This window comes from Chiloscyllium punctatum, chromosome 13 (assembly GCF_047496795.1).
Source record: "Chiloscyllium punctatum isolate Juve2018m chromosome 13, sChiPun1.3, whole genome shotgun sequence".
Lineage (NCBI taxonomy): Eukaryota > Metazoa > Chordata > Chondrichthyes > Orectolobiformes > Hemiscylliidae > Chiloscyllium > Chiloscyllium punctatum.
The window spans coordinates 31,331,697-31,473,375 of NC_092751.1; the positions used below are offsets into that span (position 1 = coordinate 31,331,697).

At 52.6% G+C, this 141,679-nt stretch overlaps 1 long non-coding RNA gene across 1 annotated transcript; it reads right to left on the bottom strand.

Annotated features, from left to right (window-relative positions):
- Positions 1-20,242: 20,242 nt before the first annotated feature.
- LOC140484490 (uncharacterized) lies at positions 20,243-91,182 on the bottom strand. Its single transcript, XR_011962190.1, has 3 exons — positions 91,024-91,182; positions 64,260-64,364; positions 20,243-20,351 (listed from the first exon to the last, which is right to left on the bottom strand). It is a non-coding gene; the product is annotated as an uncharacterized lncRNA (long non-coding RNA).
- Positions 91,183-141,679: the final 50,497 nt, after the last annotated feature.

Here is a 141,679-nt window from a genome sequence, read left to right on the forward strand (position 1 = left end):
TTCTCCCAGAAATAACAAGTGACCATGGGATTTATGTAAGTAAAGTCGAAGATCATTCTTATCAGTGTTGAGGTCATCTTTGAAAAGAAAGCTGGATTGAGTATTTATAAATCTGACAGACTAGATGTACTTCATACAAGAATTTCAGAGGAAGCAACAATAGATGTATTGATTGCATCGCAGATTTTCATGTTATTTTCCAATAAATTCCGAAAAGATATTTATCCAATCTGGTTATGGCAAAAGTTATAAATATTATCCAACAGTTTAAGAAGGAATGAAGACGGAGATTGGTGAACTACAGATCAGTAACTTGTCATCCGCGGTCGGGTGTCTGTTGGGCTCGATTACAAAGAACGTGTTACTGGATATATAGAAGGTAATGGGAAAACTGGGGAGGATGATAATGCATCAATGAAACGAAAACCATACGTGGTAAACATTGTTTGTAATGGTTTGAAGATGATTCTTGTGGACGTAGGCAACAAGGAGCTAATGGATAACGTATCGTTCGATATTCAGGAGGATCTTTTTTTTAAGAACTCTCACACTAATATCATAAGAAAAGTTAAAGTGAAAGGAATTGGGAAGAACACGTGCAAATAGGAAACGAAAAATTAGGTTTACATTCATATGTATGTAATTGCAATATAGAAGATGTCGTGCACTAGCTGCATATAGTGTTGCTGAGACTACAGCGAGAGTATTGTGTACCGTTTGGAGTCCCAAGATAGAATATACTGACTACAGAGGAACTTCAAAAGGTATTTTCCAGACTAATCAATAAAATGGCAAGATTGTCTGATGGGGAAACTCAGCCTGTGATCTCGAGTTTCAAAAGATGAGAGGTGATTGTAGTGAAACTTAGAAACTTAGGAACATAGAGGGGACTGAATGACAGAGGGACATGGAGAAGTGCAAGCAGGCGAGATTCGTGAGAATCCCACAGTATTCTACACGGACAAGTAGAACAGAATAATCAGCAAACAGTTAGTGTCCATTAGAAACCAAAGGGGGACAATCTGTGTTTCAAGCTGGAGAACATTGATAGATTGTTACATGTAAACATCACAGCTGTTTTACTTGGGAGAAGGAGGATGCAGGTACAGAATTCGAGAAGATGGACTGGAAAGCTCTTGAAGAGATTGATGTAAAATACGAGCAGGAGTTTGAGGCTTTGTCTGGTATAAAATTCGACCAATGCGCAGGTCTGGATACTGTTGGAGTCAAGGGAGGAAAGACCCTGACTGGAAATTTTAATTAGAATTTGACCATGAGGAGGTGCTAGAGGACTTGAGAGCAGCTAATATTATTCCAAATTCACAGTAAGGGTGGTAGAGGTTTTCCAAGTTAACTATAGATGAGCGAGTACTAGATCACTGTTCAGGAAACTACTGGAGAAAATAGAGAAAGAGAAAATCGAACTCCAATCAGAGTCGCAAGGTTTGATCAGGGATCATCATCATGACTTTATCAGAGGGAAGTCACATCTAATGAATTTGATTGAATTAGTTTGAGGAGTTCGCTTATTTAGTTTTGCAGCAAGGCCTTTGACAAAGTTCCACATGGGAAATTGAAAAACATAAAGTAAAATCTCACAGTATCGAGGGTAACTTGAAAAGTTACAATGAAAATTGTCTTAGTGTCAGGAGTCAGGGGGGCGGTGAGAGAAGGCTGTTTGTGTGACTGGAGACCAGTGTCCCCTGGTGTACCACAGAGATCAGTGTTGTGACCCTTATTGTTTGTAGCATTCATAAATGGTATAGATGTGAATCTGGAGTGGGGGGCGGGGGGTGGGTGGAGGGGTGGGAGTTGTGATAAGTAAGTTTGTGTTTGACACAAAGATTGACCAGGTGGTTGGCAGTGAGGAGGAAGTTCTGATTTTACACGAAAATACAAGTGGAATGATCAGATGGGCAGATCAATGGCAGATGGAATGTGATCCTGATAAATATGAGATGATGTACTTTGGAAGGAGGAACCAGTCATGGGGTGTACACAATGATTGGCTGAACACTACGGAGCTCACAGGGTGTTTCTCCACACATCCCTGAATGTGACTGAACAGGGTAATGGACTAGTTAAGACTTGAACCTTGGGTGGAGCGTTTATTAATCAGGGAGTAGATTATAAGTGCTATACAGGGCTTGGTTTAGTCCATGATGGAGTACTGTATGTCGTTCTGGGAGCCTCATTACAGGAAGGATGTGATTGTACAGGAGTGGTTGCAGAGGAGATTCACCAGGATGTTCCCTGGGATGGAGCATATCAGCGATGGAGAGAGGCTGGATAAGCTCGGGTTGTTTACTTTGGACAGAGAGGCTGAGGGGGATGTGATTCAGAAGGATAAGGTAACGAGGGGCATGGACAGGGTGGATAGACAGCAACTGTTCCTTTTAGACAGAGGGTGAAGAACAAAGGAGCACACTTTTAAAGTGAAGGGTTTGAGGTTCAGTGAGGATTTAAAGATTACATTTTTTTCACCCAGAGCGTGTTGAGGTCTGGAATGTACTTCCTGAGAGGGGAGTTACCACGGCTAACCTCTCAACCGTTAAAAGTACTTGGTCGAGCACTTGGAAGTGTCATAACATTCCAGGCTATGTGCGTGGTGTTGGAAAGTGGGACTAATATAGATCGTGCTGCATTTCTGTTGGTACAGAGACTATGCTTCTGTGCGTGTATGATGTGGAGCTGAGCAGCTTAAGACAGGAAATGATAGGTTTCTGAAGATAATGTTCACAAAGGTTTTAAGAGTGAACTGTTATAGCTTGTCAAATTATGTCAATGTGAGAAGTATGAAAAAACAGTGCAGGTTCCTTCCAGTTTGAAACCAGAGAATGGAGAATGGGAAACAGGGAAATGGCAAAACTATGAATCCACTACTTCAGTTCTGTCTTCACACAACTTTCTGACAATACCAGGAAAAGCAAGTCCGGTATGGAAAATGAAATAGTACATGGAACATCGAACATAGTAAGTAAATGGCTTCGGAGAAATTATTGGGACTGAAAATAATGGGTATAGAAAACACTAACATAGATTTATGAAATGGGAATTATGTTTGAGAAACAGACTGGGAGACAAATGAAAGAGAAGCAATGGATGTAAAACACGTGGATTTTTAGAAATGTTTTGGTAAAGCTCCAAGTCCAGTTTACAAAATCAAATCTTAGTGGATTGGGGCTAATGTATGACCATGTGTCTAGAATGGGACAGCTGGCAGGAAACAGTGAATAAAAATAAACAGACTTGTGAAGCAACAGCCTGACATTGTATTTAAGGTATGAATCTGTGAGTATGACTATGTCCCTGACACCTCATCACCTTCCCTCGATATCTCCTGTCTCACCAGCAGGACAGACACAACAGAAATGGCGGCACAGTGGGTTACAGTTGGAAGGGAATTGCTCTGGGAGTCCTCAACAGTGTCTCTGTATCCCATGATGACTCATAGTGTTAGTTTACACATGGCAAAGGCAACCTCCTGCTGATTACAATGTAGCAGCCTCTCCCAACTGATGAGTCAGTACTCCTCCATGCTGACCAACACTTGGAGGAAGCTCTGAGGGTGGCAAGGGCACAAAACGTACTTTGGGTGAGGGATTTCAATGTCCACCATCAAGAGTAGCTCAGCTGCAGCATTACTGATTGAGCTGGCCGTGTCCTAAAGGATATAACTGATCGACTGGGTCTACGGCAGGTGGTGAAGGAACCCACAAGAGGGAAAAGCCATATTTGACCACAGCCTTACTAAGCTGCCAGTTGCACAAGTATCTGTCCATGACAGTATCGGGTAAGAGTGACCACTGCATAGTCATTGTGGAGATAAAGTCACACCTTCACATTGAGAATAACCTCCATAATTCTGGGTGGCACTATCACCATACTAAATGGGACAGACTTCAAACAGAACGAGCAGCTCAAATCTGGGTTGCCATAACTTGTTGTGGGGCATCGATAGCAGCAGAACTGTACTCCAGCACAGCCCCATGGCCTGGCATATCCCCCTCACAACAATTACCATCAAGACAGAGGATCAAATTTGATTCAATGGAGTGCAGGACGGCAGGAGCAGCACCGGGCATACCTGAAAATGAGGTGTCAGCCTGATGAAGCCACCAACCAGGACTACTTGTGCACCAAACAGCACAAGCAGTAAGTGACAGACAGGCTAAGTGATTCCACAAGCAATGGTTCAGGTCTCTGCAGTCCTTCCACTTCTAGTTGAGAATAGTTATGGACAATTAAACAAGTCATCGGAGAAGGAGATTCCACAAGTATCTCCATCCTGAATGATGGAAGAGCCCAGCACTTCAGTGCATAAGATAACGTTTATGCATTCACAACAATCTTCAGTCAGAAGTGCTGAGTGGATGATCCATCTCAGCCTCCTCCAGTGGTCCTCAGCAATTCAGTTACCAGTCATCAACCAATTTGGTTCAGTCCACGCGATATCCAGATTCAGTTGGAGACACTGGATACTCCAGAAGGTACATACCCTGACAACATTCTGGCAAGAGTACGGAAAGTGTACAGGCCTTGTCAATATCCTAGCTAAGCTGTTCCAATACAGTTACAACAATGACATTTCCCTGTTTACGTCAAAAATTGCCCCAATTATCTCCTATGCATAAAAAGCAGAACAAATCCAATCCGGCCAATTACGACCCCATCAGTCTACTCTCAATCATCAGTAAAGTGGTGGAAGGTGTCAGTGCTTTCAAGCAGCACCTGCTCAGCAATAACGTGGTCAATGACGCCTAGTTTGGGCTCCACCAGGGCCACTCAGCTCCTGATCTCATTGCCTTGATTCAAACATGGACAAAAGAGCTGAATTCCAGAGGTGGGGTGAGAGTGACAGCCCTTTAAAACAAGGCTGTCTTCGCCCAAGTGTGGTATCAAAGGGCCTTAGCAACACTGAAATCAATGGGTATCAGGGGCAAGCTGCCTGCAGGTTAGAATCATACCTGACACGTAGGAAGATGGTCATGGTTGATAAAGGCCAGTCAATCCAGCTCCAGGACAAGTCTGTAGGAGTCCCTCGGGCAGTGGCCTAGGCCCAAACACCTTCAGGGCTGCTTGATCAATGACCTTGCCTCTATTCTAAGGTCAGAAGTGGGAATGGTCGCCAATGATTGTACCATGTTCAGCAACATTTGTGGTTCTTCAGATACGGAAGCATGCCATGTCCAAATGCGACAAGATCTCGACAGTGTCCAGGCTGACAAATGGCAAGTAATATTCAGGCCACACAAATTCCAGACCGTGACCATCACCAATAAAATACAATCTAATCTGCCCCTTGATGGTGTTACCATCACTGAATCCACAGTGGACTGCAGCGGTTCAACAAGGCAGCTCACCGCCACCTTTTCAAGGGCAACGAGGGACAGGCAATAAATGCTGGCCCAGCCAGTCACACCCAGATTCAGGAAATAAGTATTATTTTTAAAAAATAACAGAGGAAGGTTGCTGGGATATCACAGAGATCGGTGCTCAGACCCCATCTGTTCACACTACCCATTAAACATTTGGTTGCAGGAATCAAATACAATATATCCCAACCTGCTGAGAGATCTAAAGGATGTTGGATTGTGAGTGGGTAAGGAGGTTGTAAAAAGCTTCAAGGTGACTAAGACAAGTGGAGTGAATGGGCAAATACGTGGCAGATGGAGAGCAAGGTGGGTAGAGGTGACAGTGTGCCCTTTGCTGGGAACAATAGACTGGAAGCCTATCGTTTGAAAAGGGATTGTTTGAAACTTGTTGATCTGCAAATGGACGAATGCTCCTGTTTGTTGTTTCCTTCTGCGCAGCCTCTGAGGTCCCTGCAGCACAGTGAGGTCTGAACCCAGAAGGCAATACTGGGAATGGCATTGGCACGCTGCCCAGTGTACATAGTCTCACCAAGTGGGGAGCTGTAACATTGCAAAGAATCTAGATCTTCCTGGAGACCAGTCACTGAAAGCAATATTGCAGGAGCAGAAAGCAGTTAGGAAGGTAAATTGGGTGTTGACCTTCATTTCAGGGGGATTTGAATCCAGGAATAAGGGTGTCTTACTGCAGCTGTACAGGGCCTTTTTGAACCCCATCTCGAACATTGTTCAATATTGTGTGCAGGTTTGGTCACTGTTCCTAACAAAGGACAACCCTGACATTGAGGGAGAGCAGCGAAAGATGAGCAGACCGATTTCTAGGATGACAGACTTGCTGTGGGAGCAGAGTTTGGGAGCGACTGGGCCTGTATTCCATGGGGTTTAGGAAAATGGGAGGAGATCTCAGTGAGATATATAAAACTCTGACAGGGTGAGACAGAATGGAAGCAGGGATGATAATTCTCCAGGCTGTGATGTCTAAAACAAGGGGCCACAGTATTAGATACAGACAGGCTATTCTGCACTGAGATGACAATAAATCTCTGCCCTCAGAGACTGGAGAACCTGGGGAATGCGCTCGTACATGGAAACCAAGACACTGAATATAAATACAGATTTAGAGACAGTAAAGGGATGGTGGGAGAGCAGGAGTACGGTGTGGAAATAAAGGGCGAGGTATCATTGTATTTAATTGGGAGCAAACTCGATGGACCAAAGGGACGACTGCACTTCCTATTTTATAGCTTCCCAAGGTTAATCACATTAACGGATATATTCATTGTGTGGGATAAGTGCATTGTGGAGATGTTTGAACATGAACGACAATGAGGTAGGCTCAATGTGTTGTATGGCCTACTCCATTCCTGATGTTTCTGTGCAGTCTGTGAGAAAGCTGTTTAAATGCTGTCACAAGCTCTTAGATGTTAGGAAGGAGGTTTCTGCAGGGTCAACAGGACTGTGTTTCCCGTTCCCTTTTTCCGATACTGAGGCTGGGGCCGGGTGTTCTGTCTGGGTATTTCCTTTAAGACCTCGGAGCAGTTTGATACAATACAGTGTCTTGCTTGGCCGATTCAGAGATCATTGAAAAGTTTTATCACAAGTATATGTGTCTGCAGTCATAAATAATCATAGATAATCATAGATAACAGCCTCCAGTCTGACAAGTATCCTTCCACTAAACACTCTGCTTCCTACCATCAAGCCAACTGTGTATCCAATTGGCCTGTTCCCCCAGCATTTCACGTGATGTAACCTTCCAGAGCAGCCTGCCATGTGGAACCTTAACAAATGCCTTACTGAAATCCATGGAGACTACGTCTACCGCTCTGTCCTCGTCAACCTTCCTCATAACTTCATCAAAGAACTCTAACAAATTTAGGAAGCATGATCTCCCACTCACAAATCTATGCTGACTGCTCCGAATCAAACCCTTTATAAGTAATGGGTTCAGACAATGGTATGCTGTCCTTCATTGTAAGATGATTCGAGTACATAAGTAAAGCCATCTTCCTGCTGTTGTAGAGCCTTGCTGAGAGAGCATTCGGGGCACTCTCTACAGATTTAATCTCCTTTGTAAGGAATGATCTCCGTACCACAGATAAAGGTGATGGTAACATGAGGATAGAATAAAGAAGCTGAGTGTTTAATCTGTAGAGCTGTGAGAGATGAAAAAATGGTGACGCTGAAACATGAGGAGTGGCAGCGATCACTTACTTCCAAAAGAGACATTGATAGGGAGAGAAATTCCATACTTTACCCAGGATTGATTGGTTTGATTTATTGTCACGTGTACCTCAGTACAGGGAAACACTTTGTTTATGAGCAGTGGAGACAGATCATAGTAAGCATGGCCAGACAGATCATAGGGTGGAAATAGACTTGAACAGAGTAAGGCATACAGGTTACACTGAACAGGACGTGCAGTAGACAAGGTCAACATGAACAAGATCACTATTATTTGAACTTAGAGAATCCATTCATCAGTCTAACATGACTTTCTTAACAGATTATTTGCCTAAATTAACTCTCCCCATGTTATTGTGCATTCGGTGAGTGAACCCTGTACTGAACATCAGGTTATTCACAATCCCCAACAGCAGCCACAATACCTTCCATCGGAAACAGGTAGCCATTCCCACCAGCTTCCGCCTTACATAGAGAACACCAGGCTGGCTTCTTGGAGATGGAAGGTGCCTTCTTGAGACTTCACACAAGACATAAGGCTTCCCCCCTCACCACTAGAAAACCACGTTAAAGTCCCATGTGTATATCATAAGCAATAGAGCCACCTGGAACAACATGGAACAGTCTGTCTGTGCAGCCTCTGCCCCACTTGGTCATCACGTTAGAGCATCAATTAGGAGACAGTGGGGACTGCCGATGCTGGAGATCAGAGGAGAGCATCAATTGCTGGAAAAGCACAGCAGGTCAGGCAGCATCCGAGGACCAGGAGAATCGATGTTTCGGGCATAAGACATTCATCAGGAATCAGCATCAATTTCCTCATTCTGCCCCCGTGTAAGTGCTTTGAGGTGGGAGTGGCCTCCTACTGTTCCTGTATAAGTTACTCAAGACACTGAATGGCTTCTTCCTCGTCCAATTAGACAGGGCCAAGGGCCTGACTGGTTACCCCTGGCTCCTGTTTGACAGCTCGATGTGCTGACTAGAGTGATGATGTTGCAGCTTTAAGAGATCATTTTTATCCTGGTTTCTTTTAAGAGAGAGATTGAACGATCATTACCAAGCTGGCTAGTTAAGACCACTTGAGTAACAGCTCGGGAGACCTTAGGTTAATTTTAATGCAGCCTGAATGGGTGTGGCCAGCTCTCACAGATTAGGATCACTGGGTTTTGGTTTCTCAGTAACATCAGAAACTATTGGCGTCTCAACAGAGTTGGAAGCTTCAGGGAATGTCTCCTGGTTGCTACCCTCTCTGAATTTTCTCTTGATGCTGTTTTCTATTCCTGAATGTTCCTTTTTGCCTAGGGCTGTGTTTATAGGAGTTTCCTATGTTGGACTAGTTCATTAGTAATAGCTCCGAGATCTATTATTCTGTTTAGTTGCCCAATAGAATTACGTTATTCTAAATTCCTCTTTCTTTGGTTTTGTTTTATCTTCCGTGTTTAAGTAGATGGTGTTTCGCTGACCACCGAGTAGTTTGACCTGTCACATTGCATCTGGAACAGACACTTTACATTTCCATTAAAATAAGAAAACATAAGAGTCTCGGCTACTGCCTTGAAATATTTTCGAGGGGCTCTGGTGTGTCCCATCACACTAGACTCCTTCTCTTCCTGAGTAATAGGCTGGAGGCACTGAATGGGCTGTCCCTGTTCTACTCTAATACTGTCAATAGGCTGAATGGCTTCCTCATATTCCTGTGAAACCAGCGTTAGGTGCTGAATGAACTCTTGTTTAACTGTGACAATGTGCAGTGTCAGGAAGTGCTGTTACATGAATGTTATGGACACTTTAACAGCACACGCCTCAATGGAGTCTGGGCCTTGTTGCACATGGACACAAACCAGTTCAGGAACTGACGGGGGATAAAATGTTCTGAACATTGTGGAATCTTCAGTGACCATCCCCACTTCTGACCTTATGGTGGGGAGGATGGGGGTGGTGGTGGTGGCAGCAGGGACACATTGATGAAGTAGCTGAAGATGTTTGTGAAGTAGAAGCTACCCTGAGGATTTTGCACAGAGCTGACCCAGGACTGAGATGATGACCGTCTTCCTTTGTGCCATGTTTGACTCCAAACACTGGAGAGGTTACTCTGATTCCCATTAAGTCCAGTTTTGTTAAGCTCCTTGATGTCAATAAAAGTTAACCACTGCCTTGATATTGGGGCCAGTCATTTTTACCTGAACGCTTGAGTCAACCTCTTTTGCTCATATCAATAGGCCATGATATAGGAGCATCAAGTAAATTCTTCAAACAGGTGGGATTGAATGTCAGGATTTCTCTTCTCAAGAGTGTTGGGGAGCTAGGTGACTGAACGTATTTGAAGAGGAGGTAGATGGATATTGACCTGTCAGAGAGTTGAGGGCTATGAGGAATTGGGTTTGAAAGAGGATTTGAGACAGAGAGCAGATCAGTCATGATCTTAGTGAAGGGCCAAGCAGGCTTGGGGGGTGAACAACATGCCCCTGTTTCTGATGTTCTCCCATTCTGTTATTGGAGAGTTAGTGGGTGTTATTTTCATGGATGTTCTGTTATTGAATGTTTCAGTCAGGGAGACCAGAGGATTTTGTGAGCATTGATGGGTGAGGTATGTGGGCTGTATTCACACTGAATCTGGGTCTACAACATGACCAACAAATGAATCACAAGTTGCAGAGAGGGGAAGCTCTGTAAAGAGAGATGAGAGGCCTCTTTCATACCCAGCCTGGGTTTTCCAATTACATTTCGCAAATCATGTCAAACCGTGTGGGATAGTCTTGAAGGGCCGAATGGTCTCCTCTGTTTCAGTACACCAGGTTATAGGAGTAAGTAGCCTCCAACTTCTCCTGTCTAGTAGGTTTGAGGGGCTGAATGGAACACAGAAACATGGGACTGAGGAGCAGGAGTGGGTCATTAGATACTTTGAGCCTTCTGCACCAGGCACTAAGATTGTGACTGATCAGGTTGTGGACTCAGCCTCACTTTCCTGTCTGCGTCCCATTATGCATGACTCACTTCTCTGTCAAATATTTACCTAACGCAGCTTTCAATCAACATGAACATCAAGGCACGATAAACTTCCAACGAAGAGAATTATGACTTGAAAGGTCCTTTCAGAATTTTTTGTCATCCCTCTTATAGACTCAGAGTCATGCAGAACAGAAACAGACCCGCTAGTCCAATCTGTTCACTCTGATCAGATATCAAATCTGATCTAGTCCCATTTGCCAGTATTTGGTAAATATCCCTCTTCTTTCAGATACTTTTTAAATGTGCGATTGTAACCGCCTTCAGCACTTCCTCTGACAGCACTTTCTGTACACACACCACACTCTGTGTGAAACATTTACCTTCAGGTCCCTTCTAAATTATTCGCCCTCTCACCTTCTTGTTTTGGAACCCCATATCCTGGTGGAGCAGAGTGTGGCTGTTCAGAATACCCATGCCCCTGATGGTTTTATAAACCTCTGTAATGTCACCCTTCAGCCTCTGACACTCCAGGAGAAAGCACCTCAAACTATTCAACCTCTCACAAAAGCTCAAACCTCCAGTCCTGGAACATCCGGGTAAGTTATTTCTGCAGAAAACCGAATTGTACGCAGTATTCTTAAAGTGGCCTCACCAACATCCTGTACAGCTACAACATGCCACCACAACTCCTATACTCAATACTCTGACTGATTAAGGCAAATGTGCTAAATGTGTTCTGCACCACTCTGGCTACCTGCGACTCCACTTTCGAGGAACAATATACTTGCAGCCCTATGCCCCTTTTTTCCACAACACTCCCCAGGATCTCACCATTAAGTGTATAATTTCTGCCCTGATTTACCTTCCCAAACTGCAAAACCTCGTCTTTATCTAAATTAAACTTCATCTTTCCATCCTTGCCCTTTTGTCCCATCTAATTGCGGTCTTGTTGTACTCTGAGATAATCTAAGACACCACCTTTCTGATGTAATCTGTAAACTTACTAACTATTGCCCCAATATTCACATCCAAATCTTTTACATAAATGATGAAATGCAGTGAACTCAGTACTGATTCTTACAGCACACTGCTACTGACAAGCCTCCAGTCTGAAAAATATCCCTCTTCCTTCAAGCCAATTGTGACGAGCTTCTTCTGTATCCCATGTGACTGAAACTTACTAATCTGTCTACCAATCAGAATGAAATACTAGCTATGAAGAGAGGCTGAGTAGGTTAGGTTTATTTTCACTAGAAAAAAGGAGATTGAGGGGGGATCTGATTGAGATTTACAAAATCATGAAGGGTATAGCCAGGGTGGATAGAGACAAGCTTTTTCCCAGGTTGAAGGAATCAATAACGAGAGGTCGTGCTTTCAAAGTGAGAGGTGGAATATTTAAGGGGGATACACGCGGTAAGTACTTCACACAGAGGGTGGTGGGCATTTGGAACGCTAGCAGAGGTGGCAGAGGCAGGCACGGTAGATTCATTTAAGATGCGTCTGGACAGATGCATGAGTAAGTGGGGAGCAGAGGGATACATATGTTTAGGAATTGACCGACAGATTTAGACAGTACATTTGGATCGGTTCAGGCTTGGAGGGCGAAGGGCCTGTTCCTGGGCTGTAAATTTTCTTTGCTCTTTATTCTTTAAATGAACACCTTGTTGAAGTCCATTTAGACAATGTCCACCAAACTGTCTTCATCAATCTTCTTTGTCACCTCTTCATAAAACTCAATCAAATTAATGAGACATGATTTCCCATGCAGAAAGCCACGTTGTCCACCCCGATCAGCCCTTGCCTTCCCAAATGTATGTAAATGCTATCCCTCAGAATCCCCTCCAACAACTTACCCACCACTGACATCAGACTCACCGGTCTATAGTTCCCCGGCTTTTTGGGGTCACTGTTTCATTTTCTAGTCCCACTCCTCCACTGCTCACAACAAATGTTAAATGTAACCATTTCGGTGATATGGCCGAAGATATTTGTCTCACACTGGGTCAGGGTCAGTTTTAGGAATAAGTCAGGCTAGTTTCTTTAATCTGCTAAAACAACATGTTTATGATCCAGAGCAATGTTACTCAAACTATGATGGAAAAATGAATGGCAAACTGTTTGGGTATTGCAAATATATAATCAATATTTCCCTGTTAAAAACACTGAGACACACACATACAAAATCTCTGCAACTTTAACTTGAAAGAACTTTGTCCAGATATTATTGGAATACGTGACAAAGGAAAATTGCAAGAGTGGCCAAAACGTTATTCTGCTTCTGAAGATATGGTACTCACACAAGCTGCTAGCAACGGGATTTCATCCTGGGAGAGTTGGATTTGGCTGAATTCCCTTTGTTTTAGGCAGTGAGTAGATTCCAGTGAATTCGCGTTAGGGATCATCCAAAGGGTAGCACGGTGGTTAGCACTGCTGCCTCACAGCACCAGGGACTTGGGTTTGATTCCAGCCTTGGGTGACTGTCTGTGTGGAGTTTGCACATTCTCTCCTTGTCTGTGTGAGTTTCTAATGGGTGATCCAGTTTCCTACCACAAACTGTGTAGATTCGATGGATTGGTCACGCTAAATTGTCTGTAGTGTTCAGGGATTTCTAGGTTAGATGCATTAGTCAGGGGTAAATGTCGGGAAAGTTGGTATGGACTTGTTGGGCCAAAGGGCCTGTTTCAGCACTGTAGGGATTCCATCAAAATACGAATGGTAACGATGACTTCAGAGATTTTTTTAGCTCACACACATTGCTGTGATGAGGAACAATGAAGGAGAGAGAGTGTAATAGGCCATTCCTTCTCAGGCAGATTACATTTTCTCCCTCTCTGAGTTGAATCACACAGTAATGTCATCCTCTCCCAAACTGGACCATGTGAGGTCTCCTTGTACATTGTCCAAACTATGTCTCCATCACATTCCCTGTTCTATGTCGGTGCATCATTGCTGCTGTCATACACAGAGCAATACCCTGAGCAGAAAATGGTCTCGGTCAATTTGAAGATATATTTATATGTCCCTGTGTCATTAAAAAATAAAAATGTTTAATTTATTCAGAATACCTGTGTTAAAATGAATGCATTTTTTCAAGAAATACAGAAATTGCTGGAAAATCTCGGCAGGTCTGTCAGCATCCAGATGCCTTTTACCTGCTGTAGTTGTACCAGCCTCCACCGCTTCCTCTGGCAGCTCATTCCATACGCACACCACCCTCTGTGTGAAAAGAGGCCCTTTCGGCCTCATCAAAACCTTTCCCCTCTCACTTTCCACCAATGCCCTCTAGTTTTGGACGCCCCTAACCTGGGGAAAAACCCTGACTACTCACCCTACCCATGACCATTCTGATTTTATAAACCTTTACTGCTGCGAAATGTGACTCCAATCAACACGAATGGCTGGACTTTCACTCATCCCGGGCCTAAATTCGGAAATGCAATACTGACACCTCTTCCTTCTCCATCAAGTCACAATTCTAAATCCATTTGAATCAGTTTGTTCAGATGTATCCTGAGACACTTCTGTGGGCTTTACACCTCGACCTTTGTGCCCAGAAGAGGTCTCACCAATATCCTGTACAACCTCAATATGACGTCCCAATTCCGATACTCAAAGGTCTGACCAATGAAGACAAGTGTATTAAACACTTTCTTAACCACACTATCTATATGAGATGTAAATCTTAAAGTATTAAACCTGAGGGCCCTAGGTTTCTGTACTACAGCACTGCCAAAGGCCCTACTTTTAATTGTATAGGGCCTGTTCTTGTTTGATTTACCAAATCCAATGCCTCGCATTAATCCAAACTAAACTCCATCTGCCACCCCTCAGCCCAGTGTGTGATATTACTGCCACCTCCCCCTAGCATCACTCAGCAATACCCATAAAGCTGTAACATTATTCTCCTGGGTGTTTGTTCATCACACTGCCCTGACATGCTGGGATATACCTCTGCAACAGGCAGGACTTGAATCCAGGCCTTCTAGTCCAGAGCTAGGAACACTACCACACAAGTTCAGGAATTGGAATCAAATCCAGAGCTCTGGCTCAGAGACAGGGACAGTACCCAATACAACTACCATACCCAGATTTTGGGTCATAATTTAAGTGCCTACTTTCAGCTCGGTATGGATGATTATAATCAGGTTGCCATTACTGAATTACAAAAAATACTTTGTATTATTAAACAAATGCAAGATATTTGTCTCAACTGTCGGATATTGAGTGTATATGCTATGCTATCGAAATTAACTATGACCATCTTTAATTGCTATTATCTGAAGTCTGCAATATTAGGGAAAGAAATCCTGCAGACACACTCTGCCCAATGAAGGGTCTCAAATAGATATTTATTACTGAACACCAGAGACGAAAGAAGAGCTTAATTTCTGGTCCCAAAACACCGATCACTCTTACCCACCTCTAACGTGCGACTCCCCTTTTCCTAAAACCATGAAATGACACCAGGCCGCTGATTACTGTCCAGCCTCTCCTCCCCACTGACTGTATCTGCAATCTGTCCCTCCTCCCCATAACCACACAAGGCAAACCAAGCTCAGGGTCTTTGTGAAAATCAAGGCCGGAGTGTGCAGGCCTCCTGGAGAGGGGGAGGGAATTTTAAAATTGAAGGGGGAGGGGGAGGTGACAGTAATATCACACACTTGGCTGAGGGGTGGCTGATGGAGTTTAGTTTGGATTAATGCGAGGGATTGGATTTGGTAAATCAAACAAGAACAGGACCGATACAATTAAAAGCAGGACCTTTGGCAGTGTTGTAGAACAGAAACCTAGGCCGTCAGGTATAATTCTTTGAAATTTGCATCTCATGTAGATAGTGTGGTTAAGAACGTGTTTAGCACACTTGTCTTCATCGGTCAGACCTTTGCGTATCGGAATTGGGATGTCATGTTGAGGTTGAAGAGGATATTGGTGAGACCCCTTCTGGAATACTGTGTCCAGCCTGGTCACCCTGCCCGCTCATTCCATAGGCACACCAACCTCTGGGTGAAAACGTTGCCCTTAGGTCACTTTTAAATGTTTCTCCTTTCACCTTAAACCTATGTCCTCTAGTTTTGGACTCCCCGTACCCTAAGAAAATACCTTCACTATTCACTTTGATATTACTGACCTTGATATTATTAAGCTGGAGAGGATTGAGAAGAGAGTAACCTGGATGTTGCTGGAAAAGGAGGGATTGAGCTACAAGGAGAGGCTGGATAGGCTGGGACTTTCTTCACTGAAGAATATGAGATTAAGCAGTAACTTTACAGAGGTTTATAAAATAATGGGGGGTACAGAGAAGCTGAAGGGAGGGCTGATGTCTTTTCCCTAGAGTTGGGGATACAAAACTGAGGGATATTTTAAGGTACGTGGAAAAAGATTTACAAAAGTCATGAGAGGTAAATATTTTAGACAGAATCTGGCTTGTGTGTGGAATGAACTTCCAGAGGAAGTGGTGAAAGCATAGAAACATAGAAAAATACAGCGCAGTACAGCCCCTTCGGCCCTCGATGTTGCGCCGACTGAAGCCTACCTAACCTACACTAGTCCAATAACCTCCATATGCTTATCCAATGCCCGCTTAAATGACCATAAAGAGGGAGAGTCCACCACTGCTACTGGCAGGGCATTCCATGAACTCACAACCCGCTGAGTAAAAAATCTACCCCTAACATCTGTCCTATACCTACCACCCCTTAATTTAAAGCTGTGTCCCCTAGTAACAGCTGACTCCATACGTGGAAAAAGGTTCTCACTGTCAACCCTATCTAAACCACTAATCATCTTGTACACCTCTATCAAATCTTCCCTAAACCTTCTTTTCTCCAATGAGAAAAGTCCCAAGCGCCTCAGCCTTTCCTCATACGATCTTCCTACCATGCCAGGCAACATCCTGGTAAACCTCCTCTGCACCCGTTCCAATGCCTCCACATCCTTCCTCTAGTATGGCGAACAAAACTGCACACAATACTCCAGATGAGACCACACCAGAGTCTTACACAACTGCAACATGACCTCAGGACATCGGAACTCAATTCCTCCACCAATAAAGCCCAGTACACCATATGCCTTCTTCACAGCACTATTTACCTGGGTGGCAACTTTCAAAGATCTGTGTACATGGACACCAAGATCCCTCTGCTCATCCACACTACCAAGTAGTCTACCATTAGCACAGTAATCCGTCTTGTTACTCCTACCAAAGTGAATGACTTCACACTTAGCTACATTGAACTCCTTTTGCCACCTTACTGCCCAGCTCTGCAACTTATCTATATCGCGCTGTAACCTGCCACATCCTTCTTCGCTGTCCACAACTCCACCGACTTTCGTGTCGTCCGCAAACTTACTCACCCAGCCTTCAAGTCCCTCCTCCAGGTCATTTATAAAAATGACAAACAGCAATGGTCCCAAAACAGATCCTTGTGGAACACCGCTAGTAACTGCGCTCCAAGATGAACCTATACCATCAACTACTGCCCTCTGTCTCCTTCCAACCAGCCAATTCCTAATCCAAACCTCTAATGCACCCTCAATGCCATACCTCCGTAGTTTTTGCATTAGCCTGCCATGGGGTACCTTATCGAACGCCTTGCTAAAATCCATGTACACCACATCTACTGCTTTACCCTCGTCCACTTCCTTGGTCGCCTTCTCAAAGAATTCAATAAGGTTTGTGAGGCACGACCTGCCCTTCACAAAACCATGCTGACTATCCTTGATCACATTATTTCTATCCAAATGTTCATAAATCCTATCCCTTACAATTCTCTCTAAGACTTTGCCCACAACAGAAGTGAGACTCACTGGCCTATAGTTACTTGGGCTATCCCTGCTCCCCTTCTTGAACAAGGGGACCGCATTCGCTATCCTCCAGTCTTCTGGCACTATTCCCGTAGACAACGATGACATAAAAATCGAGGGACAAAATCAAGGAAAGCAGGGACAGTTACAACGTTTAAAGGACATTTAGATCAGTACATGGATCAGATATCAGTTTGGATGGTGCTGTGAGCAGCTGCTCTCTCCCTCCCCCTCTCTGAATGAATCCCTGTTGGTTTTCACCCTCTGCCAATGTCTGTGCAGTGGCGTGTGGAGGCCAGCAGAGGGTGGCATTGTATCACTTTAAGCATCACAGAGACTGCCAGACCTGCTCCACATAGAGACACACAGATACACACAGCAATTGTTAGGACACAACATTGAGCTCATCTGGTAATATAAACTAAACATAAAGAAACGCTCAATTTGCCTTGTAAACTGTTAAAATATGAGTGACAGAGAACTCCCAAATTCCACTGTTTAAATAAAAACATCAATTTATTTTTTTAACTCTGAAACTGAACATTTTACATCAACTATTCACAACTCTGAGACCTCCTTTCTCTTAACTGCTTATTACCCGACTCCAACTTTACAGAAATGCACTGTTTCAAAAAGACACTTATTAAAATTACACAAACGTAAGTTCAAAACCACACAGCAGCTGGTGTTTCATCTGACCTCACACCAAAATCCTTTTTTCCCATCTTTCGTGGGAAGACTGGCTCATGTGACAGGATGCAATCGAAGTGTCTACATTTCAGCATTCTGCAACCTGGGAACACATCCTTCCATGATACTGTCTCTCAGTCTCCCCCTCTCTGTCTATACCCCAAAATCTTCCCATGTGGTGATATCTAAACTGATTCCCCCGCCATCTCTCCCTGGCAGTGAGGTTCATACCCACAGCACCCCCTTGTCATGGCAACAATGGAGATATGGAGCTGTAAATGGGTGGGAGCTGCACATCCTGTCACTTCCAGCATGGGCTGCAAGTTTCCCCACACTGGGCAGGGATCGAACACAGTGTTACTGAGCAATGCACTGGGGTGGTGGACACAGTCCTACATGCTGGGAGGGAAAAAGCTCCTGGTTTACAGATCAATGTACTGGGGTGGGGTACACAGTCCTACATGCTGGGAGGGTAACTGCTCCTGGGTTACAGATCAATGCACTGGGGTGGGGTACACAGTCCTACATGCTGGGAGGGTAACTGCTCCTGGGTTACAGATCAATGTACTGGGGTGGTGTACACAGTCCTACATGCCGGGAGGGTAACTGCTCCTGGGTTACAGATCAATGTACTGGGGTGGGGTACACAGTCCTACATGCTGGGAGGGTAACTGCTCCTGGGTTACAGATCAATGTACTGGGGTGGGGTACACAGTCCTACATGCTGGGTGGGTAACTGCGCCTGGTTTACAGATCAATGTCCTGGGGTGGTGTACACAGTCCTACATGCTGGGAGGGTAACTGCTCCTGGGTTACAGATCAATGCACTGGGGTGGGGTACACAGTCCTACATGCTGGGAGGGTACCTGCTCCTGGGTTACAGATCAATGCACTGGGGTGGGGTACACAGTCCTACATGCTGGGAGGGTAACTGCTCCTGTGTTACAGATCAATATACTGGGGTGGGGTACACAGTCCTACATGCTGGGATGGTAACTGCTCCTGGGTTACAGATCAATGCACTGGGGTGGGGTACACAGTCCTACATGCTGGGAGGGTAAGTGCTCCTGGGTTACAGATCAATGTACTGGGGTGGGGTACACAGTCCTACATGCTGGGAGGGTAACTGCTCCTGTGTTACAGATTAATTCCCGGGCGATCACTGCACATCCTGCTGTGCTGGTCAGACTATCTGCGGTTATTAGAGAATGCAATGATGTGGTCAGTGCAGCTCCCCACGCTGGATGGATATGTTGCCTTTGCACAGTACATCATGTTGGTGGGGTGGATAGGGGGTAAGGTCATGGACAGGTCAAGGAATTCCTCGGAACGTTCTGTCCCCGACATTCTATAACTGACATTCGCCGGAACGTTCTGTCCCTGACATTCTATAACTGCCATTCCCCGGAACGTTCTGTCCCTGACATTCTATAACTGCCATTCCCTGGAACGTTCTGTCCCCGACGTTCTATAACTGACATTCCCTGGAACGTTCTGTCCCTGATATTGTTTGTGAACGGCCGGACGTCAGTGAATTGAACAAACGATAAGATCCCGAGGGAAGAGATCCCGTTCCAGGGAGAAGGAGACACTGTTCCGAAGGTCCCTCAGGCAGTTAAAGGGGTGAATACGTTTTCCCTGCGTTTACATTTCTCCACGACACAGGATCGACCACAATTTAGACCAAAATACAGGAATTCCCAAACTCCGTTTGTCTTCAGGAACCTGGGAGAGAATCCTTCAGGACAGCAGCGTTTCCACCCTCCGTATTAGGAACTCGGAAGGAGTGACCTGTGTCTGCTCTCGAGAGATCGAGTGTGTGGGAATGTTCTAGAAACCATCTGTCCTTATGGATGTGTCTCTGTGTGTTTGGGGAGGGAGGGTTTCTTGTGGTTTATGTCACATTTTTGTCAGTAATTCCGACCTTCCCATTTGTTATTCCAGCTCCAATTATTTTAATAAATCCCTGAATACAGGGACACATTTGAAAATCTCACTGGGTCCCCGATCAAACGGGTCCCTTTGCCTCCAGGCTGATGGATAATGGGTTTGTTTTCCTTCCTCACAGTTAATGTAGTGACCATCTACGTCCTGCTTTATAAAGATTGTGGATTGTCTCCATGTGTCAGACGTTACCTGGGGGCCATGGCAGCGGCGGATCTCCTGGTCATTATCCTCGACCTGATTCTGATACACATTCCCATTGTTTATTGGGAACAGTTTTATTTCCTGAGGGACTCCGTCCCCGTGTGTAATATCCACGCCGTCCTGCTTTATGCAGCCACTGACTGCTCTGTCTGGTTCGCCGTCACTTTCACCTTTGATCGGTTTGTGGCCATTTGTTGCCAGAAGCTGAAAAGTAAATATTGCAGTGAGAAAACAGCGGCTGTGGTTCTGGGAGCAGTGACTGTGCTGAGCTGTTTAAAGAACATTTTCTGGTATTTTATGTTCGAGGCTCGGTATCGGCTGGTGAACCTCCCCTGGTTTTGTGATCTAACAGACGCTGTTCTATTCTCCAGTGTCTGGGTCACAATCGAGTTCCTCCACCACATTCTAACCCCGTGTGTCCCATTTCTCCTGATTCTGCTGCTCAATGTTCTCACCGTCAGACACATTTTAGTGACCAGCAGAGCCCGCAGGAGACTCCGGGCTCACACCAATGGGGACGCTCAGTCTGACACTGAAATGAGACACCGCAAAAAATCCATCATTTTACTGTTTGTGATCTCGGCCAATTTCATCCTGTTATGGTCAACGTTAATGCTGTTTTGTATATGGAGACGGTTGTGGATGATTGGGTATCGGTCTGTGTATCTCCATTGGTTTGTACAGGAATTGGGCTTCATGCTGCAGCTCCTCAGTTGCTGCACAAACACCGCGATTTATGCCGTGACCCAGACTAAGTTCAGGCAGCAGCTGAAGAATGTGCTGAAATATCCCTTCACCCAAATCCATCCATCCATCAAATTCCCTCATTAATCACACCATCCGGGATTTTCTCATTTCAGTTCAGTGTTTCAGCGATGGAGCAGCCTGTCGCTATGGTAACAGACTGAGGGTAGCGCTGGTTTGTCCATCCTTATCCCACAGGGGGGTTACAGGGAAACATTTCAATGTTTCTCACAACTCAGGGGCCAGTGAGAAAAGGCACCATCCCACTGACTGTATCCATCACTTCCATTTGTAACCAATAAAAATGTTGATTAAAGCGTGCCGAGCAGCAGGGTGATCGATGTTGTTGTGTGTCTTTGTGTTGGAGAAGCTGAGCTGGAGAGAGACCGACTCAGCCCCAAGTCCTAGTCCTCAGGGAAGGGGAGGGCACCGCGCCCTGAGCTCAGGAGCTGGGTTTAACTCCCTCTATCCCCCCAATCCAACCTCGCCTCCCCATTTCCTCTCTTCCTCCTCAATTCTCTCCCTCTCTCTCTTCCACCACCTCTCCTCTTCATTCTCCCTCATCCCCCTCTCTCACACAAACCCCCAAAACAGGTTTCTTCACCTGTCTCCATTCTTCCCTCTCCCCCTCCCCCTCACTCCCTCTCTCTTTTGCTGCCTCTGCCTCCCTTCTGCAATTCCATCTCTACCATATTCCACCCCCCCTCGTCCCATATCCCATCCCCACCATCGCACACGCAGCCTCACCACCAATACCCCAGTCTCTGGGTCAGAGGGGAAGGGATGGACCAGGGAGACAGTGTGTGGCAGATAGACAGGGAGGGAGGGAGAGAGATTCAGCCGAATAGAAACGGAAGGAGGTGGAGAGAGAGAGAGTCACCAAGGAAGCGGGATCGAGAGTGGGAGAAGGTGGAGAGAGAGTGAGGGGCAGGGAGAGAGAGGGGCAAGAGAGAGATAGGTTGAGGAAAAGAAAGAGAGATACACGGGAGGAGATAATGAGAGTGAGGGTTGGGAGAGAGAGAGAGTGGGCGAGAGAAAGGGTGAGACTGAGAGAGGGGTGAGGGAGGGGGCAAGAGAGAAAGGGAGAGAGAGAGAGAGATTGGACGAGAGAGAGAGACGGACGAGAGACAGAGCGAGGGCGAGAGAGAGAAATGGTGAGAGAGAGCAAGGGCAAGAAGGAGAGAGGAGTGTGTGGGGGGGTGGTCGTGAGAGAGAAGGGAAAGAGAGAGAGAGGGTGAGAGCGAGCGTGAGGGGCAAGAGAGGAGGAGACAGAGAGAGAGACGGAGGGAGGGAGGAACTGGGTGAGAGAGAGAGTGGGAGAGAGTGAGCAAGAGAAAGATCGAGGGGGGTGAGAGAGAGAGAGAGACGGGCGAGAGAGAGCGACAGGGAGAGGGGTGACAGAGGAGAAGAGGTTGCGAGAGCGAGAGAGAGGGGATGAGAGAGCGGGAATAAGGGAGAGACGGGGGGAGAATGAGAGAGAGGGGGCTAGTGAGTGACAGAGATGAGAGAGAGTGGGTGTGAAAGAGAGAGACGGAGAGAGAGGGGGTAGAGAGAGAGAGGAGGCATGAGCGGGAGGGAGGGTCGAGAGAGACAGAGAGAGAGAGGGAGAGCGAGAAAGAGAGAGAGAGATGAGAAAGGGCGACGGGGTTGAGAGAGGAAGAGAGGGTGCGAGAGCGAGACTGAGATGGGATGAGAGCGCAAAGGAGGGAGAGATGTGTCGAGAGAGAGAGGGCAAGAGTGATAGAGGGGAGTGAGAGATGGCGACAGGGAGAGGATGACAGAAAGAGAAGCCATAATGAGAGAAAGAGTCGCAGAGAGATGAGGGAAGGAGGTGAGCAAGGGGAAGAGAGTGTGCACGAGACAGACAGCGAGAGAAAGAGGGGCCGAGAGAGAGAGAGGTCAAGATGGAGGGAGAGAGGGGGCAGATACGAGAGAGAGTGCGAGAGAGAGAGGGAGAGAGATGGTCGAGAGAGAGAGGATTGATAGAGAGAGAGAGAAGGGGGCGGGATAGAGAGAGAGGGCTACAGAGAAAGAGAGGGGGGGAGTGAGAGAGAGAGGCCGCGAGAGAGGGAGAGGGAGCGAGAGATAGGGGAGAGCGAGATGGAGAAATGGGGCAAGTGAGAGGTAGAGAGATGACAGAGAGAGAGAGAGGAGGCAGAGACGGAGGGAAGGCCATAAGAGACAGAGAGAGAGAGACAGACAGAGACAGAGAAAGAGGGGCGAGGCAAGAGTGAATGAGGAAGACAGTGGTGAGAGAGAGAGAACAGACAGGGGCCAAATAAAGAGAGGTGCGAATGAGAGAGGGGCGAGAGAGAGGGGGGGGGGGTGATAGACAGAGGGATAAAGAGAGAGAGGGAGAGAGCGAGAGAGGGAGAACGTGAGAGAGAACGAGAGAGAGAGAGAACGAGAGAGAAAGAGAACGAAAGAGAACGAGAGAGAACAAGAGAGAGGGAGAAAGGTGCAAGAGAGAGGGAAAGAAGGGGCAGATATGAGAGAGAGAGTGAGAGAGCAAGAGAGAGGAGAGAGCGAGGGAGGGAGACAGGGAGACAGGGAGAGAGTGAGCGAAAGATAGGAAGAGAGGGGCGAGAGAGGGGCGACAGAGAGAGAGAGCGAGGGGGAGAGAACGAGCGGGAGAGAGAGAGGGAGAGAGAGGGGAGAGACTGCGAGGGGGGAAAGGGAGATGGACACAGAGAGAGAAAGCACGAGCAAGTGAGAGAGGGAGAGCGAGAAACAGAGACGGGGAGAGCAAGAGAGAGGAGGGCAGAGCGAGAGATGTGAGCAAGCTAGAGACAGAGTGATGAGAAAGAGGGTTGCGAGAGAGAGAGGAGGTGAGGGAGGGAGGACTGGGAGAGATAAGGAAAGAGAGAGAGAGAGCAACAGACAGACATAGAGATAGATAGAGTAAGAGTGAGAAAGAAGAGGTGAGAGAGGGAGGGAGGACTGAGAGAGAGGAAGAGAGAGAAAGACAGACAGACAGACAGAGCACGAGTGAGTGAGCGAGAGAGAGAGTGAGATGAGAGAGAGAGGGGTGCAAGAGAGAGGGAGAGAGAGAGCGTGAGAGACGGTGAGAGAACATGAGAGAGAGAGGAAGAGTGAGAGAGAGATAGGAAGAGTAAGAGAGAGAGAATGCAAGTGTGGGAGGGGGACAGAGAGAGGGATAGAGAGAGAGAAAGTGGGAGAGAGAGGGACAGCAAAAGAGAGGGGAGGCGAACGAGAGACAGAGGGATGAAAGAGAGGGGCACGAGAGAGACAGAGGAGGCAAGAGAGGGAGGGAGAGCTGAGAGAGAGAGAGACAGACAGTGTGACAGAGAGAGGCAATGAGAGGGGGAGAGAGATGGGACGATGGGGGGAAGGGAGGGGGACGACGGGGGGAGAGATGGAGACGATGGGGGGAGAGAGAGGAAATGATGGGGGAGAGAGAGGGGAAAGAGAGGGAGAGAGAGGAGATGATGGGAGAGAGAGACGGGTCGATGGGAGAGAGAGAGAGAGAGGACGAGAGAGGGAGAGAGAGGGGATGATGGGGAGAGAGGGGGGACGGTGGGGGGTGAGAGAGGGGACGAGAGAGGGAGAGAGAGGGGGAAAGTGTGGGGACGAGAAGGGGGAGGTAGCAGACGAGAGGGTGAGAGAGAGGGGGAAAGAGCGGGGATGAGAGAGGGGAGAGAGAGGGGATGAGATGGGGAGAGAGAGAGGACGAGAGAGGTGAGAGTGAGGGGAGAGAGAGGTGACAAGAGGGTGGAATGAGGGGATGAGAGGGGGGAGAGAGGGGACGAGAGAGGGGGGAGAGAGGGGACGAGAGAGGGAGAGATAGGGGGAACGAGAGAGGGAGAGAGAGGGGGCGAGAGAGGGAGAGAGAGGGAACAAGAGATGGAGAGAGAGGGGAAGACAGAGGGGGAGAGAGATTATGAGAGGGGGCGAGTGAAAGAGAGGAGGGGAGAGAGGGGACAAGAGGAGAGAGAGGGGACGATGGGGGAGGGGGGTGAGCGGGGGAGAGAGGGGGAGTGAGAGGGTTAGAGAGGTGGAACAAGAAGGGGAGAGACAGGACGAGTGTGGAGAGAGAATGGACGAGAGAGGGAGAGAGAGGGGAGGAGAGAGGGGAGGAGAGAGGGAGAGAGGGGACGAGAGCGGAGAGAGTGGGGACGGGGGTGAGAGAGAAGGGATTATGGGGGAGAGAGAGGGGACGATAGGGAAGAGAGAGGGGACAATGGGGGTAGAGAGAGGGGAGAGAGAGGGGGAGAGGGGGGCAGAGAGGGGATGATGGGGGAGAGAGAGGGGACGAGAGAGGGAGAGAGGGAGAGAGAGAGGGGACGAGAGAGGTGAGAGGGAGGGGAGAGAGAGGGAGAGAGGGGAGAGAGGTGATGAGAGGGGGGAGTGAGGTGACGAGAGGGGGAGAGAGAGGAGACGATGGGGGGAGAGAGGTGGAGTGAGAGGGGGAGGGGGGGAGAGAGAGTGTCAGAGAGATGGGACAAGAGGGGGAGACAGACAGGATTAGGGGGAGAGAGAGAAGACGAGAGACGTAGAGAGAGGGGACGAAAGCGGGAGGGGGGACAGGGGTGAGAGAGAAGGTACGAGAGGGAGAGAGAGTGGACAATGGGGGTAGAAAGAGGGGAGAGAGAGGAGGAGAGAGGGGGCAGAGAGGGGATGATGGGGGTAGAGAGAGGGGACAAGAGAGGGAGAAAGGGGGAGAGAGAGGGGATGAGAGAGGTGATAGGGCCGAGAGAGAGACGGAGTGGGGGAAGAGAGAGGGGAGAGAGGTGATAAGAGGGGGAGAGAGAGGGGACGATGGGGGGAGAGGGGGGCAGTGAGGGGGGAGAGAGGGGCGAGGGAGAGGCCAAGAGAGGTGGGACAAGAGGGGGAGAACGAGAGGACGAGATAAGGTGGAGAGATAAGGGACGAGACAGGGAAACAGAGGGGAGGGAGAGAGAGGGGAGGAGAGAGGGAGAGAGGGGAGGGGGGATGGGGGTGAGAGAGAAGGGTCAATGGGGGGAAGAGAGGGGACAAGAGGGGGAGAAAGAGGGGTCGAGAGAGGGAGAGAGTTGGGAGGATGGGGGAGAGAGGGGGGGGTGATGGAGGGAGAGAGGGGACGAGAGGTGGAGAGAGCGGGTATGATGGGGGTGACGGGGAGGGACAGCGAGACTGAGGGGACGAGAGAGGGAGAGAGAGAGGGGGAGGGAGAGGCGACAAGAGAGGGGAGAGAGATTGGATGCGAGGGGGAGAGAGGGGACGAGAGAGGGGAGAGAGAGGTGACGGACGTGAGGGGGAGTGAGAGTGAACGAGAGAGAGAGGGGAAGAGAGAGGGGTAGAGAGGTGATGAGAGGGGCGAGCCTGGGGACGAGAGGGGGGAGAGAGAGGGGACAAGAGAAGGAGAGAGAGGGGACGATGGGGGGAGAGTGGAGGAGTGAGAGGCGGAGAGAGGGGTGAGGGAGAGGGTAACAGAAGTGGGACAAGAGGGGAGCGAGAGGAGGAGGGTGGAGAGAGAGGAATGAGAGAGGGAGAGAGGGGAGGGAGAGAGAGGGGAGGAGAGAGGGAGGGAGACGGGGCGAGAGAGTGAGAGAGAGGGAACAAGAGAGGGAGAGAGAGGGGAAGACAGAGTGGGAGAGAGATTATGAGAGGGGGCGAGCGGAAGAGAGGAGGGGAGAGAGGGCACAAGAGGAGAGAGAGGGGACGATGGGGAGAGGGGGCTGATCGGGTGAAAGAGGGGGAGAGAGAGTGTAAGAGAGATGTGACAAGAGGGGGAGAGAGAGGACGAGTGTGGAGAGAGAGGGGGACGAGAGAGGGAGAGAGAGGGGAGGAGAGAGAGGGGAGGAGAGAAGGAGAGAGGGGACGAGAGGGGAGAGAGTGGCGACGGGGGTGAGAGAGAAGGGATGATAGGGGGAGAGAGAGGGGACGATGGGGAAGAGAGAGGGGACGATGGGGGTAGAGAGAGGGGAGAGAAAGGGGAAGAGAGGGGATGATGGGGGAGAGAGAGGGGATAAGAGAGGGAGAGAGAGAGAGAGGGTACGAGAGAGGTGAGAAGGAGGGGAGAGAGAGGGAGAGAGGGGAGAGTGGTGATGAGAGGGAGGGAGTGAGGGGACGAGAGGGGGAGAGAGAGGAGACGATGGGAGGAGAGAGTTGGAGTGAGAGGGGGAGGGGGGAGAGAGAGTGTAAGAGAGATGGGACAAGAGGGGGAGACAGAAAGGATGAGGGGGGGAATGAGAGGGGATGAGAGAGGTAGAGAGAGGGGACAAGGGAGGGAGAGGGGGGATGGGGGTGAGAGAGAAGGTCCGAGGGGGGGGGGGGAGAGAGGGGACGATGGGGGAGAGAGACGGGTCGATGGGGGCACGGGGGAGAGAGAGAGGGAGAGAGAGGGGCCCATGGGGGTGAGAGAGAGGGGACAAGAGAGGAGAGAGAGAGGGAAGAGAGAGGTGACGAGGGGGGGAGAGAGAGGGTAAGAGAGGTGGAACAACAGGGGGAGAGATAGAGGACGAGTGTGGAGAGAGATGGGACGAGAGACGGAGAGAAGGGGGAGGGAGAGACGGTGGATGAGAGAGGGGGAGGGGAGAGAGGGCACAAGAGGAGAGAGAGGGGACGATGTGGGAGAGGGGGGATGAGCGGGGGAGAGAGGGGGAGAGAGAGGTTAAGAGAGATTGGACAAGAGGGGGAGAGAGAGGACGAGTGTGGAGAGAGAGGGGACGAGAGAGGGAGAGAGAGGGGAGGAGAGAGAGGGGAGGAGAGAGGGAGAGAGGGAACGAGAGGGGAGAGAGAGGGGATGGGGGTGAGAGAGAAGGGATGTCAGGGAGAGAGAGAGGGGACGATGGGGAAGAGAGAAGGGACGATGGGGGTAGAGAGAGGGGAGAGAGAGTGGGATAGAGGGGGCAGAGAGGGGATGATGGGGGGAGAGAGAGGGGACAAGAGGGGGGAGAGAGGGAACGAGAGAGGGAGAGGGGGGGAAGAGCGGGGACGAGAGAATGGAGAGAGAGGGGAGAGAGAGGGGACGAGATGGGGAGAGAGAGAGAAAGAGAGAGGTGAGACAGAGGGGCGAGAGAGGTGACGAGAGGGGCAGAATGAGGGGACGAGGGGGGAGAGAGGGGACGAGAGAGGGGGAGAGAGGGGATGATGGGGGGAGAGAGGGGAGTGAGGGGGGAGAGAGGGGTGAGAGAGAGGCCAAGAGAGGTGGGACAAGAGGGGGAGAGCGAGAGAACGAGGGTGGAGAGAGAAGGGATGAGAGAAGGAAACAGAGGGGAGGGAGAGAGAGGGGAGGGGAGAGGGAGAGCGGGGGACGAGAGGGGAGGAGGGATGGGGTTGAGAGAGAAGGGTCGATGGGGGAGAGAGAGGGGACGAGAGGGGGAGAAAGAGGGGTCAAGAGAGGGAGAGAGATGGGAGGATGGGGGAGAGAGAGAGGGGATGATGGGGAGAAGAGAAGGGACGAGAGGTGGAGAGAGCAGGGACGATGGGGGTGACGGGGAGAGAGAGGGAGACTGAGTGGACGAGAGAGGGAGAGAGAGAGGGGGAGGGAGAGAGGACGAGAGAGGGGAGAGAGAGGTGACGTGAGGGGGAGAGAGAGTGGACAAGAGAGAGATGGGAAGAGAGAGGGGGAGAGAGGTGATGATACAGGGGAGCGTGGGGATGAGAGGGGGGAGAGAGAGGGGACGAGAGAAGGAGAGAGAGGGGATGATGGGGGGAGAGTGGAGGAGTGAGAGGCGGAGAGAGGGGGAGGGAGAGGGTAATAGAAGTGGGAATAGAGGGGGAGCGAGAGGAGGAGGGTGGAGAGAGAGGAATGACAGAGGGAGAGAGGGGCGGGAGAGAGAGGGGAGGAGAGAGGGAGGGAGACGGGGCGAGAGAGGGAGAGAGTGGACGGGTGTGAGAGAGAAGGGACGATAGGGGGAGAGGGAGGGGACGAGAGGTGGAGAGAGAGGGGAGGAGAAGGGGAGAGAGAGGGGATGATGTGGAAGAGAGAGGGGACGAGAGGGGGAAAGAGAGGGAGGATGGGGGTGATGTGGAGAGAGAGGGGACGAAAGAGGGAGAGAGAGGGGTAGGAAAAGGGGACGAGAGAGGGGAGAGAGAGAGGATGAGAGGGGGAGAGAGGGGACGAGAGAGAGGAGAGAGAGGTGACATGAGGGGGAGAGAGCGGAGACGAGACATAGAGAGGGGGAAAGTTGTGGGGGAGAGAGGTGATGGGGGAGCGAGGGGAAGAGAGGAGGGGAGAGAGTCGACGTTGGGGGGATAGTGGGGGAGTGAGAGGGGGAGAGTGGAGGGACAGAGAGGGTACGAGAGGTGGGACAAGAGGGGGAGAGTGCGAGGACGAGGGTGGAGAGAGAGGGTCCAGAGAGGGAGAGAAAGGTGAGGGAGAGAGAGGGTAGGAGAGAGGTGAGAGAGAGGTGACGAGAAGGGAGAGAGTGAACGGGTGTGAGAGAGAAGGGACGATAGGGGGAGAGAGAGGGGACGAGAGTGGGAGAGAGAGGGGAGGATGGGATAGAGACAAGTGATGATGGGGGTCAGAGAGGGGATGAGAGGGGAAGAGCGCAGGGACGATGGGGGTGACGGGGAGAGAGAAGGAGAGAGCAGGGACGAGAGAGGGGGAGAGAGGGGATGAGAGGGGGAGAGAGAGGACGAGAGAGGGGAGAGAGGTGACATGAGGAGGAGAGAGAGAGAGAGGGGGGAAGAGTGGGGGGAGCAGGTGATGAGAGGGGGAGCGAGCAGACGAGAGGGGGAAAGAGAGGGGACGAGAGAAGGAGAGAGAGGGGATGATGGGGGAGAGAGGGGAGTGAGAGGGGGAGAGAGGGGTGAGAGAGAGGGTAATAGATGTGGGACAAGAGGGGGGAGAGAGAGGAAGAATGTGGAGAGAGAGGGGTCGATGGGGGAGAGGGGGGAGTGAGAAGGGGCGAGAGGGGGGAGAGAGGATAAGAGAGGTGGGACAAGAGGGGGAGAGAGAGGACGAGTGTGGAGAGAGATGGGACGAGAGAGGGAGAGGGGGGAGGGAGAGAGAGGGGAGGAGAGAGGGGGAGAGAGGGGAGGGAGAGGGAGGGGAGGAGAGAGGGAGAGAGACGGGACAAGGGGGGAGAGGGGGGATGGGGGTGAGAGAGAATGGACGATAGGGGATGAGAGACGGGACGATGGGGAAGAGAGACCGGCGATGGGGGGAAAGAGAGGGCATGACAGGGGGAGAGAGGTGATGAGAGAGGGAGTGAGAGTGGACGATGGGGGTAGAGAGAGGAGAGAGAGAGGGGGAGAGAGGGGGCAAAGAAGGATGATGGCGGAAGAGAAAGGGGACGAGAGAGGGAGAAAGGGGGAGAGAGGGGGGACGGCAGAGGTGATAGGGAGGAGAGAGAGATGGAGAGAGAGGAAGAGAGAGGGCAGAGAGGAGATGAGAGGGGGTAGTGAGGGGACGAGAGGGGGAGAGAGAGGGGACGATGGGCGGAGGGGGGCAGAGAGTGGGGAGAAAGGGGCGAGAGAGAGGGCAAGAGAGGTGGGACAAGAGGAGGAGAGAGAGAGGATGAGGGTGGAGAGAGAAGTTACGAGAGAGGGAAAGAGAGGGGAGGGAGAGAAAGGGGAGGAGAGAGGGAGAGAGAGGAGACGCGATGGGAGGGTGGGGATGGGTGTGAGAGAGAAGGGTCGGTGAGGGAAGAGAGAGGGGACGAGAGGGTGAGAGAGAGGGGTTGTGAGAGGGAGAGAGATGGGAGGATGGGGGAGAGAGAGGGGATGATGGGGCAGAGTGAGTGGACGAGAGGTGGAGAGAGCGGGGACGATGGGGGTGACGGGGAGAGAGAGGGAGACAGAGGGGACGGGAGAGGGCGAGAGAGCGGGAGGGAGAGGGGAGAGAGATTGGATGAGGGAGTGAGAAGGGACGAGAAAGGGGAGAGAGAGTTGACATGAGTGGAGAGAGAGTGGTCGAGAGAGAGAGGGGAAGAGAGAGGGGGAGAGAGGTGATGAGAGGGCGACGGGAGCGGAAGGGGGGTGAGAGAGAGAGGGGACGAGAGAAGGAGAGAGAGGGGGCGATGGGGGAAGATTGGAGGAGTGAGAGGCAGAGAGAGGGGGAGGGAGAGTGTAATAGAAGTGCGACAAGGGGGGGAGAGAGAGAGAGAGAGAGAGAGAGAGGACGAGGGTGGAGAGAGAGGATTGAGAGAGGGAGAGAGGTGATGAGAGAGAGAGGGAAGAGAGGGGGGAGCAGGTGATGAGAGGGGGAGCTAGTGGACGAGAGGGGGAGAGAGAGGGGACGAGAGAAGGAGAGGGGGGAGAGAGGGGGAGAGAGAGGCGCGATGTGGGGAGAGGGGGAGAGAGTGTGGAGAGTGAGGGGAGAGAGAGGGAGAGAGGGGAGAGAGAGTGACAGAGAGAAGCCAATGGGGGGAGAGAGAGGGAGAGAGAGGGGACGACTGGGGGTAAGAGAGGGCACGATGGGAAGAGAGAGGGTACAAGAGACGGGGAGAGAGGGGACAATGGGGGGAGACAGAGGGAGAGAGAGGGGACAATGGGGGAGAGAGAGGGCATGATGGGGGAGAGAGAAGGCACGAGAGAAGTGGAGAGAGGGAACGAGAGGGTGAGAGAGAGGGGACGATGGGGGCGAGAGAGAGTGAGAGAGAGGGGACGATGGGGTGAGAGAAAGGGGGCGAGAGAGAGAGAGAGAGAGAGGGGAGAGAGAGGGAGAGAGGGGGGACGGTGGGGGGAGAGAGGGGGACAAGAGAGAGAGTGAGAGGGGAGAGAGAGGATGAGAGGAGGGACGAAGGGGGAGAGAGAGGGGACAAAAGAGAGAGAGGGAGGGGACGAGAGGGGGAAAGATAGGGGAGACCGATGGGACGATGGGAGGAAAGTGAGGGGACGAGAGAGGGATAGAGAGGGGAGAGACAGGGAGGGAACGATAGGGGAGAGAGAGGGGATGAGAGAGGGGACGAGAGAAGGAGAGAGAGGGGACGATGGGGGGAGATAGAGGGGAGAGAGAGGGAGAGAGAGGGGACGATGTGTGGAGAGAGAGGGGATTTAGAGTGTAGAGAGAGGAGACGATGGGGGAGAGGGGGGGAGAGAGAGGGGAGAGAGAGAGGGGGAGAGTAACTGGGCGATGTGGAGAGAGAGAGGAGCGAGAGTGGCGAGAGAGGTGAGAGAGAGAGAGAGAGAGAGAGGGGATGAGAGTAGGGAGAGAGGGACGAGAGAGTGGAGAGAGAGGTGACGATGGGGGAGAGAGGGGGATGATGTCGGAGAGAGAGGGGACAAATGATGGGGAGAGGGGACGAGAGCGGGAGAGAGAGGGAACGATGGGGGAGAGTGAGGGAGGGAGAGTGGACGAGAGGGGGAGAGAGGGGACGAGAGCGGGAGAGAGAGGGGACGAGACAGGGGGAGAGAGAGGGGACGAGAGGTGGAAAGAGAGGGGATGAGAGAGGGAGAGAAAGGGGAGAGTGAGGGCAGAGAGATGGGAGAGGGGGGAAGATGGGGAGAGAGGGGAACGAGAGGAGAGAGAGGGGGAGGATGGGGGAGAGGAAGAGAGAGGGGGAGAGAGGAGACGATGGGGGTGAGACAGGGGATGAGAGAGGGAGAGAGGGGACGATGGAGGAGAGAGATGGAGAGAGATGGAGAGAGAAGGAAGAGAGGGAGAAAGAGGGGTTAATGGGGGAGAGACAAGAGGGTGAGAGAGTGGGGATAAGAGAGGGAGAGAGAGGGGACGAATGAGGGTGAGAGAGGGGACGATGGGGGCGAGAGAGGGAGAGAGGGGGGCGAGAGTGGTTATGAGAGAGGAAGAGAGAGGGGACGTTTGGGGGGGAGAGAGGGGACGAGAGTGGGGGAGAGAGAGGGTGATGAGAGAAGGAGAGAGAGAGAAAGAAAGGGGACGATATGGGGAGAGAGACGGAACGATACGGGGAGAGAGAGTAAGAGAGAGTGGGAGAGAGAGGGGATGAGAGAGGGAGAGAGGGAGGGACGAGGGGGAGAGAGAGAGAGAGAGAGAAAGGGAGAGAGAGGACAATGGGGGGGAGAGAGAGGGAGAGAGAGGGAAAGGGGGACGATATGGGGAGAGAGAGGGGATGAGGGAGGGACAGAGAGGGGACAATGGGGGGAGAGAGAGGGGACAAGGGAGGCAGAGAAAGGGAGAGAGAGGTAGAGAGAAGGGACGATACAGGGAGAGAGAGAGGATATGATGGGGGCGAGAGAGGGAGAGAGAGGTGGAGAGAGCGGGGATGAGAGAGAGAGAGAGGGGACGAGGGAGATGGGGGCGATGGGGGAGAGAGAGGGAACGTGAGGGGGAGAGAAAGGGGATGCGAGAGGGGGATGAGAAAGTGGACGAGAGAGGGGAAGAGACCGAGGGAGAGAGGGGGGAGAGAGAGGGGAGGAGAGGGTAGAGAGAGAGAACGAAGGAGGGAGAGAGAGGGGACAAGAGGGGGAGAGACAGGGGATGAGGGAGGGACAGAGAGGGGACAATGGGGGGAGAGAGAGGGGACGAGAGGGGAGATGAGACAGTGTGAGGGAGAGGGGACAATGAGGGAGAGAAAGGGGGAGCAAGAGAGGGGGAGATGGCGAGAGAGCAGATGAGCAAAAGAGGGAGACAATGACACAGGAAGAGCAAGAGAGAGATAGAGCAAGAGCGAGATAGAGCGACAGACGGGGATAAGTGAGAGAGAGGGGAGAAAGCGACAGAGGGTGCAAGTGAGAGCGAAGGGCTGGAGAGAGTGAGGGTGGTTCAGGTGAGAGTGAGAGAGAGTGGGAGAGAGTGAGAGGGGACGAGAGAGAGTGGGAGAGAGTGAGAGAGTGGGTGAAAGAGAGTGGGCGAGTGTAAGTGAGGGGGCAGAGGGAGAGTGTGGGTGAGAGTGAGAGAGTGGGCGAGGGTGAGAGTGGGAGAGAGTGAGAGTGGGTGAGAGAGAGTGGGCGAGAGAGAGAGAGTGTGTGAGAGAGAGAGAGAGAGAGACAGTGGGCGAGAGAGAGAGAGTGGGAGAGAGTAAGAGAGTGGGCGAGAGTGAGAGTGGGCGACAGAGGGTGTCAGCGAGAGAGAGTGGGGGTGAGAGAGAGAGGGCGAAAGAGAGAGTGAGCGAGGGAGAGAGAATGGGCGAAGAGAGAGAGTGGGCGGGAGAGAGAGTGGGCGAGAGAGAGAGTGGGCGAGAGAGAGAGTGGGCGAGAGAGAGTGGGTGAGGGAGAGTGGGTGAGGGAGAGAGTGAGCGAGAGAGAGAGTGGGCGAGAGAGAGAGAGTGGGTGAGAAAGAGTGTGTGAGAGAGAGAGTGAGCGAGAGAGATAGAGTGGGCGAGAGAGAGAGAGTGGGTGTGAGAGAGTGGGTGAGGGAGAGTGGGCGAGAGAGAGAGTTGGTGAGAGAGAGTGAGAGAGTGGGCGAGAGAGAGAGTGGGTGAGAGAGAGAGTGAGCGAGAGAGAGAGAGCAGGCGAGAGAGAGAGAGTGAGCGAGAGAGAGAGAGTGGGCGAGAGAGAGAGAGTGGGTGTGAGAGAGTGGGTGAGGGAGAGTGGGCGAGAGAGAGAGTTGGTGAGAGAGAGTGAGAGAGTGGGCGAGAGAGAGAGTGGGTGAGAGAGAGAGTGAGCGAGAGAGAGAGTGGGCGAGTGAGAGAGAGTGGGTGAGAAAGAGTGTGTGAGAGAGAGAGTGAGCGAGAGAGATAGAGTGGGCGAGAGAGAGAGTGAGCGAGAGAGGGAGAGCAGGCGAGAGAGACAGAGTGAGCGAGAGAGAGAGAGTGGGCGAGAGAGAGAGAGTGGGTGTGAGAGAGTGGGTGAGGGAGAGTGGGCGAGAGAGAGAGTTGGTGAGAGAGAGTGAGAGAGTGGGCGAGAGAGAGAGTGGGTGAGAGAGAGAGTGAGCGAGAGAGAGAGTGGGCGAGAGAGAGAGAGTGGGTGAGAAAGAGTGTGTGAGAGAGAGAGTGAGCGAGAGAGATAGAGTGGGCGAGAGAGAGAGTGAGCGAGAGAGAGAGAGTGGGCGAGAGAGAGAGAGTGGGTGTGAGAGAGTGGGCGAGAGAGAGAGTGAGCGAGAGAGATAGAGTGGGCGAGAGAGAGAGTGAGTGAGAGAGAGAGAGCAGGCGAGAGAGAGAGATGAGCGAGAGAGATAGAGTGGGCGAGAGAGAGAGCGAGTGAGAGAGAGAGCAGGCGAGAGAGAGAGAGTGGGTGTGAGAGAGTGGGCGAGAGAGAGAGTGAGCGAGAGAGATAGAGTGGGCGAGAGAGAGAGTGAGTGAGAGAGAGAGCAGGCGAGAGAGAGAGATGAGCGAGAGAGAGAGAGTGGGCGAGAGAGAGAGAGTGGGTGAGAGAGAGAGTGAGCGAGAGAGAGAGAGAGTGGGTGTGAGAGAGAGTGGGTGTGAGAGAGATATTGTGTGTGAGAGAGAGAGAGAGAGAGAGTGGCCCAGTGAGAGGGTGGCTGAGAGAGAGAGTGGGCGAGAGAGAGAGAGTGCGCGAGAGAGAGAGAGTAGTCGAGAGGGAGAGTGAGCGAGAGAGAGAGTGGGTGAGAGAGAGTGTGGGTGAGAGAGAGAGTGGGTGAGAGAGAGTGTGGGTGAGAGAGAGAGTGGGTGAGAGAGAGAGTGGGAGATAGAGAGAGTGAGTGAGAGAGAGAGCAGGCGAGAGAGAGAGTGAGCGAGAGATAGAGAGTGGGCGAGAGAGAGAGAGTGGACGAGAGAGTGTGGGCGAGAAAGAGAGCGAGCGAGAGAGAGAGAGGGTGAGAGAGAGAGTGGTCGAGAGAGAGAGAGTGGGCGAGAGAGAGAGTGGGCGAGAGAGAGAGAGTGGGTGAGAGAGAGAGTGGGCGAGGGAGAGAGTGGGTGTGAGAGAGTGGGCGAGAGAGAGAGTGGGTGAGAGAGAGATTGTGTGTGAGAGAGAGTGGGCGAGAGAGTGAGAGAGCGAGAGAGTGGGCGAGAGAGAGAGTGGGTGTGAGAGAGATATTGTGTGTGAGAGAGAGAGAGAGAGAGAGGCCCAGTGAGAGGGTGGCTGAGAGAGATAGTGGGCGAGAGAGAGAGAGTGCGCGAGAGAGAGAGAGTGGTCGAGAGGGAGAGTGAGCGAGAGAGAGAGTGGGTGAGAGAGAGTGTGGGTGAGAGAGAGAGTGGGTGAGAGAGAGTGTGGGTGAGAGAGAGAGTGGGTGAGAGAGAGAGTGGGAGATAGAGAGAGTGAGTGAGAGAGAGAGAGCAGGCGAGAGAGAGAGTGAGCGAGAGATAGAGAGTGGGCGAGAGAGAGAGAGTGGACGAGAGAGTGTGGGCGAGAAAGAGAGCGAGCGAGAGAGAGAGAGGGTGAGAGAGAGAGTGGTCGAGAGAGAGAGAGTGGACGAGAGAGAGAGTGGGCGAGAGAGAGAGAGTGGGCGAGGGAGAGAGTGGGTGTGAGAGAGTGGGCGAGAGAGAGAGTGGGTGAGAGAGAGAGTGTGTGTGAGAGAGAGTGGGCGAGAGAGTGAGAGAGCGAGAGAGTGGGCGAGAGAGAGAGTGGGTGAGAGAGAGAGTGGGCGAGGGAGAGAGTGGGTGAGAGAGAGTGTGTGTGAGAGAGAGTGTGTGAGAGAGAGAGAGTGGGCGAGAGAGAGAGTGGGTGAGAGAGAGTGTGGGTGAGAGAGAGAGTGGGTGAGAGAGAGTGTGGGTGAGAGAGAGAGTGGGTGAGAGAGAGAGTGGGTGAGAGAGAGTGTGGGTGAGAGAGAGTGTGGGTGAGAGAGAGTGTGGGTGAGAGAGAGTGGGTGAGAGAGAGTGTGGGTGAGAGAGAGAGTGGCTGAGAGAGAGAGTGGGTGAGAGAGAGTGTGTGAGAGAGAGAGAGTGGGCGAGAGAGAGAGAGAGTGGTCGAGAGGGAGAGTGAGCGAGAGAGAGAGTGGGTGTGAGAGAGAGAGAGAGAGAGTGGGCGAAAGAGAGAGTGGGTGAGAGAGAGAGTGAGCGAGAGAGAGAGTGGGCGAGAGAGAGAGAGTGGGTGAGAAAAAGTGTGTGAGAGAGAGAGTGAGCGAGAGATAGAGAGTGGGCGAGAGAGAGAGAGTGGGTGAGAGAGCGTGTGTGAGAGAGAGAGTGTGCGAGAAATAGAGTGGGCGCGAGAGAGAGAGTCGGCGAGAGAGAGTGTGGGCGAGAGAGAGAGTGGGCGAGGGAGAGAGTGGGTGTGAGAGAGTGGGTGAGAGAGAATGTGTGAGAGAGATAGAGTGAGCGAGAGAGAGAGTGGGTGAGAGAGAGAGTGGGTGTGAGAGAGAGAGAGAGAGAGAGTGGGCGAAAGAGAGAGTGGGTGTGAGAGAGAGTGGGTGAGAGAGAGTGGGAGATAGAGAGAGTGAGTGAGAGAGAGAGAGCAGGCGAGGGAGAGAGTGAGCGAGAGATAGAGAGTGGGTGAGAGAGCGTGTGTGAGAGAGAGAGTGTGCGAGAAAGAGAGTGGGCGAGAGAGAGAGTGGGCGAGGGAGAGAGTGGGTGTGAGAGAGTGGGTGAGAGAGAATGTGTGAGAGAGATAGAGTGAGAGAGAGAGTGGGTGAGAGGGAAAGTGGGTGAGAGAGAGAGTGAGCGAGAGAGAGCGAGTGGGTGAGAGAGAGAGTGGGCAAGAGAGAGAGTGAGTGAGAGAGAGACAGCAGGCGAGAGAGAGAGAGTGAGCGAGAGAGAGAGAGTGGGCGAGAGAGAGAGAGTGGGTGAGAAAGAGTGGGTGAGAGAGAGAGTGAGCGAGAGAGGGAGAGCAGGCGAGAGAGAGAGAGAGTGAGCGAGAGAGAGAGAGTGGTCGAGAAAGAGAGAGTGGGTGTGAGAGAGTGAGCGAGAGAGAGAGTGAGTGAGAGAGAGACAGCAGGCGAGAGAGAGAGAGTGAGCGAGAGAGAGAGAGTGGGCGAGAGAGAGAGAGTGGGTGAGAAAGAGTGGGTGAGAGAGAGAGTGAGCGAGAGAGGGAGAGCAGGCGAGAGAGAGAGAGAGTGAGCGAGAGAGAGAGAGTGGTCGAGAAAGAGAGAGTGGGTGTGAGAGAGTGAGCGAGAGAGAGAGTGAGTGAGAGAGAGAGCAGGCGAGAGAGAGAGAGTGAGCGAGAGAGAGAGTGAGCGAGAGAGAGTGGGTGTGAGAGAGAGTGGTCGAGAAAGAGAGAGTGGGCCAGAGAGAGAGAGAGAGTGAGAGAGAGTGTGGGTGAGAGAGAGAGAGTGGGCGCGAGAGAGAGATTGGGCGAGAGAGAGAGTGGGCGAGAGAGAGAGAGTGGGCGAGAGAGAGCAGGCGAGAGAGAGAGTGAGTGAGAGAGAGAGTGAGTGAGAGAGAGAGTGAGTGTGAGAGAGAGTGGACGAGAGAGAGAGAGTGTGCGAGAGAGAGAGAGCAGGCGAGAGAGAGAGTGAGTGAGAGAGAGTGAGTGAGAGAGAGTGGGCGAGAGAGAGAGAGTGGGCGAGAGAGAGAGAGTGGGCGAGAGAGAGAGTGGGTGTGAGAGAGAGTGGGCGAGAGAGAGAGTGGGCGAGAGAGAGAGAGTGGGCGAGAGAGAGAGTGGGTCAGAGAGAGAGAGTGGGTGAGAGAGAGAGTGGGTGAGAGAGAGAGTGGGCCAGAGAGAGAGAGTGGGTGAGAGAGAGAGTGTTTGAGAGAGAGTGTGTGAGAGAGAGAGAGTGGGCAAGAGAGAGAGAGTGGTCGAAAGGGAGAGTGGGTTAGAGAGAGAGTGAGCGAGAGAGAGAAAGTGGGTGAGAGAGAGAGTGAGCGAGAGAGAGAGTGGGCGAGAGAGAGAGTGGTTGAGAGAGAGAGAGAGTGGGCGAGAGTGAGAGTGGGCGAGAGAGAGAGAGTGGGCGAGAGAGAGTGTGGATGAGAGAGAGAGAGAGTGGGCGAGAGAGAGAGGGTGAGAGAGAGAGTGAGTTAGAGAGAGAGTGAGTGAGAGAGTGAGTGGGTGTGAGAGAGAGTGGACGAGAGAGAGAGTGGGCGAGAGAGAGAGTGGGTGAGAAAGAGAGAGTGGGCGAGAGAGAGTGTGGGTGAGAGAGAGAGTGGGCGAGAGAGAGAGTGGGTGAGAGAGAGTGTGGGTGAGAGAGAGTGTGGGTGAGAGAGAGTGTGGGTGAGAGAGAGTGGGTGAGAGAGAGTGTGGGTGAGAGAGAGAGTGGCTGAGAGAGAGAGTGGGTGAGAGAGAGTGTGTGAGAGAGAGAGAGTGGGCGAGAGAGAGAGAGAGTGGTCGAGAGGGAGAGTGAGCGAGAGAGAGAGTGGGTGTGAGAGAGAGAGAGAGAGAGTGGGCGAAAGAGAGAGTGGGTGAGAGAGAGAGTGAGCGAGAGAGAGAGTGGGCGAGAGAGAGAGAGTGGGTGAGAAAAAGTGTGTGAGAGAGAGAGTGAGCGAGAGATAGAGAGTGGGCGAGAGAGAGAGAGTGGGTGAGAGAGCGTGTGTGAGAGAGAGAGTGTGCGAGAAATAGAGTGGGCGCGAGAGAGAGAGTCGGCGAGAGAGAGTGTGGGCGAGAGAGAGAGTGGGCGAGGGAGAGAGTGGGTGTGAGAGAGTGGGTGAGAGAGAATGTGTGAGAGAGATAGAGTGAGCGAGAGAGAGAGTGGGTGAGAGAGAGAGTGGGTGTGAGAGAGAGAGAGAGAGAGAGTGGGCGAAAGAGAGAGTGGGTGTGAGAGAGAGTGGGTGAGAGAGAGTGGGAGATAGAGAGAGTGAGTGAGAGAGAGAGAGCAGGCGAGGGAGAGAGTGAGCGAGAGATAGAGAGTGGGTGAGAGAGCGTGTGTGAGAGAGAGAGTGTGCGAGAAAGAGAGTGGGCGAGAGAGAGAGTGGGCGAGGGAGAGAGTGGGTGTGAGAGAGTGGGTGAGAGAGAATGTGTGAGAGAGATAGAGTGAGAGAGAGAGTGGGTGAGAGGGAGAGTGGGTGAGAGAGAGAGTGAGCGAGAGAGAGCGAGTGGGTGAGAGAGAGAGTGGGCAAGAGAGAGAGTGAGTGAGAGAGAGACAGCAGGCGAGAGAGAGAGAGTGAGCGAGAGAGAGAGAGTGGGCGAGAGAGAGAGAGTGGGTGAGAAAGAGTGGGTGAGAGAGAGAGTGAGCGAGAGAGGGAGAGCAGGCGAGAGAGAGAGAGAGTGAGCGAGAGAGAGAGAGTGGTCGAGAAAGAGAGAGTGGGTGTGAGAGAGTGAGCGAGAGAGAGAGTGAGTGAGAGAGAGAGCAGGCGAGAGAGAGAGAGTGAGCGAGAGAGAGAGTGAGCGAGAGAGAGTGGGTGTGAGAGAGAGTGGTCGAGAAAGAGAGAGTGGGCCAGAGAGAGAGAGAGAGTGAGAGAGAGTGTGGGTGAGAGAGAGAGAGTGGGCGCGAGAGAGAGATTGGGCGAGAGAGAGAGTGGGCGAGAGAGAGAGAGTGGGCGAGAGAGAGCAGGCGAGAGAGAGAGTGAGTGAGAGAGAGAGTGAGTGAGAGAGAGAGTGAGTGTGAGAGAGAGTGGACGAGAGAGAGAGAGTGTGCGAGAGAGAGAGAGCAGGCGAGAGAGAGAGTGAGTGAGAGAGAGTGAGTGAGAGAGAGTGGGCGAGAGAGAGAGAGTGGGCGAGAGAGAGAGAGTGGGCGAGAGAGAGAGTGGGTGTGAGAGAGAGTGGGCGAGAGAGAGAGTGGGCGAGAGAGAGAGAGTGGGCGAGAGAGAGAGTGGGTCAGAGAGAGAGAGTGGGTGAGAGAGAGAGTGGGTGAGAGAGAGAGTGGGCCAGAGAGAGAGAGTGGGTGAGAGAGAGAGTGTTTGAGAGAGAGTGTGTGAGAGAGAGAGAGTGGGCAAGAGAGAGAGAGTGGTCGAAAGGGAGAGTGGGTTAGAGAGAGAGTGAGCGAGAGAGAGAAAGTGGGTGAGAGAGAGAGTGAGCGAGAGAGAGAGTGGGCGAGAGAGAGAGTGGTTGAGAGAGAGAGAGAGTGGGCGAGAGTGAGAGTGGGCGAGAGAGAGAGAGTGGGCGAGAGAGAGTGTGGATGAGAGAGAGAGAGAGTGGGCGAGAGAGAGAGGGTGAGAGAGAGAGTGAGTTAGAGAGAGAGTGAGTGAGAGAGTGAGTGGGTGTGAGAGAGAGTGGACGAGAGAGAGAGTGGGCGAGAGAGAGAGTGGGTGAGAAAGAGAGAGTGGGCGAGAGAGAGTGTGGGTGAGAGAGAGAGTGGGCGAGAGAGCGAGTGGGTGAGAGAGAGTGAGCGAGAGAGAGAGAGTGGGTGTGAGAGAGAGTGGCTGTGAGAGAGAGTGGGCGAGAGAGAGAGTGTGTTAGAGAGAGAGTGGGTGTGAGAGAGAGTATTTGAGAGAGAGTGTGTGAGAGAGAGAGTGAGCGAGAGAGAGAGAGTGGGTGTGAGAGAGAGTTGGTGTGAGAGAGAGAGCAGGCGAGATAGAGAGAATGAGCGAGAAAGAGTGGGTGTGAGAGAGAGTGGGCGAGAGAGAGATAGGGTGAGAGAGAGAGTGAGCGAGAGAGAGAGAGTGGGTGAGAGAGAGAGTGAGCGAGAGAGAGAGAGGGCGAGATAGAGAGTGAGAGAGAGAGTGAGCGAGAGAGAGTGGGTGTGAGAGAGAGTCTGTCAGAGAGAGTCTGTGAGAGAGAGAGTGGGTTAGACAGAAAGAGTGGGTGAGAGACAGAGAGTGGGCGAGAGAGAGATAGGGTGAGAGAGAGAGTGAGCGAGAGAGAGAGAGTGGGTGAGAGAGAGAGTGAGCGAGAGAGAGAGAGTGGGCGAGAGAGAGAGAGTGGGCAAGAGAGAGAGTGGGCGAGTGAGAGAGAGTGAGAGAGAGAGTGAGCGATAGAGAGTGGGTGTGAGAGAGAGTCTGTCAGAGAGAGTCTGTGAGAGAGAGAGTGGGTGAGACAGAGAGAGTGGGTGAGAGAGAGAGTGAGCGAGAGAGAGAGTGGGTGAGAGAGAGAGTGGGTGAGAGAGAGTGAGTTAGAGAGAGAGTGAGTGAGAGAGTGAGTGGGTGTGAGAGAGAGTGGGCGAGAGAGAGAGAGTGGGCGAGAGAGAGAGTGGGTGAGAGAGAGAGAGCAGGCGAGAGAGAGAGTGGGTGTGAGAGAGAGTGGGCGAGAGAGACAGTGAGCGAGAGAGAGTGTGGGTGTGAGAGAGAGTGGGCGAGAGAGAGAGAAGGCGAGAGAGTGTGGGCGAGAGAGAGTGGGTGAGAGAGAGAGTGAGCGAGAGAGAGAGTGGGTGAGAGAGAGAGTGGGTGAGAGAGAGAGTGAGATAGAGAGAGAGTGAGTGAGAGAGTGAGTGGGTGTGAGAGAGAGTGGGCGAGAGAGAGAGAGTGGGCGAGAGAGAGAGTGGGTGAGAGAGAGAGAGCAGGCGAGAGAGAGAGTGGGTGTGAGAGAGAGTGGGTGTGAGAGAGAGTGGGCGAGAGAGAGACAGTGGGCGAGAGAGAGAGTGGGTGTGAGAGAGAGTGGGCGAGAGAGAGAGTGGACGAGAGAGAGAGAGGGCGAGAGAGAGAGTGGTTGAGAGAGAGAGAGAGTGGGCGAGAGAGAGAGTGGGCGAGAGAGAGAGAGTGGGCGAGAGAGAGAGTGGGTGAGAGAGAGAGTGAGTGAGAGAGAGAGAGTGGGTGTGAGAGAGAGTGGGCGAGAGAGTGAGAGTGGGCGAGAGAGAGAGTGGGTGAGAGAGAGAGAGCAGGCGAGAGAGAGAGTGGATGTGAGAGAGAGTGGGCGAGAGAGAGAGCAGGCGAGAGAGAGAGCGAGTGAGAGAGAGAGTGAGTGAGAGAGAGAGAGTGGGTGTGAGAGAGAGTGGGCGAGAGAGAGAGAGTGGGCGAGAGAGAGAGTGGGTGAGAGAGAGAGAGCAGGCGAGAGAGAGAGTGGGTGTGAGAGAGAGTGGGCGAGGGAGAGAGTGGGTGTGAGAGAGTGGGTGAGAGAGAATGTGTGAGAGAGATAGAGTGAGCGAGAGAGAGAGTGGGTGAGAGAGAGAGTGGGTGTGAGAGAGAGAGAGAGTGGGCGAAAGAGAGAGTGGGTGTGAGAGAGAGTGGGTGAGAGAGAGAGTGGGAGATAGAGAGAGTGAGTGAGAGAGAGAGAGCAGGCGAGAGAGAGAGAGTGAGCGAGAGATAGAGAGTGGGTGAGAGAGCGTGTGTGAGAGAGAGAGTGTGCGAGAAAGAGAGTGGGCGAGAGAGAGAGTGGGCGAGGGAGAGAGTGGGTGTGAGAGAGTGGGTGAGAGAGAATGTGTTAGAGAGATAGAGTGAGCGAGAGAGAGAGTGGGTGAGAGAGAGAGTGGGCAAGAGAGAGAGTGAGTGAGAGAGAGACAGCAGGCGAGAGAGAGAGAGTGAGCGAGAGAGAGAGAGTGGGCGAGAGAGAGAGTGGGTGAGAAAGAGTGGGTGAGAGAGAGAGTGAGCGAGAGAGGGAGAGCAGGCGAGAGAGAGAGAGTGAGCGAGAGAGAGAGAGTGGGCGAGAGAGAGAGAGAGTGGGTGTGAGAGAGTGAGCGAGAGAGAGAGTGAGTGAGAGAGAGAGCAGGCGAGAGAGAGAGAGTGAGCGAGAGAGAGAGTGAGCGAGAGAGAGTGGGTGTGAGAGAGAGTGGTCGAGAAAGAGAGAGTGGGCCAGAGAGTGAGAGAGAGTGAGAGAGAGTGTGGGTGAGAGAGAGAGAGTGGGCGCGAGAGAGAGATTGGGTGAGAGAAAGAGTGGGCAAGAGAGAGAGAGTGGGCGAGAGAGAGAGCAGGCGAGAGAGAGTGAGTGAGAGAGAGAGTGAGTGAGAGAGAGAGTGAGTGTGAGAGAGAGTGGACGAGAGAGAGAGAGTGTGCGAGAGAGAGAGCAGGCGAGAGAGAGAGTGAGTGAGAGAGAGTGAGTGAGAGAGAGAGTGGGCGAGAGAGAGAGAGTGGGCGAGAGAGAGAGTGGGCGAGAGAGAGAGTGGGTGTGAGAGAGAGTGGGCGAGAGAGAGAGTGAGCGAGAGAGAGACAGTGGGCGAGAGAAAGAGTGGGTGAGAGAGAGAGTGGGTGAGAGAAAGAGAGCAGGCGAGAGAGAGAGTGAGTGAGAGAGAGTGAGCGAGAGTGAGAGAGTGGGTGAGAGAGAGAGTGGGTGTGAGAGAGAGTGGGCGAGAGTGAGAGCGGGTGTGAGAGAGAGTGGGTGTGAGAGAGTGGGTGAGAGAGAGAGAGAGAGAGAGAGAGAGAGAGAGCGAGAGTATGGGCGAGAGAGAGAGTGGGCGAGAGAGAGAGAGTGGGTGAGAGAGAGTGTGTGAGAGAGAGAGTGAGCGAGAGAGAGAGAGTGTGCGAGAGAGAGTGGGTGAGAGAGAGAGTGAGTTAGAGAGAGAGTGAGTGAGAGAGTGAGTGAGTGGGTGTGAGAGAGAATGGGCGAGGGAGAGAGAGTGGGCGAGAGAGAGAGTGGGTGAGAGAGAGAGAGCAGGCGAGAGAGACAGTGGGCGAGAGAGAGAGTGTTTGAGAGAGAGAGAGAGTGGGCGAGAGAGAGAGTGGGCGAGAGAGAGAGAGTGGGCGAGAGAGAGAGTGGGTGAGAGAGAGTGGGTGAGAGAGAGAGCAGGCGAGAGAGAGAGTGAGTGAGAGAGAGAGTGAGTGAGAGAGAGAGAGTGGGTGTGAGAGAGAGTGTGCGAGAGAGAGAGAGTGGGCGAGAGAGAGAGCGGGTGAGAGAGAGAGAGCAGGCGAGAGAGAGAGTGGGTGTGAGAGAGAGTGGGCGAGAGAGAGACAGTGGGCGAGAGAGAGTGGGTGTGAGAGAGAGTGGGTGTGAGAGAGAGGGTGGGCGAGAGAGAGAGAGTGAGAGAGAGTGGGTGAGAGAGAGAGTGGGTGAGAGAGAGAGTGAGAGAGAGAGAGTGGGCGAGAGAGAGAGAGTGAGAGAGAGAGAGAGAGTGGGCGAGAGAGAGATCTGTGAGAGAGAGTCTGTGAGAGAGACAGTGGGCGAGAGAGAGAGAGTGAGAGAGAGAGTGAGCGAGAGAGGGAGAGCAGGCGAGAGAGAGAGAGTGAGCGAGAGAGAGAGAGTGGTCGAGAAAGAGAGAGTGGGTGTGAGAGAGTGAGCGAGAGAGAGAGTGAGTGAGAGAGAGAGCAGGCGAGAGAGAGAGAGTGAGCGAGAGAGAGAGTGAGCGAGAGAGAGTGGGTGTGAGAGAGAGTGGTCGAGAAAGAGAGAGTGGGCCAGAGAGTGAGAGAGAGTGAGAGAGAGTGTGGGTGAGAGAGAGAGAGTGGGCGCGAGAGAGAGATTGGGCGAGAGAGAGAGTGGGCGAGAGAGAGAGAGTGGGCGAGAGAGAGAGCAGGCGAGAGAGAGAGTGAGTGAGAGAGAGAGTGAGTGAGAGAGAGAGTGAGTGTGAGAGAGAGTGGACGAGAGAGAGAGAGTGTGCGAGAGAGAGAGAGCAGGCGAGAGAGAGAGTGAGTGAGAGAGAGTGAGTGAGAGAGAGAGTGGGCGAGAGAGAGAGAGTGGGCGAGAGAGAGAGAGTGGGCGAGAGAGAGAGTGGGTGTGAGAGAGAGTGGGCGAGAGAGAGAGTGGGCGAGAGAGAGAGAGTGGGCGAGAGAGAGAGTGGGTCAGAGAGAGAGAGTGGGTGAGAGAGAGAGTGGGTGAGAGAGAGAGTGGGCCAGAGAGAGAGAGTGGGTGAGAGAGAGAGTGTTTGAGAGAGAGTGTGTGAGAGAGAGAGAGTGGGCGAGAGAGAGAGAGTGGTCGAAAGGGAGAGTGGGTTAGAGAGAGAGTGAGCGAGAGAGAGAAAGTGGGTGAGAGAGAGAGTGAGCGAGAGAGAGAGTGGGCGAGAGAGAGAGTGGTTGAGAGAGAGAGAGAGTGGGCGAGAGTGAGAGTGGGCGAGAGAGAGAGAGTGGGCGAGAGAGAGTGTGGACGAGAGAGAGAGAGTGGGCGAGAGAGAGAGGGTGAGAGAGAGAGAGTGAGTTAGAGAGAGAGTGAGTGAGAGAGTGAGTGGGTGTGAGAGAGAGTGGACGAGAGAGAGAGTGGGCGAGAGAGAGAGTGGGTGAGAGAGAGAGAGTGGGCGAGAGAGAGTGTGGGTGAGAGAGAGAGTGGGCGAGAGAGCGAGTGGGTGAGAGAGAGAGTGAGCGAGAGAGAGAGAGTGGGTGTGAGAGAGAGTGGCTGTGAGAGAGAGTGGGCGAGAGAGAGAGTGTGTTAGAGAGAGAGTGGGTGTGAGAGAGAGTATTTGAGAGAGAGTGTGTGAGAGAGAGAGTGAGCGAGAGAGAGAGAGTGGGTGTGAGAGAGAGTTGATGTGAGAGAGAGAGCAGGCGAGATAGAGAGAATGAGCGAGAAAGAGTGGGTGTGAGAGAGAGTGGGCGAGAGAGAGATAGGGTGAGAGAGAGAGTGAGCGAGAGAGAGAGAGTGGGTGAGAGAGAGAGTGAGCGAGAGAGAGAGAGGGCGAGATAGAGAGTGAGAGAGAGAGTGAGCGAGAGAGAGTGGGTGTGAGAGAGAGTCTGTCAGAGAGAGTCTGTGAGAGAGAGAGTGGGTGAGACAGAAAGAGTGGGTGAGAGACAGAGAGTGGGCGAGAGAGAGATAGGGTGAGAGAGAGAGTGAGCGAGAGAGAGAGAGTGGGTGAGAGAGAGAGTGAGCGAGAGAGAGAGAGTGGGCGAGAGAGAGAGAGTGGGCAAGAGAGAGAGTGGGCGAGTGAGAGAGAGTGAGAGAGAGAGTGAGCGATAGAGAGTGGGTGTGAGAGAGAGTCTGTCAGAGAGAGTCTGTGAGAGAGAGAGTGGGTGAGACAGAGAGAGTGGGTGAGAGAGAGAGTGAGCGAGAGAGAGAGTGGGTGAGAGAGAGAGTGGGTGAGAGAGAGAGTGAGTTAGAGAGAGAGTGAGTGAGAGAGTGAGTGGGTGTGAGAGAGAGTGGGCGAGAGAGAGAGAGTGGGCGAGAGAGAGAGTGGGTGAGAGAGAGAGAGCAGGCGAGAGAGAGAGTGGGTGTGAGAGAGAGTGGGCGAGAGAGACAGTGAGCGAGAGAGAGAGTGGGTGTGAGAGAGAGTGGGCGAGAGAGAGAGAAGGCGAGAGAGTGTGGGCGAGAGAGAGTGGGTGAGAGAGAGAGTGAGCGAGAGAGAGAGTGGGTGAGAGAGAGAGTGGGTGAGAGAGAGAGTGAGATAGAGAGAGAGTGAGTGAGAGAGTGAGTGGGTGTGAGAGAGAGTGGGCGAGAGAGAGAGAGTGGGCGAGAGAGAGAGTGGGTGAGAGAGAGAGAGCAGGCGAGAGAGAGAGTGGGTGTGAGAGAGAGTGGGTGTGAGAGAGAGTGGGCGAGAGAGAGACAGTGGGCGAGAGAGAGAGTGGGTGTGAGAGAGAGTGGGCGAGAGAGAGAGTGGACAAGAGAGAGAGAGGGCGAGAGAGAGAGTGGTTGAGAGAGAGAGAGAGTGGGCGAGAGAGAGAGTGGGCGAGAGAGAGAGAGTGGGCGAGAGAGAGAGTGGGTGAGAGAGAGAGTGAGTGAGAGAGAGAGAGTGGGTGTGAGAGAGAGTGGGCGAGAGAGTGAGAGTGGGCGAGAGAGAGAGTGGGTGAGAGAGAGAGAGCAGGCGAGAGAGAGAGTGGATGTGAGAGAGAGTGGGCGAGAGAGAGAGCAGGCGAGAGAGAGAGCGAGTGAGAGAGAGAGTGAGTGAGAGAGAGAGAGTGGGTGTGAGAGAGAGTGGGCGAGAGAGAGAGAGTGGGCGAGAGAGAGAGTGGGTGAGAGAGAGAGAGCAGGCGAGAGAGAGAGTGGGTGTGAGAGAGAGTGGGCGAGGGAGAGAGTGGGTGTGAGAGAGTGGGTGAGAGAGAATGTGTGAGAGAGATAGAGTGAGCGAGAGAGAGAGTGGGTGAGAGAGAGAGTGGGTGTGAGAGAGAGAGAGAGTGGGCGAAAGAGAGAGTGGGTGTGAGAGAGAGTGGGTGAGAGAGAGAGTGGGAGATAGAGAGAGTGAGTGAGAGAGAGAGAGCAGGCGAGAGAGAGAGAGTGAGCGAGAGATAGAGAGTGGGTGAGAGAGCGTGTGTGAGAGAGAGAGTGTGCGAGAAAGAGAGTGGGCGAGAGAGAGAGTGGGCGAGGGAGAGAGTGGGTGTGAGAGAGTGGGTGAGAGAGAATGTGTTAGAGAGATAGAGTGAGCGAGAGAGAGAGTGGGTGAGAGAGAGAGTGGGCAAGAGAGAGAGTGAGTGAGAGAGAGACAGCAGGCGAGAGAGAGAGAGTGAGCGAGAGAGAGAGAGTGGGCGAGAGAGAGAGTGGGTGAGAAAGAGTGGGTGAGAGAGAGAGTGAGCGAGAGAGGGAGAGCAGGCGAGAGAGAGAGAGTGAGCGAGAGAGAGAGAGTGGGCGAGAGAGAGAGAGAGTGGGTGTGAGAGAGTGAGCGAGAGAGAGAGTGAGTGAGAGAGAGAGCAGGCGAGAGAGAGAGAGTGAGCGAGAGAGAGAGTGAGCGAGAGAGAGTGGGTGTGAGAGAGAGTGGTCGAGAAAGAGAGAGTGGGCCAGAGAGTGAGAGAGAGTGAGAGAGAGTGTGGGTGAGAGAGAGAGAGTGGGCGCGAGAGAGAGATTGGGTGAGAGAAAGAGTGGGCAAGAGAGAGAGAGTGGGCGAGAGAGAGAGCAGGCGAGAGAGAGTGAGTGAGAGAGAGAGTGAGTGAGAGAGAGAGTGAGTGTGAGAGAGAGTGGACGAGAGAGAGAGAGTGTGCGAGAGAGAGAGCAGGCGAGAGAGAGAGTGAGTGAGAGAGAGTGAGTGAGAGAGAGAGTGGGCGAGAGAGAGAGAGTGGGCGAGAGAGAGAGTGGGCGAGAGAGAGAGTGGGTGTGAGAGAGAGTGGGCGAGAGAGAGAGTGAGCGAGAGAGAGACAGTGGGCGAGAGAAAGAGTGGGTGAGAGAGAGAGTGGGTGAGAGAAAGAGAGCAGGCGAGAGAGAGAGTGAGTGAGAGAGAGTGAGCGAGAGTGAGAGAGTGGGTGAGAGAGAGAGTGGGTGTGAGAGAGAGTGGGCGAGAGTGAGAGCGGGTGTGAGAGAGAGTGGGTGTGAGAGAGTGGGTGAGAGAGAGAGAGAGAGAGAGAGAGAGAGAGAGCGAGAGTATGGGCGAGAGAGAGAGTGGGCGAGAGAGAGAGAGTGGGTGAGAGAGAGTGTGTGAGAGAGAGAGTGAGCGAGAGAGAGAGAGTGTGCGAGAGAGAGTGGGTGAGAGAGAGAGTGAGTTAGAGAGAGAGTGAGTGAGAGAGTGAGTGAGTGGGTGTGAGAGAGAGTGGGCGAGGGAGAGAGAGTGGGCGAGAGAGAGAGTGGGTGAGAGAGAGAGAGCAGGCGAGAGAGACAGTGGGCGAGAGAGAGAGTGTTTGAGAGAGAGAGAGAGTGGGCGAGAGAGAGAGTGGGCGAGAGAGAGAGAGTGGGCGAGAGAGAGAGTGGGTGAGAGAGAGTGGGCGAGAGAGAGAGCAGGCGAGAGAGAGAGTGAGTGAGAGAGAGAGTGAGTGAGAGAGAGAGAGTGGGTGTGAGAGAGAGTGGGCGAGAGAGAGAGAGTGGGCGAGAGAGAGAGCGGGTGAGAGAGAGAGAGCAGGCGAGAGAGAGAGTGGGTGTGAGAGAGAGTGGGCGAGAGAGAGACAGTGGGCGAGAGAGAGTGGGTGTGAGAGAGAGTGGGTGTGAGAGAGAGGGTGGGCGAGAGAGAGAGAGAGAGAGAGAGTGGGTGAGAGAGAGAGTGGGTGAGAGAGAGAGTGAGAGAGAGAGAGTGGGCGAGAGAGAGAGAGTGAGAGAGAGAGAGAGAGTGGGCGAGAGAGAGATCTGTGAGAGAGAGTCTGTGAGAGAGACAGTGGGCGAGAGAGAGAGAGTGAGAGAGAGAGTGAGCGAGAGAGAGTGGGTGTGAGAGAGAGTCTGTCAGAGAGAGTCTGTGAGAGAGAGAGTGGGTGAGACAGAGAGAGTGGGTGAGAGAGAGAGTGTGTGTGAGAGAGAGTGGGCGAGAGAGAGAGAGAGTGAGAGAGAGTGGGCGAGAGAGAGAGAAGGCGAGAGAGTGTGGGCGAGAGAGAGAGTGGGTGAGAGAGAGTGGGCGAGAGAGAGAGAGTGGGTGAGAGAGAGTGTGGGTGAGAGAGAGAGTGGGTGAGAGAGAGAGAGTGGGCCAGAGAGAGAGAGTGGGTGAGAGAGAGAGTGGGTGAGAGAGAGAGTGGGCCAGAGAGTGAGAGTGGGTGAGAGAGAGAGTGTGTGAGAGAGAGTGTGTGAGAGAGAGGGAGTGGGCGAGAGAGAGAGAGTGGTCGAGAGGGAGAGTGGGTTAGAGAGAGAGTGAGCGAGAGAGAGAAAGTGGGTGAGAGAGAGTGATCGAGAGAGAGAGTGGGCGAGAGAGAGAGTGAGCGAGAGAGAGAGAGAGTGGGTGAGAGAGAGTGGACGAGAGAGAGAGAGAGGGCGAGAGAGAGAGTGGTTGAGAGAGAGAGAGAGTGGGCGAGAGAGAGAGTGGACGAGAGAGAGAGAGTGGGCGAGAGAGAGAGGGTGAGAGAGAGAGCAGGCGAGAGAGAGAGTGAGTTAGAGAGAGAGTGAGTGAGAGAGTGAGTGGGTGTAAGAGAGAGTGGGCGAGAGAGAGAGAGTGGGCGAGAGAGAGAGTGGGCGAGAGAGAGAGTGGGCGAGAGAGAGAGAGAGTGAGAGAGAGTGGGTGAGAGAGAGAGTGGGTGAGAGAGAGAGGGTGGGCGAGAGAGAGAGAGAGTGAGAGAGAGTGGGTGAGAGAGAGAGTGGGCGAGAGAGGGAGAGAGTGAGAGAGAGTGGGTGAGAGAGAGAGTGGGTGAGAGAGAGAGGGTGGGCGAGAGAGAGAGAGAGTGAGAGAGAGTGGGTGAGAGAGAGAGTGAGCGAGAGAGGGAGAGCAGGCGAGAGAGAGAGAGTGAGCGAGAGAGAGAGAGTGGGCGAGAGAGAGAGAGTGGGTGTGAGAGAGTGAGCGAGAGAGAGAGTGAGTGAGAGAGAGAGCAGGCGAGAGAGAGAGAGTGAGCGAGAGAGAGAGTGAGCGAGAGAGAGTGGGTGTGAGAGAGAGTGGTCGAGAAAGAGAGAGTGGGCCAGAGAGTGAGAGAGAGTGAGAGAGAGTGTGGGTGAGAGAGAGAGAGTGGGCGCGAGAGAGAGATTGGGTGAGAGAAAGAGTGGGCAAGAGAGAGAGAGTGGGCGAGAGAGAGAGCAGGCGAGAGAGAGTGAGTGAGAGAGAGAGTGGACGAGAGAGAGAGAGTGTGCGAGAGAGAGAGCAGGCGAGAGAGAGAGTGAGTGAGAGAGAGTGAGTGAGAGAGAGAGTGGGCGAGAGAGAGAGAGTGGGCGAGAGAGAGAGTGGGCGAGAGAGAGAGTGGGTGTGAGAGAGAGTGGGCGAGAGAGAGAGTGAGCGAGAGAGAGACAGTGGGCGAGAGAAAGAGTGGGTGAGAGAGAGAGTGGGTGAGAGAAAGAGAGCAGGCGAGAGAGAGAGTGAGTGAGAGAGAGTGAGCGAGAGTGAGAGAGTGGGTGAGAGAGAGAGTGGGTGTGAGAGAGAGTGGGCGAGAGTGAGAGCGGGTGTGAGAGAGAGTGGGTGTGAGAGAGTGGGTGAGAGAGAGAGAGAGAGAGAGAGAGAGAGCGAGAGTATGGGCGAGAGAGAGAGTGGGCGAGAGAGAGAGAGTGGGTGAGAGAGAGTGTGTGAGAGAGAGAGTGAGCGAGAGAGAGAGAGTGTGCGAGAGAGAGTGGGTGAGAGAGAGAGTGAGTTAGAGAGAGAGTGAGTGAGAGAGTGAGTGAGTGGGTGTGAGAGAGAGTGGGCGAGGGAGAGAGAGTGGGCGAGAGAGAGAGTGGGTGAGAGAGAGAGAGCAGGCGAGAGAGACAGTGGGCGAGAGAGAGAGTGTTTGAGAGAGAGAGAGAGTGGGCGAGAGAGAGAGTGGGCGAGAGAGAGAGAGTGGGCGAGAGAGAGAGTGGGTGAGAGAGAGTGGGCGAGAGAGAGAGCAGGCGAGAGAGAGAGTGAGTGAGAGAGAGAGTGAGTGAGAGAGAGAGAGTGGGTGTGAGAGAGAGTGGGCGAGAGAGAGAGAGTGGGCGAGAGAGAGAGCGGGTGAGAGAGAGAGAGCAGGCGAGAGAGAGAGTGGGTGTGAGAGAGAGTGGGCGAGAGAGAGACAGTGGGCGAGAGAGAGTGGGTGTGAGAGAGAGTGGGTGTGAGAGAGAGGGTGGGCGAGAGAGAGAGAGTGAGAGAGAGTGGGTGAGAGAGAGAGTGGGTGAGAGAGAGAGTGAGAGAGAGAGAGTGGGCGAGAGAGAGAGAGTGAGAGAGAGAGAGAGAGTGGGCGAGAGAGAGATCTGTGAGAGAGAGTCTGTGAGAGAGACAGTGGGCGAGAGAGAGAGAGTGAGAGAGAGAGAGTGGGTGTGAGAGAGAGTCTGTCAGAGAGAGTCTGTGAGAGAGAGAGTGGGTGAGACAGAAAGAGTGGGTGAGAGAGAGAGTGTGTGTGAGAGAGAGTGGGCGAGAGAGAGAGAGAGTGAGAGAGAGTGGGCGAGAGAGAGAGAAGGCGAGAGAGTGTGGGCGAGAGAGAGAGTGGGTGAGAGAGAGTGGGCGAGAGAGAGAGAGTGGGTGAGAGAGAGTGTGGGTGAGAGAGAGAGTGGGTGAGAGAGAGAGTGGGCCAGAGAGAGAGAGTGGGTGAGAGAGAGAGTGGGTGAGAGAGAGAGTGGGCCAGAGAGTGAGAGTGGGTGAGAGAGAGAGTGTGTGAGAGAGAGTGTGTGAGAGAGAGGGAGTGGGCGAGAGAGAGAGAGTGGTCGAGAGGGAGAGTGGGTTAGAGAGAGAGTGAGCGAGAGAGAGAAAGTGGGTGAGAGAGAGTGATCGAGAGAGAGAGTGGGCGAGAGAGAGAGTGAGCGAGAGAGAGAGAGAGTGGGTGAGAGAGAGTGGACGAGAGAGAGAGAGAGGGCGAGAGAGAGAGTGGTTGAGAGAGAGAGAGAGTGGGCGAGAGAGAGAGTGGACGAGAGAGAGAGAGTGGGCGAGAGAGAGAGGGTGAGAGAGAGAGCAGGCGAGAGAGAGAGTGAGTTAGAGAGAGAGTGAGTGAGAGAGTGAGTGGGTGTAAGAGAGAGTGGGCGAGAGAGAGAGAGTGGGCGAGAGAGAGAGTGGGCGAGAGAGAGAGAGAGTGAGAGAGAGTGGGTGAGAGAGAGAGTGGGTGAGAGAGAGAGGGTGGGCGAGAGAGAGAGAGAGTGAGAGAGAGTGGGTGAGAGAGAGAGTGGGCGAGAGAGGGAGAGAGTGAGAGAGAGTGGGTGAGAGAGAGAGTGGGTGAGAGAGAGAGGGTGGGCGAGAGAGAGAGAGAGTGAGAGAGAGTGGGTGAGAGAGAGAGTGGGCGAGAGAGAGAGATAGTGAGAGAGAGTGGGTGAGAGAGAGAGTGGGTGAGAGAGAGAGGGTGGGCGCGAGAGAGAGAGAGTGAGAGAGAGTGGGTGATAGAGAGAGTGGGTGAGAGACAGAGTGAGAGAGAGAGAGTGGGCGAGAGAGAGATATGTGAGAGAGAGTCTGTGAGAGAGAGAGTGGGCGAGAGAGAGAGAGTGAGAGAGAGAGTGAGCGAGAGAGAGTAGGTGTGAGAGAGAGTCTGTCAGAGAGAGTCTGTGAGAGAGAGAGTGGGTGAGACAGAGAGAGTGGGTGAGAGAGAGAGTGGGTGTGAGAGAGAGAGTGGGCGAGAGAGAGAGAGTGAGAGAGATAGTGCGCGAGAGAGAGAGAAGGCGAGAGAGTGTGGGCGAGAGAGAGAGTGGGTGAGAGAGAGATTGAGCGAGAGAGAGAGTGGGTGAGAGAGAGAGTGGGTGAGAGAGAGAGTGAGTTAGAGAGATAGTGAGTGAGAGAGTGAGTGGGTGTGAGAGATAGTGGGCGAGGGAGAGAGAGTGGGCGAGAGAGAGAGTGGGTGAGAGAGAGAGAGCAGGCGAGAGAGAGAGTGGGTGTGAGAGAGAGTGGGCGAGAGAGAGACAGTGGGCGAGAGAGAGAGTGGGTGAGAGAGAGAGAGTGGGTGTGAGAGAGAGTGGGCGAGAGAGTGAGAGTGGGCGAGAGAGAGAGTGGGTGAGAGAGAGAGAGCAGGCGAGAGAGAGAGTGGGTGTGAGAGAGAGTGGGCGAGAGAGAGAGCAGGCGAGAGAGAGAGTGAGTGAGAGAGAGAGTGAGTGAGAGAGAGAGAGTGGGTGTGAGAGAGAGTGGGCGAGAGAGAGAGAGTGGGCGAGAGAGAGAGTGGGTGAGAGAGAGAGAGCAGGCGAGAGAGAGAGTGTGTGTGAGAGAGTGGGCGAGGGAGAGAGTGGGTGTGAGAGAGTGGGTGAGAGAGAATGTGTGAGAGAGATAGAGTGAGCGAGAGAGAGAGTGGGTGAGAGAGAGAGTGGGTGTGAGAGAGAGAGAGAGAGTGGGCGAAAGAGAGAGTGGGTGTGAGAGAGAGTGGGTGAGAGAGAGAGTGGGAGATAGAGAGAGTGAGTGAGAGAGAGAGAGCAGGCGAGAGAGAGAGTGAGCGAGAGATAGAGAGTGGGTGAGAGAGCGTGTGTGAGAGAGAGAGTGTGCGAGAAAGAGAGTGGGCGAGAGAGAGAGTGGGCGAGAGAGTGTGGGCGACAGAGAGTGGGTGAGAGAGAGAGTTAGCGAGAGAGAGAGTGGGTGAGAGAGAGAGTGGGTGAGAGAGAGAGAGTGAGCGAGAGAGAGAGAGAGTGGGCGAGAGAGAGTGGGCGAGAGAGAGAGTGGGCGAGAGAGAGAGGTGAGAGAGCGCGAGAGGGGTGAGAGAGAGAGGGGAGAGAGTGATGGGTGTGAGAGGGGTCAGAGAGAAAGTTTGAGATAGTGAGGGTGTGAGAGGGAAAGGGTGTGAGAGAGAGACTGGGCATGAGAGAGAGGGAGTGAGAGTGAGAGGGTGTGAGAGTGAGAGGGTGTGAGAGTGAGAGGGAATGAGAAAGAGGGAGCGAGAGTGAGCGCGAGAGGGGTGAGAGAGGGAGAGGGTGTGAGAGAGAGGGAGCGAGAGAGAGGGTGGGAGAGAGAGAGAGTGGTTGAGAGAGAGTGGGCGAAAGAGAGAGTGAGGGGGGCAGAAGTAGAGAGTGGGCGCGAAAGAGAGTGGGCGGGATGGAGTGGGAGAGTGTAGGGGGCGAGGGAGAGAGAACGTGTGAGAGAGGGAGGTGAGAGAGAGAATGAGGGTGAGAGAGGGCGAGAGGGATGAGAGTGAGAATGTTGAGAGCTAGAAGGTGTGAGGAAGAGAAGGGGTGAGAGAGAGGGGCTGAGAGAGAGGGGGTGAGAGAGAGAGAGAGGGTGAGAGAGAGAGGGGTGAGGGAGTGTCATGAGAGAGAGGGGTAGAGAGAGAGGGAGAGAGAGAGGGGTGTAAGGAAGATGGGTGAGAGAGAGAGTGAGAGCGAGAGAGTGGGTGTGAGAGAGAGTGGGCGAGAGAGAGAGAAGGCGAGAGAGAGTGGGCGAGAGAGCGAGTGGGTGAGAGAGAGAGTGAGCGAGAGAGAGAGTGGGCGAGAGAGAGAGTGGGTGAGAGAGAGAGTGGGTGAGAGAGAGAGTGAGCGAGAGAGAGAGTGGGTGAGAGTGAGAGAGTCGGTGTGAGAGAGAGAGTGGGCGAGAGAGAGAGAGAGTGGGCGAGAGTGAGTGGGCGAGAGAGAGAGTGGGCGAGAGAGAGAGGTGAGAGAGCGCGAGAGGGGTGAGAGAGAGAGGGGAGAGAGTGATGGGTGTGAGAGGGGTCAGAGAGAAAGGATGAGATAGTGAGGGTGTGAGAGGGAAAGGGTGTGAGAGAGAGACAGGGCGTGAAAGAGAGGGAGTGAGAGTGAGAGGGTGTGAGAGTGAGAGGGTGTGAGAGTGAGAGGGACTGAGAAAGAGGGAGCGAGAGTGAGCGCGAGAGGGGTGAGAGAGGGAGAGGGTGTGAGAGAGAGGGAGCGAGAGAGAGGGTGGTAGAGAGAGAGAGTGGTTGAGAGAGAGTGGGCAGAAGAGAGAGTGAGAGGGGGCAGAAGTAGGGAGTGGGCGCGAAAGAGAGTGGGCGGGATGGAGTGGGTGAGTGTAGGGGGCGAGGGAGAGAGATCGTGTGAGAGAGGGAGGTGAGAGAGAGAATGAGGGTGAGAGAGGGCGAGAGGGATGAGAGAGAGAATGTTGAGAGCGAGAAGGTGTGAGGAAGAGAAGGGGTGAGAGAGAGGGGCTGAGAGAGAGGGGATGAGAGAGAGAGAGAGGGTGAGAGAGAGAGGGGTGAGGGAGTGTCATGAGAGAGAGGGGTAGAGAGAGACGGAGAGAGAGAGGGGTGTAAGGAAGCGGGGTGAGAGAGAGGGGCGTGTGAGAGAGACAGGGGTGAGACAGAGAAGGCTGAGAGAGAGGAGGGTGAGAGAGAGGTGTGAGAGAGAGAGGGTGAGAGAGAGAAGGAGTGAGAGAGAGAGGGGGTGAGAGAGGGAGAGAGAGGGCTGAGGGAGAGAGGGTGAGAGAGAGAGAGAGGGTGAGATATAGAGTGTTGGTGAGATAGAGTGGTGAGAGAGATAGAGAGGGGTGTAAGAGAGAGGGGTGTAAGAGAGAGGGGTGAGAGTGTGGGATGAGAGAGAGGGGAAGGGAGGGAGAGGGAGAAAGAAGGAGAGAGAGAGAGAGTAATGTAAGAGAGAAAGGGGTGAGAGTATGAGAGGGCTGAGAGAGGGATGAGAGAGAGGGAGGAGTGTAAGAGAGAGAGGGGGTAAAAGAGGGATAAGAGAGAGCGGAGTGAGAGAGATAAGTGAGAGAGAGAGAGAGAGGCGTGAGAGAGAGAGACGGGGTGAGATAGAGGGATCGAGAGAGAGGCAGTGTGTTAGAGAGGGCAGTGAAAGAGAGAGGGTGAGAGAGAGAGAGGACTGAGAGAGAGAGGTGTGAGAGAGGGAGAGGTGTGAGAGAGAGAAGGGTGAGAGCGAGAGAGAGAATGTGTGTGTGAGAGAGAGAGAGGTGAGAGAGAGGGTTGAGAGGGAGATAGGGGTGAGAGAGAGGGGCGTGTGTGTGAGAGAGAGAAGGGCTGAGAGAGAGAGGGTGAAGAGAGGGGTGATACTGTGAGAGGAAGAGAGAGAGAGAGAAGGAGTGAGAGACAGAGAGGGAGCGAGAGAGAGAGTCGGGTGAGGGAGAGAGAGGGCTGAGAGAGGGGTGAACAAGAGAGAGAGAGGGGTGAGAGAGAGCGGGTGTGTGAGAGAGAGAAAGGATAAGAGAAAGGGGAGTGAGAGAGAGGAGGTGAGACAGACATGGGGTGAGAGAGGGTGAGAGAGGGGTGAGAGTGAGAGGGATGAGAGAGGGGGGGATGAGTGAGAGAGCGTGTTGAGAGAGAGGCGGTGAGAGAGAGAGAGAGAGGGAGAGAGAGGGACGGGGTGAGAGCGTCAGGGGGTGAGAGACGGGGGAGAGATAGAGGGAGTGTGTGAGAGATGGGGTGAAAGAAAGAGAGGGTGAGAGAGAGGGGTGAGAGAGAGGGGTCAGCGAGAGCATGGAGTGAGAGAGAAAGGGGCGAGAGAGAGAGGGGTGAGAGAAAAGGGTGAGAGAGAGAGGGGTCGAGAGTGAGGGAGTGTGTGAGAGAGGTGAGAGAGAGGTGTGAGAGAGAGATGGGTGTGAGAGAGAGAGGGGAGAGAGAGAGTGAGAGAGAGGGTTTTGAGAGAGAGGTGAGGGAGAGGGGGCGTGAGAGAGAGTGGGGATGAGAGAGGGGTGAGAGAGATAGAGAGGGGTGAGAGAGAGGGATGCGGGTGGGAGAGAGAGGGGTTGACAGAGAGAAAGGGTGGGAGAGAGAGGAGGTGAGACAGACAGGTGGTGTGAGTGGGGCGTGAGTGAGAGGGTGAGTGAGAGTGGTGAGACAGAGAGAGGGGTGAGAGAAAGAGGGGATGAGTGAGAGAGGGTGTTGAGAGATAGGCGGCGAGGGAGACAGGGGACGAGATTGAGTGTGTGAGAGACGAGTTGAAAGACAGAGAGGGGTGAGTGAGAGCATGGGGTGCGAGAGAGAGGGGTGAGAGAGAGAGGGGTGAGATAGAGATGGGTGAGAGAGGGGGGTGAGAGAGAGAGAGGGGTGTGAGTCAGTGAGGGTTGAGAGAGAGGTTCGAGAGAGAGTTAGAGAAAGATGTTTTGAGAAAGGGGTGAGAGAGAGGGGTTTGAGAGAGAGTGGTGGATGAGAAATGGGTGAGACAGATAGAGAGAGGTTTAAGAGACAGGGGAGAGAGAGTGGGATGAGAGAGCAGGGTAAAGAGAGAGGGGAAGAGAGACTGAGTGTTGTAAGAGAGAGGGGTGAGAGAATGAGAGGGCTGAGAGGGGGTGAGAGAGAGGGAGGAGTGTAAAAGAGAGAGGGGTAAGAGAGGGATGAGAGAGAGGAGTCAGACAGAGAAGGGTGAAAGCGAGAGAGAGAGAGGGTGAGAGAGAGGGGTAAGAGAGAGGGTTGAGAGAGAGAGGGGTGAGTGAGAGAGGGTGTTGAGAGAGAGACGGCAAGAGAGATAGGGGGCGAGATTGTGGGCGTGTGTGAGAGACGGGTGAAAGACAGAGAGGGTGAGGTAGAGGGGTGAATTTTAGGGGTGAGCGAGAGCATGGGTTGAGAGAGAGAGAGAGAGGTGAGAGAGAGGAGTCAAAGATAGAAGGGTGAGAGCGAGAGAGAGAAAGGGTGGGAGAGAGAGGAGGTGAGACAGACAGGTGGTGTGAGTGGGGGGTGAGTGAGAGTGTGAGAGAGGGGGGTGAGACAGATAGAGGGGTGAGAGAGAGAGGGGATGAACAAGAGAGGGTGTTGAGAGAGAGGTGGCGAGAGAGACAGGGGTGAGATTGAGGGAGTGTGTGAGAGATGGGTGAAAGAAAGAGACGGTGAGGGAGAGGGGTGAGAGAGGGGGTGAGAGAGAAGGATGAGAGAGAGGAGTCAGAGAGAGAAGGGTGAGAACGAGAGAGAGAGAGGGTGAGAGAGAGGGGTAAGAGAGGGTTGAGAGAGAGAGGGGTGAGTGAGAGAGGGTGTTGAGAGAGGGGCGGTGAGAGAGAGGGGGAGAGAGTAATGGGGTGAGAGAGTGATGGGGGTGAGAAACAGGGAGAGATGGGGGAGAGAGAGCGGTGTAAGAGAGAGAGGGATGAGAATAGGAGAGGGCTGAGAGAGGGGTGAGAGAGAGGGAGGAGTGTAAGAGAGAGAGGGGTAAGAGAGGGATGAGAGAGAGGGGTAGAGAGCAGAGGGGGAGAGAGAGGTGAGAGAGAGAGGGCTGAGAGAGACGGGGGAGAGAGAGAGTGCGAGAGAGAGGCAGTGTGTGAGCGAGGGCGGTGAAAGAGAGAGAGGGGCTGAGAGACAAGGGAGAGATAGAGGGGGTAGAGAGAGGGGGGAGACAGAGAGAGGGAGAGAAAGAGAGGGTCGAGAGAGAGGGGCGAGAGTGTGAGGGGGACAGAAAGAGGTGGTGCGAGAAACAGGGGGCGAGAGGGAGGGAGTGTGTGAGAGACGGGGAAAAAGAGAGAGGGTGAGGGAGAGCGGTGAGTGAGAGGGGAGAGCGAGAGCATGGGATGAGAGAGGGTTGAGAGACAGGGAGTGTGTGAGAGAGGGGAGTGAAAGAGAGAGAGGGTGAGTGAGAGAGGGTGAGAGAGAGAGGGATCAGATAGAGAGGGGTGAGAGAGTGAGGGGGCTGAGAGAGAGAAGGGTGGGAGAGAGAGAAAGGGATGAGAGAGCGAGGGGGTGAGAGAGAGGGAGTGTGTGAGAGGTGGGTTGAAATGGACAGAGGGTGAGAGAGAGGGGTGAGGGAGAGAAGGGTGAGAGCGAGAGAGAGAGTGGATGAGAGAGAGAGAGGGATGCGAGAGGGAGGGTGTGAGAGGGGGTGAGAGAGTGAGGGGGTGAGAGAGAGAGGGGGATGAGAGACAGAGAGGGGGAGAGAGAGGGGTGAGAAAGAGAGGGGTGAAAGAGAGTGAGGGGTGAGTGAGAGCGGGGTGAGAGAGAGAGGGTAAGTGGGAGAGATTGAGGGATGAGAGAGAGGGTTGAGAGAGAGAGAGTGGTGAGTGAGATAGTGAAGTGAGATAGAGCGAACGGGTGAGAGAGAGAGAGGTGTGAGAGAGAGAAGGAATGAGTGAGAGAGGGTATTGCGAGAGAGGCAGTGAGAGAGAGGGGTATGGGAGAGAGGCGGTGAGAGAGACGGGGGTGAGAGAGAGGGGATGAGAGATAGAGAGGGGTGAGATAGAGAGGGGTGAGAGAGTGAGGGGGGTGAGGGAGAGAAGGGTGAGAGCGAGAAAGAGAGAGGGTGAGAGAGAGAGAGGGATGAGAGAGAGGGTGTGAGAGAGGGGTGAGAGAGTGAGGGGGTGAGAGGGGGGTGAGAGAGAGAGCAGTCAGAGAGAGAGAGGGATGAGAGACTGAGAGGGAGTGAGAGAGAGAGAGTCGGGTGAGGTAGAGAGAGGGGAGAGAGAGATGTGAGAAAGAGAGGGTTGAAAGACAGTGAGGGGTGAGAGAGAGAGATGGGGTGAAAGAGAGAGAGGGTGAGAGGGAGAGATAGAGGGATGAGAGAGTGGGTTGAGAGAGAGAGAGGGGTGAGTGAGAAAGTGAAGTGAGATAGAGAGAACGGGTGAGAGAGAGAGGTGTGAGAGAGAGGAGGTGAGTGAGAGAGGGTGTTGCGAGAGAGGCAGTGAGAGAGAGAGGTGTATGAAAGAGAGAGGAGGTGAGACAGACAGGGGTGAGAAAGAGGGGGTGAGAGATAGAGAGGGGTGGAGAGAGAGGAGGTGAGACAGACAGGGGGTGAGAGAGAGGGGGTGAGAGAGGGGAGTGAGAGAGAGGGTGAGAGAGAGTGGTGAGACAGAGAGAGGGGTGAGAGAGAGGGGGATGAGTGAGAGAGGGTGTTGAGAGCGAGGCGGTGAGAGAGAGAGTGGGAGAGACAGTGACGGGGTGAGATAGTGAGGGGGTGTGATATAGAGGGGCTGAGAGACAGGGAGAGAGATAGACGGAGAGAGTGGAGGGAGAGAGTGAGGGGGAGAGAGAAAGGCGCGAGAGAGGGGGGCGAGAGAGAGAGAGAGAGAGACGGCGAGAGAGAGGGACTGTGTGAGAGACGGGGTGAGAGAGAGAGAGGGTGAGAGGCAGGGGTGAGACAGAGGGGGTGAGAGATGGGTGAGCGAGAGAGAAGGGGGTGAGAGAGAGAGGGGGGCGAGAGAGAGGGAGTGTGTGAGAGACGGGGTGAAAGAGAGAGAGGGTGAGGGATGAGAGAGAGGGGTGAGAGAGAGAGGGGTGAGAGAGAGAGAGGGGTGAGAGAGAGAGGGGTGAGAGAGAGAGAGGGGGGTGAGAGAGAGAGGGGGTGAGGGAGAGAGAGGGGTGAGAGAGAGGGGTGAGAGAGAGGGGTGAAAGAGAGGGGTGAGAGAGAGGTGTGAGAGCGAGAGAGAGGGGGGTGAGAGAGAGAGAGGGGTGAGAGCGAGAGAGAGGCGTTGAGAGAGAGAGAGCGAGGGGGGTGAGAGAGAGAGAGACGGGTGAGAGCGAGAGAGAGAGGCGGTGAGAGAGAGAGGGGTAGAGAGAGTGACGGGGTGAGTGAAGGGGTTAGAGAGAGAGGGTTTGAGAGAATGGGCAGAGATAGAGGGGGAGAGAGAGGGGGGAGAGAGAGGGGGGGTTGAGTGAGAGAGTGTGTTGAGAGAGAGGCAGTGAGAGAGGGGGTGAGAGAGAGGAGGTGAGACAGACAGGAGTTGAGAGAGAGGGAATGAGAGAGAGAGGGGTTGGGATAGAGAGGAGGTGAGGCAGACACGGGCTGAGAGAGAGGGGGTCAGAGAGAGGGTGAGAGAGAGGGTGAGAGAGGGAGAGGTAAGAGAGAGAGGTAAGAGAGAGAGGTAAGAGAGAGGGGTGAGAGAGGGCTGAGAGAGAGAGATGGGTGAGAGAGATGTAAGAGAGAGGGGTGAAAGCGAGCGAGAGAGAGAGAGGGTGAGAGAGAGGGGTGAGAGGGAGATGGGTGAGAGAGAGTGGTGAGAGAGAGAGGGGTGAGAGAGAGAGATGTAAGAGAGAGGGGTGAAAGCGAGCGAGAGAGAGACGGTGAGAGAGAGGGGTGAGAGGGAGATGGGTGAGAGAGAAGGGGCATGAGAGAGAGAGAAGGGTGAGAGAGAGAGGGGTGAGAGGGAGATTGGTGAGAGAGAAGGGGCGTGAGAGAGAGAGAAGGGTGAGAGAGAGAGGGGTGAGAGAGAGGGGCGTGAGACAGAGAGAGGGGTGAGAGAGAGAGGGCTGAGAGAGAGTGGGTGAGAGAGAGTGGTGAGAGAGAGAGAAGGGTGAGAGAGAGGGGCGTGAGACAGAGAGAGAGGGGTGAGAAAGAGAGTATGGGCTAGAGAGAGAGTGGGTGAGAGAGAGAGAGAGTGAGAGAGAGTTTGTGAGCGAGAGAGAACGTGAGTGAGAGAGTGTGGGCAAGAGACGGAGGGAGTGAGGAAGAGAAGGGGTGAGAGAGAGAGAGTGGTGTGTCAGGGAGAGGTTCTGAGAGTTGGGTGAGAGAAAGGGGGTAAGAGAGAGGCGGGAAAGAGAGGGGGGGAAGAGAGAAGGGAGAGAGAGGGGGTTGAGAGGGGTGAGAGAGAGCGGAAGAGAGAGAGAGTGGATGGGATAGGGGAGAGAGAGGGGTGAGAGAGAGGGATGAGAGAGAGGGATGAGAGAGTGGGATGAGAGAGTGGGATGAGAGAGTGGGGTGAAAGACCGGTGAGAGAGAGGGGAGTGAGAGGGGGGAGAGACAAGAGGGAGAGAGGAGTGTGAAAGAAATGGGGTGAGATGGGTGGAGAGAGAGGGGAGAGAGAGGGGGAGAGAGAGGGGAAAGAGAGGGGTGAGAGAAGGGAGAGGTAGGGAGAGAGAGGAGGAGAGAAAGGGAGAGAGAGAGCGGGAGGGGGGGAGACAGAAGGGGAGAGAGGGGGTCAGAGAGAGGGGGAGAGAGGGAGGGGTGAGGGAGGGGGAGAGATGTGGCGAGAGAGAGTGGGGAGACAGGGGGGAGAGAGAGGTGGAGAGAAAGGGGAAGGGAGGGGTGAGAGGGAGGAATGACAGAGGGGTGAGAGAGGGGGGAGAGGGGGAGGAGGGGGTGAGAGAAGGGGAGAGAGGGGGGAGAGAGAGATGGGGTTGAGAGGGATGAAAGAGCGGGAGACATATGGGGAAGGGGATGGGGAGGGGGGAGAGAAGGGGTAGAGAGAGGAGTAGAGGGAGAGGGTGGCAGAGAGGGGGGTGAGAGAGAGGGGTGAGGGAGCAGTGAGAGAGTGGTGAGAGAGAGGGGAGTGAGAGAGGGGTGTGAGAGGGGGGAGAAACGGGAGTAGAGAGGAGTGTGAGAGAAGGGTGAATGAGAGGGGGATGGGAGAAATGGTGTGAGAGAAATGGGGTGAGATGGGTGGAGAGAGGGGAGAGAGGGGGAGAGAGAGAGGGAAGAGAGGAGGGAGAGAGGGGAGAGGTGGGGTAGAGAGAGGAGGAGAGAGAGGGAGAGAGAGAGCGGGAGAGAGGGGGAGACAAAGGAGGGAGAGAGGGGGGCTTAGATAGAGGGGAGAGACGGGAGGAGAGAGGGTGTGAGAGAAGGGTGAGAGAGAGTGGGAGGGGAGACAGAGTGTGAGAGAAATGGGGTGAGATGGGTGGAGAGAGGGGAAAGAGAGGAGGGAGAGAGGGCAGTGGTGGGGGAGAGAGAGGAAGAGAGAGGGAGAGAGAGGGGGAGAGAGAGGGGAGAGAGAGGGGGGAGATGGGAGAGCGAGGGACAGAGACAGTGGGGAGAGAGAGGGTGGAGAGAGGGGGAGAGAGGGGGAGAGAGGGGTAAGAGAGAGGAATGAGAGAGGGGTGAGAGAGAGGGGAGAAGGGGAGTGTGGTGGGCGAGAGAGATGGGGAAGTGTGAGGGGTGAGAGAGTGGTGTGAGAGAGAGAGGGGTGAGACAGAGGGGTGAGACAGAGGGGAGGGGGAGTGTGGCGGGGGAGAGAGAGGGGTGAGAGAGAGGGAGGGGAGAGAGGGTGAGGGAGGGGAGAGAGGGGGAGAAGTGTGAGGTGGAGAGAGGGAGAGAAAGGGGGGAGTGAGAGAGGTGGAGTGAGAGAGGGGGAAGAGAGCACAAGGGGGCAGAGAAAGGGGGAAGAGAGAGAGAGAGGCCGGGAGGGAGAGAGGGTGAGAGAGAGATGGGTTGAGAGTGATAGGGAGTGTGAACGAGGGGTGAAAGAGAGGGGTTAGAGAAAGGGGTGAGAGAGAAGGGTGAGAGAAAGGGGTGAGATGGGGGGAGAGAGAGAGGGAAGAGAGGGGGGAGAGGAGGGAGGGGGAGAGTGGTGGGGGAAGATTGGTGGGCGAGAGGGAGGGGGGTGAGAGAGAGGGGGAGAGTGGGGGGGTGAGAGATGTGGAGTGAGAGAGGAGTAGAGAGCACAAGAGGGGCAGAGAGAAAGGGGAAGAGAGAGAGAGAGAGAGGAGGGGGGAGGGAGGGTGAGAGAGATGGGTTGATAGTGAGAGGGGATGTGAGCAAGAGGGGTTGAGAGTGTGAGGGGGTGAGAGAGAGGGGTGAGAGAGTTGGGTAGAGAGAGGGTTGAGCAAGAGAGTGGGGCGAGAGAGGGGGTGAGTGAGTGAGAGAGAGAGGGGGCAAGAGAGAGAGAGGTGCAACTGAGCGGGAGGGAGGGGATGGAAATGAGAGAGAGAGTCTGAGAGAGTGAAAGAGCTCACGAGAAGGGAACGAGAGAGAGAGATAGAAAGATAGATAGAGAGGGGACAGAGCGTGATAGGGAGAGATAGAGGGCAAGCCAGAGACAGAAGGATGAGGGAGAGAGGGACGCAAGGGAGAGAGAGAGACGGGTGAGAGAGAGGGTTTGGGTGAAGAGTGAGTGAGGGGGAGGGAGAGAGAGAGAGTGAGAAAGAGAGAATACGAGTGAGGGGGTGAGAGCAAGGGAGAGAGAGACCGAGAGAGAGAGAGAGAGAGATGTCTCAGGGAGGACCAGTCCAGCAGAGGTGAAAGCAGGACCCTCACCAGATGGTGTGAATGAAGCCTAGAATGTAGCTGTACCTTGCCCAGCTCTGTGTCTATGTCCTGTCTTCCGGGTCTGAATACAGAAGTTCACGAACCCCTCCCTGTGCTGTTTACTGTGAGTGATCTTACCGGCTGCAGGATTTACTGAAGGCTCCAGACCTCCCTCTTCATGTCTCTCTGACTGATCAAGCGTCTTTGATGTGGTTATGGACGAGACAAGAGTTAGGAATTCGGCTGAGACAGGAACATCCAGATGACCGACAGGAGACAGAGAAACAGACAGAATGGGAAATTAGACTGATGCAGTCAGGCTTACACATGGAGAATGGCCCTGAGTCCACAGAGATCTGGAAAATCCCAGTCTCCATCCCTGGCCTGTGCTGCAGCATCGCTTTGGAGTGGAGAATTCTATTGGCTCAGGATCTGGAGAAGCTGCAAGAGTGAGAGACACTGACAGAGGCAGCACTTAGACCCACACAGTGAGGGATACCACATGGAGAGAGACTGAGTTATATCACCAGAGTGCAGGAAGGTATCAGGATCACACAATGGTCATGATGAAAGGGGTTGTGATTCATGGTGCACGGGGATCAGTACTTAGTGACAGGTGAGCTACGAGTGGGACAGGTGATGGCCTCGTGCTATTCTCACCCGACTGCTCATCCAGATGTTAATGCCGGTGTCCAGTATAACCCATCTAACTGCCTAATATCCTCTTAGTAAGGAAATCTATAATAGACAGCGGGTCTGACCGACACATGATCCAGACCCAGAGCGATGGGGTTGACTCTAAACTGCTCTCTGTAATGATCCAGCAAGGCACTCAGCTCAAGGGCAGCTCGGGGTGGGCATGCGATGCTGGCCAGCCAGAGACAGCAACATCCCATGAGTGAATTAAACACAACACTGTTGGGAGTTGTCCCTTAGGTTCCTTTTATATCTTTCCCCTCTCATCCTGAACATAGGCCCTTCAGTTCTGGACTACCCCACCCCTGGGAGCAGTGTCCTGGCCAATCATGTCGGTAAGCTCATGGACAGGACTTTAACCTGACAGAGAGGATGCAGGGCCAGGGTTCAGGTGAAAGGAGCTTTCCAAATCCAAAGAGAAATGGCAATGTAGCTGAAGACAAGCAGAAAGGAACAGGAAGAGACAGAGTTTAACTGAAACTGTACATCAGTGAATTGGACTGTGACAAGAAATTGTGGAAATAGTCAATTGTAATGTTCTTATTTGGAATGGATAAAGTCTCTACAATAAGGTGGATGGACTGTGGCACAGAGATAAATGAGATTTAGTGGTGACAGGGTGAACAAAAGGTGGAACATGAATATTTTATTGTACACCTCCTTGAGGGGTCTCAGGAAGTGCAGGATGGGTAACCCTGACAGTAATGGGTAACAAAGGCATTACAGTGAAAGCATTTGGCCTCAGATGACGAAGCTGAATCAGTCTGAATGCAGATTCTGGGTAACACGTGTCAAAAACAGAAGCAGGAGAACAGTTTAGAGGCTGCCTAACAGCATTTCATTGCTCAGACCTGTTACACATTCCAATGAATTCCTGTGTAATACAAAGGCACTGTGATAATTCTAGGAGATTTCAGTCTTTGTATAATCTGGGACAGTCACATCGGCAAAAGGGATATTCTCCGAACTCCTCTTTGAATGTTTGTGTCAGTGTTTCTTTGAATAACACGTTGTGCAAATGGCCAGGGAGGTGACTATCTCAGATCGACCGTTGGGTGATGACGCTGAGGGAAGGAGTAATGTCACACTGAGATATCCTCTGGGAAATTGTAGTGTAGTGGAATTCAACGAGATGATGGATTTTTAAAGTGACCATAAAGCACACCCTGCAATCACAAGCAAAGGCATTGACATGTGTTTGAGAGGAGAACTGACCAAGGTAAACAGGGGAAACAGTGAAGTGTATGGCTGGTAATGGACAGTGCAAAACATTTACAGTCAGAGAGATGTAAAGTACAGAAACAGGGCCTTCGGTCCAACTCATCCACGTCACCCACATATCCTAACATAATCTCATCACATTTGTCAGCACTTGGCCCAAATCCATCTCAACTCTTCCTATTCGTATACCCATCGAAATGCCTTTTAAATACAGTAATTGTACCAGTCTCCACCACTTCATCTGGCAGTTAATTCCATACACGCAACACCCTCCACATCAAAAACGTTGTCCCTTACGTTCCTTTTATATCTTTCCCGTCTCAGCCTCAACCTGGGCCCTCCAGTACTGGACTACCCCATCCCAGGGAAAAGAACATGTCTGTTATACCTATTGATTTGTCTCATGGTTTTATAAACCTCCATATGGGTGCCCCTCAGCCTCAGACATTCCAGGGAAATCAGGCCCAGCCCATTTCACCTCTTCCTGTAGCTCACATCCTCCAATCCTATCAGCATCTTTGTAAATCTTTTCTGAGCCCTTTCAATTTATACAACATCCTTCCGATAGGGAGGAGACAAGAATTGCACGCAATATGTCAAAACTGGCTTATCCAATGTCCTATACAGCCACAACATGAGCTCCCAACTCCTCTACTCAATGCACTGATCAGTAAACACAAGCATACCAAACAACTTGTTCACTATCCTATCGACCCACAATTCTCCTTTCAAGGAACAATGAACCTGCACTCCAAGGTCTCTTTGTTCAGAAACACTCCCTGGGACCTTAACATTAAGTGTTAAAGTCCTGCGAAGAGTTGCTTTTCCAAAATGCAGCACCTCCCATTTATCTAAATGAAGCTCCATCTCCCACCCCTCAGCCCATTGGTCCATCAGTTCACCATCCCATTGTAATGTGAAGTAACATTCCTCGCTGTCCACTACACCTCCAATTTTGGTGTCATCTGCAAACTTACGAACTATACCTGCTGTGTTCACATTCAAATCATTTATATAATTAATGGAAAGTAGTGGACGCAGCACCGATCCTTGTGGCACTCCACTGGTCACAGGTCTCCAGGCTGAAAAAAAATACCACCCACAACCACCCTCTGTCTTCTACCTTCCTGCCAGCTCTGTATCCAAATGGCTGGATTTCCCTGTATTCCATGAGATCTATCCTTGCTCTCCAATCTCCCATGTGGAAACATTTCGAACACCTTACTGAAGTCCATATCACTCACATCCACCGCGCTGCCCTCATCAATCCTTTTGTTACTACTTCAAAAAATATCTTGAGACATGATTTCCCACGTACAAAGCAATGCTGACTATCCCCAATTAGACATTGCCTTTCTAAATGTATTCAACTCCTGTCCCTCATGTATCCGTCTTTCCACGTGCCCATGACTGACGTCAGGCGAACCAGTCTGTAGTTCCCTGGCTTGACCTTACCACCCTTCTTAAACAGTGGCACCATGTTAGCCCAACCTCCAGTCTTCTGGCATCTCACCTGTGTCTATCGATGATACAAATATTTCAGCAAGAGGCCCAGCAATCACTTCTTCAGCTTCCCACAGAGATCGAGAGTACACCTGATCAGGTCCTGAGGATTTATCCAGCTTTAACCATTTCAAGAAATCCAGCACCTCCTCCTCTGTAATATGGACATTTCGCAAGATGGACATCATCTATTTCCCAATGCTATTTCCCAAATCATCATTCTATTCTATATCTTTCTGGTCCTTCTCTACAGGAAATACTGGTTCAGTTTCTCCCCCATCTCCTGCAGCTCCACGTGCAGGCTGTCTTGATCTTTGGGAGCCTTATTCTCTCCCCAGTGGCCCTCTGTCCTTTATGGATTCATAAAAACATTTTGGATTCTCCTTAAACCTATTTGCCAAACAATCTCATGTCCCCTTTTTTTGCTCCTGATTTCCCTCTATCCCTACACAACACTGCAATCTCCCCCTCCCTGACTGATCCCTACCCATCACTGCACTGACCCCTTCCCTGACTGATCCCTACACAAAACTGCAATCTCCCCCTCCCTGACTGATCCCTACCCATCACTGCACTGACCCCTTCCCTGACTGATCCCTACCCAACACTGAAATCACCCCCTCCCTGACTGATCCCTACCCAACACTGCAATCTCCCCCTCCCTGACTGATCCCGACCCAACACTGCAATCTCCCCCTCCCTGACTGATCCCTACCCAACACTGCAATCACCCCCTCCCTGACTGATCCCTCTCCAACACTGCAATCTCCCCCTCCCTGACTGATCCCTACCCAACACTGCAACCTCCCCCTCTCTGACTGATCCCTACCCAACACGGCACTCACCCCCTCCCTGACTGATCCCTACCCAACACTGCAATCTTCCCCTTCCCGACTGATCCCTATCCAACACTGCAATATCCCCCTCCCTGACTGATCCCTACCCAACACTGTAATCTCTCCCTCCTTGACTGATCCCTATCCAACACTGCAATCTCTCCCTCCCTGACTGATCCCTACCCAACACTGTAATCTCTCCCTCCCTGACTGATCCCTACACAACACTGCAATATCCCCCTTCCTTAGTGATACCTACACAACTCTGTACTCACCACTCCCTGCCCCCCGAAGGTTAGATCGCATGGAATCCAGGGGTTGTTGGCAAGCTGAGTACACAATTGGCTTGATGGTAGGAAGTAGAGGGTAACAGTCAGACTGGAGGCCTGTGACTCGTGGTGTGGCTCAGCGGTCATAAAATCACAGAATCCCTCCTCTGTGGAAACAGGCCCTTCGGCCCAACACGTTTACTGGCCCTCTGAAGATTATTTCACTCAAACCCATTCCCCTACTTTATTACTCTACATTTACCCCTGACTAATGCAACTTACTTACACATCCATGAACACTATAGGCAATTGAGCATTGCCAATTTACCTGACCTGTCTATCTTTGGACTGTGTGAGGAAACCGGAGCACCCAGAGGAAACCCACGCAGACATGAGGAGAACGAACAAACTCAGTTGGGGTGGCATAGTGGCTCAGTGGTTGGCACTGCTGCCTCACAGTGCCAGGTACCCAGGTTCGACCCCAGCCTCGGGTGACTGTCTGTGTGGAGTTTGCACATTCTCCCTGTGTCTGTGTGGGTTTCCTTTGGGTGCTCCGGTTTCCTCCCCATTCCAAAAATGTGCAGGTCAGATGAATTGGCCAGGCTAAATTTCCCATAGTGCTAGGTGCATTTGTCCAGGGTAACTATTGGGCAGGGAGAATGGCTCTGGGTGGGTTATTCTTCGGCAGGTCGGTGTGGACTTGTTGGGCCAAATGGCCTGTTTCCATACTGTAGGAAATCTAACCCTAACAGGATCTAACCCACACAGACCATCCTGTGAGGTTGGAATTGAACCCAGATCCACGGTGCTGTAAGTCAGCAGTGCTAACCACTGTGCCCATGTGCCGCTGAGCTGGTCAGTGCTAGGCCCATGGCTGTTTGTTATCTATATCAATGATTTGGATGAGGATGTTTAAGGCATGATTAATAAGTTTGCAGATTACACTAAAGTAAGTGAGGAAGATTCTCAGCAATTGCAACAGGGCCTTGATCAGCTGGGAAATTGGGCTGAGAAATGGCAAATGGAGTTTAATACAGACAAGTTCGAGATCTTGCATTTTGGAAAGTCACATAAAGACTGGGGTTTCATGGGGAATGGTAGGACCTGAAGGAGTGTAGTGGAGCAGAGAGACCTTGGATTCCAGGAGCACGGCTCTCTGAACTCAGGGAGACAGGGCAGTGAAGAAGGCTTTCAGCACAATGAGCCCTTCGCCAGTCAGGGCATGGAACATCGAAGTTGGGAAGTTCTGTTGTAGTTGTGCAGGATGTTAGTGAGGCCGCACTTGGAATATTGTGTTCAGTTGTACCCACCTTGCTATCGGAAGGATGTTATTAAACTGGAAAGATGCAGAAGAAACTTCCAAGGATGTTGCCAGAACTCAACTAGACAGATATAGAGAGAGGTTGGACAAGCCAGGACATTTTCTTTAGTGTGTAGGAGACTGAGGGGTATCCTTATAGAGGTGTATAAGATCATGGGAGGCATGGATAGGGTGAATACACTCAGTCTTTATCCAAGGCTTGGGGAATCAAGGATGAAAGGGCATCAGTTTAAGGTGAAAGGGGAAGATTAAAAGGGAACCTGAGGGACAATGCTTTTACCCAGAGGGTGGTACACATACGGAATGAACTACCAGTGCAAGTGGTCGAGGAGGATACATTTAATAACATTTAAAGTGCACTTGGACAAATACATGGAGAGGAACGTATTGGAAGGATATGGGCCAAGTGCAGGGAAACGGGGTAAGTGTGGATGGACCAGTTTGGGCAAAAGAGCCTGACTCCATGCTGTAGAACTCAATGACTCTATGAACATACCCAGGTGTCCCATAATACAGAAGCGACCAAAGCAATAGGAACACAAGCCGGTACAAATGTGAAATAGTCCTGCAGAGTTTCACAGGAAGCCAGCCTGGCCGTGCAGCGAAGGACTCCTGGTACAGGAGCTGTGGTGAGAAGCCCATAGAGAACTGGGGAAGGAAGCTGGAAAGCTCACTCCACTGCCGATAGCCTGGAGGACCCCCGGCTGGGATAAGGCAGCTGGGATCCGGTCACCCCAGGGAAAACTACAGGCTGTGACCGAGCTCGCTCTCCAACACAATGAGCAGGAGAGAACGTTGTAGGAAAATCTCACCCACATGGGACTACTCCAGTTCCAATTGGGAAGAGCCCAATCCAGTGAAAGGAGGGTCTCTGGGGATGGGGAGGCAGCCTCAGGTTACATTGACAATCTGAAAGGACAGTGTATGAGCTCCAAGAAGCTGCATGGGTCCTGTACACCTACAACACGGAGCAACACACATCAGGCCCTAGTAGGAGGTGCCAGGAGCAAATACAATCCCTAGGGAACCCGGGGTCCTTCCAGAATGGGATAATGTGTGCCTTTCGGGTTCTACCTCCCCAGGGAGATAACGACAGGCCCCACACTGACACATCCACACCCTCCCACGGATGGGGAATCCCACTGCCTTTCTCCCAGGTAACTGAACCTTTTGCCCCCTGCGCTGACCCACAGACGGACCCAGATTCCATGAATCCTGTGGTAACCCAGTGTCAAACAGCTGATGGTCTCACTCCATATACAACCATTCCAGGTACTCAGCTGGTGGGCAGCACCAAAATCGCCACGCTGTTTGATCCTGTCTCAAACCCAGATACATTTTTGGATGAGATAGACCGACAGTCTGTCATACACGGACTGGATGCTGACAAACAAATTAAATTAATCACCATGTGACTTTGTCCACCAGGCCATTCAGCCCTCCCTGAGGGACAACAGTGAGGGAGGGGCATCCATGATGAAATGAAGGCAGAGGTCCTCACTGCTCGAGAAAAGTCCCAATCCGGATTAGTGACAATCAGCGGAAATATTTGTTCCAGGAGAACAACCACACCAACATGTCTCACTATCAGTAACAGCAGCTCACCAAGGCCTGGGTTAATTACAGCTGCAAGGACACTTTCGGTGGGGCACTGGGCTTGGTGCGAGGGATTCCAATTATCCCAAGTGACAATGTTAGGATGGAGATCGAGGAAGTCGAAAGTATCGGAATTATATTAAAAAAGGTATTTGGATGGGTTATCATGATTCCCTCCCACATGCTGTGGAGATAGAGGGGACATTGACTGGGACCACACTTACGTAAATGTGAAGGAACAGGCCATACCACGGCATTTCCATCGCCTGTCATTAACGAATTCGGTTCCTCTCACATCAAGCTGTGGTCCGAACTACACTCACCTTGATATATCTCGGGATACCGGTGGTTAGGATTGCAGGCTGTAACAGATTGGTCTGATCATGGTGAATAATGCCTGGACACACCCCCAGGGGCTGGAAGGTAGATGGAACTCCCCGGGTGATCACCTTAGTTTCATTCATTTGCAGTGTTTGAGTGTTCCTGGCTGGGCCCAGTATTGATTGCCTGTCCGTAGCTGCTCGGGAGCTGGTTTTGGTGGTGAGCAGCCTCCTTGAACTGTTGCAGGTGGTGGACCCACAATGTCCTTCGGGAAGGAATTCCTGGAGTTTGAGCCAGCAGGTCTCATTCACTTGCATTTATTCTGCTCACTGGATGTTGGCGATGCATCACAATTCTGTATGGATTCTCAGAACAGAATATGTTTTGTTTCAAAACAGTTAGGAGAGCCACAGTCACTCGGTGGTTAGCACTGTTACCTCACATCGCCAGAGACCTGGGTTTGATTCCACTCCTGAGCCACTGTCTGTGTGGAGTTTGTACATTCTCTCTGCATCTGTATGGGTTTTCTCCCACTGTTCAATGATGGGCATTTTGGACAGATTGCCCGTAGTGTCGAGGGATATTCAGGTTAGCTGGAATAGCCATGGGAAATGCAGGGTTTCAGAGATATCATCAGGGGATAGATCTGAGTTGGGTTCTCTTCAGAGGGTCTTTGTGGACTCGATGGGCTGAAGGGCCTGTTTCTGCTCTGTAGCGATTCTATGGTATCACTTATCAGCCATATGACAATCGGTTTGACCAATGTACAAAATGGTTTTCGCTCAAATAACAGGCTACTCTGACAACAAACATAACCAGCTTTTAAAATTAGGTTTGTAATTCATTGTATAAGCTTCTTTCTATTCAAAAGACTGGGTGGGGGAGGGGGAATGGGTGAAATGTTGCGGCCTCCTTGCTAAAACACAGATAGACAGCCAAGAGATGCTGGGTATATTGGACAAGTTATACTCCCAAATCACAAAAGCCAGACAGCAGCCAGATGGTTATCCCATCAGCGTAATGTAAAAGGCAACAGTTCCCCTGGGCAGACATATCCCTAATAACGTCTCCACTAAACAAAGGAGGGCCCAGACAGGAAGGTACCGGGTCCTGCTACACAAAGAAACAAACAGGAACAAGCCATCCAAATGATTAGCAACGCTTCAAACTATTAACTGATTCTCCGAATTGGCCAGAAGTATAGAAAGTTCTGGGAAACCATCCAGAAATGAACAAAACCAGGGATCACCTGCAGACTGATCTCTTGAATTTTCTGGAGGCTTTCTGAGGTGACCAACATGGCAAGGGACAGAGATCAGCTCACCATCCAGAGAGAGGGAGAGAGAGAGGGAGAGAGAGACAAGCTGAAGGAAACCTCAGGAGCATGGGAGAGAGGGAGTGTGAAAAACCATTGAGAGAGAGAGAGCTGGAACCAACTGGAATACTGAGTGTCACCCCTTCAGTCTGTCCATGCTTTAACGCCTGTTTGTCTCAGTCTGACTTCCCCTTCTCTCTTTGTCCTTCTCTCTCCCTGTCTGTCTCTTTCTCTCAATCTGCCTTTCTCTCACACCCTCCCTCTCACTGTCTGTCTCTGCCCCATCTTTCTCTCATCCCCCTTCTCCATCCCCACTCTCTCGACCTCTCTCTCTTTTTCTCACCCTCCCTTTCTCTTTTTCTTTATTTCAGACCTGAAAGTGCTCACCCCCTAAAAATATTTTGCCCCTCATTTTCACTCTCCTCCCAAATTTATTCCCTTCCCCAAATACCTTCCCTCCCAAATACCTACCTTACGAACTGTGCCCCCCTCAAATATTTTGCTGCCCCCAACATTGCTGTGAGCCCCACTTCCTGGGGCAGAGGGAGTTGAGTGGAAAAGTGTGGAGCTGGAAAAGCCCAGCAGGTCAGGCCTGAACCATCGACTCTCCTGGCTGACCCGCTGTGCTTCCCCAGCTCCACACTTTGTAACTCTGACTCTCCAACATCTGCAGTCCTCACTTTCTCACACAGGTAAATGAGTCTGGGTTAACTGACTCGCCTGGGACGATTTTAATGTACAGCAAGATCCCAGTCCGAGAATTACAGAAGGTTTGCATCACAGATGGAGTCCTTTCTGCCCATCATCCCCCCTCCCCCATTAAATGATCCTGGTCCGGTTCAGGATCGTCAGGAATCGCCCCTGAATGGCCTCATTGACTATCCTTCCTGTGGAGACCTCTTCACAACCCTGTCTCAGATTTTGCATCACATGCTATCCCTCCCTCCATCTCTCTCTGACAACAGCCCCTCCTTTCTCCACCAACCCCAAAACCCCATCAAACCCTCCCGGTGTCTCTGGTTGTCCCACTCTCTCCTTGTCTCCCACTCTCCCACTTCCCATGCAGACTCACAGCCCCTGGGCTGGAGGACATAGTGCAGAGACTAACTCACCTTTTGACTGACTGTTGTAACGCACAGCAAGATCCCACTCTGAAACCATCACCAAGTACACACACTGTCCTTCTCCCTCCATATATGTCCTTCTCACTCTCTCTCTCTCCCTGTTTCTCTCTGTCCTTTTCTCACGCCACCTCCTTGACTCTCACTGGCCATCTCTCTCTCCACTGTCTCCATCTCCAATCTCTCCATGTCTCTCTCTCTTTTTGTCACTCTCCCTTTCTCTTTCTCTTTTTCTCTATTCCAGACGCATTCAGAAAAGTACTTCATGTTCCTCCCCACAGTGGGGGTAAAACCTGAGAGAGACCAGGCACTGAGGCAAGCTCTTCCCATTGCCCCTTCCCCCAGTCACTGGGACAGAGTAGAGGGGTCCAGGGAGAAAGAGGGAGAGAAACTACAGGAGAGAAAGAGAGAAATGATGGACAGACAGTGAGAGGGAGGGAGAGAACAAGAGATAGACAGGCAGGCAGAGGGAGGGAGAGGAAGTGAGAAGAACTGAGATGGAGCAGAAGAGAGACAGACAGAGAGAGAGTGAAACTCCTGGAAGAGAAGTACAATGTCAGACAGATACAAGGTGAAAATGGGGAGAGAAAGAGAGGGAGAGAAGTTCAGGCAGACAGCAAGACAGAAATCCCAGGGAGACATATAGGACAGAGAGAGAGAGAGAGAGAGGAGTTGCAACAGCAGAGGGATAGAGCTGAGAGAATTGGGTGGTGGTGGGGGCTGCTGTGATGTGGCTAGGATGATGTACAGACAGGAATAGCAAGATCCCACAGAGCTGACAGACAGATGCAGAGAGAGTTGAGCAAGGTGTTAGATTTGTGAAAGACTGAATGATTAAGCATTCCTGAAAAACCTGGTGAGGTGACAAAGGGGGAAGGGAATCTACTGGGAAATGTAAACAGGACAGAGATGTGAAGGATGGTGAGGAATAGAGATTGAAGGAAAGATGTGGGGGAGAGAAAACTGGGAAAACAAAAATAGACATGAGAGCCGTAGAGACAGAGGGAAGCAGTGAAATCTGTTGGAACAGATCCCTCTGTAGCATTTTGCTCCTTTCCACAGACGGCCTGAATCCCACAATATGTGTTTGTGTGTGTGTGTGTGTCTGTGTGTGTGTGCGCACGCTTTCGTCTGATGATTCCTCATGGCGGAATAATTTGATTCTCTGTCTCTGTATTGTCCAAGTTTCAGCTCCCAAATCAAATGTTGAATCATCCACGATCCTATTGAATAGCAGAGCAGGCTCGAGGGGCTGAATGGTCTCCTCTTGTTCCTATTTCGGATGGTCTTATGTTCTTAACACAACCTCCCAGCTCTTGGTCCCCACACTGGAGGTTATGACTCCACAAGGCCCTGATCTGTAGAGGGCTGCACTCTTCCGTGAGTCTCGGAGGGAACCAGCCTGATTTGGATTGGAGTTGCAGCCTCTCAGTGAGAAGTGAAATCTCCTTGAGGTTCCCCTCAGTCTCTCACTGTAAGGTGGAGCAGGCCAGTCTCGGGGAAGCAAACAGCAGGCCAGGTCTGCCCTGTCCTCCTGCTCCATTTCAGAAGGCCACATGGGAGGGGCTTGTTTCCTTCATCAGCTTCCCGTACTCTCCCTTCTGGGTTAGGGTGGGGGCCGAATGGCCTTGGTCCTGGATCCTATTGAGGTGCAGGCTGGCTATGATTGGGTTATACAGGACATGCCCCTGGAGTGAGGTCAGTTAGCTCAGTTGGCTGGACAGTTGGTTTATAATGCAGAGTAAAACCAATAGCGTGTGTTCAATTCCCACACCAGCTGGGGTTATCCTGATGGACTCTCCTTCCCAACCTCTCCCCTCAGTTGGGCCATAGTGACCCTCTGATTAAATCCCCACCAGACCCCACTCTGTAATGAGGAGCTGTCCCATGCTCTGGTAAGACTACGGTGACATTACATTGGTTTGTACCTGGAGCACTGTGTGCAGGACTAGTAACTGCATTGTCAGAGGGATGTTAGTGTGTGGGGAAGGTTTATTGGATGAATCCCCACTGGAATGAACAGCACTCTCTTTCCCCCAGTTAATTCACTCTTGCAGCCTTTGTGTCTTTGGAGACACGAGGACCATTTCACCTGAAACAGCAGCTGGATTTTAAATTCATGAGCACCCAATAAGATTGGCTATTTACATGCACACACACACCCACACACACAGACACACGCTCCCTCAAACACACACAGACACTCTCACACACACATACACAAAGGACTCCCCCACACACATACACACGCTCCCTCAAACACAAACACAGACACACTCTTGCACACACATACACACACAAGCACACACTATCTCTCTCACACACATACACGCACAGACATACGCTCCCTCAAATACACACACGGACACACTCTCTCACACATACACGCAGACACACTCTCTCTCACACACAGACATACTCTCTCTCACACACACAGACACTCTCTCTCACGCACACACACACTCTCTCTCACACGGACACACTCTCTCACACACACATACACACACTCTCTCTCATTTACACACACACTCTCACACACCCACTCACTCTCACGCACACAGACACTCTCTCTCTCACACACACACTGTCTCTCTCACACACAGACACTCTCTCTCACACATACACACAGACAGACACAAGACACACAATCCCTCACACACACACAGACACACTCTCTCTTATGCATACACAGACACACACTCTCTCTCACATGGAAACACTCTCTCTCACACACACAGCCACACTCTCTCACACACAAATACACACACTCTCTCTCATTTACCCACACACTCTCACACACACACTGTCATTCTCTCACACGCCCACTCACTCTCACGCACACAGACACTCTCTCTCACACACACACTCTCTGTCTCTCACACACACAGACACTCTCTCTCACACATACACTCTCTGTCTCTCACACACACAGACAATCTCTCTCACACACATACACACAGGCAGACACACAGACACACAATCTCACACACACACAGACATAAACACACAGTTACACTCTCTCTCACACTCTCTGTCTCTCACACACAATCTCTCTCACACACATACACACAGGCAGACACACAGACACACGATCTCACACACACACATAAACACACAGTTTCACTCTCTCTCACACACATACACACGCAGACACACGCTCCCTCAAACACACATAGACACACTCTCTCACACACAAACACTGACACACACTCTCACACACAGACAATCTCCCTCTCACACGCATAAACATAAAGTTACACTCTCTATCAAACACACATACACATGCAGACACACGCTCCCTCAAACACACGTAGATACACTCTGTCTCACACAGACACATGGATACACACTCCCTCACACACACAGACACACTCACTCTCACACACGCATGCACACAGACACACACTCTCTCACACACATATACACACACTCTCTCACCCAAGACACACTGTCATACACACCCATAGACACACAGACACATACACACACAGACACACACTCTCACACACAGACACACTCTCACACACACACATACACACTCTCTCACACACAGACACACTCTCACACACATACACACAGACACACTCTCTCACACATACATACACACATACATACACTCTCTCATACACCCTCACTCACACACATGCACACAGAGACACACACCCCCTCAAACATACACGCAGCCACACAATCTCACATGAACATGCACTTTCCCTCTCTCGCACACATATACAGGCACACAAAGATACACATGCATCCACACTCTCGCACGCACAAACACGGACAGTCTCTCTCTCTCTCTCTCTCTCTCTCTCTCTCTGACTGTTTCACACACACACACACACACACCTGTAAAGGCATGGTTGAGGTATTGCTGGAGAAGTGATTTCTCCGAGGACTGAACCCTGATCTCACATGATGACTGCTCCAGGGAGACAGACAGCAGCTACAGATGACTTGTTGGATCTTCCTGTGCACCACCTCTTGCATCGACAGCGTTAGTCTGTTTGGGTGCCTGCTTTTCTAAAGCGTCTCCAAGCAACAAGTAACAATAGATTGATGAAAGTTTTCCCCAAACCATGTTTCAGACACATGCTGCTGTTATTTTTCAGTGATTGTTTAAAATGATCGGATTCTTCTGAAATGGGGAGTGGCTTCCATTTCAAATTACGACACCAGAGTGCCTCAGGGACCCTGAGGAAATGATCAGGGAATTATATCTGTTCCTTTCTATCCTCTGCACTCTGTACCACCAGATAGTGCTCCCTCACTACCTCAGATAGTTCTCTCTCAGTACCTCAGATAGTTCTCCCTCAGTACCTCAGATAGTGCTCCCTCAATACCTCAGATAGTGCTCCCTCAATACCTGAGATAGTTCTCCCTCATTACCTCAGAAAGTGCTTCCTCAGTACCTCAGAACTTTCTCCATCAATACCTCAGATAGTGTGCCCTCAATACCTCAGAAACTGCTCCTTCAATATCACGGATAGTTCTTCCTCAGTACCTCAGATAATGCTCCGTCAATTCCTCAGAAAGTGCTCCCTCAATACCTCAGCAAGTGCTCCTTCAATATCTAAGAAAGCGCCACTTTCTTGTGTTTAACCCCCAAAGCCCCTTAGAAAGTAGCTCCACAAAACATTCACATCCTCAACATTTCAGGGCTCAGCCCAGCTCCCCCCTCAGATTGCGTTCAAACCCCTTCAGACTGGAAGGACCCACATCCACCCCTATCCAAGATTGGAGCCCAGGTCCCCAGAACATTACTTGTCTCTCTGGATTAATTTTAGAATTCCTACAGTGTAGAAGCAAGCCATTCGGTCCATTGGCTCCACACTGACTGTCTGAACAGCATCCCACCCAGACTCACATCCTCTACTCTATCCCTGTAATGCTGCATTTCCCATGGCATCTTTGGGCGGTGGGAGGAAACTGGATCACCTGGAGGGAACCCGCACAGATACAGAGAGAATGTGTAAACTCCACACAGACAGTCACCGGGAGTTGGAATCAAACCACTGAGACACCGTGCTGTCCTCTCTCCTTGGATGCTATCTCAGCTTACCTTTTACTAAGCAACCTCCCATCTAAAACCTTCACATCTGTCTCCTTGGTCATCCCTTCAAAAGCTCTATCAACTTGGACACATCATTTCCACAAACAAAGCCAAGCTGACCATCCCTAATCAATTCTTGCTTTTCCAAATGCATGTAAATTGTCTCTCAGAATGCCCTCCAACAGCTTACCCACCACTGCCATCAGGCTCACAGCTCCATAGTTCAATGACTGTTCCTTGCAGCCTTACTTCAATAATGGCACATCATTAATCACTCTCCAGTCTTCAGGCACCTCACCCGTTGCCACTGATCGGTCCATCTGACAAGGCCATCTCCATCCTTCTGTAATCTAAGGCTATCATCCTCAGTATTTATCACCCAACCAATCTTCATATCATTCATGAACCCAATGGTTAACCCTCCACCATTCAAATCTAAATATTTCTATCAACCACATCAGCAAGACCCCAACAGTGAGACATGAACAGATAGAGATTTCTAATTGGGCCATCACTGTCTGGTTCCTGCCACTCAGCATTCTGCGCCAAATTCCTTGGATCTTGAGTTTTTATGTTCACTATCAGTTTCCAGTATGGGTCCTGATAAAAGCCTTACTGACCTCCAAGCAGATGACAGGAAAGTATTGCCCTTATTTACACACCTGGTCACCTCCTTAAAAAGTGCAATCCCATTGGTCAGACCTGACCCCCCCTTAACACAACCATTCTGACTGGTCTTCATGAACTCCAGTCTCTTTAAATGCTGATTAATTCTATCTCCCAAAATTGCTTCCAACAGACGTCCCACCCACGATATTAGCCTGACTGGCCTGTAGCTGCCTGATATATCCCGTGTTCCTTCTTGAATAACAGTACCACCTGGTCAGTCCGACGACACCTCTCCTGTGGCCAGAGGGGATTTGAAAATGTTTGCAAGTGTACCTGCTCCTTCCTCCATCACCTCATTCGGTACACTGAGATACATTTCCACCGTCTTTGGAGATTTATTGGGTTGTAAGAAGGCCAGACCACTCAGAACCATCTCTCTCTCTATATATGCTAATTCATTTAATTGTATCACAGAGCATCTTCACAATTTCATATCAACCCTGTCCCAATGAGCATTGACAAAATGAATCCATTCACTGTAGCCTCTGGGTCCATGCACAAATTCTCACTGTGTTCCACATCCTACTCTTTCTGTCATTATCAATTCACCCTTAATGTCACTGTAAGGTACTTTCAGATTTTTATTTCCTCTCTTAGCACTCCTCTTTCCCAGGCAATTAGCCTGCGAAACGAGGAGTGTGGGATGTCATTCTGGATTTGGATTAGCATTGGGAAGCTCAGAAATAAGGAACACATGACTGTGCTGAGTGTGGGGCAGTGGGATTCATTTGGGATGAGTACACGGAAGCTGAGGAATAAACCTCAGGCCTGCAGCATGAAAATATCCCTTTGAGGTGGCAGGTCAGTCACACGAAACGAAAACTCCAACACTGGGAAAAGAGGGTGGTAACCAAATGGAGACGGTCTGTTTCAACAGTCTCTAGAATCTGGACGTGGGAATCATTGCTGAGCAGGGTCTGTAAGAAGCAGAGGCAGAAATATACTGAACAATTTCGGATATTCCTGTAGACCACAAGACATGGGAGCAGAAATTAGGCCATTCAGCCCATCTGATAGTGTGGCACTCACTCAGTCCTGACTCTCTTACAATGCAGGTATCCCCCAGACTGACCCTCTGACAGTGCAGCACTCCCTCAGTAATGACCCTCTGACAGTGCAGCAATCCCTCATTACTGACCCTCTGACAGTGCAGCACTCCCTCAGTACTGACCCTCTGACACTGTGGCACTCCCTCAGTACTGACTCTCTGACAGTGCAGCACTTCCTCAATACTGACATTCTCACAGTGCAGCACTGCCCCCAGATTGACCCTCTGACATTGCGGCAATCCCCCATTACTGACCCCCTGATAGTACAGCACTCCCTCAATAGTATCGTCTGACAGTGCAGCACTCCCTCAGTACTGACCTTCCGACAGTACGGAACACCCGCAGTGCTGACCCTCTGAGAGTCCAGCCCTCCCTCAAACTGACCCTCTGAGAGTCCAGCACTCCCTCAGTACTGACCCTCTGACAGTGCAGCGCTCGCTCAGTACTGACTCTCCGAGAGTGCAGCAATCCCTCAATACTGACCCTCTGACAGCGCGGTGCTCCCTCAGTACTGACCCTCCAACAATGCAGCTCTCCCACAGTACAGTCCCTCTGATAGTGCAGCACTCCCTCAGTACTGACCCTCTGACAGTGCAGCACTCCCTCAGTACTGACCCTCTGACAGTGCAGCACTCCCTCAGTACTGACCCTCAGACAGTGCAGCACTCCCTCAGTCCTGACCATCTGACAGTGCAGCACTCCCTCAGTACTGACCCTCTGACAGTGCAGCACTCCCTCAGTACAGACCCTCTGACAGTGCAACACTACCTCAGTAATGACCCTCTGACAGTGCAGCACTCCCTCAGTACTGACCCTCTGACAGTGCAGCACTCCCTCAGTACTGACCCTCTGACAGTGCAGCACTGCCTCAGTAATGACCCTCTGACAGTGCTGCACTCCCTCAGTACTGACCCTCCGACAGTACGGAACACCCGCAGTGCTGACCCTCTGAGAGTCCAGCCCTCCCTCAAACTGACCCTCTGAGAGTCCAGCACTCCCTCAGTACTGACCCTCTGACAGTCCAGCACTCCCTCAGTGTTGACCCTCTGACAGTGCAGCACTCCCTCAGTACAGACCCTCTGACAGTGCAGCACTCCCTCAGTACAGACCCTCTGACAGTGCAGCACTCCCTCAGTACTGACCCTCTGACAGTGCAGCACTCCCTCAGTACAGACCCTCTGACAGTGCAGCACTCCCTCAGTACTGACCCTCTGACAGTGCAGCACTCCCTCAGTACAGACCCTCTGACAGTGCAGCACTCCCTCAGTACAGACCCTCTGTCAGTGCAGCACTCCCTCAGTACTGACCCTCTGACAGCGCGGGGCTCCCTCAGTACTGACCCTCTGACAGTGCAGCACTCCCTCAGTACTGACCCTCTGACAGTACAGCACTCCCTCAGTACTGACCCTCTGACAGCGCGGTGCTCCCTCAGTACTGACCCTCTGACAGTGCAGCACTCCCTCAGTACTGACCCTCTGACAGTACAGCACTCCCTCAGTACTGACCCTCTGACAGTGCAGCACTCCCTCAGTACTGACCCTCTGACAGCGCGGTGCTCCCTCAGTACTGACCCCCTCACAGCGCGGTGATCCCTCAGTACTAATCCCCTCAGAGTGTGGAGCTCCCTCAGTACTGACCCCCTCACAGCGCGGTGATCCCTCAGTACTAACCCCCTCACAGCGCGGTGATCCTTCAGTACTAATCCCCTCAGAGTGTGGAGCTCCCTCAGTACTGACCCCCTCACAGCGCGGTGATCCCTCAGTACTAATCCCCTCAGAGTGTGGAGCTCCCTCAGTACTGACCCCCTCACATCGCGGTGGTCCCTTAGTACTGAACCCCTCACAATGCGGTGGTCCCCCAGTAATAATCCCCTCAGAGTGTGATGATCCCTTAGTACTGACCCCCTCACAGCGCGGTGATCCCTCAGTACTAATCCCCTCAGAGTGTGATGATCCCTCAGTAATGACCCCCTCACAGCGCGGTGATCCCTCAGTACTGAACCCCTCACATCGCGGTGATCCCTCAGTACTGACCCCCTCACATCGCGGTGATCCCTCAGTACTGATCCCCTCAGAGTGTGATGATCCCTCAGTACTGACCCCCTCACAGCACGGTGATCCCGCAGTACTGACCCCCTCACATCGCGGTGATCCCTCAGTACTAATCCCCTCAGAGTGTGGTGCTCCCTCAGTACTGACCCCCTCACATCGCGGTGATCCCTCAGTACTGATCCCCTCAGAGTGTGATGATCCCTCAGTACTGACCCCCTCACAGCACGGTGATCCCGCAGTACTGACCCCCTCACGTCGCGGTGATCCCTCAGTACTAATCCCCTCAGAGTGTGGTGCTCCCTCAGTACTGACCCCCTCACAGCGCGGTGATCCCTCAGTACTGATCCCCTCAGAGTGTGGTGCTCCCTCAGTACTGACCCCCTCACAGCGCGGTGATCCCTCAGTACTAATCTCCTCAGAGTGTGGAGCTCCCTCAGTACTGACTCCCTCACAACGCGGTGATCCCTCAGTACTAATTATCTCAGAGTGTGGTGATCCCTCAGTACTGACCCCCTCACAGCGCTGTGATCCCTCACTACTGACCCCCTCACATCGCGGTGATTGCTCAGTACTAACCCCCTCACAGCGCGGTGATCCCTCAGTACTGAACCCCTCACAGCGCGGTGATCCCTCAGTACTAATCCCCTCAGAGTGTGGTGCTCCCTCAATACTGACCCCATCACATCGCGGTGGTCCTCAGTACTAATCCCTTCAGAGTGCGGTGCTCCCTCAGTTCTAACCCTTTCACAGTGCAGCGCTCCCTCAGTAGTAACCCCGTCACAGTGCGACACTCTGACAGCATGGCCATCCATTAGTAATGACCGTTAGAGAGTGTGCACTTCATCATTACTGACTCTCTCACTGCACAGCAATCCCTGCGTCCTGACTCACTGACAATGCTGCACTCCCTACACACTGATCCTCTGACAAAGCTGCACTCCCTACACACTGATCCTCGAACAATGCTGCACTCGGTCCACACTGATCCTCGAACAATGCTGCACTCCCTCCACACTGATCCTCTGACAATGCAGCACTCCCTCCACACTGATCCTCTGACAATGCTGCACTCCCTCCACACTGACCCTCTGACAGTGCTGCACTCCCTCCACACTGATCCTCTAACAATGCTGTACTTCCTCCACACTGATCCTCTGACAGTGCTGCACTCCTTCCACACTGATCCTCGAACAATGCTGCACTCCCTCCACACTGATACTCTGACAATGCTGCACCCCCTCCACACTGATCCTCTGACAATGCTGCACTCCCTCCACACTGATACTCTGACAATGCTGCACCCCCTCCACACTGATCCTCTGACAATGCTGCACTCCCTCCACACTGACCCTCTGACAGTGCTGCACTCCCTCCACACTGATCCTCTAACAATGCTGCACTTCCTCCACACTGACTAAATGACAATGCTGTACCCCCTCCACACTGACCCTCTGACAACGCTGCACTCCCTCCACACTGACCCTCTGACAATGCTGTACTTCCTCCACACTGATCCTCTGACAGTGCTGCACTCCTTCCACACTGATCCTCGAACAATGCTGCACTCCCTCCACACTGATACTCTGACAATGCTGCACCCCCTCCACACTGATCCTCTGACAATGCTGCACTCCCTCCACACTGATACTCTGACAATGCTGCACCCCCTCCACACTGATCCTCTGACAATGCTGCACTCCCTCCACACTGACCCTCTGACAGTGCTGCACTCCCTCCACACTGATCCTCTAACAATGCTGCACTTCCTCCACACTGACTAAATGACAATGCTGTACCCCCTCCACACTGACCCTCTGACAACGCTGCACTCCCTCCACACTGACCCTCTGACAATGCTGCACTCCCTCCACACTGACCCTCTGACAATGCTGCACCCCCTCCACACTGATCCTATGACAATCCTGCACTCCCTCCACACTGACACTCTGACAATGCTGCACTCCCTCCACACTGATCGTCTGAAAATGCTGCACTCCCTCCACACTGATCCTATGACAATGCTGCACTCCCTCCACACTGACCCTCTGACAATGCTGCACTCCCTCCACACTGACCCTCTGACAATGCTGCACTCTCTCCACACTGATCTTCTGACAATGCTGCACCTCCTCCACACTGATCCTCTGACAATGCAGCACTCCCTCCACACTGATCCTCTGACAATGCTGCACTCCCTCCACACTGACACTCTGACAATGCTGCACTCGTTCCACACTGACCCTCTGACTCTGCTGCACTCCCCCCACACTGACTCTCTAACAATGATGCACTCCCTCCACACTGACCCTCTGATATTGCTGCACTCGCTCCACACTGACCCTCTGACTCTGCTGCACTCCCCCCACACTGACTCTCTGACAATGATGCACTCCCTCCACACTGATCCTCTGACAATGCTGCACTCCCTCCACACTGATCCTCTGATAATGCTGCACCCCCTCCACACTGATCCTCTGACAATGCTGCACTCCCTCCACACTGACCCTCTGACAATGCTGCACTCCCTCCACACTGATCCTCTGATAATGCTGCACCCCCTCCACACTGATCCTCTGACAATGCTGCACTCCCTCCACACTGACCCTCTGAAAATGCTGCACTCCCTCCACACTGATCCTATGACAATGCTGCACACCCTCCACACTGACCCTCTGACAATGCTGCACTCCCTCCACACTGATCCTCTGACAATGCTGCACTCCCTCCACACTGATCCTCTGATAATGCTGCACCCCCTCCACACTGATCCTCTGACAATGCTGCACTCCCTCCACACTGACCCTCTGACAATGCTGCACTCCCTCCACACTGACCCTCTGACAATGCTGCACTCTCTCCACACTGATCTTCTGACAATGCTGCACCTCCTCCACACTGATCCTCTGACAATGCAGCACTCCCTCCACACTGATCCTCTGACAATGCTGCACTCCCTCCACACTGACACTCTGACAATGCTGCACTCGTTCCACACTGACCCTCTGACTCTGCTGCACTCCCCCCACACTGACTCTCTAACAATGATGCACTCCCTCCACACTGACCCTCTGATATTGCTGCACTCGCTCCACACTGACCCTCTGACTCTGCTGCACTCCCCCCACACTGACTCTCTGACAATGATGCACTCCCTCCACACTGATCCTCTGACAATGCTGCTCCTCCTCCACACTGATCCTCTGACAATGCTGCACTCCCTCCACACTGATCCTCTGACAATGCTGCACCCCCTCCATACTGATCCTCTGACAATGCTGCACTCCCTCCACACTGAGCCTCTGACAATGCTGCACTCCCTCCACACTGCCCCACTGACAATGCTGTACTCCCTCCACACTGATCCTCTGACAACGCTGCACTCCCTCCACACTGACCCTCTGATAATGCTGCACCCCCTCCACACTGATCCTCTGATAATGCTGCATTTACTCCACACTGATCCTCTGACAATGCTGCACTCCCTCCACACTGACCCTCTGACAGTGCTGCACTCCCTCCACACTGATCCTCTGACAACGCTGCACTCCCTCCACACTGACCCTCTGATAATGCTGCACTCCCTCCACACTGATCCTCTGACAATGCTGCACTCCTTCCATACTGACCCTCTGACAATGCTGCACTCCCTCCACACTGATCCTCTGACAATGCGGCACTCCCTCCACACTGACCCACTGACAATGCTGTACTCCCTCGACACTGATCCTCTGATAATGCTGCACTCACTCCACACTGATCCCCTGACAATGCTGCACTCACTACACACTGATCCCCTGACAATGCTGCACTCACTCCACACTGATCCCCTGACAATGCTGCACTCCCTCCACACTGATCCTCTGATAATGCTGCACTCCCTCCACACTGACCCACTGACTATTCTGCACTCCCTCCACACTGATCCTCTGAAAATGCTGCCCTCCCTCCACACTGACCCTCTGACAATGCTGCACTCCCTCCTCACTGATCCTCTGATAGTGATGCACTCCGTCAGTACTGACCCATTTACAGTGTGGAAGTGGCCCTATACTGACCCTCTGACAGTGTGGCCCAATCTCAGGACAAAACCTCCTACAGTACTGCACTCCATCATGACTGACTCTCTGACAGTTCAGCACTGCCTCAGTACTGACTCATTGACAGGGTAGCACTCCCTCAGTACTGACCCATTGCCTTGGTCGTGCACCTCTGACAGTCCAGCAGTGCCTCAGTACTGTCTATCTGACAGTGCAGCACTCCCTCAGTACTGTCCCTCTGACAGTGTAGCACTCCCTCAGTACTGACCCTCTGACAGTGTGGAAGTTGCCCTATACTGACCCTCTGACAGTGTGGCCCAATCTCAGGCCAAAACCTCTGACAGTACTGCACTCCATCATAACTGACCCTCTGACAGTACAGCACTGCCTCAGTACTGACTCATTGACAGTGTAGTACTCTCTCAGTACTGACCCTCTGCCTCGGTCCTGCACCTCTGACAGTCCAGCAGTGCCTCAGGGAACTGTCTATCTGACAGTGTAGCACTCTCTCTGTACTGACCCTCTGACAGTGCAGCACTCCCTCAGTACTGACACTCTGGCAATGAGGCACTCCCTCAGTACTGACCCTCTGACGATGCAGTGCTCTCTCAGTGCAGATCCTCTGCTAGTGAGGCTTGCCGTCTGGACTGACCCTCTGACAGTGTGGTGCTCACTCAGTACTGACTCTCTGACAGTGCAGCACTCTCTCGGTACTGACCATCTGACTGTGCAGCACTCCCTCAGTACTGACAGGGAAGCATTCTCTCTGTACTGACCCTCTGAAATAGCACTCACTCAGAACTGACACTCTCACTGTATAGCGCTCCCTCAGTACTGACCTTTTGATAGTGCATGCTCCCTCAGTTCTGACCCTCTGACAGTGTAGTGCTCGTTCAGTGCTGACCCTCTGATGTTGCAGTGATCTCAGAGTACAGAGCTTCAGACAGTGCGGCATTCCCTCTGGATTGAACCGCTGACAGTGTGGTGCTCCCTCAGTACTGACCCTTTGACAGTGTAGTACTCCTCAGAAATGGCCCTCTGGTAATGCAGCAGTCCCTCACTACTGACTGTCCGATAGTGCGGTGATCCCTCAGTACTCACCCTCTGACATTGCAGCACTCCCTCATTCCTGACGCTCACACAGTGCAGAACTCCCTCAGTACAGACCATCTGACTGTGTGGCTCTGCCCCCATACTGACCATGTGACTGTGTGGTACACCCTCAGTACTGACCCTCTGACAGTGCAGCTCTTTGGCAGTGCAGCGCGCCTTTAGTTCTGACATTCTTACAGTGTAGTGCTCCATCAGTACTAACCCTCTGAGAATGCACCGCTCCATCAGTACTGACCCTCTGACAGTGCGACACTCCCTCAGTACTGACCCTCTGACAGTGCAGCACTCCCTCAGTACTGACCCTCTGACAGTGCAGCACTCCCTCAGTACTAACCCTCTGTCAGTGCAGCACTCCCTCAGTGTTGACCTTCCGACAGTGCAGCACTCCCTCAGTACTGACCCTCTGACAGTGCAGCACTCCCTCAGGACTGACCATCTGACAGTGCAGCGCTCCCTCAGTACTGACCCTCTGACACTGCAGCACTCCCTCAGTACTGACCCTCTGACAGTGCAGCACTCCCTCAGTACTGACCCTCTCACAGTGCGGCGATCCATAAGTACTGACCCTCTGACAGTGCGGCGCTCCATCACTACTGACCCTCTGACATTGCAGCACTCCCTCAGTACTGACCATCTTACAGTGCAACACTCCCACAGTACTAACCCTCTGACAGTACAGCACTCCCTCATTACTGACCCTCTGACAGTGAAGCTCTCCCTCAGTACTGACCATCTTGCAGTGCATCACTCCCACAGTACTAACCCTCTGACAGTACAGCAGTCCCTAGGTACTGACGCTCAGGCAGTGCAGCACTCCCTCAGGGCTTCATGGTAATTTCAGACATGATAGAGATTGAGCCAACAATGTTGGCATCACGAAACTGTTAGCTGAGGTTAATGACCCCCCTTTGTAGCAGAGGGATTCAATCCCTCTGTCAGTGCAGCATTCCCTAAGTGTTGACCTTCCGACAGTGCAGCACTCCCTCAGTACTGACCCTCTGACAGTGCAGCACTCCCTCAGTACTGACCCTCTGACAGTGCAGCACTCCCTCAGTACTGACCTTCCGACAGTGCAGCACTCCCTCAGTACTGATCCTCTGACAGTGCAGCACTCCCTCAGTACTGACCTTCCGACAGTGCAGCACTCCCTCAGTACTGACCCTCTGACAGTGCAGCACTCCATCAGTACTGACCTTCCGACAGTGCAGCACTCCCTCAGTGTTGACCTTCCGACAGTGCAGCACTCCCTCAGTACTGACCCTCTGACAGTGCAGCACTGCCTCAGTACTGACCCTCTGACAGTGCAGCACTCCCTCAGTACTGACCTTCCGACAGTGCAGCACTCCCTCAGTGTTGACCTTCCGACAGTGCAGCACTCCCTCAGTACTGACCGTCTGACAGTGCAGCACTCCTTCAGTGTTGACCTTCCGACAGTGCAGCACTCCCTCAGTACTGACCCTCTGACAGTGCAGCACTCCCTCAGTTCTGACCGTCTGACAGTGCAGCACTCCCTCAGTGTTGACCTTCCGACAGTGCAGCACTCCCTCAGTACTGACCCTCTGACAGTGCAGCACTCCCTCAGTGTTGACCTTCCGACAGTGCAGCACTCCCTCAGCACTGACCCACTTTTTTTCTATTTCATAGAGTCTTGTGGAAATTTGGAGACATAGGGTTTGCAGATTCTCAGGAAGCATGAGAGAGACACACAAACCAAACCCTCTCTGAAACTCTCTGCAATAGACTATTCAGAGGCACAGAGTCACTGAGATGAAACTCTCTGCAATAGACTATTCAGAAGCACAGGGTCACAGAGATGCACAGCTTGGAAATGGACGCTCTTGTCCAACTCGTCCATACCAACCAGATATTCTCATCTCATTTCATTCCATTTGCTAGCACTTGGCTGATATCCCTCTAAACCCTTCCTATTCACATACTCATCCTGATGCCTTTTAAATGTCGCAATTATACCAGCCCCCAACACTTCCTCTGGCAGCTACCTGCATGCCCTTGAATAAGTGCTCAAACATTCATACTGTTGATACAAACTCTAATAAACACCAACCTACGAAAGGATATCATTGTCATTTTCAACTGACCCTTTGCTTCTTCATTACGCTGATTTGGACAGAGGTAAAGAAACAGAGTTAGTGACCATCCACCATCACCCTGTTATAAAACTTATTTTCAAATGTGGCTTGTATGTGATTCCCACCCCCTCTAATAGTTGCCTGGAAGGTGGGGGTGAGCTGTACTCTCCTGCTACAGTCCTTGGGTGTCCCACAGTGATGTTACGGAGGGAGCTCCAGGAGTTTGACCTGAACCATGTAAAGAGCTCTCTTACTGGAGTGCCCTTTTTAAAGTTGGGAAGTTATTATAGACCAGGAGGACCCGAGAGCTGCTGTCTTGTCAGAGAAAGGCCTGGTGGGTTACACACCTCAGGTGAGGGGCGAGGTTGAGAAGCTGGGGCCTTCATGGTCATTTCAGACATGATAGAGATTGAACCAACAATGTTGGCATCACGAACTTTTTAGCTGAGGTAACTGACCCCCCTTTGTAGCAGAGGGCTTCAATCCCTTGAAAAGAGCAAGCTGGAGAATTCAACACTAAAATCAATCTGTACGGACACGCTAGAGACCGGAAACATCAATACAGAGATTGCTGAAGAAGCTCAGCATGTCCTGCAGCATCTCTGAAGGGAGAGGGAGAAAGAGACAGAGACAGAGTTCACCTTTCAATCCAATGATTTCTGCGGGAAAGTTCCTTCAGAACAGACCGTTTTGAGGAAGGGTCACTTGAGAAAGGCACTTCACAAAGATCCTGATCAATGTAACTTTGTGATGTTAGTTCAGAAGGAACAGCTCAGACCTAACATTTCCGTGTGCCTTTGTTCTGTATCTGTTCTCCCATGTAGCCCGCCCTCGGAATACAATACCTTACACAGCCTTAAACCTGTTTGTCAACTTTCAGCAGAAGCAGCCTCAGGGCATTGAACACAGTCTGAATTACTCAGTGACACTTGGATCAACTAATCCAGTATTTGATTTTCAGCAACTGCAGTCATTGTTTTTACCTTGTTGATTTTAACCCTACTGCAAATCCTCTTGCAAGGATGCCTGCCTTGAAGAAGTTTTCCTCCTCTCTCTACAAGAATCTCAGGGAGTCCCTCTCCCACTGCAACTCCCAGGTCATTTCCTCTGCTCTGAAGCTCTTCTCAGTTACTGTCTCCTTGACTTGTCCGACCTGCCTATCTTCTTTTCCACCTATCCACTCCACCCTCTCCTCCTTGACCTATCACCTTCATCTCCTCCCCCACTCACCCATTGTGCTCTATGCTACTCTCTCCCCACCCCCACCCTCCTCTAGCTTATCTCTCCATGCTTCAGGCTCACTGCCTTTATTCCTGATGAAGGGCTTTTGCCCGAAACGTTGATTTCGTTGCTCTTTGGATGCTGCCTGAACTGCTGTGCTCTTCCAGCACCACTAATCCAGTATTTGATTTTCAGCATCTGCAGTCATTGTTTTTACCTTATCAAGTTCTCAAGTCAACAGATGGTGGGGAAATTCAGCACAATTCAGCAGGTAGCAACAGTGAAGAGAGAGGAACAATTCACATTCCAAGTGATTCTTCCTCAAAACGGTCTGTTCTGAAGGAACTTTCCCGCAGAAATCACTGGATCGAAAGATGAACTCTCTCTCTGTCTATTTCTCCCTCTCCCTTCAGAAATGCCGGCGGACATGCTGAGATTCTTCAGCAATCTCTGTATTGATGTTTCAGGTCTCTAGTGCGTCCGTACATATTGATTTTAGTGTTGAATTCTCCAGCTTGCTCTATTAAAGGGATTGAATCCCTCGGCTACAAAGGGGGGTCAGTTACCATCGCTAACAGGTTCGTGATGCCAACATTGTTGGTTCGATCTCTATCATGTCTGAAATGACCATGAAGGCCCCAGCTTCTCAATCTCTCCCCTCACCTGATGTGTGTAACCCACCAGGCCTCTCTCTCTGACAAGACAGCAGCTCTCGGGTCCTCCTGGTCTACAATAACTTCCCAACTTTAAAAAGGGCACTCCAGTAAGAGAGCTCTTTACATGGTTCAGGTCAAACACCTGGAGCTCCCTCCGAACATCACTGTGGGTCACCCAAGGACTGCAGCAGGAGAGTACAGCTCATCCCCACCTTCCAGGCAACTATTAGAGGGTGTGGGAATCACATACAAGCCACATTTGAAAATAAGTTTTATAACAGGGTGACGGTGGATGGTCACTAACTCTGTTTCTTTCCCTCTGTTCAAATGCAGCGTAATGAAGAAGCTAAGGGTGGGTTGAAAATGACAGAGTGTCAGTACTGAGGGAGCACCATACTGTCAGAGGGTCAGTACAGAGAGAGCGCCAAACTGTCAGATGGTCAGTACAGAGAGAGTGCTACACTGTCAGATGGTCAGTACAGAGAGAGTGCTACACTGTCAGATGGTCAGTACAGAGAGAGTGCTACACTGTCAGCTGGACAGTATTGAGGCACTGTTGGACTGTCAGAGGTACAGGACCGAGCCAGAGGGTTAGTACTGAGGGAGTGCTACACTATCAATGGGTCAGTACTGAGGGAGTACTACACTGTCAATGGGTCAGTGCTGAGGGAGTACTACACTGTCAATGGGTCAGTACTGAGGGAGTGCTACACTGTCAATAGGTCAGTGCTGAGGGAGTGCTACACTGTCAATGAGTCAGTACTGAGGGAGTGCTGTACTGTCAGAGTGTCAGATCTGATACAGTGCTGTTCTGTCAGAGAATCAGTTATGATGGAGTGCAGTATTGTCAGAGGTTTTGGCCTGAGACTGGGCCACACTGTCGGAGGGTCAGTATAGGGCCACTTCCACACTGTCAGAGAGTCAGTACTGAGGGAGTGCATCACTATCAGAGGATCAGTACTGAGAGAGTGCTGCACTGCCAGAGGGTCAGTACTGAGGGAGTGCTGCACTGTCAGAGGGTCAGTACTGAGGGAGTGCTGCATTGTCAGAGGGCCCTTACTGAGGGAGTGCTACACTGTCACAGGGTCAGTACAGAGAGAGTGCTACACTGTCAGATGGTCAGTACAGAGAGAGTGCTACACTGTCAGCTGGTCAGTATTGAGGCACTGCTGGACTGTCAGAGGTACAGGACCGACCCAGAGGGTTAGTACTGAGGGAGTGCTACACTGTCAATGGGTCAGTACTGAGGGAGTGCTGCACTGTCAGAGGGTCAGTGTGGAGGGAGTGCAGCATTGTCAGAGGATCAGTGTGGAGGGAGTGAAGCATTGTCAGAGGATCAGTGTGGAGGGAGTGCAGCATTGTCAGAAGGTCAGTATGGAGGGGGTGCAGCATTGTCAGAGAGTCAGGACGGAGGGAATGCAGAATTGTCAGAGGGTCAGTATGGAGGGAGTACAGCATTGTCAGAGGGTCAGTGTGGAGGGAGTGCAGCATTGTCAGAGGATCAGTGTGGAGGGAGTGAAGCATTGTCAGAGGATCAGTGTGGAGGGAGTGCAGCATTGTCAGAGAGTCAGGACGGAGGGAGTGCAGAATTGTCAGAGGGTCAGTACGGAGGGAGTTCAGCATTGTCAGAGGATCAGTATGGAGGGAGTGCAGCATTGTCAGAGGGTCAATGTGGAGGGAGTGCAGCATTGTCAGAGGGTCAGTGTGGAGGGAGTGCAGCATTGTCAGAGGGTCAGTGTGCGGGGAGTGCAGCATTGTCAGAGGGTCAGTGTGGAGGGAGTGCAGCATTGTCAGAGGGACAGTGTGGGGGGAGTGCAGCATTGTCAGAGCCTCAGTGTGGGGGGAGTGCAGCATTGTCAGAGGATCAGTGTGGAGGGAGTGCAGCATTGTCAGAGGGTCAGTGTGGATGGGGTGCACCATTGTCAGAGGGTCAGTGTGGAGGGAGTGCAGCATTGTCAGAGGATCAGTGTGGAGGTAGTGCAGCATTGTCAGAGGGTCAGTGTGGAGGGAGTGCAGCACTGTCAGAGGGTCAGTGTGGAGGGGGTGCAGCATTGTCAGAGGATCAGTGTGGAGGGAGTGCAGCATTGTCAGAGGATCAGTGTGGAGGGCGTGCAGCATTGTCAGAGGGTCAGTGTGGAGGGGGTGCAGCATTGTCAGAGGGTCAGTGTGGAGGGAGTGCAGCATTGTCAGAGGATCAGTGTGGAGGGAGTGCAGCATTGTCAGAGGATCAGTGTGGAGTGAGTGCAGCATTGTCAGAGGATCAGTGTGGAGGGGGTCCAGCATTGTCAGAGGGTCAGTGTGGAGGGGGTGCAGCATTGTCAGAGGGTCAGTGTGGAGGGAGTGCAGCATTGTCAGAGGATCAGTGTGGAGGGAGTGCAGCATTGTCAGAGGGTCAGTGTGGAGAGGATGCAGCATTGTCAGAGGGTCAGTGTGGAGGGAGTGCAGCATTGTCAGAGGATCAGTGTGGAGGGAGTGCAGCATTGTCAGAGGATCAGTGTGGAGGGAGTGCAGCATTGTCAGAGGGTCAGTGTGGAGGGAGTGCAGCATTGTCAGAGGGTCAGTGTGGAGGGAGTGCAGCATTGTCAGAGGATCAGAGTGGAGGGAGTGCAGCATTGTCAGAGGGTCAGTGTGGAGGTAGTGCAGCGTTGTCAGAGGATCAGTATGGAGGGGGTGCAGCATTGTCAGAGGATCAGTGTGGAGGGAGTGCAGAATTGTCAGAGGATCAGTATGGAGGGGGTGTAGCATTGTCAGAGGATCAGTGTGGAGGGAGTGTAGCATTATCAGAGGCTCAGTGTGGAGGGAGTGCAGCATTGTCACAGGATCAGTGTGGAGGGAATGCAGCATTGTCGAAAGGGCAGTGTGGAGGGAGTGCAGCATTGTCAGAGGGTCAGTATGGAGGGAGTGCAGCATTGTCAGAGGGTCAGTGTGGAGGGAGTGCTGCATTGTCAGAGGGTCAGTGTGGAGGGAGTGCAGCATTGTCAGAGAGTCAGTACTGAGGTAGTGCTGCACTGTCAGAGGGTCAGTACTGAGGGAGTGCTGCACTGTCAGCTGGTCAGTATTGAGGGAGTGAAACACTGTCAGAGGGTCAGTGTGGAGGGAGTGCAGCATTGTCTGAGGGTCAGTACTGAGGGTGTGCTGCACTGTCAGAGGGTTAGTACAGAGAGAGTGCTACACTGTCAGATAGACAGTACCCTGAGGCACTGCTGGACTGTCAGAGGTGCAGGACCGAGACAGAGGGTCAGTACTGAGAGAGTACTACACTGTCAATGAGTCAGTACTGAGGGAGTGCTACACTGTCAATGGGTCAGTACTGAGGGAGTACTACACTGTCAATGGGTCAGTACTGAGGGAGTACTACACTGTCAATGGGTCAGTGCTGAGGGAGTGCTACACTGTCAATGGGTCAGTGCTGAGGGAGTACGACACTGTCAATGGGTCAGTGCTGAGGGAGCACTACTCTGTCAATGGGTCAGTGCAAAGGGAGTGCTACTCTGTCAATGGGTCAGTACTGAGGGAGTACTACACTGTCAATGGGTAAGTACTGAGAGAGTACTACACTGTCAATGGGTCAGCACTGAGGGAGTACTACATTGTCAATGGGTCAGTGCTGAGGGAGTACTACATTGTCAATGGGTCAGTGCTGAGGGCGTACTACACTGTCAATGGGTCAGTACTGAGGGAATACTACACTGTCAATGGGTCAGTACTGAGGGAGTGCTGCACTGTCAGAGGGTCAGTACTGTGGGAGTGCTGCACTGTCAGAGGGTCAGTACTGAGGGAGTGCTGCACTGTCGGAAGGTCAACACTGAGGGAGTGCTGCACTGACAGAGGGATTGAATCCCTCTGCTACAAAGGGCGGTCATTAACCACAGCTAACAGGTTCGTGATGTCAACATTGTTGGTTCAATCTCTATCATGTCTGAAATGATCATGAAGTCCTGATGGAGTGCGGCACTGCCAGAGGGTCAGTACCTAGGGAGTGCAGTACTGTCAGAGGGTTAGTACTTTGGGAGTGATGCAATGTAAGATGGTCAGTACTGAGGGAGAGCTGCACTGTCGGCGGGTCAGTAGTGAGGGAGTGCTGCACTGTCAGAGGGTCAGTACTGAGGGAGAGCTGCACTGTCGGAGGGTCAGTACTGAGGGAGTGCTGCACTGTCAGAGTGTCAGTACTGAGGGAGCGCTGCACTGTCAGAGGGTCAGTACTGAGGGAGTGCTGCACTGTCACAGGGTCATTTCTGAGTGAATGCTGCAGTGTCAGAGTGTCAGTACTGAGGGAGAGTTGCAATGTCAGAGGGCCAGTACTGATGGAGCGCCGCAGTGTGAGAGGGTCAATACTGAGGGAATGCTGCACTGTCAGAGGGTCAGTACTGAGGGAGTGCTGCACTGTCGGAGGGTCAGTACTGAGGGAATGCTGCACTCTCAGAGGGTCAGTACTGAGGGAGTTCTCACTGTCAGAGGGTCAGTACTGAGGGAGTGCTGCACTGTCAGAGAGTCAGTACTGAGGGAGTGCTGCACTGTCGGAGAGTCAGTCATGAGGGAGTGCTGCACTGTCAGAGGGTCAGCACTGAGGGAGTGCTGCACTGTCAGAGGGTCAGTACTGAGGGAGTGCCGCACTGTCAGAGGGTCAGTTTGAGGGAGTCCCGTACTGTCAGAGGGTCAGTACTGAGGGAGTGCTGCGCTATCATGGGGGTTAGTAATGGGGCATTGCCGCAATGTCAGAGGGTCAATCTGGGGGCACTGCTGCACTGTGAGAATGTCCGTACTGAGGGAGTGCTGCACTGTCAGAGGGTCAGTACTGAGGGAGTGCTGCATTGTCAGAAGGTCAGTACTGAGGGAGTGCTGCAGTGTCAGAGAGTCAGTACTGACGGATTGCTGCACTGTCAGAGGATCATGACTGAGGGGGTGCTGCAGTGTCAGCGCATCAGTCTGGGGGATACTTGCATTGTAAGAGAGTCAGGACTGAGTGAGTGCCACACTATCAGATGGGCTGAATGGCCTAATTTCTGCTCCCATGTCTTGTGGCCTAAGAGGAATATCCGAAATTGTTCAGTATATTTCTGCCTCTGCTTCCTACATACCCTGCTCAGCAATGATTCCCACGTCCAGATTCCAGAGACTGTGTTCAAACAGACCGTCTTCATTTGGTTACCACCCTCTTTTCCCAGTGTTGGAGTCTTCGTTTCGTGTGACTGACCTGCCAGCTCAAAGGGATATTTTCATGCTGCAGGCCTGAGGTTTATTCCTCAGCTTCCGTGTACTCATCCCAAATGAATCCCACTGCCCCACACTCAGCAGAGTCGGGTGTTCCTTATTTCTGAGCTTCCCAATGCTAATCCACACTCCTCCAAATCGTATCGCAGGCTAATTGCCTGGGAGAGAGGAGTGCTAAGAGAGGAAATAAAAATCTGAAAGTAGCTTACAGTGACATTGAGGGTGAATTGATAATGACAGAAAGAGTAGGTTGTGGAACACAGTGCGAATTTGTGCATGGTCCCAGAAGCTGCAGTGAATGGATTCGTTTTGTCAGTGCTCATTGGGACAGGGTTGATATGAAATTGTGAAGATGTTCTGTGATACAATTAAATGAATTAGCATATATATAGAGAGAGATGGTTTTGAGTGGTCTGGCCTTCTTACAACCCAATAAATCTCCAAAGACGGTGGAAATGTATCTCAGTTTACCGAATGAGGTGATGGAGGAAGGAGCAGGTACACTTGCAAACATTTTCAAATCCCCTCTGGCCACAGGAGAGGTGTCGTCGGACTGACCATATGGTACTGTTATTCAAGAAGGAACACGGCATATATCTGGCAGCTACAGGCCAGTCAGGCTAATACCGTGGGTGGGACGTCTGTTGGAAGCAATTTTGGGAGATAGAATTAATCAGCATTTAAAGAGACTGGAGTTCATGAAGACCAGTCAGAATGGTTGTGTTAAGGAGGGGTCGGGTCTGACCAATGGGATTGCACTTTTTAAGGAGGTGACCAGGTGTGTAAATAAGGGCAATACTTTCCTGTCGTCTGCTTGGAGCTCAGTAAGGCTTTTATCAGGATCCATATTGGAAACTGATAGTGAATATTAAAACTCAAGATCCAAGGAATTTGGCGCAGAATGCTGAGTGGCAGGAAGCAGACAGTGATGGCCCCATTAGAAATCTCTGTCTGTTCATGTCTCACTGTTGGGGTCTTGCTGACGTGGATGATAGAAAAGATTTAGATTTGAATGGTGGAGGGTTAATCATTGGGTTCATGAATGATATGAAGATTGGTTGGGTGATAAATACTGAGGATGATAGCCTTAGATTACAGAAGGATGTAGATGGCCTTGTCAGTGGCAACGGGTGAGGTGCCTGAAGACTGGAGGGTGATTAATGATGGTCCATTATTGAAGTAAGGCTACAAGGAACAGCCATTGAACTATGGAGCTGTGAGCCTGATGGCAGTGGTGGGTAAGCTGTTGGAGGGCATTCTGAGAGACAATTTACATGCATTTGTAAAAGCAAGGATTGATTAGGGATGGTCAGCTTGGCTTTGTTTGGAAATGATGTGTCCAAGTTGATAGAGCTTTTGAAGGGATGGACAAGGAGACAGATGAGAAGGTTTCACATGGGAGGTTGCTTAGTAAAAGGTTAGATGAGATGGCATCCAAGGAGAGAGGACAGCACGGTGCCTCAGTGGTTTGATTCTAACTCCCGGTGACTGTCTGTGCGGAGTTTACACATTCTCTCTGTATCTGTGTAGGTTCCCTCCTGTTGATCCAGTTTCCTCCCACCACCCAAAGATGCCATGGGAAATGCAGCATTACAGGGATAGAGTAGAGGATGTGAGTCTGGGTGGGATGATGTTCAGACAGTCAGTGTGGAGCCAATGGACGGAATGGCTTGCTTCTACACTGTAGGAATTTTAAAATTAATCCAGAGAGACAAGTCATGTTCTGGGGACCTGGGCTCCAATCTTGGACAGGGGTGAATGTGGGTCCTTCCAGTCTGAAGGGGTTTGAACACAATCTGATGGGGGAGCTGGTCTGCATCCTGAAATGTTGAGGATGTGAATGTTTTGTGGAGCTACTGTCTAAGGGGCTTTGGGGGTTAAACACAACAAAGTGATGCTTTCTTCGGTATTGAGGGAGAACTTTCTGAGGTATTGAGGGAGAAATATCTGAGGAATTGAGGGAGCATTATTAGAGCTACTGAGCGAGAACTATCTGAGCTATTGAGGGAGCAATTTTTGAGGTATATAGGGAGTACTATCTGAGGTATTGAGGGTGAACTATCTGAAATATTGAGGAAGCACTTTCTGAGGGATTGAAGGAGAACTATCTGAGGTATTGAGAAGTCACTATCTGAGGTACTGAGGGAGCACTATCTGAGGTATTGAGGGAGCACTATCTGAGGTATTGAGGGAGCACTTTCTGAGGTATTGAGGGAGAACTATCTGAGGTATTGAGGGAGAACTATCTGAGGTATTGAGGGAGTACTAGCTAAGGTATTGAGGGAGAAATATCTGAGGTATTGAGGTAGCACTATCCGAGGTATTGAGGGAGAACTATCTGAGGTACTGAGGGAGCAATGTCTGAGGTATTGAGGGAGACCTATCTGAGGTAATGAGGGAGAACTATGTGAGGTACTGAGAGAGCACTTTCTGAGGTATTGAGGGAGCACCATCTGAGGTACTGAGGGAGAACTATCTGAGGTATTGAGGGAGCACTTTCTGAGGTATTGAGGGAGCAATATCTGAGGTACTGAGGGAAACATATTTGATGTATTGTGGGAGCACTTACTGAGGTACTGAGGGAGATCTATCTGAGGTATTGAGGGAGCACTATCTGAGGTATTGAGGGAGAACTACCTGAGGTACTGAGGGAGAACTATGTGAGGTATTGGGGGAGCACTTCCTGAGGCACTGAGGGAGAACTATCTGAGGTACTGAGGGAGCACTTTATGAGGTATTGAGGGAATAATATCTGAGTTATTGAGGGAGAACTATCTGAGGTATTGAGATAGAACTATCTGAGGTATTGAGCGAGCACAATCTGAGGTATTGAGGGAGCACTTTCTGAGGTACTGAGGGAGCGCTTTCTGAGTCACTGAGAGAGAACTATCTCAGGTACTGAGGGAGCACTATCTGACGTCTTGATGGAGAACTATCTGGGGTATTCAGGGACCACTATCTGAGGTACTGAGGGAGCACTATCTGACGTATTGAGGGAGAACTATCTGTGGTATTCAGGGCGCACTATCTGAGGTACTGACGGAGCACTATCTCGTGGTACAGAGTGCAGAGGATAGAAATGAACAGATGCAATTCCCTGATCATTTCCTCAGGGTACCCGAGGCATTCTGGTGTTGTACTTTGAAATGGAAGCCACTCCCCATTTCAGAAGATTCAGATAATTTTTAAAAATCAGTGAAAAATAACAGCAGCATGTGTCTGAAACATGGTTTGGGTGAAAACGTTCATCAATCTATTGTTACTTGTTGCTTGGAGACGTTTTAGAAAAGCAGGCACCTAAACAGAATAATGCTGTCGATGCAAGAGGTGGTGCACAGGAATATCCAACAAGTCCATCTGTAATTGCTGTCTGTCTCCCTGGAGCAGTCATCATGTGAGATCAGGGTTCAGTCCTCGGAGAAATCATTTCTCCAGCAACACCTCAACCATGCCTTTACAGCCGTGAGAGAGAGAGAGAGAGAGAGAGAGAGAGAGAGAGAGAGAGAGAGAGAGAGAGAGAGAGAGAGAGAGACTGCCCGTGTTTGTGTGTGTGAAAGAGTGGATGCATGTGTATCTCTGTGTGTCTGTATATGTGTGCGTGAGAGAGAAAGTGAATGTTCATGTGAGAGTGTGTGGCTGTGTGTGTGTGTGTTTGTGTGTGTGTGTGTCCGTGTGAGTGTGTGTCCGTGTATGTATTTGAGGGAGCGTATATCTATGCGTGTATGTGTGTGTGAGAGATATAGTGTGTGCTTCTGTGTGTGTGTGTGAAAGAGAGTTGTGCCTGTGTGTGTGAGTGTTTCTGTTTGAGGGAGCATGTGTCTGTGTGTGTGAGAGAGCCTGTGTGTGGCGGGGTCCTTTGTGTATGTGTGTGTGAGAGTGTGTCTGTGTGTGTTTGAGGGAGTGTGTCTGTGTGTGTTTGAGGGAGTGTGTGTGTGTCTGTGTTTGTGTGTGTGTGTGTGTCTGTGTGTGTGTCTGTGTGTGTTTGAGGGAGTGTGTCTATGGGAGTGTGTGTGTGTGTGTGAGAGAGAGTTGTGTCTGTGTGTGTTTGAGGGAGTGTGTCTGTGTGTGTTTGAGGGAGTGTGTGTGTGTGTGTGTGTGTGTGTGTGTGTGTGTGTGTGTGTGTGTGTGTGTGTGTGTGTGTGTGTGTGTGTGTGTGTGTGTGTGTGTGTAAACTAGCCAATCTCATGAATATAAAATCCAGCTGCTGTTTCAGGTGAGGTGGTCCTCGTGTCTCCAATGACACAAAGGCTGCAAGAGTGAATTAACTGGGGGAAAGAGAGTGCTGTTCATTCCAGTGGGGATTCATCCAGTAAACCTTCCCCACACACTAACATCCCTCTGGCAATGCAGTGACTAGTCCTGAACACAGAGCTCCAGGTACAAACCAATGTAATGTCACTGTAGTCTTACCAGAGCATGGGACAGCTCCTCATTACAGAGCGGGGTCTGGTGGGGATTTAATCAGAAGGTCACTATGGCCCAGCTGAGGGGAGAGGTTGGGAAGGAGAGTGCTTCAGGGTAATCCCAGCTGGTGTGGGAATTAAACACGCGCTATTGGTTTAACTCTGCATTAAAAACCAACTGTCCAGCTAACTGAGCTAACCGAATTCACTCCAGGGGCATGCCCTGTATAACCCAATTATAGCCAGCCTGCACCTCAATAAGAGCCAGGAGCAAGGCCATTCGGCCCCCACCCTAACCCAGAAGGGAGAGCATGGGAAGCTGATGAAGGAACCAAACCCCTCCCATGTGGCCTTCTGAAATGGAGCTGGAGGACAGGGCAGACCTGGCCTGCTGTTTGCTTCCCCGAGACTGGCCTGCTCCACCTTACAGTGAGAGACTGAGGGGAATCTCGAGGAGATTTCACTTCTCACTGAGAGGCTGCAACTCCAATCCAAATCAGGTTGGTTCCCTCCGAGACTCACAGAAGAGTGCAGCCCTCTACAGATCAGGGCCTTGTGGAGTCATAACCTACAGTGTGGGGGCCAAGAGCTGAGAGGTAGTGTTAAGAACATAAGACCATCCGAAATAGGAACAGGAGGAGACCATTCAGCCCCTCGAGCCTGCTCTACTATTCAATAGGATCGTGGATGATTCAACATTTGATTTGGGAGCTGAAATTAGGACAACATAGAGACAGACAATCAAATTATTCTACCATGAGGAATCATCAGACGAGAGCACACACACACACACACACACACACACACACACACACACACACACACACACACACACACACACACACACACACACACACACGAATTGTGGGTTTCAGGCTGTCTGTGGGAACGGGGAGAGACAAAGGAGCAAAATGCTAGAGAGGGATGTGTTCCCACAGATTTCACTCCTTCCCCCTCTCTCTACGGCTCTCATGTCTATTTCTGTGTTCCCAGTTCTCTCTCCCACATCTTTCCTTCAATCCCTATCACTCACCATCCTTCACATCTCTGTCCTGTTTACATTTCCCTGTAGATTCCCTTCCCCTCACCAGGTTTTTCAGGAATGCTTAATCATTCAGTCTTTCAGAAAACTAACACCTTGCTCATCTCTCTCTGCATCTGTCTCTCAGCTCTGTGGGATCTTGCTATTCCTGTCTGTACATCATCCTAGCCACATCACAGCCCGCACTACCACCCCACTCTCTCAACTCTATTGCTCTGCTGTTGCAACTCCTCTCTCTCTCTCTCTGTCCTATATCTCTCCCTGGGATTTCTGTCTTGCTGTCTGCCTGAATTTCTCTCCCTGTCTTTCTCTCCCCATTTTCACCTTGTATGTGTCTGACATTGTATTTCTCTTCCTGGAGATTCACTTTCTCTCTCTCTCTGTCTGTCTCTGTCCTGCTCTTTCTCAGTTCTTCTCACTTCCTCTACCCCCCTCTGCCTGACTGTTTTTCTCTTGTTTTCTCCCTCCCTCTCACTGTCTGTCCATCCATCTCTCTTTCTCTCCTGTAGTTTCTCTCCCTCTTTCTCCCTGGACCCCTCTGCTCTGTCCCAGTGAGTGGGGAAGGGGCAATGGGAAGACCTTGCCTCAGTGCCTGGTCTCTTCCAGGTTTTACCCCCACTGTGGGGAGGGGGTGAATGGAAGGAACATGAAGTAGTTTTCTGAGTGTGTCTGAAATAGAGAAAAAGAGAAAGAGAAAGGGAGAGTGATAAAAAGAGAGAGAGACATGGAGAGAGTGGAGATGGAGAAAGTGGAGAGAGAGAAATGGGCAGTAAGAGTCAAGGAGGTGGAGTGAGAACAGGACAGAGTGAGAGAGACAGGGGGAGAGAGAGAGAGTAAGAAGGGCATATATTGAGGGAGAAGGACAGTGTGTGTACTTGGCGATGGTTTCAGAGTGGGATCTTGCTGTGCATTACAACAGTCAGTCAAAAGGCGAGTTAGTCTCTGCACTATGTCCTCCAGCCCAGGGGCTGTGAGTCTGCATGGGAAGGGGGAGAGTGGAAGACAAGCAGAGAGTGGGACAACCAGAGACACCGGGAGGGTTTGATGGGGCTTTGGGGTTGGTGGAGAAAGGAGGGGCTGTTGTCAGAGAGAGATGGAGGGAGGGATAGCATGTGATGCAAAATCTGAGACAGGGTGGAGAAGAGGTCTCCACAGGAAGGATAGTCAATGAAGCCATTCGGGGCCAATCCTGAGGATCCTGAACCGGACCACGATCATTTAAAGGGTGAGGGGGGATGATGGTCAGAAAGGACTCCATCTGTGATACAAACCTTCTGTAAATCTCAGACTGGGATCTTGCTGTACATTAAAATAGTCCCAGGCGAGTCAGTCAACCCAGATTCGTTTACTGGTGTGAGAAGGTGAGGACTGCAGATGCTGGAAAGTCAGAGTTACAAAGTGTGGAGCTGGGGAAGCACAGCGGGTCAGCCAGGAGAGTCGATGGTTCAGGCCTGACCTGCTGGGCTTTTCCAGCTCCACACTTTTCCACTCAACTCCCTCTGCCCCAGGGATTGGGGCTCACAGCAACGTTGGGGGGACATCAAAATATTTGAGGGGGGCACAGTGGGTAAGGTAGGTATTTGGAAGGGAAGGTATTTGGGGAAGGGAATAAATTTGTGAGGAGAGTTAAAATGAGGGGCAAATGTTTTTAGGGGGGTCAAAATTGGGTGAGCAATTTCAGGTCTGAAATAAAGAAAAAGAGAAAGGGAGGGTGAGAAAAAGAGAGAGAAGTAGAGAGAGTGGGGATGCAGAAGGGGGATGAGAGAAAGATGGGGCAGAGACAGACAGTGAGAGGGAGGGTGTGAGAGAAAGGCAGATTGAGAGAAAGAGACTGACAGGGAGAGAGAAGGACAAAGAGAGAAGGGGAAGTCAGACTGAGACAAACAGGTGTTAAAGCATGGACAGACTGAAGGGGTGACACTCAGTATTCCAGTTGGTTCCAGCTCTCTCTCTCTCAATAGTTTTTCACACTCCCTCTCTCCCATGCTCCTGAGGTTTCCTTCAGCTTGTCTCTCTCCCTCTCTCTCTCCCTCTCTCTAGATGGTGAGCTGATCTCTGTCCCTTGCCATGTTGGTCACCTCAGAAAGCCTCCAGAAAATTCAAGAGATCAGTCTGCAGGTGATCCCTTGTTTTGTTCATTCTGGATGGTTTCCCAGAACTTTCTATACTTCTGGCCAATTCAAAGAATCAGTTAATAGTTTGAAGCGTTGCTAATCATTTGGATGGCTTGTTCCTGTTTGTTTCTTTGTGTAGCAGGACCCGGTACCTTCCTGTCTGGGCCCTCCCTTGTTTGGTGGAGACGTTATTAGGGATATGTCTGCCCAGGGGAACTGTTGCCTTTGACATTATGCTGATGGGATAACCATCTGGCTGCTGTCTGGCTTTTGTGATTTGGGAGTATAACTTGTCCAATATACCCAGCATCTCTTAGCTGTCTATCTGTGTTTTAGCAAGGAGGCAGGAACATTTCACCTATTCTCACTCCCCCACCCAGTCTTTTGAATAGAAAGAAGCTTATACAATGAATTACAAACCTAATTCTAAAAGCTGGTTATGTTTGTTGTCAGAGTAGCCTGCTGTTTGAGAGAAAACCATTTTGTACATTGGTCAAACCGATTGTCATATGGCTGATAAGTGATATCATAGAATCCCTACAGTGCAGAAACAGGCCCTTCAGCCCATCGAGTCCACAATGACCCTCTGAAGAGAATCCAACTCAGATTCATCCCCTGATGATATCCCTGAAACCCTGCATTTCCCATGGCTATTCCAGCTAACCTGAATATCCCTCGACACTACGGGCAATCTGTCCAAAATGCCCACCATTGAACAGTGGGAGAAAACCCATTCAGATGCAGAGAGAATGTACAAACTCCACACAGACAGTCGCTCAGGAGTGGAATCAAACCCAGGTCTCTGGCGATGTGAGTTGACAGTGCTAACCACTGAGCGACTGTGGCTCTCCAAACTGTTTGGACAAAACATATTCCGTTCTGAGAATCCATACAGAATTGTGATGCATAGCCAACATCCGGTGAGCAGAAGAAATGCAAGGGAATGAGACATGCTGGCTCAAACTCCAGGAATTCCTTCCCAAAGGAAATTGTGGGTCCACCACCTGCAACAGTTCAAGGAGGCTGCTCACCACCAAAACCAGCTCCCGAGCAGCTACGGACAGGCAATCAATACTGGGCCCAGCCAGGAACACTCAAACACTGCAAATGAATGAAACTAAGGTGATCACCCGGGGAGTTCCATCTACAATCCAGTCCCTGGGGGTGTGTCTAGGCATTATTCACCATGATCGGACCAATCTGTTGCAGCCTGCAATCCTAACCACTGGTAACCTGAGATATATCAAGGTGAGTGCAGTTAGGACCACAGCTTGATGTGAGAGGAGCCGAATTCGTTAATGACAGGCGGTGGGAATGTCATAGTATGGCCTGTTCCTTCACATTTAGGTAAGTGTGGTCCCTGTCAATGTCCCCTCTATCTCCACAGCATGTGGGAGGGAATCATGATAACCCATCCAAGTAACTTTTTTTAATGTAATTCCGATACTTTCGACTTCAAAGATCCCCATCCTAACTTTGTCACTTGGGATAATTGGAATCCCTCGCACCAAGCTCAGTGCCCCACCGAACGTGTCCTTGCAGCTGTCATTAACCCAGCCCTTGGTGAGCTGCTGTAACTGACAGTGAGACATGTTCGTGTGGGTGTTCTCCTGGAACAAATATTTACGCTGTTTGTTACTAATCCGGGATGGGACTTCTCTCGAGCATTAAGGACCACTGCCTTCATTTCATCATGGATGTCCCTCCATCACTGTTGTCCCTCAGCGAGGGCTGAATGGCCTGGTGGACAAAGTCACATGGTGATTAATTTAATTTGTTTGTCAGCATCCAGTCCGTGTATGACAGACTGTCAGTCTGTCTCAACCAAAAATGTATCTGGGTTTGAGACAGGATCAAACAGAGTGGCCTTTTTAGTGCTGCCCACCAGCTGGGTGCCTGGAATGGCTGTTGTGTACGGAGTGAGACCATAAGCTGCTTTACACTGGGTAACCACAGGATTCATGGAATCTGAGTTCGGCTGTGGGCCAGAACTTGGGGCAAAAGGTGCAGTTACCAGGGAGACAGGCAGTGGGAGTCCCCATCTGTGAGCGGGTGTGGATGTGTCAGTGTGGGGCCTGTCATTATCTCCCTGGGGAGGTAGAACTCCAAAGGCACACATTATCCCATTCTGGGAGGAGTCCTAGTTCCCTAGGGATTGTATTTGCTCCTGGCACCTCCTACTAGGGCCTGATGTGTGTTGCTCCGTGTTGTAGGTGTACAGGACCCATGCAGCTGCTTGGAGCTCATACACTGTCCTTCCAGATTGTCAATGTAACCTGAGGCTGCCTCCCCATCCCCAGAGACCCTCCTTTCACTGGATTGGGCTCTTCCCAATTGGAACTGGAGTAGTCCCATGTGGGTGAGATTTTCCTGTAACGTTCTGTCCTGCTCATTGTGTCGGAGACCTAGCTCGGTCACAGCCTGTAGTTTTCCCTGGGGTGACTGGATCCCAGCTGCCTTATCCCAGCTGCGGGTCCTCCAGGCTATCGGCAGTGCAGTGAGCTTTCCAGCTTCCTTCCCCAGTTCTCTATGGGCATCTCATCACAGTTCCTGTACCAAGAATCCTTCACTGCACGGCCAGGGTGGCTTCCTGTGAAATTCTGCAGGACTGTTTCACATTGTACCGGCTCCTGTTCCTGTTGCTTTGGCTGTTTCTGTATTATGGGACACCTGGGTATGTTCATAGAGACATAGAGGTCTACAGCATGGAGACAGTCTCTTTGGCCCAAACTGCTCCATCCACACTAACCCCGTTTCCCTGCACTTGGCCCATATCCTTCCAATACGTTCCTCTCCATGTATTTGTCCAAGTGCCTTTTAAATGTTATTAAATGTATCCTCCTCGACCACTTGCACTGGTAGTTCATTCCGTATGTGTACCACCCTCTGGGTAAAAGTATTGTCCCTCAGGTTCCTTTTTAATCTTCCCCTTTCACCTTAAACTGATGCCCTTTCATCCTTGATTCCCCAAGCCTTGGATAAAGACTGAGTGCATTCACCCTATTCATGCCTCCCATGATCTTATACACCTCTATAAGGACACCCCCCTCAGTCTCCTACACACTAAAGAAAATGTCCTTGCTTGTCCAACCTCTCTCTTTATCTGTCTAGTTGAGTTATGGCAACATCCTTGTAACTTTCTTCTGCACTCTTTCCAGTTGAATAACATCCTTCCTATAGCAAGGTGGGTAAAACTGAACACAATACTCCAAGTGCGGCCTCACCAACATCCTGCACAACTACAACAGAACTTCCCAACTTCGATATTCCATGCCCTGACTGGTGAAGGGCCCAGTGTGCCAAAAGCCTTCTTCACTGCCCTGTCTCCCTGAGTTCGGAGAACCGTGCTCCTGGAATCCAAGGTCACTCTGTTCCACTACACTCCTTCAGGTCCTCCCCATGAAACCCCAGTCTTGATGTGATTTTCCAAAATGCAAGATCTCACCCTTGTCTGTATTAAACTCCATTTGCAATTTCTAAGCCCAATTTCCCAGCTGATCAAGGCCCTGTTGCAATTGCTGAGACCCTTCCTCACTTATTTTAGTGTAATCTGAAAACTTACTAATCATGCCTTAAACATCCTCATCCAAATCATTGATATAGATAACAAACAGCAATGGGCCTAGCACTGACCAGCTCAGCGGCACAATGGATCTGTGGTTAGCACTGCTGCCTCACAGCACCGTGGATCTGGGTTCAATTCCAACCTCACAAGCTGGTCTGTGTGGGTTAGATCCTGTTAGGGTTAGATTTCCTACAGTATGGAAACAGGCCATTTGGCCCAACAAGTCCACACCGACCTGCTGAAGAGTAACCCACCTAGAGCCATTCTCCCGGCCCAATAGTTACGCTGGACGAATGCACCTCGCACTATGGGAAATTTAGCCTGGCCAATTCATCTGACCTGTGCAATTTTGGAATGGGGAGGAAACCGGAGCACGCAAAGGAAACCCATGCAGACACAGGGAGAATGTGCAAACGCCACACAGTCACCCGAGGCTTGGGTCGAACCTTGGTACCTGGCGCTGTGAGGCAGCAGTGCCAACCACTGAGCCACCATGCCACACCAACTGAGTTTGTACGTTCTCCCCATGTCTGCGTGGGTTTCCTCTGGGTGCACCGGTTTCCTCCCACAGTCCAAAGCTCTGCAGGTCAAGTAAATTGGCAATGCTTAATTGCCGAGAATGTTCTTGGATGTGTAAGTAAGTTACATTACTCAGGGGTCAATGTCGAGTAACAGAGTAGGGGAATGGGTTTGAGTGAAATAATTTTCAGAGGGTCAGTGGACTTGTTGGGCCGAAGGGCCTGTTTCCACAGAGGAGGGATTCTATGATTCTATGACCGCTGAGGCACACCACGAGTCACAGTCCTCCAGTCTGACTGTTACCCTCTGCTTCCTACCATCAAGCCAATTGTATACACAGCTTGCCAACGCCACCTGGATTCCATGCGATCTAACCTTCCAGAGCAAGGTACCATGTGGAACCTTCTCAAAGGCCTTCCTGAAATCTGTAGAGGCAACATGTACTGGCCTGTCCTCGTCAAACTTCCTGATCACTTCAATAAAGAACGCTGACTAATTTGTGAGGCATGGTCTCCCATGCACAAGGCTTTGCTGACTACTCTCAATCAAATGTTGTATTTCCAAATGCATGTCTAACTAATCTCTCAGCATCTTCTCAAGTAACGTACTTACCAAGGATCTTAGGTTTACTGATCTATAGTTCCCAGGTTTATCTTTGCAGCCATTCTTGAATAAGGGCACAACATATGCTGTCCTCCAGTCTTCCGGGACCTCACCCGTGGCTAACCGTGAGGCAAAAAGATTAGCAGGGACCCCACAAGTACTTCCCTCGCCTCTTGAGGTGCCGTTGGATATGTTTGGTCAGGTCCAGGAGATTTATCCACCTTCATACATTCTAATGCATTCAACACATCCTCTCCTGTGATATGGTCTAACCCCAAGAGATCATCACTAACTTTCCCAAGTTCCCAAGCCTTCATGTCCTTCTCCAAGGTCAACACAGAGGAGAAAAACCTCCTGTGATTCTGCACACACATGTCCACTTTGGTCCTTGAAGGGTCCTATTTTCTCTTTAGTTATTCTTTTTTCCTTGGGAGGGGGAGATTGCAGTGTCTTACTGAGATATTTGTATCATCAATATTCACAGGTGAGGTGCCAGTAGACTGGAGGTTGGGCTAACGTGGTGCCACTGTTTAAGAAGGGTGGTAAGTACAAGCCAGGGAACTACAGACTGGTTCACCTGACGTCAGAAGACGGATACATGAGGGACAGGAATTACATGTGTTTAGAAAGGCAATGTCTAATTGGGGATAGTCAGCATTGCTTTGTACATGGGAAATCATGTCTCAAGATATTGAGTTTTTTGAAGTAGTAACAAAAGGATTGATGAGGGCAGCGCGTGGGTGTGAGTGATATGGACTTCAGTCAGGTGTTCGAAATATTTCCACATGGGAGATTGGAGAGCAAGGATAGATCTCATGGAATACAGGTAAAACCAGCCATTTGGATACAAAACTGGCTCAAAGGTAGAAGACAGAGGGTGGTTGTGGAGGGTGATTTTTCAGACTGGAGACCTGTGACCAGTGGAGTGCCACAAGGATCGGTGCTGGGTCCACTACTTTCCATTAATGATATAAATGATTTGGATGTGAACACAGCAGGTATACTTAGTACGTTTGCAGATGACACCAAAATTGGAGGTGTAGTGGACAGTGAAGAATGTTACTTCATATTACAACGGGATGGTGAACTGATGGGCCAACGGGCTGAGGGGTGGGAGATGGAGCTTCATTTAAATAAATGGGAGGTGCTACATTTTGGGAAAGCAAAAGTCTTCGCAGGACTGATACACTTAACGTTAATGTCCCAGGGAGTGTTTCTGAACAAAGAGACCTTGGAGTGTAGGTTCATTGTTCCTTGGAAGGAGGATTGTGGGTCGGTAGGATAGTGACGAAGGTGTTTGGGATGGCTGGGTTTACTGATCAGGGCATTGGGTAGAGGAGTTGGGAGGTCATGGTGTGGCTGTACAGGATATTGGATAAGCCAGTTTTGGCATATTGTGTGAAATTCTTGTCTCCTCCCTATCAGAATGATGTTGTGTAATTTGAAAGGGTTCAGAAAAGATTTGCACAAACGCTGACAGGATTGGAGGATTTGACCTAAAGGGAGAGGTTAAATGGGCTGGGCCTGTTTTCCCTGGAATGTCTGAGGCCGAGGGGTAACCCATATGGAGGTTTATAAAACCATGAGAGACATGGTTAGGTTTAACAGACAAGGTCTTTTCCCTGGGGTGGGGTAGTCCAGAACTGGAGGGCCCAGGTTCAGGATGAGAGGGGAAAGATATAAAAGGAACCTAAGGGACAACGTTTTGATGTGGAGGGTGTTGCGTGTATGGAATGACCTGCCTGGTGAAGTGGTGGAGACTGGTACAATTACTGCATTTAAAAGGCATCTGGATGGGTATACGAACAGGAAGGGTTGAGAGGGATTTGGGCCAAGTGCTGACAAATGTGATGAGATTATGTTAGGATATGTGGGTGGCATGGATGAGTTGGACAGAAGGGTCTGTTTCTGTGCTGTCCATCTCTCTGACTGTAAATGTTTTCCACTGTCCATTACCAGCCATACACTTCACTGTTTCCCCTGTTTACCTTGGTCAGTTCTCCTCTCAAACACATGTCAATGGCTTTGGTTGTGATTGTAGGGTGTGCTTTATGGTCACTTTAAAAATCCATCATCTCACTGAATTCCACTACACTACAATTTCCTACAGGATATCTCAGTGTGACATTACTCCTTCACTCAGCGTCATCACCCAACGGTCGATCAGAGATATTGACCTCCCTGGCTGTTTCCACAACGTGTTATTCAAAGATACACTGACACAAACATTCGAAGAGTAGTTCGGAGACCATCACTTTTGTCGATGTGACTGTCCCAGATTATACAAAGACTGAAGTCTCCCAGAATTATCACAGTGTCTTTGTATTACACAGGAAAACATTGGAATGTGTAACAGGGTTGAGCAATGAAATGCTGTTAGGCAGCCTCTAAACTGTTCTCCTGCTTCTGTTTTTGACACGTGTTACCCAGAATCTGCATTCAGGCTGATTCAGCTTCATCGTCTGAGGCCAAATGCTTTCTCTGTAATGCCTTTGTTACCCATTACTGTCAGGGGTACCCATCCTGCACTCCCTGACATCCCTCAAGGAGGTGTGCAATAAAATATTCTTGTTCCACCTTTCGTTCACCGTGTCACCACTAAATCTCATTTATCTCTGTGCCACAGTCCATCCTCCTTATTGCAGACACTTTATCCATTCCAAAAAAGAACATTACGATTGACTCTTTCCACAATTTCTTGTCACAGTCCAATTCACTGATGTACAGTTTCAGTAAACTCTGTCTCTTCCTGTTCCTTTCTGCTTGTCTTCAGCTACATTGCCATTTCTGTTTGGATTTGGAAAGCTCCATTCACCTGAACCCTGACCCTGCATCCTCTCTGTCAGTTTAAAGTCCTGCCCATAAGCTTACCGACATGGTTGACCAGGACACTGCTCCCAACAGTGTTGTCTTTAATTCACTCATGGGATGTTGCTGTCTCTGGCTGGCCAGCATCGCATGCCCACCCCGAGCTGCCCTTGAGCTAAGTGCCTTGCTGGATGAATACCGAGAGCAGTTTAGAGTCAACCCCATCGCTCTGGGTCTGGATCATGTGTAGGCCAGACCCGCTGTCTATAATAGATTTCCTTCCTAAAAGGATATTAAGCAGTTGGATGGGTTATACTGGACCCCAGCATTAACATCTGGATGACCAGTCGGGTGAGAATAGCACGAGGCCATCACCTGTCCCCCTCGTAGCTCACCTGTCACTGAGTACTGATCCCCGTGCACCATGAATCACAACCCTTTCATCATGACCATTGTGTGATCCTGATACCTTCCTGCACTCTGGTGATATCACTTAGTCTCTCTCCATGTGGTATCCCTCACTGTGTGGGTCTAATTGCTGCCTCTGTCAGCGTCTCTCATACTTGCAGCTACTCCAGATCCTGAGCCAATGGAATTCCCCATTCCAGAGAGACGCAGCAGCACAGGCCAGGGATGGAGACTGGGATTTTCCAGATCTCTGTGGGATTCAGTGCCATTCTCCATGTGTAACCCTCACTGCATCAGTCTAACTTCCCATTCTGTCTGTTTCTCTGTCTCCTGCAGGTCATCAGGATGTTCCTGTCTCAGCCGAATTCCTAACTCTTGTCTCGTCCATAACCACATCAAAGACGCTTGGTCAGCCAGAGAGAGATGGAGAGGGAAATCTGGAACCTTCAGTAAATCCTGCAGTCAGTAAGATCACTGACAGCACAGGGAGGGGTTAGTGACCTTCGGTATTCAGACCTGGAAGACAGGACATAGACACAGAGCTGGGCAAGGTACAGCAACATTCTAGGCTTCATTCACATCATCTTGTGAGGGACCTGCTTTCACCTCTGCTGTACTGGTCCTCCCTGAGACATCTCTCTCTCTCTCTCTCTCTCTCTCTCTCTCTCTCTCTCTCTCTCTCTCTCTCTCTCTCTCTCTCTCTCTCTCTCCCTTGCTCTCACCCCCTCACTCGTATTCTCTCTTTCTGACCCTCTCTCTCTCTCTCTCTCCCTCCCCCTCACTCACTCTCCACCCAAACCCTCTCTCTCACCCGACTCTCTCTCTCCCTCGCGTCCCTCTCTCCCTCATCCCTCTGTGTCTGGCTTGCCCTCTATCTCTCCCTATCACGCTCTGTCCCCTCTCTATCTATCTTTCTATCTCTCTCTCTCCTTCCCTTCTCATGCGCTCTTTTGCTCTCTCAGACTCTCTCTCTCATTTCCATCCCCTCCCTCCCGCTCAGTTGCACCTCTCTCTCGCTTGCCCCCTCTCTCTCTCACTCACTCGCCCCCTCTCTCGCACCACTCTCTTGCTTCCCCCTCTCTCTACCCAACCCTCTCACACCTCTCTCTCACCCCCTCTCACTCTCACCCCCTCTCGCTCACACCCCTCTCACTCTCAACCCATCTCTCTCTCACCCTCTCTCCCCCCACCTCTTTCTCTCTCTTCCCCTCTCTCTCTGCCCCTCTTGTGCTCTCTACTCCTCTCTCACTCCACCTCTCACTCCCCCCTCTCTTCCCCCCACTCTCCCCCTCTCTCTCACCCCTCTCTCTCGCCCACCAATCTTCCCCCACCACTCTCCCCCTCCCCCCGCTCTCCCCCTTCCCTCTCTCTCCCCTCTCTCACCCCTTTCTCTCACCTCTCTCACCCCTTTCTCTCACCCATCTCTTTCACCCCTCGTTCACACTCCCTCTCAGTCTCAATCCATCTCTCTCTCACCCTCTCTCCCTCCCGGCCTCTCTCTCTCTTCCCCCTCTCTCTGCCCCTCTTGTGCTCGCTTCCCCCTCTCTCACTCCACCTCTCTCACTCTCCCCTCTATTCCCCTCTCTCCCCCCTCACCCCTCTCCCCCTCTCTCCCCTACCTCACCCTCTCTCCCCTCCCTCTCTCTCACCCCCCTCTCTCGCCCGCCGCTCTCCCCCTCCCCTCTGTCTCATCCCTCTGTCTCACCCCTCTGTCTCACCCCTCTCTCTCACCACTCTCTCACCCCTCACACTCCCCCATCTCTCTCGCCCACCTCACTCCCCTTCTCCCCTCTCTCACCCCTCTCTCATTCCTCTCTCTTACCCCTCTCTCCCCTCTCTCTCCCCCTCTCTCTCCCCCCTCTCCCACCTCTCTCTCCCCACTCTCTCTTGCCCACATCTCTCCCCCTCCCTCACCCCCCTCTCTCACCCCCTCTCTCTCCCCTTCTCTCTGCCCCCCGCTCTCCCCATCTCCCCCTCTCTCTCCCCTCTCTCTCCCCCTCTCTCTCTCCCTCTCACTACCCCTCTCTCTCTCCCCCACCACTCCCCTCTCTCCCTCCTCTTTCCCTCACTCTCCACTCATCTCACCCCATTTCTCTCACACTCTCTCTCCCCTCCCACTCTCTCTCACCCTTCTCTCACACTCCACCCTCCTCCCGTCTCTCCCCCCTCTCTCTGCCCCCCACTCTCCCCCCTCTCTCTCCCCCCTCTCTCCCGCTCTCTTTCCCTCTCTCTCCTCCTCTCTCTCCCCCACCTCTCCCCTCTCTCCCTCCTCTCTTTCCCTCTCTCTCCCCCTTTCTCCCCTCTCTCTACCCATCTCACCCCATTTCTCTCACACCATCTCACCCATCCCCCTCTCATTCACCCTTCTCTCACACTCCTCTCTCCTCCCGTCTCTCCCCCTCTCACACCCATCTCTCACTCCCCTCTCTCTCACTCCCCTCTCTCTCTCACCACTCCCTCACCGCTCTCTCACCCCTCTCTCTCACCCATCTCTGCCACCCTCTCCTTCTACTCCTCTCTCTACCCCTTCTCTCCCCCTCTCTCCCCATCCCCTTACCCATCTGTCTCCCGCACTCTCTCATCCCTCTCAACCCCCTCTCTCTCCCCCCTCCCTTCCCCACTCTCACCCCCTCCTCACCCTCTCCCCCTCTCTCTCACCCCTCTATCTCTGCCCATTCTCTCAAACCTCTCTCTCTAACCCCCTCACTCACCCCGTCACTCTCTCCTCTCTCTCTCTCACCGCCTCTCTCTCTCACTCTCACCCCTCTCTCTCTCTCACCCCGTCTCTCTCACCCCTCACTCTCACCCCTCTCCCTCTCTATCTCTCTCTCTTTCACCCCCCTCTCTCACACGCTCTCTCTCTCTCGCCCCCTCTCTATCATCCCCCTCTCTCTCACCCTCTCTTTTAACCTCCCTCACACATTTCCTCACTCTCTCCCCCGGTTTATCTCACCCCTCTCTCTCTCTCGCCCCGTCTCTCTCACCCCTCTCTCTCTGACCCCTCTCTCTCACCCTCTATCTCTTTCACCCCATCTTTCACACACTCCCTCTCTCTCGCCCCCTGTCTCTGTTGCCCCTTTCTCTCTCGCCTCCTCTCTCTCTCGCCCCTCTCTCTCCCCCTCACACTCTCCACCGTCTCTCTCCCCTGTCTCTCCCTCCTCTCTCCCCCCTCTATCTCTGCCCCTGTCTCTCACCCCTGACTCTCTCACCGCGTCACTCTCTCTCCCCTCTCTCCCTCACCACTCTCTCTCTCACCCCCACTCTCTCATCACTCTGTCTCTCACCCCTCTTTCTCTCACCCTCTCTCTCTCACCCTATCCTCTCGCTCACCCCTCTCTCTCACCCCTCTCCCTCACTCTCTCTCTTTCACCCCGTCTCTCACAAACTCCCTCTCTCTCGGCCCCTGTCTCTATCGCCGTCTCTCTCTAGCTCACCCCTCTCTCACTCTCTCTCTCTCTCATCCCTCTGTCTCTCACCCTCTCTCTCTCACCCCATCCTCTCGCTCACCCCTTCTCTCACCCCCTCCCTCACCCTCTCTCTCTCTCACCCCCGTCTCTCTCTCCGTCTCTCTCTCTCGCCCTCCTCTCTCGCGCCTCTCTCTCCCTCTCTCTCTCCCTCTATCTCTCTCCCTGTCTCTCAGCCCCTCTCTCTCTCACCCCCTCACTATCTCACCCTTTCACTGTCTCTCCCCCTCTCTCTCTCACCGCCTCGCTCTCAACACCGTCTCTCACTCACCCCTCTCTCTCTCACCCTCTCTCTCACTCCCCTCTCTCACCCCCTCTCTCTCACGCCCTCCATCTTATCACCTGTCTATCTCACCTCCTCTCTCTCCACCTCTCTCTATCTCACACCCCTCTTTCTCACCCCCGTCTGTCTCACCTCCTCTCTCTCATACACCTCTCTCTCACTGCCTCTCTCTCAACACCCTCTCTCACTCACCTCCTCTCTCTCACACCTCTCTCTCTCTCACCCGTTCTCTCTATCTCACTTCACTATCTCACTCACACCTCTCTCTCTCTCTCAACCCTCTCTCTCATCCCTCTATCTCTCCCTCTCACCCTCTCTCTCACCTCATCTCTCTCTCGCCCCTCTCTCTCTCACCGCTTTCTCTCTCACCCCCTCTCTCACCCCCTCACTCTCTCACCCATCTCTCACACCCTCTCTCTCTCATCCCTCTCTCTCTCTCACCCTCTCTCTCTCTCTCGCTCTCACCCTTCTCTCCCTCACCCCCCTCACTCTCTCACCCCTCTCTATCTCACCATTCTCTCTCTCAGCCCTCTATCTCTCACCCCCTCTCTCACCCCCGTCTTTCTCACCTCCTCTCTCTCTGATACCCCTCTCTCTCACTGCCTCTCTCGCAATACCCTCTCTCACTCACTCCCTCTCTCTCTCACCCCCCCTCTCTCACACCTCTCTCTCTCCCTCGTTCGCTCTATCTCACTTCACTATCTCACTCACTCCTCCCTCTCTCTCAACCCTCTCTCTCATCCCTCAATCTCTCCCTCTTACCCTCTCTCTCTCTCACGCCATCTTTCTCTCACCCCTCTCTCTTTTTCACCCCTCTCTTTCTCACCCCTCTCTCTCCCCCTCTCTCCCTCACCCCACTCTCTCTCTCACACCCTCTCTGTCTCTCAGCCCCCTCTCTCTCACCCCTCTTTCTCTCACTGCTCTCTCTCACCCCCTCTCTCATCACCTCACTCTCTTATCCCTCTCTCTCTCACCCTCTCTCTCTCTCGCTCTCACCCTTCTCTCCCTCACCCCTCTCTCTCACCCTCTCTCTCTTTCAACCCACCTCTACACACTCCCTCTCTCTCATCCCCTCGCTCTCTCACCCCATCTCTCTCTCTTTCCCCCTCTCTCTCAGCTCTCTCTCTCTCACCCCTGTCTCTCACCCCTCTCTCTCTCATCCTGTCTCACTCACCCTCTCTCTCTTTCACTCCCCTCTCGCACACGCTCCCACTCTCTCACCCCTCTTTCACCCCATGCTCTCGCTCTCCCCTCTCACTCACCGCTCTCTCTCACCCTCTCTCTTTCTCCCCGACTCTCACACACTCCCTGCCTCTCGCCCCCTGTTTCTCGCTCCACATCTTTCTGTCCCCCTCACTCTCTCGCCCCCTCTCTCTCGCCCCTCTCTCTCTCCCTCTCTCTGTCTCCCCACTCTCTCTACCCCCTCTATCTCTCCCCCTGTCTCTCAGCCCCTCTCTCTCTTTCACCGCCCTCGCTCACACACTGCCTCTCTCTCGCCCTCTCTCTCGCACCCCGTCTCTCTCTCTCCCCCTCTCTCTCTCAGCTCTCTCTCTCTCACCTCTCTCTCCCCCCCGCTCTCTACCCCTCTCTCTAATCCCTCTCTTACCCCGTCTCTCTCTTACACTCCTCCCTCTCTCTCTCACCCCTCTCTCAGCCCTCTCATATTCTCACCCCTCTCTCTCTTACACCGCTATCTCCCCCCCTCTCTCATCCCACTCTCTCACTGCTCTCTCTTACTCCCCTCTCTATTTCTCTCACCCCTCTCTCATCCCCTCTCGCTCTCACCCTCTCTCTCTCACCCCTCTCTCTCTCACCCCCTCTCTCGCTCTCACCCTTCTCTCTCACCCCCCTCTCTCTCACCGCTCTCTCTCTCTCTCTCACCCCCTCTCTCACCCCCTCACTCTCTCACCCCTCTCTCAGATTGTCTCTCCCTCAGCCCATCTCTCTCTCTCACCCCCTCTCTCTCACCCCTCTCGCTCTCTCACTCCATGCTCTCACTCACCCCTCTCTCGCATCCTCTCTCTCTTACGCCTTCCTCTCACCCATCTCTCACCCTCTCTCTCTTTCACGTTCCTCTCTCACACACTCCCTCTCTCTCACCGCGTCTCTCACGCCCCCTCTCTCGCCCCCTCTCTTTCTCGTCCCTCTCTCTCTCCCCCTCACTCTCTCCACCCTCTCTCTCTCCCCCTCTTTCTCCCCCCTCTATCTCTCCCCCGTCTCTTACCTCCTCTCTCTCCCACCTCTTCTCTCTCTCAACCCCTCTCTCTCACCCCCTATCTGTCTCACCTCCTCTCTCCCTCATCCCCTCACTCTCACCCCTCTCTCTCACACCTCTATCTCCCCCTCCCTCTCTGCCCTCTCTCTCTCTCACCCACTCTCTCTCACGCTGTTAGTCTCTCACAGCGTCTCTCTCTCTCACCCCTCTCTCACCCCCACTCTCAGAACCTCTCCCTGTCACACCCCTCTCTCTCTCACCCCCTCTCTTCCTCACTCCCTCCATCTCTCGCCCACTCTCTCTCGCCCACTCTCTCTCGCCCACACACTCTCTCGCCCACACTCTCTCTCCCCTCTCTCTCTGTCTCACGCCCCTCTCTCTCTCACCCCCTCTCTCTCTCTCCCCTCTCTCTCACCCACTCTCTCTCCGCCCTCTCTCTCCCCCATTCCTTTCTCTCTCTCACACACCCCTTCTCTCTCTCCCATCTCCCTCTCACTCCTCTCTCACCTCTCTCTCACCCCTCTCTCTCACCACTCTCTCTCTTTCACCCCCCTCACACGCTCCCTCTCTCTCGCACCCCTCCTCTCTCACCTCGTCTCTCTCTTCCCCCCTCCCTCACAGCCGTCTCTCTCTATCGCCACTCTCTTTCCCTCGCACTCATCCCTCTTAACCACTCTTTTTCTTAGACCCCTCCCTCTCTCTCTCACCCCTCTTATAATCTCACCCCTCTCTCTCTTACATCACTCTCTCTCCCCCTCTCTCTACCTCCCTCTCTCAACCAACTCTTTCACCCCTCTCTCTTACACCCCTATCTCTCAGCCCTCTCTCAACGCCCTCTCTTTCTCACATCTCTCTCTCTCTTGTTCTCACCCCTCTCTTTCACCCCACTCTCTCTCACCCCGCTTTCTCTTACTCTCTCTCTCTGCCATCTCTCTCTGTCACCCCTCTCTCTCACCCCTCTCTCACCCATCTCTCTCGCTCAGCCTTCTCTCACCCCTCTCTCTCACCCATCTCTCTTTCTCCCCGTCTCTCACACACTCCCTCCTTCTCACCCCCTGTTTCTCTCTCCACCTCTTTCTCTCCCCCTCTCTCTTACCTCTCCCTCTCTCACCACTCTCTCTCACCACTCTCTCTCACCCTCTCTCTCACCCCCTCTCTCACCCCATGTCTATCTCACTTCCTCTCTCTCCCAACCCCTCTCTCTCTCACCGCCTATCTCTCAACCCCTGTCTGTCTCACCTCCTCTCTCTCGCCCCCTCTCTCTTTCACCGCCTCTCTCTCAACACCGTCTCTCACTCAACCCCTCTCTTGGTCACCCCTCTCCCTCTCTCAACCCTCTCTCTCACCCTCTCTCTCACGCCTCTCTCTCGCCCCCTGTCTGTCTCATTCCTCTCTCTCTCACCCCTCTCTCTCACACATGCGCCTTCTCTCTCACCCATCTCCCTCTCACCCCCTCTCTCACCCTCTCTCTCTCACACCCCCCTCTCTCTATCAACCATCTCTCCCACAGCCCTCTCTCTCTCCCACCCCTCTCTCTCTCACCCCCTCACTCTGTCACCCCTCTCTATATCATCCCTCTCTCTCACACTCTCTCTTTCACTCCCCTCTCTCACACACTCCCTCTCTCTCACCCTCACTCTCTTACGCCTCCCTCTCACCCCTCTCTCGCCCTCCCTCTCTCTCTCACCCTCCTCTGTCACACACTCCTTCTCTCTCACCCTTGTCTCTCTCTCCCCCTCTCTTTCTCGCCCCTCTCTCTCTCCCCCGCACTCTCTCCACTCTCTCTCTCCCCCTCTCTCTACCCCTCTATCTCTCCCCTGTCTCTCACCTCCGCTCTCTCCCACCCCCTCTCTCTCTTAAACCCTCTCTCTCACCCCCTATCTGTCTCACCTCCTTCTCTCTCATTCCCCCCTCTCTCTTTCACCGCCTCTCTCTCAACACCCTCTCTCACTCATCCCCTCTCTCTCTCACCCCTCTCTCTCACACCTCTATCTCCCCCTTTCTCTCAACCTCTCTCTCTTACACCGCTCTCTCTATCGCCCTCTCTCTCATACCACTCTCTCACTGCTCTCTCTTCCTCCCCTCTCTAATTTTCTCACCCCTCTCTCATCCCCTCTCTCTCTCTCACCCTCTCTCTCTCTCTCGCTCTCACCCTTGTCTCTCTCGCCCCCTCTCTTTCTCGCCCCTCTCTCTCTCCCCCTCACTCTCTCCACTCTCTCTCTCTACCCCTCTATCTCTCCCCTGTCTCTCACCTCTTCTCTCTCCCACCCCCTCTCTCTCTTAACCCCTCTCTCTCACCCCCTATCTGTCTCACCTCCTCTCTCTCACTCCCCTCTCTCTCTTTCAACGCCTCTCTCTCAACACCCTCTCTCACTCATCCCCTCCCTCTCTCACTCCTCTCTCTCACCCCTCTCTCTCTCTGCCCTCTCTCTCTCACCCACTATCTCTCACTCACTCTCTCTCATGCTGTTAGTCTCTCACAGCGTCTCTCTCTCTCACCCCTCTCTCTCACCCCCACTCTCAGAACCCCTCCCTGTCACACCCCTCTCTCTCTCACCCTCTCTTCCTCACTCCCTCCATCCCTCGCTCACTCTCTCTCTCTCGCCCACACACTCTCTCGCCTGCACTCCCTCTCACCCCTGTCTCTGTCTCACGCCCCTCTCTCTCACCCCTCTCTCTCTCTCACCACTCTCTCTAACCCACTCTCTCTCAGCCCTCTCTCTCTCTCAGCCCTCTCTCTCTCTCACGCCCCTTCACTCTCACCCATCTCCCTCTCACCCCTCTCTCTCACCCTCTCTGTCTCGCCCCCCTCTTTCTCTCAACCCACTCTCTCACCTCTCTCTCTCACCTCTCTCTCTCTCTCACACACCCCTCTCTCTCTCACCAATCTCTCTCTTTCACACCCCCACATGCTCCCTCTCTCTTGCACCCCCTCTCTCACAGCCCTCTCTCTCTCACACACCACTCTCTCTCCCTCTCACTCATCCCTCTCTTAACCAGTCTCTCTCTTACACTCCTCCCTCTCACTCTCAATAGTCTCTCAGCCCTCTTATAGTCTCACCCACTCTCTCTTACAACAATCACTCTCTCCTCTCTCTCTCTACCCCTCTCTCTCAACCAACTCTCTCACCCCTCTCTCTTACACCCCTATCTCTCAACCCTCTCTCAATCCCTCTCTCTCTCACATCTCTCTCTCTAGCTCTCACCCCTCTCTCTCTCACCCTCCTCTCTCTCACCTCACTCTCTCTTACCCCCTCTCTCTGCCATCTCTCTCTCCCACCCCTCTCTCTCACCCATTTCTCTCTCAGCCTTCTCTCACCCTTGTCTCCCACCTCTCTCTCTCTTACCTCTCCCTCTCTAACAACTCTCTCTTACCCTCTCTCTCACGCCACTCTCTCACCCCGTGTCTGTCTCACCTCCTCTCTCCCAACCCCTCTCTCTCTCACTCCCTCTCTCTCAACCCATGTCTGTCTCACCTCCTCTCTCTCACCCCCTCTCTCTCTCACCCTCTTTCTCTTTCACCCCCCTCTCTCGCACGCTCCCTCTCTCTCGCCCCCCCTCAGCCTGTCTCACTCTCTCTCTCTCTCCCCCCTCTCTCTCAACCCTCTCTCTCTCTCCCACTCTCTCTCTCCGGCTCTCTCTCTCCTCTCACTCATCCTTCTCTTAACCACTCTCTTTCTTACAGTCCTCCCTCTCTCTCACCAGTCTCTCAGCCCTCTCATACTCTCACCCCTCTCTCTTACACCACTCTCTCTCTCTCACGCCTCTCTCTTACACCCCTTTCTATCTATCTCACCCCTCTCTCAACCCCCTCTCTCTCACACACACAACTCTCTCTCTCGCTCTCACCCCTCTCTCTCTCACCCCGGTCTCTCTTACCCTCTCTCTCTCTGACCTCTCTCTCCCTCACCCTGTCTCTCACCCCCTCTCTCTCAACCCCTGTCTGTCTCACCTCCTCTCTTCCAATTCCCCCTCTCTCTCACCCCCTCTCTCTCACCCCCTGTCTGTCTCACCTCCTCTCTCTCTCACACCACCACTCTCTCAACACCCTCTCTCGCTCATCCCCTCTCTCTCACACCTCTTTCAGCCCCCTCTCTCTCTCACCCCTCACTCTCTCTCACCCCATGCTCTCGCTTACTCCTCTCTCTCACCCTCTCCCTCACCCTCTCTCTGATTCACCCCGTCTCTCACACACTCCATCTTTCTCGCCCCCCTCTCTCTCGCCTCTCTCTCTCTCACTCAGCCCACTCAGTCTCTCACCCCATCACTCTCTCTCCCTCTCTCTCACACCGCCTCTCAAAACCCTCTCTCACACATCCCCATCTCTCCATCACCCCTCTCTCTCTCACCCCGCTCTCTCACCCTCTCTCTCACCCCCTCTTTCTCACATCCCCTCTCTCACAACCTCCCTCGCCCTCTCTCTCTTCCATCCCATCCCTCACATACTCTCTCTCTCTCGCCCCCTGTCTCTCTCGCTCCCTCTCTCTCGCCCCTCTCTCTCTCGCCCTCTCTCTCCCCCTCACTCTCTCCCCACCTATCTCTCTCCCTGTCTCTCAACCCCTCTCTCTCTCATCCCCTCGCTCTCACCCCGTCACTCTCTCTCCCCCTTCTCTGTCTCACCACCTTTCTCTCTCTCGCTCTCACCCATCTCTCTCTCCCACCATCTCTCTCTACCCCTCTCTCTCATCCCACTCTCTCACCCTTCTCACTTATTTCCTCTCTATCTCTCTCACTCCTCTCTCATCCCCTTCTCTCTCTCGCACCTCTCGATCTCACCCCCCTCTCTCTCACTCCCGCCCCTCTATCTCAAGCCTCTCTCTCTCACCCCTCTGTCTCACCTCTCTCTCTCTCACCCCTCTCTCTCTCTCACCCCCTCTCTCTTTACCCCTCTCTCTCATCCCACTCTCTCACCCCTCTCTTCTACACTCCTCTCTATCTCTCTCACCCCTGCATCATCCACCACACTCTCTCACACCTCTCTCTCGCACCCCTCTCTCTCTCACACTCATGCCCCTCTCTCTCACCCCCCCCTCACCCCTCTCTCTCTTACCCTCTCTCTCTCAGCTCGCTCTCTCTTACATTCTCTCTCTTAGCCCGCTCTCTCATCCCTCTCTCACCCATCTCTCTCTCACCCCTCTCTCTCACCACTCTCTCTCTCACCCCCTCTCTCACTCCCTCACTCTCTCTCCCCTCTCTCACACCCTCTCTCTCTCAGCCCCTCTCTCTCTCACACCCTCACTATCTCACCCTGTCACTGTCTCTCCCCCTCTCTCTCTCACCGCCTTAGTCTCAACACCCTCTCTCACTCATCCCCCTCTCTCTCACCCCTCTTTCTGTCTCACCCCCCTCTCTCACCCTCTCTCTCACCCCCTCTCTCTCACCCCCTCTCTCTCACCCCGACTCTCTCACCACCTGTCTGCCTCACATCCTCTCTCTCTCTCACCCCACTCTATTTCTCACCCCCTCTCTCTAACCCCCGTCTGTCTCACCTCCTCTCTCTCATACCCCTCTCTCTCACCGCCTCTCTCGCAACAACCTCTCTCCTTCACCCCTCTCTCTCACCCCTCTCTCTCTCACACCTCTCTCTCTCTCGCCCGTTCTCTCTATCTTACTTCACTATCTCATTCACCCCCTTTCTCTCTCAACCCTCTCTCTCATTCCCTATCTCTCCTTCTCACCCTCTCTCTCTCTCACCCCGTCTCTCTCTCACCCTCTCTCTCTTTCACCCCTTTCTTTCTCACCCCTCTCTCAGCCCTCTCTCTCCCTCACCCGACTCTCTCTCACTCCCTCTCTGTCTCTCACTCCTTTTCTCTCTCTTACCCCCTCACTCTCTCACCCCTCTCTCACACCCTCTCTCTCTCAGCCCCCCCTCTCTCTCACCCTCTATCTCTCTCGCTCTCACCCTTCTCTCTCTCACTCTCACCCTCTCTCTCTTTTACCCTCCTCTCTCACACACTCCCTCACTCTCGCCCCCCTCTCTGTCTCACCCTTCTCTCTCACCCCCTCTCTCTCACCCCATGCTCTCGCTCACCCCTCTCTCTCTTACCCCTCTCTCACCCTCTCTCTCTCTTTCACCCCGTCTCTCACAAACTCCCTCTCTCGCCCCCGTCTCTGTCGCCCCCTTTCTCTCTCAGCCCCTCTCTCTCACCCGTCTCCCTCCCCCCTCACTCTTCACCCTCTCCCCTCTCTCTCCCCCCTTTCTCTTCACCCTCAATCTCTCCCCCTGTCTCTCACCCCGTCACTCTCTCTCCCTCTCTCCCTCACCACTCTCTCTCTCTCACCCCTCTCTCTCACCCCATGCTCACGGTCACCCCCTCTAACACCCCTCTCCCTCATCCTCTCACTGTTTCACCCCGTCTCTCACACACTCCCTCTCTCTCGCCAGCTGTCTCTCTTGCCGTCTCTCTCACCCCCTCTTGCTCACCCCTCTCTCTCACTCCTCTCCTTCACCCTCTCTCTCTTACACCCTGTCTCTCACACACTCCCTTCTCTCGCCCCCTGTCTCTCTCGCCGTCTCTCTCTCTCGCCGTCCCCTCCTACCTCTCTCTCCCCCACACTCACTCCCCCCTCTCTCCCCCTCTATCTCTCCCCCTGTCTCTCAGTCCCTCTCTCTCTCTCATCCCCTCACTATCTCACCCCGTCACCATCTCTCCCACTCTCTCTCTCACCACCTCGCTCTCAACACCCTCTCTCACTCAACCCCCTCTTTCACCCTGTCTCTGTCTCACCCATCTCTCTTACCCCCTCTCTCTCACCACCTGTCTATCTCACCTCCTCTCTCTCCCACCCCTCTCTATCTCTCACTCCCTCTCTCTCACCCCATCTGTCTCACCTCCTCTCTCTCATACCCCTCTCCCTCACTGCCTCTCTCGCAACACCCTCTCTCACTCACCCCCACTCTCTCACCCCTCTCTCTCACACACCTCTCTCTCTCACCCGTTCTCTCTGTTTCACTTCACTATCTCACTCACCTCTCTCTCTCTCAACCCTCTCTCATCTCACTATCTGTCCCTATCACCCTCGCTCTCTCTCACCCCGTCTCTCTCTCACCCCTCTCTCTCTTTCACACCTCTCTTTCTCACCCTCTCTCTCTCCCCCCTCTCTCCCTCACCCGACTCTCTCTCTCACTCCTCTCTCTCTCACACCCTCTCTCTCAGCCCTCTCTCTCCACCCTCTCTCTCACACTCACCCTTACCTATCTCTCTCTCTCACCCCCCTCTCTCTCACCGCTCTCTCTCTCACCCTCTCTCTCTCCCTCTCACCCCTCTCTCTATCACCCCTCACTCTCTCACCCCTCTCTCTCATCCCTCTCTCTCTCGCTCTCACCCTTCTCTCTCTCTCTCTCTCTCATCCCCCCTCACTTCCTCACTCTCTAACCCTCTCTCACACCCTCTCTCTCATCACTCTTTCTCTCACCCTCTCTTGCTCTCACCCTTCTCATCCACATCCCTCTCTCTCGCCCCCTCGCTCTCTCACCCCATCTCTCTCTCTTTCCCCCCCTCTCTCAGCTCTCTCTCTCTCTCACATCTCTGTCTGTCTGTCTGTCTGTCTCATTCCTCTCTTACCACCTCTCTCTCTTATACTCCTCCATTTTTCTCTCACCCCCCTCTCAGCCCTCTCATACTCTCACCCCTCTCTCTTACACCATTTTCTCTCTCCCCATCCTCTCTTCCCCTTTCTCTCATTCCACTCTCTCACCCTCCTCTCTTACACCTCTCTCTATCTCTCCTACCCCTCTCTCATCCCCCTCTCTCTCCGCCTTTCTCTCTCCCCCTCACACTCTCCACCCTTGCTCTGTCTCCCCCTCTCTCTCTCCCCCTGTCTCTCAGCCCCTTTCTCTCTTTCACCGCACTCTCTCACACACTGCCTCTCTCTCGCCCCCTCTCTTGCACCCTGTCTCTCTCTCCCCCTCTCTCTCTCAGCCCTCTCTCACCACTCTCTCTCCCCTCTGCTCTCGACCCCTCTCTCTCTCACCCCACTCTTACTCCCTCTCTCTTACACTCCTCCCTCTCTCTCACCCCTCTCTCAGCCCTCTCATTTTTTCATAGAACATAGAACATAGAACATAGAACAATACAGCGCAGTACAGGCCCTTCGGCCCTCGATGTTGCGCCGATCAAAGCCCACCTAACCTACACTAACCCATTATCCTCCATATACCTATCCAATGCCCGCTTAAATACCCATAAAGAGGGAGAGTCCACTACTGCTACTGGCAGGGCATTCCATGATCTTACGACTCGCTGAGTGAAGAACCTACCCCTAACATCAGTCCTATATCTACCCCCCCTTAATTTAAAGCTATGCCCCCTTGTAATAGCTGACTCCATACGCGGAAAAAGGTTCTCACTGTCAACCCTATCTAACCCCCTAATCATCTTGTACACCTCTATCAAATCACCCCTAAACCTTCTTTTCTCCAAAGAAAACAACCCCAAGTGCCTCAGCCTTTCCTCATAGGATCTTCCTACCATACCAGGCAACATCCTGGTAAACTTCCTCTGCACCCGTTCCAGTGCCTCCACATCCTTCCTATAGTATGGCGACCAAAACTGCACACAATATTCCAGAAGCGGCCGCACCAGAGTCTTATACAACTGCAGCATGACCTCAGGACTCCGGAACTCAATTCCTCTACCAATAAAAGCCAGTACGCCATATGCCTTCTTCACTGCACTATTTACCTGGGTGGCAACTTTCAGAGATCTGTGTACATGGACACCAAGATCCCTCTGCTCTTCCACACTACCAAGTAGTCTACCATTAGCCCAGTAATCCATCTTTTTATTACTCTTACCAAAGTGAATCACTTCACACTCAGCTACATTGAACTCCATTTGCCACCTTTCTGCCCAGCTCTGCAGCTTCTCTATATCCCGCTGTAACCTGCCATATCCTTCCTCACTGTCTACAACTCCTCCGACTTTCGTATCATCCGCAAACTTGCTCACCCAACCTTCTAACCCTTCCTCCAGGTCATTTATAAAAATGACAAACAGCAATGGTCCCAAAACAGATCCTTGCGGAACACCACTAGTGACGGCACTCCAAGATGAATCTTTGCCATCAACTACTACCCTCTGTCTTCTTCCAGAGAGCCAATTCCTAATCCAAACCTCCAACTCACCCTCAATGCCATATCTCTGTATTTTCTGCAGTAGCCTACCATGGGGGACCTTATCAAACGCCTTACTAAAATCCATATATACTACATCTACCGCTTTCCCCTCATCTACCTCCTTCGTCACCTTCTCAAAGAATTCAATAAGGTTTGTGAGGCACGACCTGCCCTTCACAAAACCATGCTGACTATCCTTGATCACATCATTCTTATCCAGATGTGCATAAATCCTATCCCTTGTAATTCTCTCTAAGACTTTGCCCACAACAGAAGTGAGACTCACTGGCCTATAGTTACTAGGATTATCCCTACTCCCCTTCTTGAACAAGGGAACCACGTTTGCTAGCCTCCAGTCCTCTGGCACTACTCCTGTAGACAAAGAGGACACAAAAATCAAGGCCAATGGCTCTGCAATCTCCTCCCTTGCTTCCCAGAGAATCCTAGGATAAATGCGATCAGACCCAGGGGACTTATCTATTTTCACCCTTGCCAGAATTTCCAACACCTCTTCTCTACATATCTCAAAGCCATCCATTCTACTTATTCGTGCCCCAGTATTCATATCGACAACAATGTCCTGTTCCTGAGTGAATACTGACGAAAAGTATTCATTCAGCGCCTCCCCAATCTCTTCAGCCTCCACACGCAACTTCCCATTACTATCCTTGATTGGACCTATTCCTTCCCTAGTCATTCTTTTATTCCTAACATACCTATAGAAAGCCTTAGGGTTTTCCCTAATCCTACCAACTAAGGACCTTTCATGTCCCCTCCTTGCTGCTCTTAGCTCTCTCTTCAGGTCCTTCCGGGCTACCTTATAACTCTCAATCGCCCCTCTTGAACCTTCACGCCTCATCTTTACAAAGGCCGCCCTCTTCCATTTAACTAGGGATTCCAACTCCTTATTAAACCACGGCTCCTTCACACGACCCTTTCCTCCCTGCCTGATAGGTACGTACTTATCAAGGACACTCAATAGTTGCTCCTTGAACAAGTTCCACATATCAATTACGCTCTTGCCTTGGAATCTACTTTTCCAATCCACACATCCTAAGTCATGCCTCAACGCATCATAATTTCCCTGCCCCCAGCTATAACTCTTGCCCTGTAGTACACACTTATCCTCCCCATCACGAGACTAAAAATCACCGAATTGTGGTCACTGTCCCCAAAGTGCTCACCTACCTCTAGTTCTAATACCTGGCCTGGTTCGTTACCCAGAACCAAATCCAGTATGGCCTCACCTCTTGTTGGCTTATCTACATATTGTGTCAGGAAACTCTCCTGCACACATTGCACAAACACTGACCCATCTAACGAACTTGAGCTATAGCTTTCCCAATCAATATCAGGAAAGTTAAAGTCTCCCTTAACAATCACCCTATTACTGTCACTCTTCTCCTGAATCATCTTCGCAATCCTTTCTTCAACGATTCTAGGACTATTAGGAGGCCTGTAAAAGACTCCTAACAGGGTGGCCTCACCTCTCCTATTCCTAACCTCAACCCAAACTACCTCAGATGGCAAATCTTCATCCATCTTCCTTTCCAACGCTGTAATACTATCTTTGACAAGCAAAGCCACACACCCCCCTCTTTTACCCCCACCTCTGACCCTACTAAAACATTTAAACCCTGGAACCTGCAACAGCCAATCCTGTCCCTGATCTAGCCATGTCTCCGTAATAGCCACAACATCGAAGTCCCAGGTACCAACCCACGCTGCGAGTTCACCTACCTTATTTCGTATACTTCTGGCATTAAAGTATACACACTTCAAGCCACTCTTCTGTTTACAGGAACGATCCTTTAAGATTGATACCATATTCCTACCCTCCCTACACTCCAGGTCCTGCACCCTAAAGCTACAGTCTGGGTTCCCATGCCCCTGCAGAGTTAGGTTAAACCCCCCCCAAGAGCACTAGCAAACCTACCCCCAAGGATACTGGTGCCCCTCAGGTTCAGGTGCAGACCATCCTGTCTATAGAGGTCCCACCTTCCCCAGAAAGAACCCCAGTTATCCAAATACCGAAATCCCTCCCTCCTGCACCATCACTGTAGCCACGCATTTAACTCTTCTCTCTCCCTATTCCTCGACTCTCTATCACGTGGCACGGGTAACAAACCAGAGACAACAACTCTGTTCGTTCTAACTCTGAGCTTCCAACCTAGCTCCCTAAAAGCCTGTCTAACATCCTCAGCACTCCTACCTATGTCATTGGTGCCAATATGGACCACGACTTCAGGCTGCTCCCCCTCCCCCTTAAGGACCCGGAAAACACAATCAGAGATATCACGTACCCTTGCACCTGGGAGGCAACATACCAAACGTGAGTCTCTCTCGTTCCCACAAAACCGCCTATCTGTGCCCCGAACTATCGAGTCCCCAATTATTATTGCTCTGCTCTTCTCCACCCTTCCCTTCTGAGTAGCGGGGACAGGCTCCGTGCCAGAGGCCTGAGCCCCGTTACTTACCCCTCATCTCTCTCTCTTACACCGTGCTCTCTCTCTCCCCCTCTCTATCATCCCACTCTCTCATCCCAAACTCTCACCCCTCTCTCTTACTCCCCTCTCTATTTCTCTCACCCATTACCCCTCTATTTCTCTCTCACCACTCTGTCAGCCCTCTCATACTCTCACCCCTCTCTCTTACTCCAATTTCTCTCTCCTGTCTCTCTCTACTCCTCTCTCTCATCCCACTCTCTCACCCCTCTCTCTCACACCCCCTCTCTCACCCCTCTCTATCTCACCCCTCTCTCTCACCCTCTCTCACTCACCATCTCTCACTCACCCTCTCTCCCTTTCACCCCCCTCTCTCACACACTCCCTCTCTCTCACACCCCTCTCTCTCTCTCACCCCATGCTCTCGCTCTCCCCTCACTCACCGCTCTCCCTCACCCTCTCTCTCTTTCACCCCATCTCTCACACACCCTCTCTCACGCCCCCTGTTTCTCTCTCCGCCTCTCTCTCTGCCCCTCACTCTCTCGCCACTCTCTCTCTCGCCACTCTCTCTCTCGCCACTCTCTCTCTCTCCACGCTCTCTCTGTCTCCCCCCTCTCTCCCACTCTCTCTCCCCCTCTCCCTCTCCCCTTGTCTCTCAGCCCCTCTCTCTCTTTCACCACCCTCTCTCACACACTGCCTCTCTCTCGCCCCCTCACCCGCATCCCGTCTCTCTCTCTCTCTCCCCCTCTCTCTCACCCCTCTCTCACCTGTCTCTCTCTCCCCTCCGCTCTCTATCCCTCTCTCTCTCATCCCTCGCTTAATACCTCTCTCTCTTACGCTCCTCCCTCTCTCTCTCCCCCTCTCTCTCATCCCAATCTCTCACTGCTCTCTCTTACTCCCCTCTCTATTTCTCTCACCCCCTCTCTCTCACCCCTCTCTCTCTCACCACTCTCTCAGCTCTCTCATTCTCTCACCCCTCTCTCTTACACCACTTTCTCTCTCCCTCTCTCTCTACCCCTCTCTCTCATCCCACTCTCTCACCCCTCTCTCTTACACCCTGTCTCTCTCTCCCCCTCTCTCTCTCTCATCCCTCTCTTAGCTGTCTCTCTCTTACACTGCTCCCTCTCTCTTTCACCCCTCTCTCAGCACTCTCATACTCTCACCCCTCTCTCTCTTACACCAGTCTCTCTCCCTCCCCCTCTCTCTCATCCCACTCTCTCACTGCTCTCTCTTACTCCCCTCTCTATTTCTCTCACCCCTCTATCATCCCCTCTCTCTTTCACCCTCTCTCTCACACTCCCCTCTCTCACTCACGCCCCTCTCTCTCTCACCCCTCTCTCTCACTCCTCTCTCTCTCAGCCCTCACTCCTCTCACTCACCCCTCTCTCATTCGCTCACCCCTCTCTTACACCACTTTCTGTCTCCCTCTCTCTCTACCCCTCTCTCTCATCCCACTCTCTCACCTCTCTCTCTTACACCGCTCTCTATGTCTCTCACCTCTCTCTCTCACTCACGCCCCTCTCTCTCATCCCTCTCTCTCTCACCCCCCTGTCTCACTCTTCTCTCTCACACACCCCTCCCACTCTCTCTCTCAACCCTCACTCTCTCTCGTTCTCACCCCCTCTCTCTCACCCCTCTCTCACTCGCCCCCTCTCTCTTTCAATCCCCTTTCTCACACACTCCCTCTTCTCATCCCTCTCTCTCTCACCCCATGCTCTCGCTCTCCCCTCTCACTCACCGCTCTCCCCTCCGCCACCCTCGCTCTCTTTCACCCCGTCTCTCACACACACCATCTCTCTCACCCCCTGTTTCTCTCTCTGCCTCTCTCTCTCCCCGCACTCTCTCGCCCCTCTCTCTCTCGATCCTCTCTCCCTCACCCCTCACGCTCTCCACCCTCTCTCTGTCTCCCACCTCTCTCTCCGCCCTCTATCTCTCCCCCGTCTCTCAGCCCATTTCTCTCTCACCACCTCACTCTCTCTCCTCCCTCTCTCACCGCCTCTCTCTCAACACCCTCTCTCACTCATCCCCCTCTCTCTCCCACCCCCTCTCTCTCTCACCCCCTGTTTGTCCCTCCTCCTCTCACTCACCACCCTCTCTCTCTCGCACCCCCTCTCTCTCAACACCCTCTCTCACTCTCTTTCACCCATTTCTTTCTCACCCCTCTCTCAGCCCTCTCTCTCCCTCACGCGACTCTCTGTCTCTCATTCTCTCTCTCTCTCTCACTTCTCTCTCTCTCTCTCACCCCCTCACTCTCTCTCCCCTTTCTCTCATCCTCTCTCTCTCAACACCCTCTCTCACTCATCCCCATCTCTCTCTCACCCCTCTCTCTCTCGCCCTCTGTCTCACCCCAACTGTCTCACTCCCTGTCTGTCTCACCTACTCTCTCTCCCACCCCCTCTCTCTCTCTCTCACCCCCTGTCTGTCTCTCCTCCTCTCACTCACCACCCTCTCTCTCTCACCGCCTCTCTCTCAAAACCCTCTCTCACTCTCTTTCACCCCTCTCTTTCTCACCCCTCTCTCAGCCCTCTCTCTCCCTCATGCGACTTTCTCTCTCTCATTCTCTCTCTGTCTCTCACTTCTCTCTCTCCCTCACACCCTCTCTCTCTCACCCCTCTCTCTCTCTCTCTCTCGTTCACCCCTCTCTCAGCCCTCTCTCTCCCTCACCCGACTCTCTCTCTCCCTCCCTCTCTGTCTCTCACTCCTTCTCTCTCTCTCACCCTCTCACAGTCTCACCCCTCTCTCTCTCTCACCCTCTCTCTCTCAGCCCTTCTCTCTCTCTCTCACCCTCTCACAGTCTCACCCCTCTCTCTCTCTCACGCCCCTCTCTCTCACCCCTAACTCCCTCTCACCCCTCTCTCTCAGCCTTTCTCTCTTACACCTCTCTCTCTCACTCTCTCAACCCACTCTCTCACCTCTCTCTCTCTTACACACACACACTCTCTCTCGCTCTCACCCTTCTCTCTCTCACACCTCTCCCTCTCTCACTCCTCTCTCTCTCTCACTCCTCTCTCTCTCACCCTCTCTCTTTCACCGCCCTCTCTCACACACTGCCTCTCTCTCGATCCCTCTGTCTCACCCCGTCTCTCTCTCTCCCGCCTCTCTCTCTCACTTATCTCTCTGACTCCACTCTCTCTCATTCCTCTTTTACCCCCTCTCTCTTACACTCCTCCCTCTCTCTCACCCCCTCTAAGCCCTCTCATACTCTCACCCCTCTCTCTCTTACACTCATCTCTCTCCCCCCTCTCTCCCTCTCTCTCCCTTCCCCTCTCTCTCATCCCACTCTCTCACCCCTCTCTCTTACATCCCTCTCTATCTCTCTCACCACTTTCTCTCTCACTGCTCTCTCTCTTTCACACCGTCTGTCACACACTCCCTCTCTGTCGCCCCCTGTCTCTCTCGCCACCTTCCTCTCTCCCCCCTCTATCTCTCCCCCGTCTCTCACCCCGGTGCTCTCACCCCTCTCTCAAAACCCTCTCTCTCACTCTCTCTGTCTCCCCTCTCTCTCCCCTCTCTCTCACACCCATCTCTCTCTCACACCTCTCTCTCTCACCTCTCTCTCTCTCACCCCATGCTCTCGCTAACCTCTCTCTCTCACCCCTCTCCCTCTTTCACCACTCCCCACACACTCCCTCTCTCTCGAAACTTCTCTCTCTCACCCCTCTCTCTCTCTCTCACCCCATGCTCTCGCTCACCCCTGTCTCTCACGCCTCTCTCTCTCTCACACCCTCTCTCACACACTCCCTCTCTCACCCTCTCTCTTGCCCGATCTCTCTCGCCCCCTCTCTCTAGCCCCATGTCTTTCCTCTTCACTCTCTTTCCCCTCTATCTCTCCCACTGTGTCTTACCCCCATCTCTTACCCCCTCACTTTCTCACCCCATCAGCCTCTCTCCCCTATCTCTCTCCCCCCCCTCTCCCACACCCTCGCTCTCATCCTCTCTCTCTCTCACCCACTTCTCTATCTCACTCCCTTCCCTCACTCTCTCTCTCTCCATTGCTCCCTCCCTCCCTCTCTCCCTCACTCTCTCACTCACTCCCCCTCTCACTCACTCCCCCTCTCACTCACTCCTCCCTTCTCCGTCTCTTTCTCAGTTTCTCTCTCTCTCTCTCTCATTCCCTCTCTCTCATATCATGTCTCTCTCTCTCACACCCCCTCTCTCTCACTCCCACAATATCTCACCCCGTCTCTCTCACCCCCCTCTCTCTCCTCTCTCTCACCCCTCTCTCTCTCACCCCTCTCTCTCACCTCTCTTTCTCACCCTCTCTCTCTTTCACGCCCCTCTCTCACACACTCCCTCACTCTCGACACCTCTCTCTCTCACCCTTCTCTCTCACCCCTCTCTCTCTCGCCCCTTTCTCTCTCACTCCATGCTCTCTCTCACCCCTCTCCCTCACCCTCTCTGTCTTTCATCCCGTCTCTCACACACTCCCTCAATCTCGCCCCCTGTCTCTCTCGCCGCCTTTCTCTTACCCCCTCTATCTCTCGCCCCTCTCTCTCTCTCTCACCCCTCTTTCTGTCTCGCCCCTCTCTCTCACACCCCATGCTCTCCCAGACCCTCTCTCTCTTTCACCCCTTCTATCACACACTCCCTCTCTGTCGCCCCCTGTCTCTCTCGCCACCTTTCTCTCGCAGCCTCTATCTCTCGTCCCTCTCTCTCTCACCCCTCTCTCTCTCACCCCATTTTTCGCTCACCCCTCTCGCTCACCCCTCTCCCTCACCCTCTTTCTTTCACCCCGTCACTCACACACTCCCTCCATCTCACCCCGTCTCTCTCGCCACAATTCTCTCTCCCCCCTCTATCTCTCCCCCGTCTCTCACCCCCTGAGTCTCTCACCCCATCACTCTCTCTCCCTCTCTTGCTCTCACCGCCTCTCTCTCAACACGCTCTCTTACTTATCCCCCTCTCTCTCTCATCCCTCTCTCTCTCACCCCTTTCTCACCCTCTCTCACCCCATGTCTGTCTCACCTCCTCTCTCTCACTCCCCTCTCTCTCTCATCGTCTCTCTCTCACACACCCTCTCTCTCTCACCCCTCTCTCAGCCCTCTCTCTCCCTCACCCGACTCTCTCTCTCGCTCCCTCTCTGTCTCTCACTCCTTCTCTCTCTCACCCTCTCACAGTCTCACCCTCTCTCTCCCAGCCCTTCACTCTCTCTGTCACCCCTCTCTCTCTCTCACGCCCCTCTCTCACCCCTGTCTCCCTCTCACCCTTCTCTCTCAGCCTCTCTCTCTCAACCCTCTCTCTCACCTCTCTCTCTTACACACACACTCTCTCTCTCGCTCTCACCCTTCTCTATCTCACACCTCTCTCTCTCTCACTCCTCTCTCTCTCTCACTCCTCTCTCTCACCCTCTCTCTTTCACTGCTCTCTCTCACACACTGCCTCTCTCTCGACACCTCTGTCTCACCCCGTCTCTCTCTCTCCCGCCTCTCTCTCTCTCACTTATCTCTCTCACTCTGCTCTCTCTCATCCCTCTTTTACGCCTGTCTCTCTTACACTCCTCCCTCTCTCTCACCCCCTCTCAGCTCTCTCATATTCTCACCAATCTCTTTCTTACATTATTCTCTCTCTCCCTCTCTCTCCCTCTCTTTCCCTTCCCCTCTCTCTCATCCCACTCTATCAAACCCTCTCTCTTACACCCCTCACTATCTCTCTCACCCCTTCCTCTCTCTCACCCTCTCTCTCTTCCAGACCCCTCTCTCTCACTCACGCCCCTCTATCTCACCCCTATCTCTCTCACCCTCTCTCTCTCAGCCCTCTCTCTCTCTCTCAGCACTCTCTCTCTCATGACCCTTTCTCGCTCACACCCATCTCTTTCTCACCATTCTCTCACTCACACACCCCTCTCGCACTCTCGTTCTCACATCTCTCTGTCTCACTCCTCTCTCTCTCTCTCTCTCTCACCCTCTCTATCCATCACCCTTTCTCTCTTTATCCCCCCTCTCACACTCCATCTCTCTCTCAGCCCCTCCTCTCTCTCACGCTCTCTATCACCCCCTCTCACTCTCACCCTTCTCTCTCTCACCCCTGTCTCTCTCTTACCCCCTCTCTCTCCCTCAACCCTCTCTCTCTCTCACCCTCTCTCTCAACCTTCTCTCTCTCATGCCCTCTCTCTCTCTTTCACCTCTTCCTCTCTCACCCCTCTCTCTCAGCCCTCTCTCTCCCTCACCCTTCTCTCTCTCTCACCCCTCTGTCTCACCCCTCTCTCTCACCCCTGTCTCTCTCTCTCATGCCCTCTCTCTCTCACCCCTCTCTCCCTTTCACCCCTACCTCTCTCACCCCTCACTCTCAGCCCTCTCTCTCCCTCATCCTACTCTCTCTCACTCCCTCTCTGTCTCTCACTCCCTCTCTCTCAACCCTTCAATCTTTCACACCCTCACTCTCTCTCCCCTTCGCGCTCTCTTCCCCCTCTCTCTCTCTGCCTCTCTCTCACCCCTCACTCTCTCCCCACACTCCTTCCTCCTCTCTCTCCCCACTGTTTCTCAACTACTCTCTCTCTCATGCCCTTACTCTCTCACACGTCCTCTCTCTCACCCTCTCTTTTTCACCCCCCCATCACTTTCACCCCCTCTCTTTCTCTCACCCCTCTCTCTCTGTCTACCCCTCTCTCTACCACCCGCATCCCTCTCTCTCTCACCCCTCTCTCAGCCCCTCTCCCTCTCACTCCCCTCTCTCTCACCCCCTCTCTTCCTCACCCCCTCTCTTCCTCACACTCTCCCTCTCTTGCCCACTATCTCTCTCGCCCAACACTCTCGCCAACTCTATCTCACCCACACTCTATATCTCACAAGCTCTCTCTCACCCTCTCTCTCCCTCACCCCTCGCTCTCTCACGCTCCCTCTCTCTCAGCCCTCTCTCTCCGTCTCTCACCCCCTCACTCTCTCACTCCTTCTCTCTCTCACCCTCTCTCTCTCTCTCACACACACCTCTCTCTCACCCCCTCTCTCTCAGTCCTCTCTGTCTCACCCCTGTCTCTCTCAAACACCCCTCTCTCTCACCCCTCTCTCTTACACCCCTCTCTCCCTCTCTCTACCCCTCTCTCTCATGACACTCCTACAGCCCTCTCTCTCTCACCCTCTCTCTCACGCCTCTCTCTGACACGTCCTCTCTCTCACCCTCTCTTTTTCAACCCCCCGTCGCTCTCACCCCCTCTCTCTCTCTCCCCCACTCTCTCTCTCTCAGCCCTCTCTCTTTCAACTCTCTCTCTCGCCCCTATCTCTCTCCCCCTCTCTCACCCTCTCTCTCGCTCACCCCTCTCTCTCACCTCTCTCTCTCACCCCACGCTCTCGCTAACCCCTCTCACTCTCTCACACCCCTCTCCCACTTTCACCCCCCACACACTCCCTCTCTCTCTCCCCTTCTCTCTCCCACACCCTCTCTCTCTCATCCTCTCTCTCTCAACCACTTCTCTATCTCACCCCCTTCCCCCCCCTCTCTCTCTGCATTTCTCCCTCCCTCCCTCTCTCCCTCACTCTCTCACTCTCTGCCCCTCTCACTCACTCCTGCTCTCACTCACAGCCCTCTCTCACACACCCCCTGTCTTACCCCTCTCTCTCACCATTTGGGCTCTCTTTCACCCCTCTCACGCTCTCCCCTCACTCTCTCTCTCACCCCTCTCTCTCTCACACCCTCACTATCTCACCCTGTCTCTCTCACCCCTCTCACACCCATCTCTCTCTCCCCTCTCTCTGTCACCCCTCTCGCGCTCTCTCACCCTTTCTCTCACCTCCCTCTCTCGCCCACTCTCTCTCTCTCTCGCCCACTCTCTCTCGCCCTCTCTCTCTCCCACACTCTCTCTCGCTCACTCTCTCTCACATACTCTCTCTCTCGCCCGCTCTTCTCTCTCACCCACTCGCGCTCTCACCCACCCTCACTCTCGCCCAGTCTCTCTTTTGCCCACTCTCTCTCTCTCCCAATCTCTCTCTCGCCCACTCTCTCTCGCCCTCTCTCTTGCCCACTCTCTCTCTTGCCAACTCTCTCTCACACACTCTCTCGCCCACTCTCTCTCAATCCCTTTCTTTCTCACACCCTCTCACTCTCACTCCCTCTCTCTCACGCCCTGTCTCTCTCTCACACCCCTTCCCTCTCACTCCCTCACTATCTCACCCTGTCTCTCTCACCCCTCTTGCACCCATCTCTCTCTCACCCTCTCTCTCACCTCTCTCTCTCGCCCAATCTCTCTCGCCCTCTCTCCTACACTCTCTCTCGCCCACTCTCTCTCTAACCTCTATCTCTCACCCCTCTCTCTCTCACGCACTCTCACTCTCACTCCCTCTTTCTCAGTCCGTCTTTTTCTCAGTCCCTCTCTCCCTCATTCCCTCTCTCTCATATCATGTCTCTCTCTCTCACACCCTCTCTCTCTCACTCCCTCACTATCTCACCCCGTCTCTCTCACCCCTCTCTCTCCCCCCTCTCTCTCCCCCCTCTCTCTCCACCCTCTCTCTCACTTCTCTCTCTCACTTCTCTCCCTCGCCCACTCTCTTTCGCCCACTCTTTCTCTCACCCTAGTCTCTGCTCGGCCATTCTCTCTCTCACCCACAATCTCTCGCGCCCACTCTCTCTCGTCCACTCTCTGTCTCGCCCATTCTCTCTCACCCCCCTCTCTCTCTCTCTCTCACCCTCCTCTTTCTCTCACCGTGTCTCTCTCTCGCCTCTCTCTCACCCCTCACAGCTCTCACTCACGCTCTCAGTCTGTCAGCCTCTATCTCTCTCTCAAACCCCTCCCTTCCTCACCCACTCATTTCTCACCCCCTCACTCGCTCTTCCCCTCACTCTCTCTGGCCCGTTCTCTCACCCCCTCACTCTCTCCCATCTCTCTCTCCGCCTCTCTATCTCCCACGGCCTCTCACACACGCTCTCCCTTTCACGCACTTACTCTCTCTCAGCCCCTCTCTCTCTCACTCCTCTTTCTCTGTCACTCCCTGTCTCTCCCACCCCCATCCCTCTCTCTGACCCCCGCTCTTACCCCCTTTCTCAGCCCTTCTCCGTCTCACACCTCTCTCTCTCACCCCTTCTCTTCCTCACCCCCTCCCTTCCTCAGCTCCTCCCTCTCTTGCCCACTCTCTCTCTCGCCCACTCTCTCTCGCCTACTCTCTCACCCACTCTCTCTCTCAAACCCCCTCTCTCAACACCCTCTCTCTCTCGCCCCTCTCTCTCACCCCTCTCTCTCTTACTCCCTCTCTCTCACACTCTCTCACTCTCACTCCTTCTTTCTCAGTCTCTCTCTCTCACTTCCTCTCTCTGTCTCACACCCACTCCCTCAAACACTCTCACTATCTCATCCTCTCTCTCTCACCCCTCTCGCACCCATCTCTCTCTCTCTCTCTCTCTCTCCCACACTCTCTCGCCCACTCTCTCTCTCACCTCTATCTCACACCCCTCTCTCTCTCAGTCACTCTCACTCTCACTCCCTCTTTCTCAGACCCTCTCATTCTCAGTCCCTTTCTCTCTTACTCCCTCTCTCTCTCATATCATGTCTCTCTCTCACAGCCCCTCTCTCTCACCCCCTCACTATCTCACCCCGTCTCTCTCCCCCCTTTCTCACTTCTCTCTCTCGGCCACTCTCTCTCGCCCACTCTTTCTCATCCACTCTCTCGCCCACTCTCTCTCACCCACTCTTTCTCGCCCACTCTTTCTCACCCACACTCTCTCTCGCCCACTCTCTCTCACCCACTTTCTCTCTCGCCCACTCTCTCTCACCTACTCTCTCTCACACCCACTCTCTCACTCTCGCCCACTCTCTGTATCGCCCACTATCTCACTCTCACCCGCATTCTCCCTCTGCCCCCTCACTCACTCTCGCCCAAACTCCTTCTCGCTCCCTTTCTCACTTTCGCCTACTCTCTCTCACTCTCTCCAGCCCTTTGTTATCACTTTCACCCTCTGTCGCTTACTCCCATCTCTCTCGCTTATCCCCCTCACTCGCGGTCTCTCGCTCTAGCTCTATCTCTCTCTTGCTCTTCCTCAGTCATTCTCTCACTGTTTTGCTCATCTCCTCTCTCTCTCGCCATCTCCCCCCTCTCTTGCTCCCCCTTTCTCCCCATCATTGACCCCTCTACCTTCCCATCTCATATTCACTCTCCTCCCCTCTCTGTCCCCATCATCTCTCTCTCTATCATCCCTTCTCTCATCCCCTCTCTCGTCCCACCTCGCGTCCCCTTTCTCTCCTGCTCTCGTCCCCTCTGTCCCCCTCTCGTTCCCTCTCTCCCGCTCCCTCTTTCTCACGCCCCCCCACTCTCTCTCCCCCTCTTTCTCCCCATATCTCTCTCACCCCTCACTCTCTACCCTCTCTCTCACCCCTCTCTCTCCCCCCTTTCTCTCACTCCCTCACTCTCTCACCTCCACTCTCTTCCCCCATTCCCTATCTCGCCAACTGTCTCTCATCCCCCACTCTCTCTCTCCCACCATCTCTCTCTCTCTCCCCATCTCTCTCACCCCCTCACTCTCTACTCTCTCTCTCGTCCCCTCTATCTCCTCCTCTCTTCCCTTCTCTCCCTGTCTCTTCCCCTCTCTTTCACTCTATCATCCCCTCTCTCTCCCCCATCGTCCCCTCTCTCTCCCCCCATCGTCCCCTCTGTCTCCCCCATCGTCCCCTCTCTCTCTCCCTCGCTCATGCCCACGGTCTCCCCCTCCCTCTCCCTCTCTCGCCCCCATTCTCCCCTCTCTCTTCCTCATTCGTCCCCTCGCTCTCCCTCTCTCATCCCTGCTCTCTCCCCCGCGCTCTCATTCTCTCACCACCACCGTCTTCTCTCTCTCCCCGTATCGTCCTCTTTCTCTCACTCTCTCTCCCTCTCTCGTCCCTTCTCTCTCTCTCCCCCACTCTCCTCCCCTGTCTCTCCCCCATCGTTCTCTCTCTCTCCCTCTCTTACCCTGGCTCTCTCCCACTCTTGTCCCCCCTCTCTCCCTCTCTCCTCTCTCTCCCACTCTCTCCCTCTCTCTCCCCCCATCGTCCCCCCTCTCTCCCCCTCTCATCCCCTCTCTCACTCCCCATAATCCCCTCTCTCACCCCCCGTCATCCCGTCTCTCACACTCTCTCTCCCCCTCTTCCCCCATCGTCCCCTCTCTCTCCCCTATGGTCCCTTCTCTCTCTCACATCCTCCCCTCTGTCTCCCTCTCTCGTCCCCTCTCTCTCCCCACATCGTCCTCTCTCTCCCTCCCTCTTCCCCACTCAATCCCTCATTCGTCCCCTCTCTCTCCCCCATCATCCCTTCTCTCTCCCCCATCCTC